Source organism: Nicotiana tabacum, chromosome 5, assembly GCF_000715075.1.
Source record: "Nicotiana tabacum cultivar K326 chromosome 5, ASM71507v2, whole genome shotgun sequence".
Classification (NCBI taxonomy): Eukaryota; Viridiplantae; Streptophyta; class Magnoliopsida; order Solanales; family Solanaceae; genus Nicotiana; species Nicotiana tabacum.
The window spans coordinates 59512288-59656466 of record NC_134084.1 but is presented as its reverse complement, the minus strand read 5'-3'; positions in this window follow the sequence as shown (position 1 = coordinate 59656466).

The following is a 144179-nucleotide window of genomic DNA, read 5'->3' as shown; positions in this document are numbered from 1 at the left end:
CCTAAACCGATGGGCCGGAACGGGTACCCGGTACCTTAATTAATCGAGTACCAATGTAATATATCTTTCTTAATATATCATCATATACACATGCATACGAGCCTAATAGGCCAACATGATCCTTTATAAACTCAAAACGTAGGCCGACAAGGCCGTACAATCTTTTATGTACACGACATATGTCTACAAGCCTCTAAGAATACATAAATTTCATAAGGGTCGGGACAGAGTCCCGCCATACCAAACAATACACGTCTAAATCATACTAACCAAACGAGCAACTCCGAAGCAAATGGAGCGCACCAACATCTTTCGTGGAGCTGATAGCCTACTTGGAGGGCTCTCGATCTGTCTATCGGGACCTGCGGGCATGAAACGCAGCGTCCCCAAGCAAAAGGGACGTCAGTACAAATAATGTACTGAGTATGTAAGGCACATAAATAAATATATGAGAGATATGGAAGACATATAGAGTACATGACTCAACCTGTAAGTCTGAATAACTTTGTAAATCATACATTACTTTTAACGTCATGCATATGTGTATGAATGTCATGTCGTGCATAGGTACATATTTCATAATATCATCAGCCTCTGAGGACATCCCATCATATCATATCGGCCACTGTGGGCAAAATCATCATCGTATACCAGCTGATCAGGTGGTGGTGCGTATATAACGCCATAACTTTTCCCATATCCCATATACATATATACATACATATATACGCGTATATAACGCCGTTTGAATCATACTTACATATATATGCGTATATAATGCCGTTTGAATCATATTTCGGCCACTGTGGGCAACATCATCATCATATATCAGTTGATCAGGTGGTGGTGTTTATATAACGCCGTAACCTTTTCCCATTCCATATACATATATTTACATATATACGCGTATATAACGCCATCTGGTCATGGTTCAATGCACATGAATGCAATGCATGAAAAGTACGTCAATAAAATCATTCGGAAGGTCATAAGACCACTTTGCCTCTTGAGCAATATCATAAAGTAACATCTTTTCAACTTTCGTATTTTTCTGAGACCCATGAACAGATGATAAAATATTATGACACATGAGAAGTAAAGAACATAGATATTTATATTACTTCTATGAGTAGAGTCACTTATGGAATTTGTGCATTTTCACGTTTCGTTCATATCGTATGGATCATGCCAAAAGAAAGAAGGGATAGCCTTAACATACCTATTTCTGCGAAATTCTTGAAAGGAATTTATATTTGAATTTGAAATTGGAACAAAATTCTTGACAGAATAAGATGTAATCCGACAAAATTCTTGACTCTGTTCCAACGTTTTTGTTGGATTTGTGTGGAATTTGTATGAAATTGTTTTGGTGAAGCCTTTAATATGCTTCTGTTTCAACGTGTTTGAAAATGAAGTCCAATTTGCAGATTGTATCTTTCTTATTAAATTGCTTCTAAGTTTCAAAAGTTGACTCCAAAGTCTTATTTGCTAAGACTTATCATGTAACCTATATCTTAGTCACATTCCAAATTTAGCCATTTGGCATTAATGACTTACTTAGTCATCTCCCAATGTTGTGGCTTTTTGCCACGTGGGGTGGGGTGGGATTTTAATAATTTTTACCCATTTATTAGTTAACTGGGTAATGTCCTGTTATCTGGTAATTAATTAATTACCCGCATAATTTAAAAATTATCACAAATTACTTAAAATTCTATTTATTTTTAAAATACTTCTTATATACTTTATATATTATACTATCGTGGTCATATGGTACCTTATATGGTACTAGTTCATAATTATCGGATATTATCATTCGACCCGTATTTTATTCCAAATTGGCCACTATCAACGAAACTCGTTTTCTTTAATCCCTGTACCACTTATCCTTCAGAACACATACAATCCTTATAATCTCCAAATAATCTTTTCCTTGGACTGATGTCAATTACCTTACAACAAATTGAACGCACAATACTATAGGGCGCAACATCGTCGTAACTTAATACTGCGAAGTGTAACATCACCATAACGTAATACTGCTGGGTGCAATAATGTCGTAACTTAATACTGTGTGACATACTATCGACGCAATATTGCGGGGCGTAACATCATTCCCCCCATTGGAACATTCATCCTCGAATGTTGACTGATGCTCTTATCTTTTTCGTAAGTTATAGCTCTTATGAATTCCTTAATACTCTTCCTGCCATTTAAGCAGTTGCTCTGTGAATAAATCAAAAGTCTAGGGTATTCCCCCCCTTTAGTCTTTTTTCTCATATCATGACCTGTGGTCGAAATCTTCCTATCTTGCAACTACTGTTACCTCCTATCATGCAGCCTGTATGATCCTGGCTTTGTAAGTGCACTTATGCAATTCATCTTTCCTTTTTCCTTTTATCTTTTAGTCAATCTCTAGGCCTTACTTTGTATATACAAGGCTTAATATGATGCCTCTTTGGGCCTTTATAGGTATGCTGAAGTCCTTTGCTCGATACTTTGTTGAATTCACGAATATTGTCTATCTCATCGCATAGGTCCATTTAGCCATCCGTATGAATTTACTGCAATAACTCTTACTTTAATTTATCATTGCTGAGGCCTGCTACCAAATCCTAGCTTACTCTCGTTGCTTATTCCAGCTTGGGCGACCTATACATATCCATTTATAAACTTTCCTTCAACTTGCTTGCACCGTAGATTCCCTTATGTTATTCTGGAACATCAAGCGAGACATCACATGATCTCCAACTTTTCTCTACTCTCTTAACTAGACCTCTCAGTACTTAGAAACCATAGGCTGGAAGACATGACGCCGGCGATGCTGCTATCATTCCTGGTTATTGGATCCCCAGGCTTATAGCCTTTTATCCGAAGTATGGACTATTCACGATCTTCTGTCTTTGAGTATCTCGTACGTTGTTCACCTTTACCTCCTTAAAATCTCGCAGCGTATCTTCTATCTCTTTCCTGACCTCCCTTATACCTAGGTGTAATTCACGTCCATAACTTGAAGCTCTATTTTAATACTCGCACCTCTGGTACATACACAATCCGGTGGGAGCTTCGTACTGACATCTTGTGAGGCTGGTACTTCTTCTAACTAGATTCCTTGTAGAGCCATTATAGATTATGGTTGTTGTGTTATTTCTCTTGAACATATGATATTAAGAGTGATTCTTGTCATTTTCTCAAGCACAACTTCTATAATTTTTCTAGGTCCAATAATCAGACTTCTGATTTACTTGGGTGATGTAATTCTTTAGTTTCCTCTTCCTTCTGATCAGCCTTTACGTAGGCTTAAGCTATCTTCCGATCTGTGGCTCATGGTATCAGTTATTACCTTAGCCTTTCATGGGCGTTATGGAATATCCATGATACAATCTTTTAACAATTCAATCATTTGTCTATGCTCTGGGCTCAGTTCTTTCTTTTAACTTATATTGGAGTTTTCTATGGCTATATGACTGTCAACAAATATGCTGCCTGGATAATGCTCCAGAATCTTGAGTGTATCCATAACGTACTAACTTTGGATCATTGATCGAATAATTCTTATGTTCCATCTTAGCTTTCTTTCAATGTAAGCTATTACTTTTTCTGGTCATTCTGCCTCCTTGTTGCATCCATACTTAGCTTATCTTAGTGTCCACACTTGCCAGAGTTTTCATACAACTCATATGATCTCGAATATTACTTTTAATTCTTACTTCCCGTTCATTAGCCATGGTAGGTGCCACTTTCCTTTAGAATGCTTACAATGTTATTGCGAGATTGTTATTACACGACCATTTCCTCTTTAGGTCGTTGTGCTTAGATTGAAGCCTTATTTCTTATCTTCTCAGGTAATCTTTCGTTGTAGTACTTAAGGAGAACCCTTGACACTCGTAAAGCTGTGAGCTTATTACGGACCTTTTCGATGTTCTTACTTGCCTATAATCATCCGTTGTTGCTTACTTCCATGCCTTTGTTCTTGTATGGTTGCTTCTAAATTGATATTTTGACTGCCTTCCCAGTGGCACTTTTTTTTATCCCCGTAACACTCATACGGTACCTTTAACTACCCCGACTCTTGATTGAATATATCTCAAGTATTATAATGATATTCTCCGAGGCTGAATTCTCCATGTTGGGTTCTACAATATTTATCTTACACGATCTGATGACTCGTCTGTAACCTCCTGTTTAGCCATAACTGGGATCTTCCTGACCAATTACTAACTACTCGTTGGGCCATTCTCACATCAATATTCCTCGTATTCTTTCTTGGGTTATTTACTTTGTTTTAACTTACGTCTCGCACTGGCTCCGTATTTTTATTAATAACAGCTCGGACAGGAACCTTTACTTCCTCTCCTTGACGTCGTGCTTGCACAATATTCTTGAATCATAGCGTATCTGTAAGATTTGAATAAGTGCCATCTCATTCCTCTTTCATTTACTGCATTCTTCCATTACCATTCCATAGTTAGTAGAACCACTTAATTCTGACTTAATGCCACATCACTCCATATTCCCCACTTTAGGGGTGTACTAAATGCCGAAGCCACGAGGATCTACCTATAGATGTTTTACCTCTTCATCTTTGGCATCGTTTCTCAACATCAATGATCGTTACTCGCCTTGCGGTAATCCTTCTGTACCGAGGATGACAAATTCCCTTACTCGCGAGGGTGACACTTAGCGTAACTGGCACATACAGTCTCTTAAGCTTAACTTTTCTCACATGTCTTGCATCCCGTATTCCCTGTTATATGCTTATTCATGCTTCAATATGTGTACTTGGTGAATTTGAGTCAATTCGGATCGAGTTTGGTAGAAATTGGGACAAATAGTCTCTTTAATGAAGAATTAGTTTGGAAAAGTCAACCGAAAGTTGACTTGTGAGTTAGAGGTCTCGGAATTGATTTCCGATGATTCGTTTAGTTTCGGGGGATGATTTAAGGATTGGTAGCGCGATCGGAAGTGAATTCGGATGTCTGGAGGTCATTTTGAAGTCATTTGACTAAGTATAGAAATTTGAAGGTTTTTGAGAAAAATTCGACCGGAAGTGAAAATTTTGATATCGGAGTCGGAATGCGAATCCGAAAGTTGGGGTAAGTCCGTAATGTCGAATGAGACTTGTGTGCAAAATTTGAAGTCATTCCGAAATGATTTTGGTAAGGTTTGAGACACTTAGTCTCTTTTAAGGAAGCTTAAGTTGGAAAAGTCAACCAAATATTGACTTATGTGTTAGAGAGCTCGAAATGCGAATTTTATGGTTCGGATAGCTTCGTTAGGTGATTTAGGACTTAGGAGTGTGTCCGGAATATTTTTGTGATTACCGGTGTAGAATTAAGCTTGAATTGGCAAAGTTAGTATTTTGGCGAATTCCGGTTGATAGGTGATATTTTGATCCGAGGGCCGGAATGGAATTTTGAGAGTTGCTGTAGCTTCGTTATGTCATTTTGGGCTTGTCTGCAAAATTTGAGGTCATTCGGATGTAGTTTGGTTGGGTTTTTGATTAAAAATGGAATTTGGAAGTTCGTGAGATTCGTAGGCTTAAATCCGATGATGATTTGATGTTTTGATGTTATTTTGTGTGTTTCGAAGGTTGGGACAAGTTTGAATGATATTGTGGGACATGTTGATATAATTGGTTAAGGTCCCGAGGGCCTCGGGTGGATTTCGGAAAGTTAACGGAATGAAATTCGGACCAAAAAGAAAAGAAAAAGCTGCAGAAATTTCTGCTGCAATTTTCTGCAGAAGGTCTTTGGACTGCAATCGTGGAGCGTACTTCGGAAGCATATATCTTTTGATCTACAAGAAATTTTGAGATAGTTCAAAAATGAAAGTTGTAGCACTTCATGTCTAGTTTCCAGAAATCTAAATAAATCGTAATTTGGACATCTGTAGGGAATGTTACGGTCGATTGAATATGACTGGTAGAGCTCGTTCTCCAGAATTTTCTGATTTCGGGGAGCCTACTTTAGAAGCTCATATCTCGGGATATATAAAGGGTTATATGGTGTACAACCTATCAAATTAAAGATCTTCGAGTCTAGTTTCTAAATATTCAAACTGTTTGTCATTTGGATATTTATACAAGACGTTATGGGTGTTTAAACAGAAGGTGTCCGACAAGGAAAATCTTTAATAGGATGTACAACTTGTATAGCATAAGTGCAAGGTACAACTCGACGAAGCACGGACAGATTCTTTTAAACACGGATTTGGCTTATTTCTTTCATTTCTTTCATTTGGCTTGGATTATTTTGGAGAGAATTTCAAGGGGGATTTAATCAAGCATCAAAGGTGAGTTGTTTCTACTTATTTCCAAGTTAAATACATGGATTAGAGTTGAAAACTCAAGTAATTTATGGACAAAAATGGTGGTTTAGGGCTTGAAACTTAAAAGAATTAAATGGTGATTTGAGGGGTCAAATGAAATCCGATTTTTGTGAATTTGGTATGTATAGACTCGTGGAGAGATAAGGGTCGTATTGATGTAAAAATTTCTGAATTTCGAGACGTGGGCCCGGGGCTCGAGTTTTGCTAATTTCGTGATTTTCGACATTTTTCGAGTCTTTTCGATTGGGTTATATTCCCTTAGCCTATTGTAACGTATTCGTTGTGGTTTTGACTAGATTCGACGCGCGAAGAGGTCGATTCAAGAGGAAAGGGCATTGCGGACTAGTCTACGACCGGTTAGAGGTGAGTAATAGATGTAAATGCTGTTCTGAGGGTTTGAAACCCCGGACTTTCACATCGTAACACTATATTGAGGCATGACACGCACTCCATGGTGAGTGCGGGGTCGGATACTATTGGGGATTGTGACTTGGTCCATCCCGTGTGATGTTTATACTATACTGGTGATTGATACACACACTTTATTGATATTACTAGGCTTGATGCCATGTTTGGGGCCTTGTGCCGACTTGAAAAATCCTTCGAGGATTTACATTACTGCTTAGCATGATTTGCATATCATTTAATTTCAGTCCAAGGTTTTAAATGCTGCCTTGCAAACTTAGCCATAATTCTAAGTGTTGAAAACTTAAATGACATTTTAAATGTATTTCGGGCTGGGAACTTCTACTTTGTAAATGCCCAAGGGGCTTACTATATTATTTTCTGGACGGATTATAAAGTGACTTGAAACAGTGGCAACAATGACACCGTATGTTATATTTGAAACAGTGGCAACAATGACACAGTAATATATACTTGGAACAGTGGTAACAATGACACTATAATATATACTTGGAACAGTGGTAACAATGGCACTGTATGATATAAATTGGTCAGGTAACAATGGCTGACCGGTCAGGTAACAATGACTGACCAAGATATTGCGCTTGGGCTGTAGGAGCCCCTCCGGAGTCTGTACACACCCCCAGTGAGCGCCGTCGATGATAAATAAATATGGATGGCTCGGGCTGCACGCCGCAGTGGGTACTGGAATGTACCATCATATGCATTGCATTGCATTCATGTATTTGCCTTTATACTGTTGTTTAGCTGTTCAGTTCCATATGTTGCTGTATATTTAGATTTTAGCTTACTTTGTGTATATACTGGATTTTCTTATCTTCGGACTGTAGTTACTTTTACTACTCACTGGGTCGGAGTACTCACTTTACTCCCTGCACCTTGTGTGCAGATCCAGGGCAGTCTCAGGCATAGTAGATCTAGTTGATCAACGGATTCCAGCATTTCGGGAGTATCAAGGTAGCTGCACAGCGTTCGCAGCATTGATTTCTTCCCTCCTATCCTATCCTTTTTATTTCTGCATTATCAGACTTTGGATACACTATGTATTAGGGTGATATTTTGTATTGTAGAGGCTCATATTCGTGACACCGGGTCCTAGAGAGATCATGTCGTGTATTTTGTTAAACTCTACAGTACTCTGATCGTGAATTAATTGATATTTCCATCCGCTATTTTTGACAAATTGGGTTAAGTGTGACTAATAGTCGGGCTTTCCTAGTAGTGTGTTGGGCGCCATCGCGACCGAGATTTGGGTCGTGACAAGTTGGTATCAAAGCCTAGGTTAGTTGGTCTCACGAGTCATGAGCCGGTTTAGTAGAGTCACACGGATCGGTACGGAGACGTCTGTACTTTTCCTCGGGAGGCTGCAGAACCTTTAGGAAATTTTCATATTCTTGGAATTCTTATCGTGCGACTTTGTTGATCCAAAAAAAAAACCTGAATTTTGCTGTTCTATTCTCTCGCAGATGGCGAGAACACGAGCTAATGGACAGGACGGACGACCACCATTGCCACCTACTGAGGCCACCAGAGGCCGTGGGCGTGGTCGTGGTCGAGGCAGAGCCGCAGGGGCAGCACCTGCTGACCCACCAGTTGCCCCGGCACAGGATCAGGCTCCAGCTGCAGAGATTCTAACAGCACATGCTCAGGCACCAGCTATGCCTATTGTTACTCCGGGTCTTCAGGAGGCCTTAGCACAGATCTTATCAGTTTGCACTGGCCTGGCTCAGGTAGTTTCAGCTACCACTGCAGCAGTTACTTCACAGGTAGGGGAGGCAGTCAGACCCCCGCTGCTCGCACACCTGAGCCGGTAGTGCAGGGATTACAGACCCCAGAGGCACCACCAGTACATCAGGTTGCCCCAGTTCAGCCGGTTGCCTCGGTTCAGGAGGTTATGGTCCCAGTTATGCCAGACGATGAGCAGCGTCGTCTTGAGAGATTCAGCAGACTTGCACCTCCTCCTTTCAGTGGTGCTCAGGGCGAGGATGCCCAAGGTTTTCTTGACAAGTGTAGACGCATGCTGCGGACAGCAGGGATCTTGGAGACTAGCGGTGTATCCTTTACTACCTTTCAGTTCTCAGGTGCAGCCTTCACTTGGTGGGAGACATATGAGTGGCGTAGGCCGGTAGGTTCAGCGCCCTTGTCATGGAAGGAGTTCTCCACTCTCTTTCTGGAGAAGTGGGTACCGCGATCTCAGAGAGAGGAGCGGCGCAGGCAGTTTGAGTATCTTCATCAGGGAGATATGACCGTATCTCAGTACGAGGTGAGGTTTTCAGAGTTAGCTCGTTATGCTCCATGGATGGTCCGGATTGATCGGGAAAGGATTAGGAGGTTCGTGGATGGGCTCATTTATCCCATCCGTATCCTGATGGCTCGAGAGAGGATTCTGAGCCATACTTTTGAGGATGCAGTCGATATTGCTCGAGATATTGAGGCAGATCATCGTTAGGAGAGAGAGGAGCGGGAGGCCAAGAGGCCTCGTGGATCAGGTAGTTTTAGTGGTGCTCCGTCTAGGAGCGAGTTTCAGCAGAGCAGGGGTCGTTCTTATAGGCCTCATCAGTCGGCTCGTTCCGAGTATCGAGGGGCATCTTCAGGCCGTGGTCATCAGGGATTTCAGCAGGGTCAGTCTTCTTTGGGTGCCCTTCCAGCACAGAGTTCATCACATGCTCCTTCAGTCCAGGGTTCTTCGGCGCCGAGTGCATCAGCTAGTCACTTTGGTGTGAGGGGTTCCCTTCAGTTCCCTTATCCAGCGTCGGGTAGTTGTTACGAGTGTGGAGAGTTTGGTCATATGAAGAGGCATTGTCCTCGGCTTCGTGGCAGTCAGTCTCAGCAGAGGGGCCAGTCCTCATCTTCTGCACCATTTACTTCAGCACCCACTCAGTCAGCTAGGGGTGAGGGTTAGGAAGCTAGAGGTCGCCCCAGAGGGGGAGGTCGATCGGGCAGTGGTCAGGCTCGGTTTTATGCTATCCCAGACAGGACAGATGCTCTTGCGTCAGATGCTGTTATCACAGGTATTATCTCAGTCTGCCACACAGATGCCTCTGTCTTATTTGATCCCGGATCCACCTATTCTTATGTGTCTTCATATTTTGCTCGTTATTTGAGTATACCCCGGGAGTCTCTTGCTTTACCTGTTCATGTGTCTACCCCGGTGGGCGATACTGTTATTGTGGATCGTGTGTATCGGTCGTGTATTGTGACTATTAGGGGTCTGGAGACCCGAGTTGATCTATTGCTGTTGAGAATGGTAGATTTTGATATTATTCTGGGCATGGACTGGCTATCTCCGTGTCATGCTATTCTAGACTGTCATGCTAAGACAATTACTTTGGCTATTCCGGGTGTTCCGAGGATCGAGTGGCGTGGTATGACTGATTATGTTCCTAGTAGAGTAATTTCTTTCTTGAAAGCCCAACGTATGGTTGGGAAAGGCTGTTTATCATATTTGGCCTTCGTGCGTGATGTGGGAGCTGAGACTTCCAGTATTGATTCTGTCCCAGTTGTGAGGGACTTTCCTGATGTATTTCTTGCAGACCTGCCGGGCATGCCACCGGACCGGGATATTGATTTTGGTATTGACCTAGTGCCGGGTACTTAGCCCATTTCTATTCCGCCATACCGCATGGCACCAGCGGAGCTAAAAGAATTGAAAGAGCAGCTTCAGGAACTCCTAGAAAAGGGGTTTATTCGGCCTAGTGTGTCCCCGTGGGGTGCACCTGTGTTATTTGTGAAAAAGAAAGATGGCACAATGAGAATGTGCATTGATTATAGGCAGTTGAACAAGGTAACAGTGAAAAACAAGTATCCTTTGCCTCGCATTGATGACTTATTTGATCAGCTTCAGGGAGCGAGGGTGTTTTCTAAGATCGACCTTCGTTCGGGTTATCACCAGTTGAAGATCAGGGATTCAGATATTCCTAAGACTGCCTTCAGGACTAGATATGGCCACTATAAGTTTCTAGTCATGTCTTTTGGGCTGACCAATGCCCCAGCAACGTTCATGCATCTAATGAACAGTGTATTTCGGCCGTATCTGGATTCTTTTGTCATTGTATTCATTGATGATATTCTGGTATACTCGCATACCCAGGAGGAGCACGCCCAACATTTGCGTGTAGTGTTGCAGAGATTGAGGGAGGAGAAACTTTATGCTAAATTCTCCAAGTGTGAGTTTTGGCTAAGTTCTGTGGCATTCTTGGAACATATAGTGTCCAGCGAGGGTATTCAGGTTGATCCAAGGAAGATAGAAGCAGTGCAGAGTTGGTCTAGACCGTCCTCAGCCACAGAGATCCGGAGTTTTCTTGGGCTGGCAGGCTATTATCGCCGGTTTGTTCAGGGATTTTCATCCATCGCATCGCCCTTGACCAAGTTGACTCAGAAAGGTGCTCCATTTGTATGGTCAGACGAGTGCGAGGAGAGCTTTTACAAGCTCAAGTCACTTTTGACCACAGCTCCAGTGTTGGTGTTACCATCAGCTGCAGGTTCATACACGGTATATTGCGATGCTTCCAGAGTTGGGATTGGTTGTGTGCTAATGCAGGAGGGTAGAGTTATCGCTTATGCTTCGCGTCAGTTGAAGCCCCATGAGAAGAACTATCCTGTTCATGATTTAGAGTTGGCTGCTATAGTTCATGCCTTGAAGATTTGGAGGCACTATTTGTACGGCATATCTTGTGAGGTATTCACTGATCATCGTAGTCTTCAACATTTATTTAAGCAAAAAGATCTTAATTTGAGGCAGCGGAGATGGCTTGAGTTGCTTAAAGACTATGATATTACTATTCTGTATCATCCGGGTAAGGCCAATGTAGTGGCCGATGCTTTGATCCGAAAGGCAATCAGTATGGGGAGTTTGGCTTACATTCCAGTTGGGGAGAGACCTCTTGCAGTTGATGTTCAGGCTTTGGCCAATCAGATGGTGCGGCTAGATATTTCTGAGCCTAGCCGAGTGTTGGCGAGTGTGATTTCTCGATCTTCCTTATATGATCGCATCAGAGAGCACCAGTATGATGAACCACATTTGCTTGACCTTAGAGATCGGGTTCAGCGAGGTGATGCCAGAGATGTGGCTATAGGTGATGATGGTGTATTGAGGATGCAGGGCCGTATTTATGTGCCCGATATTGATGGACTTAGAGATTTGATTCTTGAGGAGGCCCACAGTTCGCGGTATTCCATCCATCCGGGTGCCGTGAAGATGTATCAGGACTTGAGACATCATTACTGGTGGAGGAGAATGAAGAAAGACATTGTGGGATATGTGGCTCAGTGTCTCAACTGTCAGCAGGTGAAATATGAGCATCAGAGGCCTGGCGGTTTGCTACAGCAGATGGTTATTCCTGAGTGGAAATGGGAGAGAGTTACAATAGACTTCGTGACTGGTCTTCCTCAGACTTTGAAGAAGTTTGATTCGATTTGGGTCGTTGTGGATCGACTGACTAAGTCAGCGCATTTCATTCCAGTATGTACTACATACTCCTCGGAGCGGTTGGCGAGAATCTTTATTCAGGAGATTGTGCGGTTGCATGGTGTTCCAGTTTCCATCGTTTCGGATAGAGGTACTCAGTTCACTTCTCAGTTTTGGAGGACTTTTCATCACAAGTTGGGTACTCAGGTGGAGCTGAGTTCAACATTTCATCCTCAGACGGACGGACAGTCCGAGCGTACTATTCAGATATTGGAGGATATGTTGCGTGCTTGTGTGATAGATTTTGGAGGTTCTTGGGTTGAATTTTTACCACTTGCAGAGTTTGCCTACAACAACAGCTATCAGTCCAGTATTCAGATGGCACCGTATGAGGCCTTATATAGGAGGCGGTGTAGATCTCCATTTGGTTGGTTCGAGCCCGGCGAGGCTAGGTTGTTGGGGACGGATTTGGTCCAGGATGCCTCAGAAAAGGTGAAGGTGATTCAGGAAAGACTTCGCACAGCTCAGTCGCGTCAGAAGAGTTATGCGGACCGGAAGGTCCGGGATGTGTCATTCATGGCGGGTGAGAAGGTTTTGCTGAAGGTTTCACCCATGAAGGGTGTTATGAGATTTGGAAAGAAAGGAAAGCTAAGTCCACGATTTATTGGACCTTTTGAAATACTTAGGAATGTTGGAGAGGTGGCCTATATGCTTGCCTTGCCACCTAGTTTGTCGGGTGTTCACCCGATATTCCATGTTTCTATGCTCCGAAAGTATGTTGGGGACCCATCTCATATATTGGATTTCAGTACAGTACAACTAGGGGAAGATTTAACTTATGATGTGGAGCCAGTGGCTATTTTGGGTCGACAGGTTCGAAAATTGAGGTCGAAGATATAGCATCAGTGAAAGTACAATGGAAAAATCGGCCCGTGGAGGAGGCTACTTGGGAGACCGAGCAAGAGATGCGGAGCAGATACCCACACCTATTTGAAACTCCAGGTATGTTTCTTAACTCGCTCGAGGACGAGCATTTGTTTTAGGTCGGGAGAATGTGACGGCCCGACCCGTCGCCTCCTTTAATTCCATCCCGTATTCCCCGTTATATGCTTATTCATGCTTCAATATGTGTACTTGGTGAATTTGAGTCAATTCGGATCGAGTTTGGTAGAAATTGGGACAAATAGTCTCTTTAATGAAGAATTAGTTTGGAAAAGTCAACTGGAAGTTGACTTCTGAGTTAGAGGTCTCGGAATTGATTTCCGATGATTCGGTTAGTTTCGGGGGATGTTTAAGGATTGGTAGCACCGATCGGAAGTGAATTCGGATGTCCGGAGGTCATTTTGAAGTCATTTGGCTAAGTATAGAAATTTGAAGGTTTTTGAGAAAAATTCGACCGGAAGTGAAAATTTGATATCAGAGTCGGAATGCGAATCCGAAAGTTGGGGCAAGTCCGTAATGTCGAATGTGACTTGTGTGCAAAATTTGAAGTCATTCCGGAATGATTTTGGTAAGGTTTGAGACACTTAGTCTCTTTTAAGGAAGCTTAAGTTGGAAAAGTCAACCGAATATTGACTTATGTGTTAGAGAGCTCGAAATGCGAATTTTATGGTTCGAATAGCTTCGTTAGGTGATTTAGGACTTAGGAGTATGTCCGGAATATTTTTGTGATTACCGGTGTAGAATTAAGCTTGAATTGACAAAGTTAGTATTTTGGCGAATTCCGGTTGATAGGTGAGATTTTGATCCGAGGGTCGGAATGGAATTTTGAGAGTTGCTGTAGCTTCGTTATGTCATTTTGGACTTGTCTGCAAAATTTGAGGTCATTCGGATGTGGTTTAGTTGGGTTTTGATCAAAAATGGAATTTGGAAGTTCGTGAGATTCATAGGCTTAAATCCGATGATGATTTGATGTTTTGATGTTATTTTGGGTGTTTCGAAGGTTGGGACAAGTTTGAATGATATTGTGGGACATGTTGATATAATTGGTTAAGGTCCCGAGGGCCTCGGGTGGATTTCGGAAGGTTAACGGAATGAAATTCGGACCAAAAAGAAAAGAAAAAGCTGCAGAAATTTCTGCTGCAATTTTCTGCAGAAGGTCTTTGGACTGCAATCGTGGAGCGTATTTCGGAGGCCTATATCTTTCGATCTATAAGGAATTTTGAGATGCTTCAAAAACGAAAGTTGTAGCCCTTCATGTATAGTTTCCAGAAAGCTAAAGAAATCGTAATTTGGACATCTGTAGGGAATGTTACGGTCGATTGAATATGACTGGTGGAGCTCGTTCTCCAGAATTTTCTGATTTCGGGGAGCCTACTTTAGAAGCTCATATCTCGGGATATATAAAAAGTTATATGGTGTACAACCTATAAAATTAAATATCTTCGAGTCTAGTTTCTAAATCTTCAAACCGTTTGTCATTTGGATATTTATACAAGACGTTATGGGTGTTTAAACAGAAGGTGTCCGACAAGGAAATTTTTTAATAGGATGTACAACTTGTATAGCACAAGTGCAAGATACAACTCGACGAAGCACGGGCAGATTCTTTTAAACATGGATTTGGCTTATTTCTTTCATTTCTTTCATTTGGCTTGGATTATTTTGTAGAGAATTTCAAGGGAGATTTCATCAAGCATCAAAGGTGAGTTGTTTCTACTTATTTCCAAGTTAAATACATGGATTAGAGTTGAAAACTCAAGTAATTTATGGACAAAAATGGTGGTTTAGGGCTTGAAACTTAAGAGAATTAAATGGTGATTTGAGGGGTCAAATGAACTCCGATTTTTGTGAATTTGGTATGTATAGACTCATGGAGAGATAAGGGTCGTATTGATGTAAAAATTTCTGAATTTCGAGATGTGGGCCCGGGGCTCGAGTTTTGCTAATTTCGTGATTTTCGACATTTTTCGAGTCTTTTCGATTGGGTTATATTCCCTTAGCCTATTGTAACGTATTCGTTGTGGTTTTGACTAGATTCGACGCGCGAAGAGGTCAATTCAAGAGGAAAGGGCATTGCGGACTAGTCTACGACCGGTTAGAGGTGAGTAATAGATGTAAATGCTGTTATGAGGGTTTGAAACCCCAGACTTTCACATCGTAACGCTCTATTGAGGCGTGACACGCACTCCATGGTGAGTGCGGGGTCGAATACTATTGAGGATTGTGACTTGGTCCATCCCGTGTGATGTTTATACTATACTGGTGATTGATACACACACTTTATTGATATTACTGGGCTTGATGCCATGTTTGGGGCCTTGTGCCGACTTGAAAAATCCTTCGAGGATTTACATTATTGCTTAGCATGATTTGCATATCATTTAATTTCAGTCCAAGGTTTTAAATGCTGCCTTGCAAACTCAGCCATAATTCTAAGTGTTGAAAACTTAAAAGACATTTTAAATGTATTTCGGGCAGGGAACTTCTACTTTGTAAATGCCCAAGGGGCTTACTATATTATTTTCTGGATAGATTATAAAGTGACTTGAAACAGTGGCAACAATGACACCGTATGTTATACTTGAAACAGTGGTAACAATGACACTGTAATATATACTTGGAATAGTGGTAACAATGACACTGTAATATATACTTGGAACAGTGGTAACAATGGCACTGTGTGATATAAGTTGGTCAGGTAACAATGGCTGACCAGTCAGGTAACAATGACTGACCAAGATATTGTGCTTGGGCCGTAGGAGCCCCTCCAGAGTCTGTACACACCCCCAGTGAGCGCCGCCGATGATAAATAAATATGGATGGCTCGGGCTGCACGCCGCAGTGGGTACTGGAATGTACCATCATATGCATTGCATTGCATTCATGTATTTGCCTTTATACTGTTGTTTAGCTGTTCAGTTCCATATGTTGCTGTATATTTAGATTTTAGCTTACTTTGTGTATATACTGGATTTTCTTATCTTCGGACTGTAGTTACTTTTGCTACTCACTGGGTCGGAGTACTCACTTTACTCCATGCACCTTGTGTGCAGATCCAGGGCAGTCTCAGGCATAGTAGATCTAGTTGATCAACGGATTCCAGCATTTCGGGAGTATCAAGGTAGCTGCACAGCGTTCGCAGCATTGATTTCTTCCCTCCTATCCTATCCTTTTTATTTCTGCATTATCAGACTTTGGATACACTATGTATTAGGGTGATATTTTGTATTCTAGAGGCTCATATTCGTGACACCGGGTCCTAGAGAGATCATGTTCGTGTATTTTGTTAAACTCTTCAGTACTTTGATCGTGAATTAATTGATATTTCCATCCGCTATTTTTGACAAATTGGGTTAAGTGTGACTAATAGTCGGGCTTGCCTAGTAGTGTGTTGGGCGCCATCACGACCGGGATTTGGGTCGTGACAATACAGTCTCTTAAGCTTAACTTTTCTCACATTGCTTGCTCTAGGGAAGCGTCTCCCTAAATGACCATTCTCTGAATTCATCGTGAATCTTCTTCTGTGGTCCATTCTATTACTGCCGAAACAAAATCTGAAATTACCATGATGTCGAGTACTTTCGAATCATTCAGTACCTAATTCATATTTAGTTTATCTTGTTTACCAGTCCATACTGATTTCTATTACTCTGGGGATTAACTCTCCCCGCTGGTAGTCGTGTTGGAGTCACAAACTTGTTTCTCAAAATGAGGATATAACCTTATGGCCTATACTCTTTTGTTGTCTTAAGTCCCATCACCTTTTGTCTCTTCCTTCATTTGACTATAGGTTCTGTAACACTCTACCGTTTTTATCCATGTATCACACCTTATTCATAATGCTTCCTTATCTCTCTTCTCATTACTCTGCTAATAATTCTGTATATCCCTTTTCTTGTGAAAACTTCAATACGACATTCTTTCACTTTTAGATTTCCTTTTCTCCATCTAGTGGCTCTTCAAGTTGCTTAACATTCTCGCTTTACTAGGGATACGAGTCACACTAAGGTAATATTTATCCCTTCAAGGCTTATAGTGCATGTCTTTGTAGTACTCATATCTGGCTGCACTATTTTAGAGTGCACCATCTAGGTGTCTCATAAAGAGATCTATTAGCACATTTGCAATATCCTTCGGAAATGTCAACTGACGCAATCAATTCATCCATCATATCTTCTTATACTACATTTGTTAACCCCTATAGGACATATCTGGAAGGGGTGCGACAAATTGTATATACCTCTGTTACTATTGAATATAACTCAAAAAGCTTATGTTCCTCTGCCTCAATTATAAACGTTGTTAGCCTTCATTAACTGGGTACCTCGTACCCTTTTTCACCTTGCTCCTTTTACTTGCTGAAACTTGTATTTATCTTCTTAATCTCTCATTGTCTTTCACCATAAAGATGGATAGACATTCTTACCTTAAGGCTTCTTATCAGGAAGCTTACACCTTTCAGTACACCCATAATCTGCTAAAGACCTCACATTTACTTATCGTAGGCATCATAAAAAAATCCAATTCCTCTTACTTAGCTTTTCCACAACAATCTCTCTTTCCAACCTTCTTTCGGATATAGGCATCGTCTTATTACGAATAAAATAGAATTTCAGAACTTGGATTCTTATAAGTGAGCTCTACCACACGATCTAGAGTAAGAACAAAGAGTGACAATCCTAAATGCCCTGTAGCCTCCTGCTTATAAGTGTGGTGCACGACACACCCATAAACAAGACTCTACTAGACACGGCTTGTAGACTCCCTAGGACAGAACTGCTCTGATACCACTTTTGTCACGACCCAAACCGATGGGCCGCGACGGGCACCCGGTACCTTACTCAACCGAGTACCAATGTAACGTATCTTTCTTATTACATCATCATATACACGTGACATACGGGCCTAATAGGCCAACATAATCATTTATAAACTCAAAACATAGGCTGGCAAGGCCGTACAATCTTTCATGTACACGACATATGTCTATAAGCCTCTAAGAATACATAAATGTCATAAGGGTCGGGACAGAGTCCCGCCATACCAAACAATACACGTCTAAATCATACTAACCAAATGAGCAACTCCGAAGCAAATGGAGCGCACCAATATCTTTCGCGGAGCTGATAGCCTACTTGGAGGGCTCTCGATCTGTCTATCGGGACCTGCGGGCATGAAACGCAGTGTCCCCAAGAAAAAGGGACGTCAGTACGAATAATGTACTGAGTATGTAAGGCACATAAATAAATACATGAGAGATATGGAAGACATATAGAGTACATGACTCAACCTGTAAGTCTGAATAACTTTGTAAATCATAAATTACTTTTAACGTCATGCATATGCGTATGAATGTCATGTCGTGCATAGGTATATATTTCATAATATCATCAGCCTCTGAGGGCATCCCATCATATCATATCGGCCACTGTAGGCAAAATCATCATCGTATACCAGCTGATCAGGTGGTGGTGCGTATATAACGCCATAACCTTTCCCATATCCCATATACATATATACATACATATATACGCGTATATAACGCCGTTTGAATCATATTTCGGCCACTGTGGGCAACATCATCATCATATACCAGCTGATCAGGTGGTGGTATGTATATAACGCCGTAATCTTTTCCCATTCCATATACATATATTTACATATATACGTGTATATAACGCCATCTGGTCATGGGTCAATGTACATGAATGCAATGCATGAAAAATATATAAATAAAATCATTCGGAAGGTCATAAGACCACTTTGCCTCTTGAGCAATATCATAAAGTAACATCTTTTCAACTTTCGTATTTTTCTGAGACCCATGAACAGATGATAAAATATTATGACACATGAGAATTAAAGAACATAGATATTTCTGATACTTCTATGAATAGAGTCATTTATGGAATTTGTGCATTTTCACGTTTCATAATTATACTATCGTGGTCATATGGTACCTTATATGGTACTAGTTCATAATTATCGGGTATTATCATTCAGCCCGTATTTTATTCCAAATTGGCCACTATCAACGAAACTCGTTTTCTTTAATCTCTGTACCACTTATCCTTCAGAACACATACAATCCTTATAATCTCCAAATAATCTTTTCCTTGGACTGATGTCAATTACCTTACACCAAATTGAACGCACAATACTATAGGGCGCAACATCGTCGTAACTTAATACTGCTAAGTGTAACATCACCATAACGTAATACTGCTGGGTGCAATAATATCGTAACTTAATACTGTGTGACGTACTATCGACGTAATATTGCGGGGCGTAACACAAAACTTCCAGTGTTCAAAATTCACATTCGAACACTGGGGGGGAGTGGTGATTTGAGGATATGGTAACAATGACTGCCACATCGATCGGAATATGAAAACCAGAAACATAGTTGTATCATCAGGACCAGGGACTGTGCGGCCAGACCCATAGAAACAACTTATGCAAGTTAGCCACAAGAAATGACAATTTCTTTTTTAGCATAACGAATGCTTATGTACTTTTTGAAAATGGAAGGTATAAAGCAAAGTACTTTTATTTCTATCTTGTTTCTTATCTGAACGATGAATTGATTTTGTCATTTTAAAGTTAAAGAAGTACTTCAAATGTTAGTGCCGTAATGAATAGGAGACGTCCTCTTCAAGAGCACCATAAACATAAGAAGGTCCTCTCTTATGAAAACCCTTACGTTAAAGGGTTGGTTTCAGAAGAACTTATTCCCGGAATCCAAATACTTTTGGGGAAAAATGCACCCGAAGCCTTGCACAAGAAGACACAAGAAACAAACTTGCGTAGATACTCAAACAAAAAAAGATGCAAGAATTAAACTTGCACAAAACACTTAAGCAAGAATGAACACAAAGATTAAAACTTGCATAAATGTTCAAACAAAAGAACACAGAAAGACTCATGCAATAATTGAGCAAAAGATGTTTTTATTCCAAATAAAAATGCCGAAATATCACAAGTACAAAAGTTAGGAAAAGAAATAAAAATCTAAACTGATGCATCTCCGGAACCCAGAGAAAGAGAATCGTCCGTGCCCCCAGAGGAAGTAGGTAGATCCGCTGCCAGTTCGATATCTTGGCCTTAATCATTTTGGCCTCTCAACATCAACACCTTCTGGTTCCTCTCCAGTTCCTGAGAACTCAGAACCGGAACTAGAAGAATAGGTAGCATCAGGCCAGGCCGGGAGACCTCTTTTTGCGGCTAACTCCAACTCAAGGGCCTTAGCAATTTAGGCATCAAAATCTATGACACCCGCTTTGGCCTCTTCTAAGGTTTTTCTCCTCATGCTATATATAGAATGTGTTTTCTCAATAATGAGGGAAGCTGCTCAGCGTTGAAGTTCTTTTTTAAGTTGGTCAACCTCGGTAGAAAGATTCTCCCGCGTGGACCTCACGGACTGGAGGCTAATATCGAGATCACAGACAGTATAGCTGAAAAGTCTATTATGCTTGATGGTCCTCTTATATTTCTCCTCCAGCTGTGTATATTTCACCACAGGAGCAGCAAGCTCTTCAGATTTGGAGTTCAAGGCTGCCTCCAAATTTGTCAATCTTTTAGTGGACGCAGCAAAGATGACACTATGAACTTCAACCCATTTATCCCTAGCCTCTATAAATTGAACCATTAGCGGGGTAATCTCTTGGTTAAGGGTCTCCACTTCTTGCTCGCTTTGCTGCAAAAGAGCCTCTAACACAACAGCGTCAACAACTTTGGCTTCCAGTTCTGAGAGGCGAGAAGCAATTTGGTCCTGCTCGACCAGAAGTTGATCCCACTCCGAAGTTAGTTTCTCCTTTTCCTGAATCAACCTCTGAATTTCCTCGGAAGCAAGAAAATTGTTTTGCGAAACAACAAAGGCAAATTCAAAAATAATACTAAATCAAAGATAGTATTAGTGACAAAGGAAATGAAAAATATACCGCTTCGGCATTATGCTTAGCGTTGTTCAACAAGCACTCTCCCGAGAGAGCCTGTATTTTCTCCTAATCTTTTTTTGAAGCTAAAGGCTTTAGATAGTTACCAAGTTCCACCGGCCGGGATAGCAGATTGCATCTAGTGGAGACCGAGGGAGTAGCGCTCCTCCTCCTCTGCGGATCTTCTGACGGGGCGACATAATATTGCCCCAAATTCCCATGAACTGGGGACTGGAGAAGAGGAACATCCTTTTCTCGGACAGATGCAACTGTTGGAGATAATGTAGCAGTTGCTGGTGGAAGAGTGGGTGAAGAAGGTGATGAAGCTGATAGCGTTGAAAGGTGAGAAGCAACTACAACAAATGCAATACTGGTTGCTGGCTGCTCATCAATCGAAGATGACATGGGCCCAATACTCAGCCTCACGGTACCGGGCGCAGTGATTAGGATCGGACAATAGGAGTTGGAATTTTCTACCATCTCAAACTCCCCCCAAAGCACCGAGACATCATCCTCGGTTGGTGTAACTAACTCAATAGGTTGAGCATTCTATTGAGTTGATAAAGATCATCATCTTCTATGTAGAGAAGCCTCTTCATCACTATCTTCTGTATCATCGTCAATCATCATAGTATCTATGGCTGGCCCAGGTGGAGGGCTCCTCACCATGACTTCCGAAGACAATTTAGGGGCGGCATTCTTCGCCCTCTTTTTCTTTCCCCCGACCACGGAGGAACTCCTTTTTGGTTGCTTGTTCTCCGATCGGGGAACCTATGAAGAAACACTTGCACTCGAAGCAAGCTCGAAGACACCTGTTTGAGTAAGCGCCTCCTGAAGTTGCCTCGCCGTATCAACATGATCAGCCAAAATGTCCTCCTTGTGGATGACAACCAAGCCTTAGGGTAGACCTGAATTCTGCAAATAGAGAAAGGATCAATCAATTTCCTCACATAAAAAGCAAAGATAAGATGATTCTAAGTTACCATGATCTTTGGCCTTCCACCCATATTTAAGAGCCAGTTGTTTCCATGTGCGGGTTTCAGGCGCAGTGATGTCCAAGATTTTCTAGACCCACTGGTCTAAGCCTTCAACCCTAGGTAGAACCCATCGAGTTGCTGAAACGGGAGAAAGAAGGAGGGTTATTAAGGATATGAGAAAATTTCTAATGAAAAAAATATTAAACAAGAAGCTTATGAGTACGGTTCCATGATTCTGAAAAGGATGAAGCCGTTGACAGAATTATATCATTGGTGGCAACTGCAACGAACCGTTCCATCCACCCACGGTCATTGTCATCATCTATGCTAGATAATAAAGCATGGTGGCTGCATTTGCTGAAGTTTATCATTCCCCTACGGAATATTTTGGGGGAATAAAGGTTCATCATGTGAGCTAAGGAAAGCTCATCTCCTGTTCTTTGGCACAAGTGTCAAAGACAAGTAATCATACTCCAAGGACTTACTTGGGCCAAACACACCTGGTAGCGGAAACAGAACTTTGCAATGACGGAATCAAGATCTCCACTTAGAGAAAAAGCTCCCAAAATAAAGGGATATGTGTAAAAATACGCAAAACCCTCCTTGGGTAGGGTTACCCACTCCGCTAGCTCAGGAGCGATAATGTCTAAATCTCGATAACGACAATCTTCCTTCATGGCAGGAATACTGGAAGGACAGATGGCAGAAGGGTATCTGCCAATGACCCATGTACGAGAGTTAGCACAAGAAAACTTCTCTTTGAAATCTTTGGTGGTAATTAGGTTCTTGGAGACGATGGTACTCACCGTAGGGGGAGCGGCATCGTTAGCTTTGCTATTTTTCTTTGAAGAGCTAGGTTTTTTAAAGAGGAGGCCATTTCTTATCAAATAAAGAGTTTTTTCTCAAAGAAGGAAGTTAAAGAAAGGTTGAAGTCAAACGATGAGTTGAGTAAAGAAAGTCTTAGAAAATTCAGAGTATTATGAAGTGTAAATTAAAAAAGTTGATGCGTATAAGTAAAGGTTTAGGCGGCTAAACTCGTGGCCATAATTACCTCGATAGCCAAAAAAAGTTATGCTGAATCATGGGATGACACATGTTTGGGGCATTAAATGTGTAGAGACGTGCATTTAATCAACCGTCAGAAGCTCTTCAGATAAGGTTAGTGAAATTACCGCCAAAATGAATATTTCTACTAACTTCCCGGTGACACAAAGTTATGTCACTGGAAAGCAGGGGGACTATCTGTATAGGGTGAAATATGCTATGTTAAGTGATTGCATAAGGGAGTGACATGTGGAGCCGAAGGTAGAACATAGCCAAAATCGAAGACAACTATTCCATCTGTTACCGGAAAGAATGTTGCTCATAAAGATGAAATAGATGCCTGCACCCCGTAGCATTTAATGGAGAATATTCTATAGCATTTAGTATATTTCCTGTTATAAAGAATTTGTCATTCATGCCTGCCGTAACACATTCTTCAATGACCCTCACAATAGACATTAAAGAAAGGCATGATCCTAGGACCTTGTTCCCTAGTTGCAGCTATAAATAGTGAGCTCTATTATCATTGTAAAGGAGGGAAATATTTTGAAAAACTTATGCTATAATCTGTTCAAAGCTTATACAATTTTATCTTTTAGCATTTTGATTCCATTGCTGTTGAATCCGGAAGCCCTATTCCCGGAACTACTGTTTTTGCTATTTCATTATCATCCCAAGGCTATGTATTGAATATTATTTCAATTCATCTATTATTTCAGGATCGAATTGATTCACTTGTCTAGAAACCACATATAAATTCAACTGTACTATTTTACGGGAAAATAAGAACATACCTTGGATGTTGGAGGGACCTTGGAGGAAGTTAGGTTCTTGAGAGCTTCCCTTTCTAGAGGAAGTTTTTGTGTTTTGGGGTGTAGGGGACAAAGTAGGGCTCTTAAAATGACCCCCCGGGTGCGCTACCATGTAGTTGAAGGCCAAACGTGCACCTGAACCTGCATCAAGGGCAATAGCACTGCCACAAGTGCGCAGTCGCGCACCGGAACAGCTTGGCACACACCTGAGCGTGTATATTGCGCATTTTCTAGTAAAATACGCATAACATTTTGCACAGAGATCCGTTCAAGCTCCACAATATATCACTGGAAAGGTATTTCAAAGGAATACTACTTTCATGTTTTAGGTTTTCTCATATTCTCAGCATATCTTCACTAAATACTGCTAGAAGACAGACCTTCCATAAACTTAATCCATTTTATTGAATCATATGCACCTCACTCTCCGTCTTGATTTCAAAGCAACTATTTCTACCCATACGCATCCCGATAGGACTTTACATGTCTAAAATATTAAATTAATACTCATTTAACACGTCCACACCTAATCCATATTTATGGAGTGTTACATTATCTCCCCCTTGGGATCATTCGTCTTTGAATGATTATCCTGGATGTAACTACGGCTAACTTTGGACCTTAAATGGGTCTGGTGGAAACATGTGAACACTGAACTTTCATACTAAACTGAATGAATTGACTGAATATTGAGCTGACTGAATACTGAAAGACATGGAGATTATAATATAAGGTCTAAATGAAAAGGTTAGTAACCTTCAACATTTCTCTGAAAAACCCGCCAACTATCATAGCATAAGACAAGCCTCACAAGGCATTATAATGCGCATAATGAAACATATACGTGAATACTAGTCTGTTACGGATACGTGAATACTGAACGAACATGGATATATGAATACCGAACATGCCTGGATATTTGAGTACTGAACTGACATGTATATCTGAGTATTAAGCCGGCATGAATATCTAAGTACTGGATTGACATGAGTATTTGAGTACTGAACTAATATAAATAACTAAGTACTGAACTAACATGAGTATCTGAGTACTGAATAGACATGAATGTTATAACATGAGATCAACTTGAATGTTATAACATGACGCGTGAAATACTAGGTGTACAACCGCCAATTCTGGTGCCAACTCTAACTCATAATCTACTTGCCCGATCCTTCGTAAGATCCTATATGGCCCGATGTATCTGGGATTGAGCTTTCCTTTCTTTCCAAATCTTATAACACCTTTTATAGGCAAAACTTTTAAAAACACCCAATCATCAACTTGAAACTCTAGGTCTTTGTGCCGCACGTCAAAATAGGACTTTTGGCAACTGTGAGTCATATTCAAATGCTCTTAAATCAACTTGACCTATTCCATAGCCTGATAGACCAAATCTTGTCCCAACTACTCTATTTCACCAACTTCATACCAACCAATTAGCGATCTACACCTTTGTCCATATAGAGCTTCGTAAAGTGCCATCTTGATACTAGAAATGTAGCTGTTATTATAAGTAAACTCAATAAGAGGTATGTGATCATCCCAATTACCTTTAACATTAAGGACGTATCCTCAAGTGTCTGAATAGTGCACTCTGCTTGGCCATCTCTCTTTGGATGAATAACTGTGTTGAGGTTTACTCTTGTGCCTAATCCTTTCTAAAAGGACTTCTAAAAATTTGTTGTAAATCGAGCACCATGATCTGAAAATGTTGGACAACAGAGTCCCATGCAATCGGACAATTTCCTGAAGGTACAACTTGGCATAATCTTCTCCTAAATCTGTGGTCTTTATTGAAAAGAAGTACGATGACTTGGTAAGTCGATCTACAATCACCCAATGAAATCATAATTTCAAAATGAGTGAGATAATCCTGTTATAAAGTCCATATTTACCATCCCCACTCAAGAATATATGTATTCTATGGTAAAACATTGGGCTTTCTACTGCTCGACTTTCACTTGCTGATAATTCAGACACTTGGTCACAAAGTCTACGACGTTCTTTTTCATGTCGTTCCACCAATAAATCTCCTTGAGCATGATACATATTTGGAGAACATAGATGGATAGAATACCTGGAATTATGGGTTTCTAACATGATCCTCGCTCTCTGAGTCCATCTATTTCCGGAACACACAGTTCGTCTTGGTACCTCAAAGTACCGTCATCTACCTTTTGTTTAAAATCCATCTTCTTATGCTTGTGAATCCCCGATTTTAGCTGCAACAAGTAGGGATCATCAAATTGTTTCTCCTTCACTTCGGCTACTAAGGAGGAACAAGTCATACTCTAAACAACAACTCCACCATCTTCGGAGCCCGAAAGTCGAACTCCTAGCTTGGTTAAGTGATGAACTTCTTTCACCATAACATGTCTACCCAATCATAAGATATACTTCCCATACTTGATTATCTTTTTAAGGTACTTCCTGAAAACACTTAAAGTATTGTTGTGAGCTAAGTCTTTGACTAGTACTCCGAAGATTAAAGTCTCGTGCAACGGCACTACCCTCATGATACATACCTGGGCATGGTTTTATAATTTTTATATACTATGCTAACTATCGGGTTTCAAATCTCTAACTGGACTTACTGACAATTTTTCACATCTCCCCCTTAGACCAAAGGTTAAGGTCTTGGAATTGCGGATCTTTCTCTTATGTTGGGATCCAAACAACTTTCCTTATCTTCCTTTGCACTTTATGTCAATGATGACTCATCTTCCGAATTACTTTTGAGCAATCTTCCTTACTAGGAAAAACTAAATTACTTATATAAATGGAAAGGTAATGTATTCACAACTATCATACACAATCTTAATGAATTAACTATGCTCACACTGTCAATCTTGGGGAAACCCCTTTTCGATAACCCTTAAAGGCTATTCTTCTGTAGTTTTCTCTCTTACTGCCTAGCTGATTATTTTTCTTCAACTGTCACTGTACTTTAGGTTTAACTTAAAATCTTTGGGTTCTAACACGCATTTTATGTTTCAAACAGTTACCCATTGACTAGTGTTAACCTAGCTAAGTAAATCAAATCGTACATCTACTAGCTATGTTGAAATTGCTAATTTCCTATATCTACTCAAAACTTACTTACTATTCTTTTACTAACCACCTGCATCATGTTTTCTAGTTCTGCTTTGAATAACTAAAATGAAGCATAAGGTTATTCCTAACTTCCCTCACTATCCGACCCTATTCTACGGTCGCATACTTTTTTTAAACTATGTACATGGATCACACTTAGGGAAATTTCATCTATCTTGAACGAAATTGGAATATCTAACCCCAAACTTTCTATACACTTAAAAATCATATAAGACTATAAACATTCGGGGTAAACACTTAGTCACATAACCTAAGGGGTAACTATCATACTTTTATCTCACAATAATGGTTGCTTCTTATAGTAACTTACTAACGTGGTACTTTCTAGTTCTGATCTGAATAAATCTGAACAACTTAAAATCATTCTCTGAAATTCAATATCGGCTAGTCTTGGTTCTCATTTCGTGAATCATATTGTCTTAGCCATATGCATGAGTCATACCAAAAACATATCTTTGGATTAACAAATGTTGCTGACTCCTAGGTATTTTACCCTTTGGCTCTTTTTGTCCAAAACTATAATAATCAATTCTACGCTCGCTGGGATTAAATTCTTAACCTGTCACCATGGGGTCTGGCATCTAAAATCATTCCACCCATGGTTCTATTTCCAAGAATAAAAATAAAATTCTTCTATGAGGTAAAATACATACAGATGCACTACCATACACAAACTTGTCCATTAGAGTATACCATCATCTGATAAATAACTTCTTGCACCATGAGGTGAGTCTTGGGTCTTAATCTAAGCCTAAAACATGTGAAGATTTCGCTATAATCATTGTTGCTTACATTTTTCTTTAGCACCCATATGCATCACTGTATACTCACAAGTCACAGAATTTTGATATACTGATAATTGAAGATTTGATAACTAAATTACTGAATATTGGGTACTGAATAACCATAAACTTACTAACTGAATGATTGTATAACTGGTAACTAAGGTAAACTAATAACCATAAAAACATGATATTGCTTTTGTACTTTCTGATAAGCTTATGCTCCAATCTGTACTACTATGCATTGCATTCCACTTTCAATATGTTCTCAAGTCTCATTTGTTACCAACCCGTACTCCATAATTATACCCCAATGGGCGATCATCCTTTCTAGGACCTTGGATTTTTCCCGCCTGCCGCTTGGGCATTAGATACGTCTGGAATTCGATAGGAAGAGAAGGTTATCTATTGCTCTAAGCTTCATGGCATGATCTAGAGTAGAAAGAAATGAGACAATCCTGAATGTCTTTGTAGTTAACAGTTTATATGCGTGGCTGACACACACATATAAAGGAAATTCCACTGGACACGGCTTCATAGACTCCCTAGGACTCTTGAACCTAGTGCTTTGATACCAAGCTTTGTCATGCCCCGAACCTGGGCCTGGATATAACACGACACCCAGTGCATGACTACATGTGACCGAGAAAACCAACTGGCTAGATGAATCAACATGTGATATCATAACATATTGAATGCGGTAGATAAACTAACACATGCTGGTGTACTGAAAGTCAGAATGATATAAATCAAAGTGTGAAAACACTAATGTATCTCTAAAAACATATATGTTTCCAACATTGCTTAACATGAAAAGTCTGCGACTCTATCTAACTATGACTCTAGTCTATAAAGCCTCTAATAAAGTACTGAAAATATTTACTGTTTGTAAATACTAAAAGACTCTAAAGTAACGAAAATTGCCCAAAGAACTGTAGCTTACCAATTGTCAACTTGTACGAGAATCCTAGCGCTCCGAATTGTCAACTTGTAAATCATTACCTATATTGTCAGATGCATGCCTCGAGCAAAATGGACGTCAATATATTTGAATTGCACTGGTATGTAAAGCAAATTAAAGAAATAACTGTAAATGGTGAAACTGAAACTAAAACTAAATAGATAACTTATATCTCAAAACTGATCCCAATAACTAATAACTGATAATTGAATTGATAACAGAACTCCACAAAGGAAGTAAGGATATGAATACTCCCTCTTTTGAATAATGAACCACCTGTTTATTTGAATAAATAAACTGTGGCCTTAGGACCAATATATATGTGCACAAGCTGCGGCCTCGGGCCCAAGTATACGTATACTTAACTACGACCACAAGCCCAAAGATACATAAAGCATAATCTGCAGCCTCAGGCCCAAAAATGCATAAAGCATAAACTGCGGCCTTAGGCCCAAATACAGGTATTCAACATTCAGGCATTCAAAATCAAGAACTGAGAATCATACTACAACACATGATATTGAAATACCGACCTATACTGAGTTTCATGATACTGGAATACTGAATAGAACTAAACTGAAACATGTATTCATGAAGTGATTATGAGAACTGACGCTTTAACTATTTATGACATGCTGAGTAACCAAGATTGAGACTCATATGCATCAAACACAAGTCTATATTGATTACGCATTGAGCTTACAATCTTCGGAATGAAAGTCATGAATGAATTGCGAAGCTAGAGAATAGAAGTTCTGCAACTATTCAAGGAACTAAGCTTAACTATATTTCTTTGGAAATTTGTAACGTTGTAAAAGGACGTAGTGTAGGGACAATTATTAACATTCCCAAACATAGATAGTTAGCCTCACATACCTTAACTTCCTGCTCTTGAGCGTAATAAAATATTCCCAACCCTTTCAACTTTAACCTATATCGATATAAGTTAAACGGATTCCATATTAGCAATAATACTCATATTTTACAGGTAGACATTTTATCAAACACCTATTGAGCGTAAAGCTTCACAACCCTCATTAATGGTGTTTCTCCACCCAACAAATCTTGACAGAAAAATCTAGTGGGATAAAACATTAGCAAAGGAAAAAAGAGTACATTGCGTATTTGTCTCCCCTTGATGATGTAACGACCCGGACGGTCATTTTGAGAGTTGTAGCCCCATTCCCCCATTTTCTGCTCCTTTCATACTCTACAACTGTTATATGACTTACCGGGTTGGTTGGTTTGGGTCCGGAGATATTTCGGAGTAAACTGAGACACTTAGTCTCTTAATTGAAAGCTTAATTTGGAAAAGTTGACTGCATGTTGACTTATGTGTAAAAGACCTCGGATTTGAGTTTTGATAGTTCTGTTAGGTGATTTTGTTCTTAGGAGCATGCCCGGATTATGATTTTGGAGGTCCGTAATGGAATTAGGCTTGAAATGGCAAAAGTTGGAATTTTGGAAAATTTGACTGGGAGTGGACTTTTTGGTATCGGGGTCTAATTGGATTTCTAGAAGTTGGAGTAGGTTCGTAGGGTCATTTGTGACTTGTGTGCAAAATTTGAGGTCAATCAGATGTGATTTCATAGGTTTTGACGTCGTTTGTAGAATTTGGAAATTTAAAAGTTCATTAGGCCTGAATCCATGTGCAGTTCATGTTTTCGATGTTGTTTGAGGTAATTTGGGGGTTCGATTAGTATGATATTTTGGGACTTGATGGTATGTTTGGTTGAGGTCCCGGGGCCTCGGGTGAGTTTCGGGTGGTTACCAGATCATTTTTGGACTTAGCATGTTAGTTGAAGACTGCTGGTGTTTTGCAGTTCTGGTTTCCTTGTACGTGATCACATGAATTGATTCGCGATCGCGTAGGTTTATTTAGGGATGAGGTACATTTGTTCTATGCAGTCGCGAAGGCTGAAACGCGATCGTGTAGGTGTGGCTAAGTCGTGCTTTGCGAACGCATGGTTAAGGCCGCGTTTGCATAGATGGATTTTAGCAGAAGGGGAGGTCAGACATTTGCTCTATGCAATCGCGTGAAGTAGTATGCGATCACATAGGTTTGAGGGGAAGTGCTTCGCGATTGCATGTGAACCCTTGCAATCGCGTAAGCCATTTTTATTGGGGCAGATTATTTGTTCTTCACAACGCGTGACTTGGTCCAAGATCGTATAGAGGAAAGAGTTGGGCAGTATAAAAGGATTTAAAACAAGGGTTCTATGATTTTTCACATTTCTAACAGTTTTGAGCTTGGTTTTGGAGATTTTTGAGAGGATTTTGAAGGTTATTCTTGAGGTAAGCTCCTTGGGTTCATTTCTATTCAACAATTATGTTTCCCCATTGATTTTCCCACCTAGTTGGTGTGTTTTTGATGTGTAATTTGGTGGTTTGAGGCTAGAGATTTGGAGAGTTGATTTTGGGGAATTGAACGATCATTTGATGTCGAATTTTGATAGATGTAGTATGCTTAGACTCGTGGTCGAATGAGCTTTCACATTTTGTGACTTTTGTTGAATTTCGAGACATGGGCCCAGGGGCCAAGTTTGAGCCGATTTCAGATTTTGTGCTTTAATTTCATAATTTCTTGTAGAATTGATTCCTTTAGCCCATATTGATTGTATTGTACTACTTGCTGCTAGATTTGTGATGTTTGGGGGCCGATTTGCAAGGCAATGACGTATTGGAGTAGAGTTTTGCTCGGATTAAGGTAAGAAACAGTTCTAAATCTGGTTCTAAGGGTATGAACCCCAAATTTTGTGTTATGTGATTGTTTTAGAGGTGACACATATGCTAGGTGACAGGCGTGTGGGCGTGCATCGTGGGAACTATGACTTGGTCTATTCCGTGAAACAGTAAATTTGAATAAACCTATTGTTAGTTATACGCTCTTTAGGTGTTATAGAAATTTGACTGTAAATCATATTAGAAACCATGTTTAGGATATGTGTTGGTACTGTTGGGACCCACGAAGGCCGTGTTACATGTTGAAATTACCTTCTAAATGCTATTTGTGCTCAGTCTTAGTTTTAACTAGCATATCATATCTCAGTCTCTATTATTCTTGTTGATACATCATATCATTACTATTGGAATGATTTTTGAGAGCCCAAAAGACTGGAGAGATTGATGACCGAGTGAGGCCAAGGGCCCAATTGTGAGGTTATTTATGGGATCAGCCTGTACGCCGCAACATGTTTCATTAATTTATGCCGTGATTGGCTTGATATAATGCTTGGGATGAAGGAGCCCCTCCGGAGTCTGTACACACCCCTAGTGAGCGTATGTACCTACTGAGTGCGAGTGCCGAGTGCTAAGTGACCATGAGGAATGAGTGACTGTGAGGAATGAGTGATTTTGAGGTTGGAGTGAATGGGAGGAATGAGTAATTGTTTCCCTGAGAGGCTGTATATGATTTCATTATTGTTGCACATAGTTTCCATATGTCACTGTTTTGAAAACATCTGAGAGATATTTTTATCCGGTTTACCCAAACTTGGCATGTATAAACTGATTTGACTTAATCTGCCGGATTTGAAAGCATGTCTACATTCCTTGTTGAGGCTACGGGAAATGAATTATAACTGTATAGCTCATCACTATCTTTCAATTCCTTATTTATTATTGTTACTTACTGAGTTGGTTGTACTCACGCTACACCCTGTACTTTGTGTGGAGATCCAGGAGTTTCTGGGCACGGAGGGTGTTGATATATTGCAGAGCTGACCATTGGAGATTTCGAGGTAGCTACCTGGCGTTCGCAGTCCCTCCTTATATTTTCTTTCCTTGTATTTATATCCAGACTTTTTTAGACATTTCATTTCCTGACTGGTGATGTATAGATGCTCATGGGCTCAGTGACACCCTGATTTGGGAGCTATTTTCTGCACTTGTGTTTTGGGTTTTTACCCCATTTTTATGAAAACTTTGGTTATTTAAAATTACTTGATTTATTTTTTGTTAAATGTTGGGAGTATTTTGGAAATGTCGTCTTGCCTAGTACCAAAATATGCACCATCGCGGCAAGTTAGGATTTGGTTCGTGACAAGTTGATATCAGAGCCTAAATTACATAGGTCTCACGAGTCATGAGCAGGTTTAGTAGAGTCTTGCGGATCGGTACGTACACGTTTGTACTTATCTTCGAGAGATTGCCAAACCCTTAGGAAACTTCAATTCTCGAATTCTTGTAGTGCGATTCTGTTGATTTTTGTAACTAAACTTCTGTTATTCTATTCTCTCATAGATGGTGAGGATATGTACTATTGGATAGGATGGACAACCACTATAACCACCAGACAGGGCCACAAAAGGCCGAGGCCGTGTTAGAGTACGCGATAGGGGTAGAGGTGCAGCTCGCACAACAGCTAGGGCAGCACATACAAATCCACCAATTGCCCCTATTCAGGAGCAGGTTCTAGCTGTGGATGAGCTAGTGGGGCCAGCTTAGGCACCAACTGTTCTGGCCGTAGCAGCCACTTGTCAGGTAGGGGGGTACTTAGACTCCCACCGCCTGCACACCAGAGTAGGTAATGAAGGGACTCCAGACACTGGGGGAACTACCAGCCCAGCCGGTTGCAGCTACTTAGGACCTCTTGGTTCATGTCATGTCTGATGATGAGCAGCAGAGATTGGAGAGGTTTGGGAGACTCCCGACTCCATATTTCAGTAGTACAGAGTCAGAGGATGCCCAGGGTTTCTTGGACAAGTGTTAGAGGATTCTCCGTTTAACAAGTATTCTGGAGACCAGTAGGGTCTTGTTTACTACTTTTTAGTTCTCTAGGTCTGCCTTTAGTTCATGGGAGGCTTATGCGAGGTGTATGCCGATCGGTGCAACACCACTTACATGGCAGGAGTTTTCCGTTCTCTTCCTAGAGAAGTTCATGCCGTAGTCTCGTAGAGAGAAGCTGCGCAGACAGTTTGAGCAGTTACGTTAGAATGATATATTTGTGATGCAGTATGAGATGAGGTATTCTGAGTTGGCCTGTCATTCAGTTTGGTTGGTTCCCATTGATAGGGTGAGGATTAGGAGGTTCATTGTTGGCCTCACATTTCGGCTGCGGTTGCTTATGACTAGAGAGAGGGTATCTAGTGCTACTTTCGTTGAGGTTATTGACATTACTTAGCAGATAGAGATGGTCCGCAGCTAGGAGCGAGTTGAGAGGAGGCTAAGAGGTCTCGTGGATCAGATGGTTTTAGTGGTGTTCCTTCTGGAGGCTAGTTCTACCACGGCAAGTGTCGTCCTTACAGGCATGCTCACATGGCTCGCCCAGTTCATCGTGGTGAATCGTCTAACCATGGTTCACATAGTTCTCAGCAGGGTCAGTCATCTCTCAGTTCTTCCATCTTAGAGTTCGTCCCGTGCTCCATCGGTTTAGAGCTAATCTATAGCAGGTCCTTCTACCAGTTATCCCGGTGCTCAGGGCTCCTTTCAGTCCCCATCACCATCACCAAGGAGTTATTTTGAGTGCGGGGAGTTTGGACATGTGTGGAGGCAGTGTCCTCATCGTTAGGGAGATCCAGCGCAATAGAGGAGTTAGGTGATTTTGGTCTTAGGAGCGTGTCCGAATTGTGATTTGAAAGTCCGTGGTGGAATTAGGCTTGAATTGGCAAAAGTTGGAATTTTGGAAAGTTTGACCGGGAGTGGACTTTTTGATATCGGGGTCGAATTGGAGTTCCGGAAGTTGGAGTAGGTTCGTGGGGTCATTTTGTGACTTGTGTGCAAAATTTGAGGTCAATCAGACGTGATTTGATAGTTTTTACGTCGTTTGTAGAATTTGGAAATTTCAAAGTTCATTAGGCTTGAATCCATGCACAATTCGTGTTTTCAATGTTGTTTGAGGTGATTTGAGGGTTCGACTAAGTTCGTATGATATTTTGGGACTTGATGATATTTTGGTTGAGGTCCCGGGGGCCTCGGGTGAGTTTCGGGTGGTTAGCGGATCATTTTTGGACATAGCATGTTGGCTGAAGACTACTGGTGTTTTGCAGTTCTGGTTTCCTTGTACGCGATCACATGAATTGATCCACGATCGTGTAGGCTTATTTGGGGCTGAGGTACTTTTGTTCTATACGGTCACGAAGGCTGAAATGCGATCATGTAGGTGTGGCTAAGCTGTGCTTTGTGAATGTGTGGTTAAGGCCGTGTTCATATAGAGGGATTTAAGTAGAAGGGGAGGTCATGCATTTGCTCCACACGTTCGCGTGAAGCAGGATGCGATCGCGTAGCTTTGAGGGGCAGTGCTTCACGATCGCATGGGAACCTTTGCGATCGTGTAGGTCATTTTTATGGGGGTTGATTATTTGTTCTTCGCGATCACGTGACTTGGTCCGCGATCGTATAGAGGAAGAATTATGCAATATAAAAGGATTCAAAAACGAGGGTACCGAGATTTTTCACATTTCTAATATTTTTGGGCTCGGTTTTGGAGATTTTTGAGAGGATTTTAAAGGTGATTCTTGAGGTAAGCTCCTTAGGTTCATTCCTATTAAATAATTATGCTTCCCCCTGATTTCCCCCCTTGATTTTCCTACCTAGTCGGTGTGTTTTTGAGGTGTAATTTGGGGGTTTGAGGCTAGGGATTTGGAAAGTTGATTTGGGGGAATTGAATGGCCATTTGATGTCAGATTTTGATAAATTTGGTATGGTTAGACTCGTGGTCAAATGGGCTTTTGGATATTTTGACTTTTGTTGCATTTCGAGGCATGGGCCCGGGGGCTGGGTTTGTGCCGATTTCGGATTTTGAGCTATAATTTCGTAATTTCTTGTAGAATTCATTCCTTTAGCCCGTATTGATTGTATTGTAATGTTTGTGGCTAGATTCGAGACGTTTGGAGGCCTATTTGCGAGGCAAGGGCGTATTGGAGTAGAGTTTTACTCGCATTAAGGTAAGTAATAGTTCTAAATCTAGTTCTAAGGGTATGAAACCCCAGATTTTTGTGTTATGCGATTGTTTTAGAGGTGACACACATTCTAGGCGACGGGCGTATGGGCATGCACTGTGAGAATTGTGACTTGGTCCATTCCGTGAAACTGTATAGTTGAATAAACTTGTTGTTAGCTATACACTCTCCAGGTGTTATAGAAATTTGACTGTAAATCATGTTACAAACTATGTTTAGGCTATGTGTTGGTACTGTTGGGACCCACGGAGGCCGTGTTACATGTTGAAATTACCTGCCAAATGATATTTGTACTTAATCTTAGTTTTTTACTCCCATATCATATCTCAGTATCTATTATTCTTGTTGATACATCATATCATTGCTGTTGGGCTGATTTTTATGACATTTGAGAGCCCGAGAGACTGGAGATATTGATGACTGAGTGAGGTCGAGGGCTTGATTGTTACTTATTGAGTTGGTTGTACTCACACTATGCCCTGCACTTCGTGTTCAGATCCAGGAGTTTTTGGACGCGGAGGGTGTTGCTATATCGCATAGCTGACCGTTGGAGATTTCAAGGTAGTTGCCTGGCTTTCGCAATCCTTGTTTCTCCCTCTTAATCTTTTATTTCGTTGTATTTAGATCCAAACCTTTTTTTAGACATTTCATTTCTAGACTGGTGATGTATAGATGCTCATGGGCTCAATGACACCCTGATTTGGGAGCTATTTTCCGCACTTGTGTTTTGGGGTTTTATCCCATTTTTATGAAAACTTTGGTTATTTAAAATTACTTGATTCATTTTCTATTAAATATTGGGAGTATTTTGGAAATGTCAGCTTGCTTAGTACCACCATAGGTGCCATCACGGCTAGTTAGGATTTGGGTCGTGATAGATGAAAACATCACTTTATTTTCCGAAATGATGCATTCCGATCGTGTATATCAACTTATCAAATTTTGAGGTTGGTAATGCTTTATTGAACAGATTGTCACGACCCGGAATTCCCATCGCCGGGACTGTGATGGTGCCTAACATTTCACTTGCTAGGCAAGCCAACGTTAGAGGATTCTTAATACCAACTCTAGCCAGTTTCAATAATAAAAACCATTAAGCTAAAGAGAAGCTAAAACTGATTAGTGGAATAACATAACACCCATAATATCTGATACATTTGGGATCTGGAGTCACAACTCATGAGCTACTATGAATTACTACAAACAGAATCTAAAAGAAAGTACACTATTATAATAGAGAAGAAACAATAAAATAATAAGACTAGGAAGAGATTCCAGGGTCAACTAACGCCAGCAGACCTACCTTGGGTCTTCTAACGAGTAAGTCCTGCTAACCTCACGATCAACTAGGGTCAACACCAAAATATGCACAGTGAGTGCAGAGTGTAGTATCTGTACAACCGAGTCCATGTACTAGTAAGTGTCGAGCCTAACCTCGACGAGGAAGTGACGAGGCTATGGCAAGACACCTACATAATAAACATGTGCAATTTAGCATATATGTACAAGATAACAACAAATAGAAGCTAGACAAGTAATATCGGGAGGGGGACATGTTGAGGGGGATACGAGATAAGAGAACCATAGTAAAATTGATAACCAGGACAGTCTATATGCCTTGAACCAGTGAAAACGATTACACACAAATAAAGGAATATGCACAACATCACCCTTTGTGCTTTTACTCTTAAACTTACCATATAAATCAACAGAAACGGTACGACATCACCCTTCGTTCATTAACTCTCACAACATGGCACAACATCACCCTTTGTGCACTAACACTCACATATGGTACGACATCACCCTTCGTGAAATGACACTCACATACGGCACAACATCACCCTTCATGCATTAACACTCATATACGACACGACATCACCCTTCATGCATAAACTCTCCTTTACCACATAACAATGAACAAGTAAAACAGGGAGATAGGATCAATAAGTATAAGCCTTACTTCAACAACGGTCCCACAATACCAATCTCAACTTGGAGTCCATAATAAATTATCACAAAAGCTCATAAACATGATAAGAACGATCAATTTAACAATTAACTAGTCTAAGCATGGATAATATGATCAAGAAAAGCAATAATTACATGAACAAGTCCCACCCGCATGCTATAACCCGACAACAATACATAAGTACTCGTCACCACATATATACGTTGTACCCAACATCTAAACACGAGGAAAATAGATAAATAATCTCTCAAGTCAAGGTTAACCACGACACCTGCCTCGCTCCTAAGACCAAACTCAAAGCTCGACCACCGCTTTGCCTTTCAAACAAGCCTCCGAACCAATAAAATCTAGCAATTACCAACCAAACGATTCAAATTAAGCCTTAGGAACTACCCACAATTGCAAAGAATTCAATTTAGGTCATTATTAAAAAAGTTAACAAAAGTCAACATCTAGACCCGCTTTATCCAAACCCGAGATTTGGACCAAAACCCGAGTACCTAATTTGAGTACCCCTGAGCCCGGTTATATAATTTATTTTGGAATCTGACCCCAATTTGAGATCTAAATCCCTATTTTTAAAAAATCCCTAATTCTACCAAACCCCCCCAATTTTCACCATGAAAACTCTAGATTTTAGGTTGAAATCTTAGGAAAAGTAGTGAAAGATTGAAAGAAACTAGTTTAGAATCACTTACCAATGATTTGGGGAAGAAAAGTTCTTTGAAAAATCGCCTCTAGGGTTCTTGAGTTTGAAAATTTGAAGAATGAACCAAAAATCCCGTCTAAGTCATATTTGATAAGTTGCAGGTGTCGCATTTGTAACATGGGGTTAACAAATGTGAAGAATCAATCAAAAATGCAAAGATCCTCACACCCCTTCTTTCTTCACAAATGCGAAGAATAGTTCATAAATGCGAATCTGACCTTCCACAATTGCGACCATATGATCTCATTTACGATCACTGCCTTCCTCTGACTCACTTTGCAAATGCGAACTCTATGTGGCCCAGATACTCTCCACAAATGCAAGGAGTAGATCACAAATATGAAACCTTTAGAGGTCGCAAATGCGATGCCTGATCTCGCAAATACGAAATTAGAGGCTTGCACCAGAATTGGAAATACCAGCAATGTTCTAAGTCCAATTTTCACTCTGTAGCCTATCCAAAACTCACTAGAGCCCTCAGGTCTCTAAACCAAAAGTGTACACAAGTCTAAAAATATCGTACAAACTTGCTCGCATGATTAAATTACCAAATAACACATAGAACTACAAATTGCGGTTGAGATCTTTGATGTGTGGGGAATAGACTTTATTGGCCCCTTCGTGAGCTCATATGGCATGACCTACATCTTGGTAGCTGTGGACTATGTCTCTAAATGGGTTGAAGCAATCGCCTTACCAAATAATGAAGAAAGGAGTATGACCGCATTTTTTGAAGAAAAACATATTCACACGGTTTGGTACGCCAAGGGCCATCTTGAGCGATGGTGGGTCTCATTTCTGTAACAAGGCTTTCGATGGGCTACTTGAAAAATATGGTGTAAAGCACAAGGTGGCCACACCTTATCATCCTCAGTCGAGTGTTCAAGTTGAAGTTTCGAACAAAGAAATCAAGAATATTCAAGTGAAAACTATTAATGCAAACAGGACCGACTGGTCAAGGAAGCTAGATGATGCATTGTGGGCCTATCGCACAACATTCAAGACCCCCATTGGCACTTCACCATACAGGTTGTTTTTTGGCAAAGCCTGTCACTTTCTAGTAGAACTTGAGCACAAAGCTTTATGGGCTTTAAAGAAGCTAAATCTTGATTGGGCTGAGGCTGCTAACCTAAGTATGACTCAACTCAATGAGATGGAAGAATTCCGTCTTCATGCCTATGAGAGTGCAACCATGTACAAAGAACGGATGAAGTTTGTCCACGACAAGAAGATTCTGAAACGGGAGTTTAATTTGGGTGACTTGGTCTTACTCTTCAACTCAAGACTCAAGTTATTTCCGGGCAAACTCAAGTCTAAATGGTCTGGACCATTCAAAGTTGTGCGTGTGTCTCCCTATGGTGCTATTGATCTTGAGTCAGAAGATGAGACTCAGACTTTCAAGGTAAATGGACAACGGGTCAAACATTACCTCGGAATCGTCGAAGAAAGGCATGTGATAGAACAAATTGCTCTACGAGATGATCCAACAACTGCGTCCACCAAAGATTAATCCAAAAGGAGTAAACTGCGTCGTGCCGCGATGTTAAATCAAGCGCTTCTTGGGAGGCAACCCATGTGTGGTAACACTCTTTTGTAGTTTTTTAATTTATTTATGTAGATTATATTGAGAAAGTTGACGTTTGTGCTAGAATGCAGGTAAAATATCATGAACAGGGTCTTAGTGCTGAAGAAACTGAAGGAAAAAGAGGTCCAAATTAAGCGATAGATATGCGATCGCATAATGACTATGCGAACCGCATAGTCATCGCAGACCCAGGCAGAGTGTTTGGCTAATTTCATTGTCAACTCTGCGGTCGCTTCTCATTTATGTGGCCCGCATATCAAGTATGCGATCGCATCTTGCATCGCACACTGTACCTACATGACCCAGTTATCAGCCCACCGCATAACACCTATGCGATCACATAGTATGTTATGCGATGGACTTCCCCACCGCATACTTTCCAGTTATAAAATTACCCATCTCTCTACACACACCACATTTGAATGCAAAACAAGTAAAAAAAAAAGAGAAGAGGAGAAGGATACTGGTAAGACGTATGAGGGCAAGAATCCAAACACACTCACCATTGTTTTTCAATTCCATTGTAGAATCCTCAACCTGCAGGTATGATCTCCGACCTCTCTCCTCTATTCTTCACTCTTATTTTTTTTCCTGGATTTTTCCCCTTGTGAAAACAACCAACTCCCAATGTCATACATATCTGAAAGTTTGTGCTTAAAAAGGGTCAAATTGATTTGAATTGATTAAACTAGCATAATAGTGGATTTCGTGCTTTTGATTTTAGTTGGTAAGGAGTGAATTGAGGGAGTAATTGTGTGCTTTTGGCCACGAACCCAATAGGGGGAAGTCTGAGTACCCCCTCTCTCTCTATCTTATGAGATAAATCATAATGGACGTAGATTTTTGAATGAATGGAAAAAGGAACCCACATGATTTGGGGGAGGGTTTGAATTTTCATGAGAACAATGAGTTTTGGGGGTCTCATAATGGCTTTGCGGTTTGCATACTCACCGCATTCTGTCCCTTAGTTTTTCCTAGGTTAGAACGAGTTATGCGATTGTCTTTGCGATCACATATCTGTTTTGCGGACCGCATAGGTGCCGCAAATTGAGACAGTACCTCAGGTTTTCTTAGTGTATATTCTGCGGTAGATTTACGATCGCATAACTACATATGTGGTAGATTTGCGATCTCATAAATGTTAATAACTTTTTACTTCTGCACATATGTGATGGTTCTACAGTCCGCATACTTGATATGTGACCGCATAACCCATCGCATAACAAATTTTATTTTATTTTTTGTTTTATTTTATTTTGTTCTTTTTTCTTTATATCTGATGTCTTTTCCTAAGCTCATTCACTAACTAAAGAGGTCTAATCCAAGACGAACACCGGCCGGTAGTCGACAAAAACGGGCTGCCAATCCTAGCCAACAAGCACAACAAGCAATAAGGCAGCGATTTCAGGCACTCCGCATTACTACTGAGAGCTCCTCCCAGTATGATGAGGAGGCGTCACATAGTGACCTTAGACTTCAAGTTGATCTATAGGCTGAGGCATGCATGAAGCTGGGGGAGGACCTTAACCTTCGGTTTGGGGTCAAGGGCTCCATAGACTTATACAAAGCAGCCCTTTCAAAGAGAAACATTCTAGAGGAAAAGCAATTGAGCTTAAATGGGCTATCGGAGCATTACCCTCACATCCTTGAAAACATCAAACAGAGGAAGTGGGAGTTCTTCACTGAGGTCCCAGATGACTCCAACGAGACAATTGTGAGGGCATTTTATACTTCATACGGTGCCTCGAGGACTCCTTCATAGAAGTTCAATAGGATCTTTTCCAACTATGTCCGAGTGTGAGGGGTTGAAGAGAGTTGTGGGCCTGAGACGATCAATGAACAATATTTCAAGGATTAGAGACCATGCACAGCTGAATATGATGCCAAGGTATCCAATAAGCACAATGAGCGTGCCTGGGTTGCCTCAGTAATAGCAAAGGGGACACCGGCCTGGATTGACCCAAAACACAAAATTTTCAAGGAGGATCTCATAAGGGAGGGTCACTACTGACTAGCTTTGTTACATCCCGTCTGATGCAATCCCGAAATGAAACTGACATCAACATTGAGAAAGCAATTCTCATTGCATGCATCATGATAGGGATTAAGATTGATGTAGGGGAGATAATATTCCAAGAGATAGGAATCAGAGCCAATCATAAATAGACATCACTTCCATTCCCCTGCCTGATCACTGCTTTTTGCCGAGCTACAAAGGTGCCTCTCCTACTTGGGCACGACAAAATGGAGAATGCTACCAAAGACAATGACATTATGAGAATCAGTGATGCAGTAGAAAAGGAAACTGCAGCTCAGACTGAGACTCCCATTCCTCCTCCAGCAGATACAACAATATAAGAGGGTCCAGCACTGCCAGACACCTATCAGGCCCTAGCTACCTCCACATCTACTCCACAGTCCTCTACTACACAGTCCCAGGTTCCATTACTAGCTCTGTCCAAGCTGGGTCTACTTGCTTAGCATGCCAATGCTAAGGTAGACCGGCTTATCAAGGAAATTCCCAACCTCACCCGACAGGCTTTGACTCCTATCCAATCCTCAGTGACGGTTCTTCAGTAGCAACACCAGAATTATGAGGATCGCCTAAAGAGCGTTGAGGCACGTCTTGAGAAGGTTGAGCGGGGTGAAGTTGGAGGTATGCCACCGCTCCAGAAAGATGTGAGTGACCTTAAGGCTGAGCTGCAGAAGATGCAGAGTTTAGAGTTTGATTTGATAGCCTTCCTCCCGAAGGATGGAGAGCAGGGTGCTGACACTTCCGTCCCAGGCCTAGATATTGATTTCACTACATTGATGATAGCCCCAGAGGCACAACATGTTCAGACCTCCATAGCTCAAACTCCTCCTACTCATATTGATATCCCTTCCGATAAGGAATCTGGAGATATTGAGGAGTCCAATGAGGAGAAGTCAGGAGATGAGGAGCCGAATGAAGAGGCACTGGGTGAGGACACTAGGGGTTAGCAAGACAAAGGTAAACAAGTTGTTGTCTTTACAAGGGCAGAAGATGAAGAAGAAGTAGCTGTGCAGATAACCACTGAACATTCGCTAGTAGATATGGTCGGCAAGGCACATCCATCAATCACTTAGCCATTACAGGGCGAGGCTAGCAGCTCCCAGGCCCCAGCTCCAACTTCACAGTAGGTAGAGCTTCCTACTGTACCTTCACAACAGCTGGAGCCTCTTGCTCCAACCATGGTAGATACTGCTCATTCCGAGGCTCTACCAGCTGTACTTTCACTACCAACAACTGCTCCAACAGATGTCCTAGATCCTTAAGCTTCCCCGAGCGCCTAGTGTGCCCCAGGAAGTCCCTGAGCTTTCGTTTTTGCTTTATATATGCATTGGGGACATGCATAATCTTTGGTTGGGGGTGGGGTAGTATAATCATAATCTTGTACCCATGTTTTGTAGAAATATTTTGCTGTACCCCATGTATGTATATAAGACACTTGTACCCTATGTGTGTATATAAAACTCTTGTACCCATGTTTGTATATATAAAACTATTGTAGCTTAGCAATGAATTCCCTTTAGTTTTTCTTCGCCGGATTCTTTTCCAGAGGTGTAATAGTAGAACCACGGCAGTAACATGAAATGTTTTGACTTAGTTGGTGTTGATTGTGTAGCTCCAAGCATGTGCCAAGTGTTGTAAATATATGATACCCTTCCTTCTTTTGAATCTAAAAAAATGTGCTGAATCTAAAAAAAATTTATAATCATTCTTGTGAATTTGAGGCTCGCTCTTTGACTTTATGCTTATTCAGAATCTTACATATGTTGAAGATGAAAGTGTTAAGTTGCTCTGTGTCACTTGAGGGCAAAAACTATGCTGTGCCCGTTTGATGCGGCAGGCTCGATAAGTTCGATATCATCCATTCCCCAAGATGCGAACGGCCAAGGCGAGCTTGTTGCAGTAAGCTCATTTGGAGGCACCTTTATTATGTCTGCATGTATCTGACATCGAAGGCATTTTCGGACATACTAGATGTAGTCCGTTTCTATAGTCATCCAAAAATAACCAGCTCGGAGTATTTTCTTGGCTAAGACAAAGTCGTTCATATGCGGACCGCAGGTCCCTGCATGAATTTTATCCAATAGCCTGGATGCTTCCTTTGCGTCGACACACCTTAGTAACCCCAAATAAGGACTCCTCCGCTATGAAAGAAGTTGTTATATAATCTCTAAAGTGTGCGTTTCTGAGTATGATTTGCGAGTTCTGGATATTCTCCTTTCGTCAAATATTCCTTGATATCATGAAACCAAGGTTTTTCGTCCACTTTTTCTTCTACTTGAGTACAGTAAGCTGGCTGATCATAGATCTTTACCGGAATAGGATCAATGAAGTTCTTGTCTGGGTGCTGTATCATAGACGATAAGGTAGCCAATGCATCGACAAACTCATTCTGAACTCTGGAACATGTTGGAACTCTGTCTTTGTGAACCTCTTCCTTAATTCCTGTACATGATGCAGATAGGGGAGTATCTTGGATTTCTTGGTTGCCCATTCTTCTCAGACCTGATGTATAAGTAGGTCTGAATCTCCGATCACTAGCAATTCCTGAATGTTCATGTCAATGGCCATCTTGAGCCCTAAGATGCAGGCTTCGTACTCGGCCATGTTGTTGGTACACGAGAACCTGAGCTTGGCAAACACCGGATAATGCTGGCCGGTTTCTGATACTAGGACCGCTCCTATGCCAATTCCTTTGAAGTTTGGTGCTCCGTCGAAAAGCATTCTCCAACCATCATAGGATTTTGCAATATCTTCCCCTATGAAAGATACCTCTTAATCAGGAAAATAAGTCTTTAGAGGCTCGTATTCTCCATCCACGGGATTTTCAGCAAGATGATCTGCTAGTGCTTGTCCTTTGATTGCCTTCTGAGTCACGTAAACAATGTCAAATTCACTCAGCACGATTTTCCACTTGGCTAGCTTGCTAGTGGGCATGGGCTTCTAAAAGATGTACTTCAAAGGATCCATTCTTGATATGAGGTAAGTGGTATAGGCACAGAAATAGTGTCTCAACTTCTGAGCTACCCAAGTCAGAGCACAACAGGTGCGTTCCAATAGAGAATATCAGGCCTCGTACGGGGTGAACTTCTTGCTGAGATAATAGATGGCCTGCTCCTTTCTTCCCATTTCATCATGCTACCCCAGAACACAACCGAAAGCTCCCTCAAATACTGCAAGGTAGAGTAATAGAGGTCTACTCGGCTCGGGCGGGACAAAAACTGGCGGCGTTGACAAGTATTCCTTGATTCTGTCGAAGGCTTACTGACAATCATCGGTCCATTTGGTAGCAGCATCCTTCTTTAACATCTTAAAGATTGGCTCACAAATGACAGTAGATTGAGCTATGAACCGGCTGATATAGTTAAGTCTTCACAAGAAACTCATAACCTCTTTCTTGTTCTTCGATGGTGGCAATTCTTGGATGGCTCTGACCTTTGACGGATCCAGTTCTATTCCTCGGCGACTCACAATGAACCCAAGTAGTTTTCCGGCAGGAACCCCGAGTGCACATTTGGCGGGATTTAGCTTCAAGTAGTACCTTCTTAGTCTGTTGAAGAACTTCCTCAGATCTTCCATGTGGTCATTGGCTCTCTTAGATTTGATAATGACATCGTCTGCATATACCTCGATTTCTTTGTGTATCATGTCATGGAAAATAGCAGTCATGACCCTCATGTAGGTGGCCCCGACATTCTTTAACCCGAACGACATCATCTTGTAACAATACATTCCCCACGGCATAATGAAAGCTGTTTTCTCCGCGTCTTCCTCATCCATCAATATCTGATGATACCTAGCAAAAAAATCAATGAATGACTGTAGTTCATGCTTTGCGCAGTTGTCAATTAGAATGTGTATGTTCGGCAAGGGCAAGTCACCTTTCGGACTGGCCCGGTTGAGATCCAGGTAGTTGACACAGACTCTAACCTTCCCGTCCTTCTTCGGCACTAGCACAATATTGGCTAACCATGTTGGATACTCTACTACCCTAAGAACCTTGGCTTTGACTTTCTTGGTGACTTCTTCCTTAATTTTCAAACTCATGTCAGGTTTGAACTTCCTGAGCTTCTGTTTTACTGGTGGGCATGTCGGATCGGTTGGCAGTTTGTGAGCTACAATAGATGTACTGAGACCAGTCATGTCATCATAAGGCCAGGCGAATATGTCCTCATATTCCCTTAGAAATTCTGTATACTCTTTCTTTTCTGATGGTGACAGATGAACACTGATGCATGTTTCTTTGACATTTTCTGCATCTCCCGGGTTGACGATCTCAGTTTCGTCCAGGTTAGACTTAGGTCTGTTCTCAAAATCCTCAGCCTCTTTAACAACCTCTTCTGGTATACCATCTTCTTCTGAGTCTATATCCGCTTGTTACGTTGCCTCGTTACATGTCACAATCGCCGGTTCATCAAGATAAGTAATAGTAATGCTGTGTAAATAAAGTAAACGATAAAAAGTAATAAGAGCAAGATTTGTAAGAAACTGAAATGCTTTGATAAATTTCATAATTGTTTTGAACATTGGAGCTCTTATTTCAATATTAAAAATGCAGAAAGAAAGTCAACTAGCGAAAAATAAAGATAATGCATGGTGCTTTGTTCAGCCTTGCTACCCCGAAGCTTTTCGGGCCCTGGTGGTTCTGATAGACAAATTGTTGAGGCGTGCTCCTCAGCTCACAGCTTGTATAGAAGGGCCTTCTTCCCCCTCCTCCTCGAAAATGACACAACAGTCCATATTATCATCTTCCAACAACAAATTCCTCATCGCCGCTAGTGCTTCCTCTTCTCCCGACCCATACATGACATTGGCTAGCTGGAAAGTCTGCTCCAAGTGAGGTATCAGATGCTCCAGTGGGTAGTAGGGACTTCTCCATGGTGGCGACCAATGGTTCAACTCATCCTAGGTGTATTCATATCCCAAACCAAAAGTGGTACCGTGTTTCTTCAACTTGATAGGCTTAGCGATTCCTTGGAGATTCTTGCCAAGTCCCTTGCCAGGTTTGTATCCATACCAATTTAGTATACTTTCAATTTTGTTATCCTACCATTTATCCTTATCCATGACGTTGACTCGCTCAATGTGATGGTAGGTTTCTCCGCCTATCTTCCTTCTTCCTCCGATTGTTGGGATGGTCTGGCGACTGTATATGGGATTGCTACCATCGCCGTGAATAATTACCTCTTGTTGATTCCACTCGAATTTCACTGCTTGATGTAGGGTTGATGCTACAGCCCCAACGACATGGATCCAGGGCTGTCCCAATAGCAAGTTGTAAGATGCTGGGACGTTTATCACTTGAAAATCAACGTCGAACCAAGTCGGTCCCATTTGCAGACACAAATTGATTTCCCAAATAGTGGACCTTTGTGATCCATCGAAAGCTTTGACATTGATGGCTCTATCCCTGATCTCATGCAGGCTTTTTCCCAATGTTCTGAGAGTCACCAATGGACACATATTGAGGCTGGACCCTCCATCAATAAGGATTCTGGTGATGAAATAATCTTCGCACTGCACAGTAATGTGCAATGCCTTGTTGTGACTTAGCCCTTCAGGTGGTAGCTCATCTTCGTGGAAAGTGATTTTGTGACTCCCCAATACTTTCCCTACCATGTTTGCCATTTATCTTCTAGTTATGTTGCTGGGTACATATGCCTCGCTCAGCACCTTCAATAAGGCGTTCCTATGTGCGTCAGAACTTTATAGCAGAGCCAAGATAGAGATCTGGGCCAACATTTTGTTCAACTGATCAATGACCGAATACTATTTGCCTTGTATCTTCCTCCAGAGATCATCAGGTCTAGTTTCAGTGATGGTTGGTCATCCAGAGGCCTGCTTACTGGACTCGGCTAGATGTTCTAGGGTATAAACCCTGCTGGTTCTTGTTATACCCTATGCTGCAATTGCTTCTCCAGATTTGGTTTTCCCTTTCCTTCTCGCCTCGGTGGTGTAATCCCATGGTATGGCCTTCGTATGGAATGGTGTTACAACTGTCATGGCCACTGGAATGGGCACCTTTGCCTTGGATGGAAACACAGTCACTTCGAATAGTACAGGTGTGTTTGGAGACCCAAAATCGACCTTAATAGGTCCTAGCGTCTTTGCAGAAGAAGGTGCTTCGAACTCAAGTGGTATGGACATGTTTACTTCAGCGTTTTCAGAAGGCTGGATCTGGACCACAATCGGATTAAGTGTGACCGTTGGTTCCTTTGGCTTGTCACCTTCAGCGATCAATCCGATCGACCCTTTGGGGTACCAATCGTCCTCTATCTCAATCATGTGAATGCCTCCACCCTCGTGGTCAGGTAGAGGGTTATTGTGGACATTCGGAGCTGGCTCCTTTGCTACGATGATCTTGTTGTCAATCAAAGCTTGGATCTTATCCTTCAGAGAGCGACGCTCATCAATGGTATGCCCCTTCATGCCAGAATGGTATGCACAGGTTTTGTTTGGGTTGACCCATTGGGAGGGGTTTTTAGGGTTTACGGCAGGGATAAGGGTGATGTAACTAGAAACTTTGAGTCTTTCATACAGCTGGTCGATAAGTTCGGCAATGGCGGTATACTATTTGGGGGGTCTACGGTCAAAGTTTGGTCGGGGTCTAGGAAAGTTTTGGCGGGTGGGAGGTGATTGATAGTGAGAGGGTTGAGTATTGTAGGTTTGGTAGACATGTGCGGGTTGGGAATATCTGGGTGAAGTAGGCTGATATGTGGGAGGTGGAGGTGATTGGTAAGTAGGTGGTGGAGTTTAGTAAGAGGACGAGGGTGCTTGGTAATTTAGGGTAGGTTGATATGTAAGTGGAGGTATTGGGTAGGTTTGGTATTCGATTAGGGATTTTGTTCTTTGTGCAACTATCACGGCGCTCACGTCCCTTTTCATGGATGTGCCACCAGACCGTAGAGCCTTGTTGGTGGCTTTCAAAGCTTCAAAGTTAGTGACCATACCACTTTTGATACCTTCCTCGATCCTTTCCCCTAGCTTGATGATGTCGGAAAATTTCTGGCTTTCAATCAGCATTAACCTTTCATAGTACTGTAGGTTTTGAGCTCGGACGAAAAACCTGTTCATTTGTTCTTTTTCTAAAGCCGGTCTGACCTTAGCAGCTTCTGATCTCCAACGAGTAGCATACTTGCGGAATGTCTCAGTGGGTTTCTTTTTTAAGTTCTGGATGTAGAACACATCTGGTGCATTTTTCGCGTTGAACCTAAACCTGTCCATGAAATCGGACGCCATACTTACCCAATTTGACCACTTCTTAGGGTCTTGGTTGATGTACCAAGACAAAGCATCTCTCTTCAGACTCCTTATAAAGAGCTTCATGCGAATCTTTTTGTCCCTCCCTCCGACCAATGTGTCGCAGTATGTCCTCAGATGAACTCTCGGATCCCCGGTACAGTCAAACATTTCGAACTTAGGAAGTTTGTACCCCTCGTGCAGTTCGACAATGGGTTGAAAGCAAAGGTCTTCGTAATTTAGTACATCAATCCCCTTGCTACCCTCGACGCCCTGAATTCTGCTAGTCAGCTTCTTGAGTTCTTCCGCCAGATTCCTGATAATCGAGTCCTTAATATCGGACTCGAGTGTGCTTGAAATGAGTTGAGTATAGTGTGGCATGGTTTCCACATAGATGGGGGCGTTGTGGGTATGATCATTTGTGGAATTTAGTGGTTCAGGGATGAGCAGTGTGGTGTTGTCTGAAGTGTGGCATGTGTTGCAATGGTGATGGAGAGCGGGTTCTTTTTGTGGTTTCGGGATGTTTTGCGGGGGTGCGGGGTTTTAAGTGTTTGGAAAACTGACATCTGGGGTAGTGAGGGAAAACAACAAACTTGTCAAGTTCCGAACTTGGTTCAGTTCCTCCTGAATTTCAATAACTTTTGTTCGAGCTGAGAGGCACTTTCCTTGGAAACCTGAATACCCTGAGGAACCTCTACCTTTTCAACTGAGTTCTCCTTTCTAATGTTGCTCAAATCTTCCATTTTTCCCTTATTCTTGTTCCTGATAGGACTTGGAGGAGGAGGAGGTGGATGGCACTTAGATCTTGTAAAGTATGATGACGATGCCAGAGTGCATGAACTAACCTTTGGGGAGGGGAATAAACAAAAGGTAAAACAAAAAGGTGGCAAGTTAGTGTGGATTATGAGAAGAAAGCATTGCAATATTTAAACACATAGTGCGAGAATATAAATCGTGTCCTAATTTGGGAGCCTCGTTGTGCCTGAGGTAGGCCTAGCGACAAGTTGATTTGGAGAACTTATAATGCTAAATGCTTCATTTTATTGATAAAAATAAGACGAATCCCAAAACGACACTAAAATAGCAGAAATAAAATGTCACTAATGGTCATTGGCCTTATTACATTCTTAAAGCAAAAGAAAAGACTCCTAGCTACTTGGTCCCAGAAGGACCTTCTTCAGGTTGAATGTTTTCGTTAATCAGATCCTCCAGCTTGCGCAGATTTTCTAGTAAAAATGCCTTCGCCAGGGGTTGTCTTTTGCCTTCCTCAGCGTTCTGATAGTTGGTGACACTTTTCCTCACTTTCCCTTCCGACTCCAGCAGACTGTATTCCAGATATTCCAGCTTCTTACTAGCCCTAGTGACTCTCTCTTTCCATTCGTTGATTTGGTTACTTGATGGGAGGTTCCTCCACCAGGTCAACAAGAGTGAGGGTATGTTGATCATACCAAAGTCGGGAACTTTGTCATTCATTTCTGCAAAACAAAAGGGTGAGGCCATACTTCTGACAGACTCAGCTATTAAATATCAACAATTAGCATGAGCAACATTTAGTTCTCCAAATAAATGCACAGACATGGTAGCATCTGTTTGGGTTTTAAGGAATCCCAGTGCACTTTGGATAAGGCTATCTTAAAGAGTCATTATGCAGACAACATAACTGACTCGACTAGGTTTGACAGTGATGCATGCAGAATTGAACAGAGTAGGGTTTCTATAGGGTATTAGACTGGTACTCTTGAGCGGACAACTCAAGAGGTAAAGACACGGAACCGTCGACTACACCGTTGATCGACTAGTTTTACCGCAAATACGCCTTTGCCAAATTTAGGGGGGTAATGATATCGGAAGGGCGCAACCACTCATTATAAGCGTTGATATGGTATTTTGTTTGGCACGAGTGGAATATGATTATGAATATGCAGTTACAAGTTGTCATGTATTTGCACGTTCATAAAGTAATGATTACAATAATTACTCATAATTACAACAATATTGAAGGAAAGCAGTAAAGGAAAGCATTAAAGAAAAGAAACAAGGGGCCAAGTCAGTTTCGTAATAGAAGAGAAACAAAGACATTAAATAAAGGCAATAAAGAAGTAGTAAAGTCACAAATAACATGAAATGGTAAAAGCCTAAAGAAATGTCCCCAGCAGAGTCGCACGCTATCACGCCCCCTTTTTATAAAAAAAAGCAAAATCTGGCTTGTGACATTTGGGAGGACAACTCGTTCCCTTTTGGGAATTGGGTTTTGGAATTTGAAGAGTCGCCACCTAATGATTAAGTGCATTAGGACACAAAGAAGGGTTTGAGTTTGAAGAACCAGAGTTTGGTAAGGGCTAGAAATTATCTCGAGAGGAAGGTGTTAGGCACCCCTCAAGATCCACTAGTGTGGTTCCCGACCATGTTACAATTGTGACTTCACATAATCAAATAAGCAATTAAGGGCTCAAGTAAGAAGGGGTTCACATACAACATTGCAAGAAAATCGAAACTTGAGCAAGGGTAAAAAGGGGCAGGAATTTGATGAAAAATTTAAACAATTCTACAAGGAATAGATGAAAATAAATAAAAGGGAAGAGGGGATCCTAGGTTTATGATTAATATGGATCACATCAATGCAATACCCGGTAATCACTCCTCAAAAGAGGGGCTACACGTGGTATTAATGCAATGGTCATCATATCCATAACTACCCTTCCCACCCCGTTAAGGTATTAAAGCGCAGAATGGTGTCGTTACTTATTGCATGCTATTACTCGTCCCGATCCTATCAGTCCTGGAGGCATTTGAGACTACTAATCCTAAAGGGGAGGGAGTTGGGGCTTTTTCAGAGTTTCAAAAGGATAAAAATCTAGGCGACAAGCAAAAACAAATAGCAGTTAAAGGGTGAACAAATAGCAATTAAGGCTCAAGTAGGCCTCCTCATTCAAAGCAGCAAGTTATTTAGCATGACTTATAAGTACTGGTTCGGTCTTTAATAAATTAAGGCGTAGGACAGACTGATTTATCACATATTTTTTCGGATAAGGAGTCCGAATTAACCTTGTCTTGATGTAGTTATCAAAACTGATACAGTTGGTTAATTACCTAGTAGTTTTCCTAAGCGAGACCTATAGGCATGATATCTAACAGTGTACACTAATTGTTTATGAAAAGGATGCTGGTTTTATAAACAAAAATATACGGACTTATGACTGATTTTAGATTCGAAACGAAACTAATTCAACTAATTTGCTCCTATAGGCATGATCTCTAAGTGTCATTGGTTTAAAACGGTTACGTAAGTGCAGGAGTCCTATAAGCATGGTGTCTAGGATGCAATTGATTATTTTAACATATAGACTGTTTACCTAATGTGTATATGCAGAAGTGCGGAAGCCTATAGCCATGATTTCTATATGCAGAAGTATAGAAACTTATAGACACGTTTTCTGATGCTGAAATGAAACAATCTTATAGGTAGGATTTCTAAATGCATAATGAAACAATCTTATAGGCAGAATTTCTAAATGCATATATATAAACGAAAATGTTGTGATTGCAGAAATAAAACCTAAAGCATGATATCTACCCCATATGCATAACATGAGAAACCCTTCCCCATTTTTTTACTATACACCCCATAGTTATCACAAATTATTACCACTTGAATGAATCCAAAAAAAGTATATTACATCAGAAATTCCAACTATATCTGAACAGCCTAATTCAAACTCAAAGTCCAATAATATGAGATAAACCAACTTCCAGGATCGGATTCCCGAAGCCTTTCTCATCTTTTGGGTGTTTCAAAGTTCCAAGGAGCTTTGTGAACTCTAGGCAGTGCTTACACCCAATTATATTACAGAATTATAGTGCAGTGAGGAATGGCCAACCCTCCAATGTCCAAGTTCAGAGGGAACTCCAGGTTCCCAAGGCAAGGCTCATAGGAGGGGATAGAACTTAGAGTCTAAAAGTAAGTGTAAGTGCAATAGAGGGGGAACTAGGGAGGATCCATGACAAACTAGTGGTCATGCCCAGTAATTGGGATGCTAGCACACCCTTGACCAGCTTGTCAGCTTAAATAGGGAGTTACCTATTGAAGGTCAGGTTCAGACCTGGGCAGTAATTTAGATACTGACAGGCCAAAACCATTAACTCAGATACATAAAAGGGAATAAGGGGATAAGGATTCATAATAGAAGCAAGATACAAGGAAAGAAACACACATCATTTAACTATTGAACATGAACAACAAAGTGGGAAAGAGTACTGAAACTATAAAATAAACACATAGGGGGTGATGTAAGAAATTAAATTAGACATACCAATTTCAGGAAAGACAGGTAAGTAAAACAGCAGTCTTGAAAAGCCAAATTGCAAAGCAGTACAAACGTCTCAGCAGAGGGTAGAAGGTATTCAAAAAAGTATTGTGATTGAAAATGTATGTGAGAGAGTAAGGTTTTTTCAAAGCTTAAAGCTTAAAGCCCCCCTCTTATAGAAGAAGGGTCGAGCCCTTTTTATAGTGTAGCAAGTAAGCAAGAAAAGGTAAGGAAATATCATTCTGATCAGTCTCCCTTTAATTAAGGGATTCTGATCTCAAGCTGGTAAAACAATTATGGAAAGGGATTTAGAAAAATATTTTCCCAGTAATATAATAAAAGGGTAAGTACATAGAAGCTATTTATGGAAACAAGCTAATAGTACACATCTTGTGAAGAAAAAGGAAAGGGAATAAACCAGTAAAATTAAAACTTTAGACTTTTACTCGAAGAGTATAACTTTCCGTCATTACGATGCCTCGTCAGCACATTTTCAAAGGATCGAGGCTATGGTCGAGATTCACCCCCAAAGGGCTATCGACGCCTGACCTCAGGGCGCGTAGCTAGAGCTGATAAAGTCTATTAGGCTAGTCCAAACCCGTACCATAGCACTAAAAGGCTTTACTAGCCCCATATCTTTTTAATAAATGCATTTGTACTATGTTAGGATTCCCCTTCATATATAAAGGGGATCCTTGTTATTTTGTAGACATCTGATGCTCAATATTGAACACACAAGAACATTCTATCTGCTCTCTAACATATTCTCTTGATCTCATTACTTCCATTTTATTGCTTATATTCGTTGTGTTCTATTTATTGTTCTTCATTTATTGCTTATCATTGATCATAAAGAGCCATCACCGCAGCTCTCATAGCTGTTAGTCTTCCTTCGGTCGCTCTAATACGGCCATCCAACTAGACCCCGTGGCCTCATACACGATAGTTCGAGGCCCCAATCTCCGGCCGTTTGGTTCGATTATCGTATCGCCTCTAAGCTATAATCTTGCTTTCTAATCTTTTACTTAGTATTCATTGCCTAACAACTAGCATAATAATAGATCACGTATTTTTACAACCACAAAATCAAATTTAATTATTATTACCACTTTCATGGTAAATACTATAGATGATATATTTTCCACAAACCTTCTATAGTAACTGGTTAAGCCCAAGAAGCTGCGTACCTCGATAGTAGTCATAGGCCTTGGCCAATTCTTAACTGCTTCAATCTTTTGACTATCAACTTTGATACCCTCTCCTAGTACTATATGCCCAAGAAAAGTGACTTACTTTAGCAAGAACTCACACATGGAAAACTTGGCGTAGAACTTGTGATCCCAGAGTGTACGTGGGGCATTTTAAAAATGCTCTGCATGCTCTGGTTATGATCGAGAATACACCAAAATATCGTCTATGAACATGCTTATGAATATATCCAAAAATGGCATGAATACTCGATTCATCAGATCCATAAAAGTTGTTGGTGCGTTGTTTAAGCTAAAAGACATAATGAGAAACTCGTAGTAGCCCCATCTGGTCCGAAAGGCTATCTTCGGAATATCTCCTTCAATGATTCTTAACTGATGATACCCATATCTGAGTTCAATCTTCGAAAGAATACTTAGCGCTTTGCAATTGATCAAACAAATTGTCGATCCTCGAAAAGGGATACTTGTTCGTAATGGTTACTTTATTCAGTTGTCTATAATCGATGCATATCCTTAACTAACCATCTTTCATATGAATAATAGAACTAGAGCTCCCCACGAGGAAGTACTGTGTTGGATAAAGCCCTTATCCAAATATATTTTAATTGAGCTTTCAATTCCTTCCACTCGGTAGGAGCCATCATATATAGAGGGATATATATCGGTTGTGTATCGGGTGGCACACCGATGGCAAACTCGATCTCTCTCTTAGGTGGGATATCTGGTGTCGCGCCCCCTTTTTCCCTCCCTTTTTTACGGGGAAGAAAAGGTTTGGATTTCGATATTTATGGGTAACAAATCATTTCCTTTTGGAAATTGGGTATTTTGAAGAGTCGACACCTAACGGATTATGGTGCGTTAGGGCACCTAGAGTGATTAACTCTTGGATTGGTTCGCGTTACCAGAGATTTAGGGTAAGGGCTCGAAATAACTTTAAGGGAAAGGTGTTACGCACCCCTCTCGGTCCACAACTGTGGGTCTCCGCCGAACTTATATTTATGAATCAGTCCTTTAACGAATAAGTAGTTGAAACAAATAATTGCAAATAAAGCATGTTGGACATTGTGTGACTCAAATAATAAGATACAAAATTTGAACAAGATGTGTCCAAATAAAGAAAGTAAAGTTTTAAGCAAAGGGAATTTGGGAAAGAGGGATCCCAGGTTAGTTAGCCTGCGGGATCACCCCACGCAATGCCTGGTAAACACTCCTCAATGAGGGGTTAAACGTGACATTAGCGCGTAGTCATCATATCCCATTCTACCCAAGTCCCTCCGCTTGTTCATAGCCTAAAGGGTTCTAATAACCTTGACAATGTCTATGCGTGCACTACCCGTCCCTTCCTTATGGCCTTGGAGGTATTTTAGGACCTCTAAATCTGGGCAATTCTAGACAACCCCTAAGTTGTTTTAAAAGAAGAAAATTCTAGGCGACAGGCATGAACACATAGGACTTAACAACTAAATACAGAAAGAAATAGTTAAGAGGTCTAGGTTTACCTCCACAAGTAATGCACATAAGCAGCACGTCTCAAGCACAAACAAGATCAGTTTTTGTTAGAGAAAAGACCTAAACAGGACATCTAAGTGGGTGTCAATGCACAGAAATATGCAACTCTATTTTTATAAACTCGACAATAAGGTCCTAATCAATTTCCCTACCGATTTTAAAACCTGCTAAATCTGAACAACTTTAAATAGCAAAAAAGATACAGTTATCAGAGTTATAGAATTTAAAATCGCCCTATAGGCTTGCCTAAATGCAGAATAGTGATGTTCTAAGAGCATGATAACTACGTTTGATGTAGTAAAATTGTGAGTAGTTTTTAAAAATAGACTCTTGAGTTCCTATAGGCATGCTTTCTAGTAGTAGTGAGTGAAGGCAATGTTTAAAAGATCGATTAAAGAAGCGAACAATTGATTAAGCCAATTTCAAATGAAATAACACGAATTGGACTGACTTGTATAACTAAATTGATTTTAATTCTATAGGCAGAATTCTGATTTTATTCCCTATAAGCATGGTATCTAATTATTAAGAACTGGTGTTAGAAACTTATAGGCATGATATCTAATGAAAACAAATGTAAATACCCGTTGTAACTGAACCTGATCACATTCTATAAGTATGGTATCTACTTAAAGAGTTGATTTTTAACCTATAGACATGATTTTTAATATTGGAACCACTTAGATCTTATAGGCATGATTTCTAGCATGGTAAGGCAAATATAACAAGTATATTAATATGATCCTATAGGCATGGTTTCTAGCATGGTAAAGCAGACATAGCAAGTATAAAATCCTATAGGCATGGTTTCTACCCATACTACCCCACAAATATGTAACTACCCACCCTTTTTCACTAATCACTCCAATATTCATTTACAAATAATTATTACAAACCAGATGAAAAAATTATCAAATAGATAAAAGAAACAGAAGAAGTTACACTATAGGGAGCCTGAATTAGGCCCAAGTGATGTCCCAAACCTCCAATAGCCTCAGATGCCAAAACCCATAGACAATATAATTGTCTAGGTGCATCAGAGTTTCCTAAGGATCCCAGATAGTGCTCACACCTAGACTTTATAGCCAAAACTGAGTAAGTGCAGTATGGAAGAGCCAGCTCTAGTGCGTCCGAGTTTAGAGGGATCTCATAGGGATCCCAAGGCAGTCACACACTAGATGGGAAGAACTTAAGGACCTAAGAGTAGAGTGGGGTGCTTAACATAGTTTGAAAGGGTTTTAGTAAGAAAATAGTGTTAAAAGATACTTGTTTGAAATAGTTTTGTAAAAACAATATAGGGAGTTATTCAATAAGACAATTTTGAAAAGGGTCAAGCGACCAACAAACAACAAACCAAACACAGAACCAGAAGAGGTTCATCAGCACTCCAAGACATAGAATCAAACAGGTACAAACATTCACTCAAAGGTAATAGGGGATTTGGGGCAAGTATAGAGCACATAGTAGGCAAAGAGGCACATAGGTACAGAATCAGAGAAGTCCTAAAAGGGGTTCAAGGGATTAAGGTACAACATGAACTTCAAAATTAATACAGAATCAGACAGACTAAGGATAGCCAACTACAAAATTAATACAGAATCAGACAGACTAAGGATAGCCAACTACTTTACATAGGAGGGTGCATGCCAGATATCAGAGAAACATAAGTAAAGAAGAGTCACATTGGGGGGTATACTAGAAAGGGATTCATGAGCAGGCTAATCCTAATGGGGTTGGACATATTCAGAAGCACGTAGTAAAGAAGAAAGTGAAGTAGACATGTTATTTGCAGGTTGAACAACAAAACCATAGACAGAAACATATTAGAAACTTGACAAACTGAAGTAGTAGAAGAAGCATATTGTCTTTAAAACTGGAATCGAAATCAGCACATACCAGTGAAGAAAATAGCAAGCACAAAGTGAAAGAGAACCCAATAATTAGCCTTGGCGCAGCCGGCTAACTTAGAACAGTAGTAAGTAACACAAAAGAGAGCAGAAAGTTTTGAGTGTGAGAGAGAGAGAGTTTTGAACCAATGTGTTCGTGTGTCTTGATTGTTAATGAGAGAGAATATATATAGTAGTTCGAAACTAGGTAAAATAAGGCAAGAATCACAATTGTAAAGTAATTATGGAACTCGAAACCAATTAGAGAAAAATTAGTACAAGTACTCCCTTAATTAAGGGAATCAGTTCAAACGGTAAGAACAAGTAACATATAAGGAAATAAATAAATGTGTAACTGGAGCATAACAGACAAGGGAAATAATTCAAACATATTAGGCATAGAGTAAACAATTACGACTAGGTTTAGAAAAACTCTAATTAAGGAGATAGTTAGTAAGAATCAAGTACCAATGCAGACAAGGCAAACAAATCAATCAAATTGAGTGGAAAGGTAGGAATCAAAGGTTTAAAGGAAAGTGTTCGAATCAGACCAAGAAATAGGGAATTCAGAATCAATCAAAGAGAAAGTCACGAGTCGGTGTTTAACATATAAATAAAGTAATACTTGGATAGTCAAGAGTCGACATGCAACTCTAGCAAACATGAAAGTTAAACAATACTAATTTAGTGAGAAAGATGCAAGTCTTGATGTGAACAATCAAGATGAACACAATCATATAGAATCAGTGCAAATTTAGGCTAAGAAATTTAGTAGAAACATATCAAGGCAAAATAGTCATGAGAAATCACAGAAACTCAAAACGAGAACCGGTTAGTCATGCCGAAACACAGAACCAAACAAAGAACCCTAAAAAATTAGGGCTTTCAACATAGATGAGTTAAAAATGTAGTAAAGTCATAGAATCAGTCAAGATATGTGAGAAATAGAAGTCTAAACACAAAGAATTAGTTAAACAAGGTTTTAAAAAGAAGTTCCGAAAACCCTACTTTTAGAAAAAGATGAAAAACACTTGAAATCATATGATTCTTGTAAAGAACCTCAAGGAAAATGTAAAACATTCAAGAAACAAACTCAAATCATCCTAGATACGTACAGATCTAGGATGTGTAGAATAGAAATTATGGTTTCGAATGAACCCATACAGAGATGAAGAAACCTGTTCAGAAACTCAAAGATCGTAGCAAATAGAATGATTTTGCTTGAAATCACACCGGAATAGCCAAGAACAGGCAGGAAATGAACACGAGATGCAAGTCGGTATGGCCCTGGGCCCTTGAATACCTTAGACAAGGAAAGCATGGCATGAGAGAAGCCATTGGAGGCTTAAGAGACGATGAGAGGTCACCAGAGATGGCCGGAGATGGGAGGTCAGTGGTTGAAGGTTAGGGTTAGGTTGAGAGTGTTTTGAGAGCAGAGGATTTTAGGGTGGCGGATGTAGAGAAGTGATTAGGGTTAGGGGCCATTTGGAATTAAAAAGGAAAGAACAAACGAGGGTCGTTGACCTTTTAGATCAACGGCCAGGATCTGATGGGGCCTTGGGTCGGGTAGGTGTATTTAGGGCCTGGGTCGGGTAATTTAATTAAGAATTGATCTGGGTGTTGGGTTGAAATTAGGCTAAAATTGAAATACAATTTGGCTAAGTTTTAAATAGCTAATTTAACACTGTATAATTTATAATAAATAATAGATGATTTCTAAAAAATAATTTCATGTACTAAAATGATTTAAACTACATATTTAACATTTTTAAAATATAGATGATCATTTTATGCATATAAATGTAATTATGCGTTAATAGGGCTAGTATTGCAAATATATGTAAATTAGTTTTAAAAATGCAAATGCAATTATAAAAATGCACTAAAATACTTAAGCACTATTTTGGCATAAATATAGGATTTATATGGGTAAATTACCACAACAATAATTTGAAGGATAATTATTGGAAATTTTATAAGTAAAAGGGGAAGAATTAAATCATTTTAAAGCCTTTAAAATTATAAAAAATTATAAAAACCCTGTGCATGCTTAAATATGCATACATATGCTATTTTTGAAAGTATATATGTCTATAAAAATATATAAGAAAAAATTGGGTATCAACACCTGGGAGCACTTCAAGGAACAAATCGGGAAATTCACTAACCACTAGAACCAATCGGAAGGTGGGAGGCTTTGCCTCCACATCTTTCACTCGTACCAAATGATAAGTACACCCCTTCGAAATAATCTTCCGTCTTAAGGTAAGGAATAAACTTCCCACTTGGTGCTGCAACATCACTCTTCCATTCAATGACGGGTTCTCCTGGAAAACTAAAGCGGGCGACTTTTGCCCAACAATCCATGATAGCATAACAAGAAGCCAGCTAATGCATTCCCATAATGACATCAAATTCCATCATCTCTAATTCGTTCAAATTAGCTAAGGTGTGACGGTCATGAATCATCACATCACAACCTCGATATACATACATAACTATCATAGACTCACCTATGGGCATGGACACTTCAAACAATTGATGTAACAATTCAGGATTTTTACCACATTTACTAGCAACAAATGGAGAAATATACGACAAGGTTTAACCCAGATCTATTAGGGCATACATGTTAATGAAGAATACAGATAGTATACCTATAACCACATCCAGTGATGACTCTAGGTTTTGTCGTCTCGACAATGCATAGATGCGATTCTGGTGTCCACCCAACATAGATGCTCCACCCCTACCTCTACCTTTTCCTACCAATGGTTGCATGCCTTAATCAAGAGGGCATGTTGATGATGACCAAGTTGCAGTTCCTATTGGCAATATAATGCTACATTCCTTACTGGAAAAAAGGCATAATATGACTGGGATGCCCAAAATATAACTTATGTCTGAATCCTAGGGACAAAGGCCAAAGTGGTTCCTACCACATCAACCGAAATAGGGTACCAAGGGCAAATTCTTGCTAGTGTCTCCACTATATTGGGAGCTCTGTCCTCAAGGATGTTTTCCCTAACCGGAGTGAGTGGTACGACCATGATACTGACCTTGGGACTATGTTGTTGCGTTAGCCAGTAGATAACATAGGTTCCAGGGAAATAGAGGTATGAACTAACCTCGTGGCTCACCCATATCACCTGTAGAACATGCTATTTTATGTTGGCCCCGCTCATGCTCTCGAGCATCTTGTTATTTCCTTTTCTGATTCTTCAAGCTTTGCACATAGGCTAAAATGCGTGCAATGTCCATGATCGGATTCAGAGATGTAGTGGTACACTTTTTAATTAAATGTGGTTTCAAATTACCCACAAATATATGTACTTTATCACTCATCTCAGCCATAACCAAAGGAGCATACTTGGACAAGGAGTTAAATTGCATGCTGTATTCCCGAACGCTCCTATTACTTTTCTCCAAACATGCGAATCTGTCTTGTTTAGCTCGGTGGAGCTCAATAGGCAAATACTGCTGCAGAAAGGTCTCATAAAACTCCCTCCATACTACTGGTGGAGCAAGTGGTCCCCCAGATTGTTCCCACGTTTCATGCCAAGTCACAATAATATCCCGCAATGTGAATGTAGCAAGATCTACAGACTCCATATCAGTGGTATGCATAACTCATAATGTCTGCTGCATTTGATCTAGAAAATTCAAGGGATCTTTGTTTGGATATATTCCTCTAAATACCGGGGGGGTCCAAATTTATGAAATCCTAAACTCTCATATTGACTGATCCATCTAAGGTTGCAGGGGTTTGACGTTGGGCCTGAGAGGCTACTAATCGGGTCACCGCACATCACTTCTCATATCAAGATCATGTTCATGAACAACCGAGGGAGAAATCAAAGGAACATTATCTCCTCTTTGTCATTGCCGAAGGCAATGGTATTGTCCAGGAACCCTGAGTATCAGCTTCACCGTGAGGTCCATGTTGACCCATAGGGGCAGATGGCACTTGACTGGTACCTTATCATGCATCTTCATTCAATTCTTGGGTAATTGCATGATGTCTCGTGGTAGGCATTTCTATAATCATAAATAATATGAGGATCAGAAGTGAATACTTATGACTCAACTCTATCACATGATCTAGATCAGAAAGAAATATATCCATCCTAAATATCTTGTAGCCTCCTGTTTATAAGTATGGCGCACAACATACCAATAAGCAAGAGTATACTAGATATGCTTTGCAGACTCCCTAGGACTAACCTACTCTGATACCAAGTTTGTCACACCCCAACCTTGGGAGGTGCGACCGACACACATCGCCCAAAGGCCCATGCGAACTGACATATGTACTTACATCTTTTCACATGAATTTGGGTTGATTAGGTGCTGATGTCTGACATATGGGATTTGATAAAGGTTCATATTTGACTGTTAAAGAAACATTAACATTATATACAACTTCACAATTGTTACCAATATGGGCCTAACCAATCCTTACATATATCTGAACATTGGACTGCAAGCTTCTAAAAGTGCCAAAAATATAAATTTACGTATAACTTGGTCTGGACTGGGCCACACTATACCCAAAATAACCAAATCATGCACTTTAATACCTATTGACTTCTGAACAACTACTCTAAAGAAGTGGAGTGCAACGACCAGTAGCTGGAACAAACACCATAATCTGGAGGGACGTCACCTGGTCTATCATTACTACTGGGCATGGACACAGTGCCCTAAGAAAAGGGCGTCAGTATGAAAGATGTATACATTACTAAATTGCTTTGTTATCATTCATTCTTCGCTTTCCATTACTTCTCATTACTATATTTTGTTCTATTTATCATGTCTTAGTAGATGTCTTAACCTGGACTCATAACTACTCTACCGAGGTTAGGCTTGATACTCACTGGGTACCATTGTGGTGTAATCATACTACGCTTCTGCATATTTTTTGTGCAGATCCAGGTGCATCTACCGGTGCTGGACGCTAGAGATTGATTTGCTAGATGCTTTCAAGAGACATCAATGTATACCTACCCAACGTCCGCAACCTTGGAGTCACCTTTCGTTACCTTCTCATTGTTGTTATTTCTTTTATCAGACAGTGTAATAGTAGACATTTTAGAATATTCTGTAGAGCTTATGACCCAGTTCCACCAGATTTTGGGTGTTACTTGTCAGTTGTGCTGTTGAGATTTATTATGATAGTTTAATTGTTTAAAGTTGAGGTTTCATTTTTATTTTCGCTATTTCTCTATGCATTCTAGGATTAACTAGTCTTAGAGACTAGGTGTCATCACGACATCATAAGGTGTGAAATTGGGGTCGTGATTACTTAGAACAACCATTCTTACAATACATAAATCCTTTTAGGGAGAGAGATACTTATACCAAGTCATGCCAGGAAAGAAAGTTGTCTTACATATCTTATTGATGAACTAGCTTCGCTTTCCTGAATTCCTACGCATTCATAGTGATTAACTATACCTCCAATGAGTCTCCAAAAATCAAGATAACAGGTATTGCAATGATAATCTAAATCTTCTTCACGCTAAATCCTACTAAAATCACTTGTGACTCAATCTAGTCTGCTTAGAAGCTCTCAAGGGAGGTTTGAAAGCGTTTTGGTTAAGTTAAAGTGGGTGACACTTCCTAGAATGAAAGTGAAAGAGATACACTGCCTTTTTGTACCATACCGAGTTTTTCAAATTCTGTCACTCTCACATGCAAAATGGGTTGCCCCGCCCCGGTCATTGCACCTTATGGGACAAATAGCGCAAGTCTAATGAAACTTGTATCCACCTTCTATCCTCATATGCATCGTCGGCTGATTGGCCGCTCTAGAAGCCAAACTTACCTAGCTTTACTTTATGTGTGGGATGTAATATCTCTCTACTGAACCTTTCGAATTTGCCTATCTAAAATGACTACCGACTCCTCATCATGTCAAATCCTTGTCCAAATGAACCAAGCTGAAATCTAACACATGTGACGGATCCTCATAGTACTTCTGAAGCATGGAAACATGAAACACCGGGTGAACTCCCGATAAGATTGGTGGAAAAGAAAGTCCGTAGGACACCTCACCCACTCTCTCTAAACCTCAAAAGGACCTATATACCAAGGGTTCAACTTGCCCTTCTTCGCAAACCTAATAATGCGCTTCATAGGCGAAACTCTAAGTAGAAACTTCTCACCCACCATGAATGCCACATCACGAGCCTTTCTATCAGCATAACTCTTCTACATGGACTGTATTGTACAAAGCCGCTCCTCAATCAATTTCAATTTCACGAACCAAATCCGTGCTCAATAGTGTAGCCTCCCTAGGCTCAAACCAACTAACTTGAGAACGACATTTCCTCCCATATAATGCCTCATACAAATCGATTTGGATGGTTAAATAATAGCTGTTTCGTATGAAAACTTGACCAATGGAAGAAACTAATACCACTGTCCTCTAAAATCTATGACACGTGCTCTCACAATTACTCAAAAATCTGAATGGTCAGTATATACGGTCAAAATCAAGGAAGACCAATCTGAGGCTTCTGTGGCAATTCAAGCCCGGCCTCGATGAGATCAAAGCACGGTCCAAGGCCCGTCCCCAAAGCACTCGCCTTGGCAGGGCACGTTGAAGATTTACCATGGTATACCTCGAGGTAGTGTGAAAATCAACGATCATCATGAAAAGGCGGGAAACCCCCGAGGGACACGATAAGGACTGATAGAGTCTGCAAGAATAGTACAAATCTGTATCGAGCCATTATACAACTGTAGTAGTAGCATTTCTTTGTCATTTATTAGATGTGTACCACTTGTAAACCCTGAGGGAGTACCAAATATGGAACCAGTTGATATCAGCTCCCACAACGTCCTAAACACGGAAGCAGACGCAAACCCCATAAGGAACGAATGCAGGGAAACCCAGGATGGAGGCCAAAAAGCACGAGGGAGGGAAGAAAGAGGAGTTAGCCTCCAAGTCATTTTTGAAATGCTACAAGCACAACAAATGGCTATTGCTCAGCTGCAAAGTCAACAAAAAACTCCAAGCATGGCAGCACTGGAAACGGCTCCTCGAGTCGAGCAGGCATCGGAGAGATTGAGTAACAACAGGTCAACAACAATCCCCACTATTATGAAGATGCTCGAGGACCTCACTAAAAGGATTGAATCAGAAGAAAAGAAGATAGAGGCTAACGATAAAAAGGTGGAGACTTATAACTCGAGGGTCGATCAGATCCCAGGCGCTCCCCCTATTCTAAAGGGTGTAGATTCAAAGAAGTTCATGCAGAGACCATTCCCATCGAGTGCAGCTCCGAAGCTCATCCTGAAGAAATTCAGAATGCCCGATATCTTGAAGTATAATGGGACCACAGACCCCATTGAGCACATTACCACTTACACTTGTGCTATAAAGGGTAATGACCTAAAAGACGACGAGATCATGATGTGGTATCACAACCTACCCCCAAACTCGATGGATTCATTTACCATGTTGGTAGATTCCTTTGTGAAGGCACATGCCAGTGCCATCAAGGTTGCTACAAGGAAGTCCGACATCTTCAAGATTAAACAAATGTTGAACGAGATGCTGAAGGAATTTGTATCTTGTTTCTAGATGGAGCGAATAGAATTGCCACCGGTCTCCGACGACTGGGCAGTATAGACTTTCACTCAAGGCTTGAATGAGAAAAGCTCGATAGACTCGAAGCAGCTAAAGTAGAACTTGGTTGAGTATCCCGCTGTGACGTGGGCAGATGTGCATTACATATATCAATAGAAGATCAGGGTTGAGGACGACCAACTAGGAGCCCCCTTTGGCTCAATATACCCTATCAGGCTCTTAACAAAGGAACAAAGGATTACAGAAAGAGAATCGAAAACGGGCAAAGAAAGGTATCAACCACACTTCAAAGATCAAAGAGACACTTTGAGGCGAAATGTACCTCGAAATGATCGAGGAGTGGATCAAGGCCAAAAGTCCTGCACGAGCAAGACTGGGCTTCATAGGTATTCAAGGCCAGTGGAGGCACCTTGATTGTCAGAATACAACTTCAACATTGACGTCTAAGGCATCGTATCAGACATGGGTAGAATCAAAGATACCAGATGGCTAAAGCCCATACAGTCATATCCTTCTCAAAGGAATCCCAACATGATGTTTGAATACCATGGCATCCACGGTCATAGGACCGAGGATTGCAGGAAACTCCGAGAAGAGGTGGCTCGACTAATCAATGAATGGCACCTTCAAGAATTCCTCTACAATCTAGCCAAGAACCACTTTCGGAAAAGAGAGGCGAACGAAAAGAATGAACCAAAGGAACCACAACACGTCATCCATATGATCGTTGGAGGGGTCGACGCCTTACAAGGACCCGTTATCAAGTGGACGAAAATATCCATCACCAGGGAAAAGCGAACTCGAAGTTACATACCAGATGATGCTCTCATATTCACCGAAGAGGATATCGAGACCTTGTCTCAACCTTATAATTATGCCCTGGTAATTTCTTTTCTTCTAAATAAATTTCAAATTAAATGTATGCTCGTGGATCCAGGTAGCTCAGCCAACATAATCAGGTCGAGGGTGGTGGAGCAGCTCGGACTGCTCGACCAGATCATACCAGCCTTTGGAGTCCTCAACGGATTCAACATAGCAAGCGAGACAACAAAAGGAGAGGTCATCCTCCAGGTCAATGTGGCCAGTACAATCCAAGATACCAAGTTTCATGTCATCGAAGGTGACATGAGATACAATGCCTTACTTGGAAGGTCGTGGATACACGGTATGAGGGCAGTGCTATCAACCTTCACCAAATGATAAAGTTCCCAACCAAGGACGGAGTAAAGCAGTGCACGGGGAGCAGCACGCAGCAAGAGAGATGTTCACGGTGTACGATCTAGCACCGACATCAATACCCCCCATCGAAGAAGCCAAAAGAAAAGAGTCAATAAAGGACCGTGCCGCGTCCGCGGAGCGAGCAAGTAAAATGGATCAAGGCTCTAATGCAATCAATGCTAAGGTACAACCTTCTCTTTTTTCACTTATGTTTTATACTAACCTATTGCAGGTATTCAAGTAAGAGGAATCAAAGCACCCTCCAACTAGAAGACCTTGGGTTTTGAAGCATGCGTTGCACTCTTTTTCCCTTATACCGGGTTTCATCCCAAATGGATTTTACCGATGAGGTTTTTAATGCGGCAACATCAATATGCTACCCAAGGATGACTCATCAAGTATTCGAGGCTTCTCTTCGATCAACCCCAAATACTGGGGGGCATCGCCACGGGAGGTCTCAATTTTCCCTCATATATTATTAAATATTCATACATACTTTTAAAATATTGTATATGCATTTACAAACATGCACAAGTATTTCTATAATTTATTCTATAATTTTTAAAGGCTTTAAACCAATTTATTTCTGCATTTTTACTATACAAATATCCAATAATTGTCCCTCATACCATTTTTATGATGATTTAATCATCTAAATTCATCATTTATGCCCAAATAGCGCTTAAATATTCTAATTGCATTTTCTATAATTACATTTGCATTTTTCAAACTAGAATTGCCCATTTTTGCAATAATAGCCCATGCATATGCATAATTACATTGTCTATACAGAAAATGACTTTCTATATTTTTATAATATTGAGTAATTATTTTAAATTATTTTTCATGAACAAATGACATTTTCACTATTTACTAAATATTTTTATAAATTATTTTACTGATTTAATTGTGTATTTAATATCTAGCCACTTTCTAATTAATTTCGAACCTAGCCCAATTGTATAAACAACCCAATACCCAATTACCCCTACCCAATTAACTACCCGACCCGGAAACCCCTTAAATCAAGAAGGTTGATCTATAAAATCAACGGTCCACATCGCCCCAACCCTTTTAAATAGCCTAACCCGTCTAAACCCTAATCACTTCTCACCAAACGCCGTCCCTAAACGCTCTCATGTCCCTGTCAAACCCTAAAGTCACCGTCCCATCCAAACACCCCAAGAATCCCTATTCAATGGAATTCTCCCATTACTCCCTTACCATTCTAGGTTTCTTCCCTTATTTGGCATCCAATTCTGGAATAACTTAGGTACTTTCCTAAATATGGCAAGTACCCCAATTTGGTTCTGTCTGAATCTGTGTTTTCCTTTTGAATCTGGACAATCTCAAGACCAAGCGTGTATTTGTAATGTCTCTCTCATATCTCTCTTGATTCGCTAAGCCCTAAAGGTTAGGGTTTAAGATCCTCTCTGATTTTAACCAAATTTGGTTCAAATCCTGTCTTTTAAATATGTTTCTTCGTCTATATTTTCTCTATTATTTTTGGATCTGTTGATCTTTTACTGATTCTGAGTTTTACTCAAACCTAGGGTTTCAAACCCTCTATTTACTCGAATTAAAACTGATTCAATTATGAGTTTTCCTTTAATAATCTCTTATATATGTATATTTGGTACGAATCTGTGTTAATCTCTTTTATTCCGGCTGATTTGGTGTTTTACCCAAAAACTAGGGTTTCAGATCGTTCTAGATATAATTTGGCTTTCAATTTCTTAACTATTTTTCTTTAATACTGTCATTTATGTGTCTCTATGCATTCCATTACAACTCTTTGTTGCTGCTTCTTCTTGCTCTAAATTTTGGGGTTTTGATTCTTCAGAATCAAGCCAAGGCTGTTCGTTTCTGGTTTTCTTTTTGATTTCTCCTGTCTACATTATGTACCTTATTTTACTGCTGATTTTTTGTTTTGCTAAAATTTGGGTTTTCGAAATCTTCTACTAAATTCCAGTCTTTCCTTTCCTGTACGATACTAATACGTTCTTATTTTGTTCGATTTACCTGTTCTTACCTTATTTGGAACAATGTCTGATTAATAATTTATGCTACTTCCCTTAGACTTAACCTTACTGGCCTGATTTTATGTTCTAGTTATTAAAGTCAACTTCTAATTGATTCTAGAATTATTCTTTACCTTATTTGACCACTGATTGACTCCTTTAACTGATGCTAGCATGATTTTATGCCTGCTAATTGATCTATGCCGACCTAAACTGATTGTTAATTGATTTTTATTACCTTATTTGTGTGTGATTGGTTCATTACCTTATTTGTTCTGCTCTAATGCATGCTATAAAACTCTTCCCCTTTTCCCTTTTAGACATCAAGGGAACTCTTATTCTCACTACAAAAAAACTTAAGCTCTCTTTGGCTCCTGTTTTAAGTTCTATACTAAGTGGCTATTATTTGGCCGACTGAAAGCTAAGGCCACATTGTTCTGGGGCTTAACTGCTGCTACATCTTTACTTTCTTTCTATTCAACTGGTATGCCTTAATCCCTATTATTCTATTCTGTCGTATATGCCTTGTTTGATTAGTCCGTTTAAACTTCCAACATGCTTCAGTTTCCTCTATGATTACATGATCCCATTTAGTGATAATGCTATCCTAAGTTACTTTCAGCTATATGTTCCTTATCCAATTTAGCCATATGTTCCCTATTTTGCCTATTGTTAGATATTGTGAGCATGTAATTATTATGTGGCTCATTCTGTTTGTTAATTCAAGTGTCCTTGCTTTTGTGATTACTGATATGAGTATCCAATTTAAACAAATACCAACCTGTTTGAATCATGTTCTAAATGTGGATTCTACTTGTATAACTATGTTTGCAACCCTATAGTCTAAATCTATTTACTTCTGAAAATTAAACTGTTTTCCTAAAGCTGTACCCCTTACCTTCCGTGTACCGGCTCTTAAATGGCTACTCTTAGTCTCCTGGGATCCTACCACCCCCAGTGTGAGCACTGCTTAGGGTCCCTGATACTCATCTGAACTCTAACACATTGGTGTTGGTTTTCCAATCCTTTATGAATTTTGTGTTGAACTTGTGATTCTGGTATGAGCATTGTCCGGGGTCCCTGAGGCCCTTGGGAACTTTGACACACTAGGAGCCCTATTTTATGTACTATGGATAGACTACCATTATGTTCAGTGTTGCTATGTTCGTAGACCTGGTTCCCAGGTTGATATTGGGCCTATGAAGGATCCCTATAGTATAATGGATACTGTTATGTAATATATTCATTCCGACTGTAATATTCTCTGTAATAAAAAGGGCTTATTAGTAAAGTTGGGGGGGGGTCTATTCTTATATCTTTGGGTAGAGATCCTGCCTATAGGATTTAGCTATGCTGATTGCATTATGTGGATACTATATTCTGTTTAGAGATCTTGCCTATAGGATTTTATGATCGTTTTGACTCTGTGCTACACATATGCAAGTTAGAAATCCTGCTATAGGACTTTACGTTTAATTCTGCACATTAGAAATCCTGTTTATAAGATTTGCACGTATTTTTAATTCAATGTGCATTAGTGACCATGTCTAATAAACTTTCCTGGCAATTTGCTTAAAATTCTCTGCCTACATGATTAATAGATATCATGTTTATAGGAGATAAAAAAATCAGTTTCAACTTAGATATCATGCCTATAGGGTGAAATCAGTTCTGAAACTTAGAGATCATGCTTATAGGAGTTTAAATCAAGTCAATACTTAGAAATCATTCCTATAGGAGACATATAAAAATCAGTTCTACACTTAGAAATCATGCCTATAGGAGATATATAGAAAATCAGTTATGTACTTAGATATCATGTCTATAGGAAATAAAACTAACTATCAGTTTCAACACTTTTTTTTGGCAATCCGCTAGGCAAGCGCCTAGCGCTAGTTTTTTTATTAATAACAGAAAAGAAAAATACAACAATTAGGAAAAGTACAAATAAGGGGGACAATAGCACCGATATTGTTACCCATATAACACAAACCGTGCTAACCTTACCTTACTAATCATATTAAGGATTGCAAACCTCGCCTACTAACAAGAATGTAAAAAATATGAACTTGAAAGGACCAAGTATTTTATCATCATCACAGAGTTTATAACATACTCTGTGATGATATTACAGATGAGAATACTAAGAAAGTGGTAGAATAAAATGTAGTACCAATTTGATTTTTGTCCCTTCTTTTCCAAACTTGTAAAATCTTCAATTTGTAATTCTTTGTCATTTTCATCCACAATGTTCAAAATGTATTCAAAAAATATCATTTCTTTTTTGAACAGTTGGACCTCGTTGATGTAGTTGGGGCAACCTGCTTTTGTTTGGCAACTCTCATTGGAAGTCTCCTAACAATTGCTTCCTTGTTGGACCTTGTTGCAATTTTCATCCAGATAGCACCTGCTTTGCTTGTTCCAATATGTTCCTCCACAGTATTTGGTGGGGTATCTAGGTAGTGAATGCATGTGCCACAGGAAGGCTTGCTTGGAATGAAATCTGGAGCATCCAACTTGCTCTTTAATTTTCCAGTCAGAATACTTTTAAAATTTAACGTTTGGAGTTCATCCTTGATAACTCTTTCCACACGATGGCTGGAAAATTGATACTTTATTTTAAGACCATATTCCTGCTCCTTTTTCAAATTTGAGCAGTTGAATTTATTTGACAAAGTGGCCAAAGGTTGCTTGATCATGGGATCCTCAATGAATTGACCACAATGCACTGCAGCTGCTGTAATCTGATTTTGCTGCACCTTCTTCTTCTTCTTCTTCTTCTTCCCTGATGTTGTCTTTTAAGTTGATGCCAATTCATAATCAATTCGATTTCTGTCCTCCATTGTTACAACTGGAGACCTTGTAGACAACTGCTGGTGTCCTTGTGGGCTGGGTAAATGTATAGCTTTATTGTTGTAACTGAGTGTTTGCTTTTCCATTTGGTTGTTGTGTTGTATAGTTCGAGGTGATACTAGATGGACTTGATTCTTTGTAGTGTGGTGCTGATGTCCAGTTGCAAACGGTGGAGTAATGTGTTGCTGTTGTCCAGTATGTGAAGTCATTTCTGCCCCTCGTTGAATGCTTGCAAACTATAGATGATGTCCAGCCTTAACATCCATTGATGCACGACCATGTAACTTATTAGTGCAAGGTGAATCTTACTGTTGTCCACCTATCGAAAGATTAAAATCATGTCTTGGATGTTGCTGTTGTTCAGCATTAGTAGGTGTTGCTGAAGAGGTCATTGTTACTTCATTATGGTCCTCAATACGAAACATAGCTTGCTTGTTTTTTAACATATGTTGCTGCCCAGTTTTAGCATTCACTGTCATTTGCATCGAGGTATCACCTGTGTTTTTTTTTTGAATTGAGTTGATGCCCAGTAGGTGATGCATTTTTTCCATGTCGCAGGTGCTGCATTGTTGTAGCATTTGCTGCTGCAAGTTGACCTTGTTTACCTGAAGCCAATGCTTCACCTTGAATATGTTGATCTTCCTCCTCACTCGAACTCTCCTCATACTCATCTACCCATTCCTCCTTATCATCCTCCTCACTGATAACCATCTTTCTCTGTATAACTTCATTGTTACAATCATTCACATCCCTACAAGCTATAACAACTGCGCTATCCAAAGTTTCAAAACCTCCAAATCGTGCACCTACTCCATCTTGCATATTGATTATCCCAGTGGCATCAGTTAAAACCGCAGCGACAAGTCGATCCCTTGTGACATTCAATAGAGCAGTAGTTTCCAAGTTTGAATTTAAAATTTGCTCTACACCAGTTTTTCCTCGATCTCCCTCTGTTAAACCATCCTGTTAATTGCCAATCTTCATTGCATGAAAAGTATCATCTTGCAAAACCCCTGTTGCAGCTTCCACTAGATTAGTTTGAACATTAACAGCCTTTGATCCAGCTTGTTTTTCGAAGTCAGTTTGCAGCACCTGCTGCTTGACTATTTTCTTCTTTGCTGCTTCAACAACCAATTGTTCTTCCCTCTTTGCATTGAGTAACTCCCTAGCATCACCTTCTAATTTATCAAGAATGCCCAGCCCTTCCAATTCAACCATTGATGCAACTTCTTCATTAGTTTTCTCTATCCTCCAACGACATGAATTTACATCATGTCCTTGATGATTACAACAGGTGCAATATTTCGTGAGATTGTCATACACAATCTCTTGATAATGCTCAAGTAACTTCCCAGAATTTTTATCCACGATATTTATCCTAACTAGCTTAGGATGTTTATCCAGTAGATTAAGTAGCACCTTGACCCTAGCCGTTCTTGGTCGAGTTCGATCTTGTATCGCTTTATCCACTGCTAAAGGTTTGCCAACTGTTGAAGATATGGACATTAGAGAATTCTTTGCAAAGAAATTCGCAGGTAAATTAGGTAAGGAAATCCAAACAACTGATTTTGGAGTTTCTTCTCGCGGATTAAAACCAAATGTCCATGGGAACGATCTAAAGAAGAACTCATCACCCTTAGATTTAACATAGCATGTGGATCTTGACAAAACTTGAACAAAATCTTCAAACAAGTCAAACCTTACCAGTACATGTCGATATTCCAATTGTCCAACATTACCGTAGCCTTTGACATCAAATTGCTTAGGTATCAACTTTCGCAACTCCTGAAGATCAGGTTTTCCATACGAGAACTTGAGGATGACTGCTTGGTGTGACCCTTCTTCGATGGCGAATGTATTTACCTCTTCAATGGTGAATTCCACAGTAGGTTCACCATGTTCAAACTTGACTGGACATAGCTTGAGCTTTGTCGAATTTGCGGCAGAATGCTTTCCTTGTAGTTGCGCTAAATATGACTGTTTTTAACGTTATTTGGATCTGTTTCTCTATTGATTTGAATTGTCTCTCCCACAGCTTGGAGCTGGGGACAGGCCTGCACGTCCATGAATGAAACTAACCCATCATTTCTGTCCAAGAAAATAGAAAAAGCATCGAAGAAAATCTGAAAATCTGGGTGCTACAGTGACGCGCGATTTTAAAATCAAGATTTGTTACAGATGGCTATTGATTTGAGGATGAAAAAAACTGGGGATTGTTCGAAAATAGAAGGGGGTTCTTTTGAGATAAATCTTGTGTTGTTACCTTGCCGGACGTCGGAGTGCGGTGAATAGTAACGGATGTACTATTTACCTTTCTTCCTAGAGAGAAGGGAGATTAAAAAAAAATGTTTCAACACTTATAAATCATGCGTATAGGGGTAATTAATTCTGAAAATTAGAAAGCATGCCTATAGGATTTAAAGATAAAATCGGCCTATTAAAATCAGTAACTGGTTTACAGCTTAGATACCATGTCTATAGGGTTCTGCCCGACTATCACTTAGGCAAGCCTATAGGTTAATTAAAATTCTAGGTCTAAAAACTGTGATTGCTTGTTGGACATATGCCCAGATTCAGAGTACTAACAAAATCAGTAGGCAAACTAATAGGTACTCGTCTGCTCGCTTTAATAAAACTGCTGTATATTCTGTTTGTGCTCATTTAGATATCCTGCCTATACGATCCTAAAATCATTTAAAATTGCATGTTTGAACATCGTGCATTTGTTTGTCTATTTGTGGACGTTAACATGAGCCCACTTAATTGCTTCCTTATGTGTCAGTCCTACTTGACTTTTGTTTGTCTCTTAGTTTTTCCTTTTTAAAAACATAGGTGAGTCTAAAACCGTCTTAAATTGAGGTCCTAAACACCTCTAGAGCCAGAGGTAGGGGATGGGCAGTGCAAGCATAAGATACGTACTGGATGTTATTAGAATGCTAAGGTAATAGTTGAAAAGGGTAGGGTAATTGGGTAGTAAAGGAGATGATGACATGTGCGCTAATGCTATGCGTAACACCTCAATTTGGGGAAGGTTACCGAGTATTGCATGGAAGTGATCCTATAGGCTAATGAACTTAGGACCCCTTTAATTCCATTTTTAAAATAATCTCTATTTGTTTAAACTTCTTTATTTCCTTAAAGATTAATTCGCTTAAATTGAGTTTGGCCGGGACCCATCGTTGTGGACCTCGAGGGGTGCCTAACACCTTCCCCCCAAGGTAATTTCAAGCCATTACCCAATCTCTGGTGATGTAAACTAGTACGTGAGTTATTTGCTCTAGGTGCCCTAACGCACCTTAATCCGTTAGGTGGAGACTCTTCAAACCTCTTACCCAATTCTAAAAGGAAAGGAGTTGTCCCAAAATGTCGAAACCCGGATTCCGCGAGGAAAAAGGGGGCACGACAGCATGGCGACTCTGCTGGGGATAATTAGGCTCTTACCATAGCAAACTTTCTTTTTCTGAATTAGTCTTAAGGATGCTTTATTCTGTTAATACGTGTGCACCCTTTCCCCTTCCCCCTTTATCTAGATTTAATTGCTTATTTTCAAGTATTTATGATTTCCTTTACTACAGAAATTGACATGTCTCCTTGTTTTCTTTCTTAAACGTCTTTCAATTAAATACCGCATTTATCGTTTTAACGTGCAAATACATGACAACATGCTATTTGTTGTTTCATAAATCATGCTCAACATCCTATTCTACTCGTGTGTAATCCATGTTGCATCAATGCTTGATGAGTGTTTGCGTCCTTCCTATATATCACCCTTTAAATTCGGAAAGGCTTATTTGCGGTAAAACTAGTCGATCAGCGGTGCAGTCGACGGTTCCGTGCCTTTCCCCTTCAAGTTGTCCACATAAGGATACCAGTCTAGATCTCTATAGAAACCTTACTATGATTAATTGTACATGCATCATGGTCAAACCTAGCCGGGTTAATATGTGGTCCATATAATAACCCTTTAAGACAAGCCTCATCCAAAAGTCCATCGGGTTTTCCATAATTCCAACGGACGCAACCATGATTTTGTGCATTAATTTTGGAGAAATAAAGTGCCAATACGCTAATAGTTGTTGTATAAGTAGTCGGATCTGGAGGGGGAAAGGGCCTAACCATATTTGTTTTGTAGAAAATGAGGCACGAAGTCCCCAGGTTTGGCATGGTTCGTAACATACCACCACTATTGCTAGATTGGTGGGAGGATCTTCCATTAAGTGATAAAAATCATGTGAAAAGGGCCTTAGGAAATTTGCCTTCTCTATTGGACCTTTAACCGAACAACATGTTGTTCGAAGCTGTCACAATGTTCTGGGACAAAAAGAGCCGTATTTCAATTTAGGAATATAGAAATGACCCCTCTCTTGGAAGAAATAGGGGGATTCGCTAGGCTACCTTGGGATAGTCCTAGTTTACTAGTACCAGAAAACCGCACTACTAGGGGTTTCTGAAGATGATGGGTCTGAAAAATAATGAGGATTTGGAGGGCCTGAAGAAATCTTACATACCTTTCGACTTCCTCTATGAACGATACGGTCAGAGCAGAACTTATAGTATTTTTTATGACGAATTCTCCATCACTTTCTTGGGTTGGATTCATCACAGGGTTTTTGTATTCATCGTCTACTTTTTGGGTATGATAGTGTTCCCGATCCAAGGGGATAAAATCCACACTAGACTGGCCATGGTAACCAAAACCTTGATGGATGGGATCGAGGGGCACACATATACCATTGTCACTATGATCATAGCAGGCATATACTGGGCCATAGAGCGCTGTCAGAAGGGGTAGAAATACTTCGAAGGTTGTAATCTACTGCTACAAGTTTGATTGTTAGAGCATCTCCAAAATGTCAATACCGTAAAGAGCTTCCGCGAAGGCCGTGGAATGATCACATAGCTTTCCATCATCCTAAGAGAATGACATACATCCCAGACAAGTTTGCACAACCCGAAAATGTTATATGATGGGCGCAGTGTTTAAGAAATTTGACCAAGGATCAGGTTCAATGGATGTTCGAATGGTTCCCTACCGACGAGTTCATCATCAGATCTAGGGATGTTCCACACATGGTACTGATTGGGTTAATGGGAATATACCCTTATGCTCCCATCAGAGTTATGAGACAGGCAAGTAGGAAGCAGGTCATACCGCGAGTTGCTAAAATGAGTCACATAGGGCAGATTTTCAGGATGACGACATCCCATACAAATGTCAAACTCAGCATTTGTGGCATTTGAAAATTATTGGGGAAAAGGATACCATCGAGCCAGATCTATATCATGCCGGTCATGTGTAATTTTACCCATTATGGTTAAAAGATAACATAGCAGGAGTATTTGAGCCAAGGGTTGGCCAAGGAAATAGAGTCATAGATGAAGTTGCCGAAGCACAAGTGAAATATAACAAACTACGCAAAAGAGTTCACGAGTCCGAGGCCGAGCATTTTGGAGTGACACAAGATCAATATGGAATAATTAATGAATTGAGGAAGATGGCTGTTAGATCAAGCGAAAGGTTGGAATATCTAGAGTACAGTCTGATAGAATTGGAGAGAAAAATGAGGTAGAGAGTCACTGATTGCCAGAACGTCGAAGGAAGCGAAGGAGGACATTTAGCAATGGCATACCTATTGCTGAACCTGCATGAACTAGGGTATTTGATTGACGAAGTCAAAAACATCCAGCCTGGTAAAGGTCCTTCTAGGACCAAGTAGATTAGGTTTATTTACTTTTTCAAATGTAATAAGGCCAAGTGCTATCAGTGACTTATCTTATTTAGTGTCGTTTTAGATTCATCTATTTTTACATTAATCAAATGAGGCAATTATTGGCACTAAAATTCTTCAAATCTATTTATCGCTAGGCCTACCCGGACACAACGAGGCTCCCAAATTAGGATACGAATTTACATTCCCGCAATATGTGTTTAAATACTACAAACATTTTAGAATCCTACCTTTTTTTTCTTTAATTTTGATTATTCCCAGTCCCTAAGGTTGGTTCGCACATAATGGCATCATCAACATATCACACCAGATCTAGAGGCCCTCCTCCCCCTCCTCTTCCAAGTAATCCAAAAAGCAGAGGAAAAGCCAAGATGGATGATTTGAGTGGTATCCAAAAAGAAAATGCTGAGAATATTGAAACTTCAGACGACCAGAGTACTCTGGCCCAGAATGATATTGTCCTACGATTAGAGCAGAAAATACTGGAGTTACAAGGGGAACTTGAGCAAGTCCGCAACTTGGCAACCTCTCCCTTACCCTAAATGTTCTAGGCGTTAACAACCAAAATGCTCAAAACCCAGCACCTCCTTAAAATATGCCAAACCAACATCTACAAAATCCTCCCACATCCCATTAGTACGCAACTACTCCCCAAAATCCTAATCCGCCACCAGTACCCACTCCTCCTCAGCACCAACATCTTCCTACCCAGTACCCACAACCTACTACCTATCACACTCCTCAGAACACACCACAATTGGTTGATGTATCAAGACAAATCATCTCCCTTCAGGCTCCTCATGAAGAGCTTCATGCGAATCTTTTTGTCCCTCCCTACTCCGACCAACTTGTCAAAGTATGTACTCAGATGAACTCTCGGATCCCCGGTACCGTCAAACATTTTGAACTTAGGAGGTTTGTACCCCTCGTGTAGTTAGACATCGGGTTGAATGTAAAGGTCTTCGTAATTTAGTCCTTCAATCCCCTTGCTACCCTCGACGCCCTGAATTCTGCTAGTCAGCTTCTTGAGTTCTTCCGCCAGATTCCTGATAATCGAATCCTTAATATCGAACTCGAGTGTGCTTGAAATGAGTTGAGTATAGTATGGCATGGTTTCCGTATAAATGGGGGCGGTGTGGGGATGATCATTTATGGAATTTAGTGGTTCAGGAATGAGTAGTGGGGTGTTGTCTGAAGTGTGGCATGTGTTGCAATGGTGATGGAGAGCGCGTTCTTTTTGTGGTTTCGGGATGTTTTGCGGGGGTGCAGGTTTTTGAGTGTTTGGAAAACTGACATCTGGGTAGTGAGGGAAAACAACAAACTTGTCAAGTTCCGAACTTGGTTCAGTTCCTCCTGAATTTCAATAACTTTTGTTCGAGCTGAGAGGCACTTTCCTTGGAAACCTGAATACCCTGAGGAACCTCTACCCTTTCAACTGAGTTCTCCTTTATGATGTTGCTCAAATCTTCCATTTTTCCCTTGTTCTTGTTCCTGATAGGACTTGGAAGAGGAGGAGGTGGATGGCCCTTAGATCTTGTAGAGTATGATGATGATGCCAGAGTGCACGAACTAACCATTGGGGAGGGGAATAAACAAAAGGTAAAACAAAAAGGTAGCAAGTTAGTGCGGATTATGAGAAGAAAACATTGCAATATTTAAACACATAGTGCGCAAATATAAATTGTGTCATAATTTGGGAGCCTCGTTGTGCCCGAGGTAGGCCTAGCGACAAGTTGATTTGGAGAACTTATAATGCTAAATGCTTCATTTTATTGATAAAAATAAGACGAATCCCAAAACAACACTAAAATAGCAGAAATAAAATGTCACTAATGGTCATTGGCCTTATTACATTCTTAAAGCAAAAAAAAAGACTCCTAGCTACTTGGTCCCAGAAGGACCTTCTTCAGGTTGAATGTTTTCGTTCATCAGATTCTCCAGCTCGCGCAGATTTTCTAGTAAAAATGCCTTCGCCAGGGGTTCTCTTTTGCCTTCCTCAGCATTCTGATAGTCGGTGACTCTTTTCCTCACTTTCCCTTCCGACTCCAGCAGACTGTATTCCAGATATTCCAGCTTCTTACTAGCCCTGGTGACTCTCTCTTTCTATTCGTTGATTTGGTTACTTGATGGGAGGTTCCTCCACCAGGTCAGCAAGAGTGAGGGTATGTTGATCATACCAAAGTCGGGAACTTTGCCATTCATTTCTGCAAAACAAAAGGGTGAGGCCATACTTCTAACAGACTCAGCTATTAAATATCAACAATTAGCATGTGCAGCATTTAGTTCTCCAAATAAATGCACAGACAGGGTAGCATCTGTTTGGGTTTTAAGGAATCCCAGTGGACTTTGGATAAGGCTATCTTAAAGAGTCATTATGCAGACAACATAATTCACTCGACTAGGTTTGACAGTGATGCATGTAGAATTGAACAAAGTAGGGTTTCTATAGGGTATTAGACTGGTACTCTTGAGCGGACAACTCAAGAGGGAAAGGCACGGAACCGTCGACTACACCGTTGATCGACTAGTTTTACCGCAAATACGCCTTTGCCAAATTTAGGGGGTTAATGATATCGGAAAGGCGCAACCACTCATTATAAGCGTTGATATGGTATGTTGTTTGGCATGAGTGGAATATGATGTTGAATATGCAGTTACAAGTTGTCATGTATTTGCACGTTTATAAAGTAATGATTACAATAATTGCTCATAATTACAACAGTATTGAAGGAAATCAGTAAAGGAAAGCATTAAAGAAAAGAAACAAGGGGCCAAGTCAGTTTCGTAATAGAAGAGAAACAAAGACATTAAATAAAGGCAATAAAGAAGTAGTAAAGTCACAAATAACATGAAATGGTAAAAGCCTAAAGAAATGTCCCCAGCAGAGTCACCATGCTATCACGCCCCCTTTTTCTAAAAAAAAAGCAAAATCGGGCTTGTGACATTTGGGAGGACAACTCGTTCCCTTTTGGGAATTGGGTTTTGGAATTTGAAGAGTCGCCACCTAATGATTAAGTGCATTAAGACACTAAGAAGGGTTTGAGTTTGAAGAACCAGAGTTTGGTAAGGGCTAGAAATTATCTCGAGAGGAAGGTGTTAGGCACCCCTCAAGATCCACTAGTGTGGTTCTCGGCCATGTTACAATTGTGACTTCACATAATCAAATAAGCAATTCAGGGATCAAGTAAGAAGGGGTTCACATACAACATTGCAAGAAAGTCGAAACTTGAGAAAGGGTAAAAAGGGGCAGGAATTTGATGAAAGATTTAAACAATTCTACAAGGAATAGATGAAAACAAATAAAAGGGAAGGGGGGATCCTAGGTTTATGATTAATATGGATCACATCAATGAAATACCAGGTAATCACTCCTCAAAAGAGGGGCTACACGTGGTATTAGTGCACCGATCATCATATCCATAACTACCCTTCCCACCCCGTTAAGGTATTAAAGCGCAGAATGGTGTCGTTACTTATTGCATGCTATTACCCGTCCCGATCCTATCAGTCTTGGAGGCATTTGAGACTACTAATCCTAAAAGGGAGGGAGTTGGGGATTTTTCATAGTTTCAAAAGGATAAAAATCTAGGCGACAAGCAAAAACAAACAGCAGTTAAAGGGTGAACAAATAGCAATTAAGGCTCAAGTAGGCCTCCTCATTCAAAGCAGCAAGTTATTTAGCATGACTTACAAGTAGTGGTTTGGTCTTTAATAAATTAAGGCATAGGACAGACTGATTTATCACATATTTTTTCGGATAAGGAGTCCGAATTAGCCTTGTCTGGATGTAGTTATCAAAACTGATACAGTTGGTTAATTACCTTGTAGTTTGCCTAAACGAGATCTATAGGCATGATATCTAACAATGTACACTAATTGTTTATAAAAAGGATGCTGGTTTTATAAACGAAAATCTACGGACTTATGACTGATTTTAGATTCGAAACGAAACTGATTCAACTAATTTGCTCCTATAGGCATGACCTCTAAGTGTCATTGGTTTAAAACAGTTACGTAAGTGCAGGAGTCCTATAAGCATGGTGTCTAGGCAATTGATTATTTTAACATATAGACTGTTTGCCTAATGTGTATATGCAGAAGTGCGGATGCCTATAGTCATGATTTCTATATGCAGAAGTATAGAAACTTATAGACACGTTTTCTGATGCTGAAATGAAACAATCTTATAGGTAGGATTTCTAAATGCATAATGAAACAATCTTATAGGCAGAATTTCTAAATGCATATATATAAATGAAAATGTTGTGATTGCAGAAATAAAACCTAAAGCATGATATCTACCCCATATGCATAACATGAGAAACCCTCCCCCATTTTTTACTATACACCCCATAGTTATCACAAATTATTACCACTTGAATGAATCCAGAAAAAGTATATTACATCAGAAATTCCAACTACATCTGAACAGCCTAATTCAAACTCAAAGTCCAATAATATGAGATAAACCAACTTCCAGGATCGGATTCCCGAATCCTTTCTCATCTTTTGGGTGTGTCAAAGTTCCAAGGAGCTTTGTGAACTCTAGGCAGTGCTTACACCCAATTATATTACAGAATTATAGTGCAGTGAGGAATGGCCAACCCTCCAATGTCCAAGTTCAGAGGGAACTCCAGGTTCCCAAGGCAAGGCTCATAGGAGGGGGCAAAACTTAGAGTCTAAGAGTAAGTGTAAGTGCAATAGACGGGGAATTAGGGAGGATCCATGACAAGCTAGTGGTCATGCCAAGTAATTGGGATGCTAGCACACCCCTGACCAGCTTGTCAGCTTAAATAGGGAGTTAGGACCTATTTAAGGCCAGGTTCAGACCTGGGCAGTAATTTAGATACTGACCAGCCAAAACCATTAACTCAAATACATAGAGGGGAATAAGGGGATATGGATTCATAATAGAAGCAAGATTCAAGGAAAGAAACACATATCATTTAACTACTGAACATGAATAGCAAAGTGGGAAAGAGTACTAAAACTATAAAATAAACACATAGGGGGTGATGTAAGAAATTAAATTAGACATACCAATTTCAGGAAAGACAGGTAAGTAAAACAGCAGTCTTGAAAAACCAAATTGCAAAGCAGTACAAACGTCTCAGTAGAGGGTAGAAGGTATTCAAAAAAGTATTGTGATTGAAAGTGTATGTGAGAGAGTAAGGTTTTTTCAAAGCTTAAAGCTTAAATCCCCCCTCTTATAGAAGAAGGGTCGAACCCTTTTTATAGTGTAGCAAGTAAGCAAGAAAAGGTAAGGAAATATCATTCTGATCAGTCTCCCTTTAATTAAGGGATTCTGATCTCGAACGGGTAAAGCAATTATGGAAAAGGATTTTAAAAAATATTTTCCCAGTAATATAATAAAGGGTAAGTACATAGAAGCTATTTAAGGAAACAAGTTAATAGTACACAGCTTGTAAAGAAAAAGGAAAGGGAATAAACCAGTAAAATTGAAACTTCAAACTTTTACTCGAATGAATCGAGTCAGGAAAAGGGGTAAAGAAAGGTTCAATTAGGGAAAACCAGTAACAATCAAGTGAACACAATTAAAGGAATCCAAAATCAATTAGTAGTTGGCAAAGTCTTTTTGAAAGAAGAGTTCTCATATATATAAACACTCAAACGTGTAAATCAAGAAGAGACTGTCAAGTTTTTTAAAAGAGAATTTTAATCGAAGAGAAGTTCAGAATCATAAACAAGGAGATGCAGGTTCAACCTGCAGACTCATAGTGAGTCTGAGAGTCCAGGGTCCCACTGTGGAACCCTGACTTGAACACAAAAATCAAAATCGTCAAAAGAAACCCCCAAATCCTAGGGTTTCAAATGTTGAATCAGACATGGAGGTGGGAAAGCAAACCATTTGTTTTTCAGAGTCTCAACAAAACAGACATGATAGCATGCTTGAACACAAGCAGATGAAGCATGTAAGAACATGAACAGAGTCAAAAATCAAATAACTTTAATGGTAGACACATATTGCAGAAGAGTAGTGAAAACATAGCAGAAATTAACAGGAGAAAAGAAGAAGGTAAAAGACAATATATGCATAAAATAAAAGAAATCGTACGAGCAAGGTATAAACAAACACACATAAATCAAAGAAGAAAAGACTTAGAAAGATTTTTTCAAAAATCCTTGTGGAAGCCCTAAAAATCGTAGAGAAATGATTTTGACAAAATCTTTTGGGGAAAACACTCTAGATGTCAAGAAAATCAGAGACATAGTACAAGTACAAACAAATAACGGTGAAATAACCTTGAATGGCTTAGGGTTTCAGAGAAATCATAGAAATGAGAAAGGCTTGGAGATAGGTCTGGTCTTGAGTCGGGAAGCTCAAGAACCGGGCTCCTGAGTCTCAAATGTGCCGGAGCATGGCCGGAAAAACCATGGAATCAAATATCGGAGAAGACTGGAGAAGGAATCGTCGTTGTCAGGCTTCACAACTCGAACAACCAAGGTCTAATGGTGGAGATGGGTGAGTATAGCCCATCCATGGCCTAAGAAGCCATGGATTCCGATGAAAGTACGGTGAAAAAGGGGTCGGAGACGGCTAGGGTTCCGAAGAACCTTCGAGAGAGTTTGAGGGTGAAGAGCATTCAAAGGCGGCTGGATAAACAGAAATGGGGACTAGGGTAAGGTTTAGGGAATTAAAAATGGAAAGGGGAGATCGTGACCGTTGATCAGATTGATCAACGGTCTGGATTAAAGGAGCCTTGGGTCGGGTAGTTAAATGGGTCAAAGGGTATGGAATTGGGCTGTCCTGGCTGGGATTCAAATTGGGTCAATTGGGTGGGGTTAATGTGGCTATAATCGAAATAAAAAATGGGTTGCAATTGAAACGAAATGAGGCCAATTTTTAAATAGCCAGTTTTGTCCCTTTTTATTTCATAAAATAGTAAAAAAAAAAAATTTAAAAATAAATTAAAAGTAATGACCCAACTAATAATGCATAAATATTAATTTAAAAATATTGAAACCAATTTTACAATTATATAAATGCTATTAATCTTAAAATAGGCTATAATTGCAATTATATGCAACTTAGTTTTTAAAATACTAAATAAATTTATAAAAATAAGTAAAAAATAATCTTAATTATATTTTGGTGTTAATATGAGAATGGAAATAAATTATTCTCTAAGATAATAATTTTGGGAATAATTATTGGATTTTGCACTACTAAAATAGGCAATAAATTGATTTTAAAAATCCTTAAAAATTAGGAAAAAATACCAAAACTCTTGGTCATGCTTATATATGCATACAAATGCTATTTTGAAAGTAATTTGAGCATAAAAATACATAGGAAAAAATTGGGTATCAACAGCGCGTAGTAGGGTATCCTCCTCTCATAGTCCTAGTGAGCCCCTTTTTCCTTCAAGGGGTTATGTTGCACATCTTTTGTTGTAGATTTCCACTTTTGAGGTATAGCCGGGGCCTTGTTGCCGGCGTTGTCATACTTGTCTTTTGTATCTTTAGAGGCTCCGTAGACGTTTGTGTGGGTTATGTACGTATGTTGGACGGGTCTATGAACTGTGTGGTAATTCTAACTCTTGTTTCTCTAAATTGTAACTGTATGGACTCTCGGAACTTAACTATGGTTTAAGGTTGTGATATAAAGTGAACTAACAATGTTGAATGTACAATCTCTCCTATTAACTAAATAAACGATATCATGGTTTCCTTAGTCGCATTGAGTTGGGTGGAAAGTGTTTATTAAGGCTTGTTCAGTTGGATTCACTCGATTGAGTGCCGGTCGCACCTCTCGAGGTTGGGGCATGACATTCAGGTTAATGATTGGATGTTGAAATGATCTTAGGCTCTCCTTGTGATTACTAGCTAGTTTTAACTAAATTGACCTCCCTCGTACATAAATTAGCCTAGTTACCCCCTTTGAGCTTGTAACCTTTCATTGGCTACCACATTACAAACCCTTACCCTTTTTGTGAAGTAATTCGTTCTTTTGAACCCATCCCTCCTTGAACATATGAGATTGAGGCTTAAAGCCTAAGTTGGGGTGCCGTTGTATTGTGAAAATTGGCAAGGTTTTCTACTGTATGTATAATAATAAAAAAAAGAAAAAGAGAAGAAGCAATAACCTCAAAGTTTGTATATAATGAAATGCAAGCTCCAAAAAGAAAACAAAAAGAAAAGAAAAGAAAAGAAGAGAAAAAGAAAAGAGTCTTGTCAAAACTTGAAGAAATACTTTGAGGTGGTTCTAGGTCGGTAACCCGAGGGAAATAAAAGCTATGTAGTAAAAGAGCATAAATAGTTATCCAACCCGTCCTGAAGCCTACATTATAACCCGTGAAAAGTCCTTAGTGATCTACAGTCAATCATTCCTGAGATAGCGGCAAAGTTAAAATAAGGGCAAGCATATGGACTGATACTTGTAGCATGTAGCTTTTGTTCCGAGTATTAGAGTGTTTTGATTGCATCCCCTGTATATATATGTGAGTGGGGATTTTCTTTGTTGTGAGTGCGCATGAATTGTAAGACTTAGCAAAAGATAGGTTCTTGAAATAGAACACAAATGCGCTTAATTGTGAATAGCATTTTATCATTTTGGTCGAGGCTTTAAGGTCACGAATTTATTAGTCGAATGATTGAATGACAAGTTATTTTTCAGGAAGGGTAAATAAATGGGTTCACATGCTTGTTAGCTGTCAGTCGAAACCATTTATAGTCACTACTGTTTTGTGGATTGTCAGAAAAAAAAGTAGTATAGGATAGGATAGTTTTGTTTTAGTTGCTTGAGGGAAAGCAAGAGTTTAAGTTGGGGGTGTTGATGTGCCGTGGTATTTCGGCACAATTGATACCAATTACTTAGATTTTAACTTGTCTTTTAATGCATTTGTAGTTAATTCTAATCATGTTTGGTTGTTTTGTAGTGCATCAGCTTGAATACCCGAAAACATGGAAAAGAAGTAAAAAAGTCACAAAAAATGGATCTGCTGTAAGTATGTGGTCTCATAACTCACATGCAGACCGCATAATTGCCCTGCTTATCGCAAACAAAGATAGTCTTTTGGGCCAACTGAAGAAGCAAATATGCGGTCCATTATACGGTCGCATAACACCTATGCGAGCCATATAATGGTCGCATATCTCAAGAAGAACATAGATCTCAGCATGATATGCGGCGGGATATGCGATCACATAACATGTGTGTGTTCCGCATTACTGTTATGCTATGGAAGCTAGATTTGGAACTCAGCAAGGATGCGATGGAATGTTCAATATGCGGTCCGCATAACTGGTCTGCGACCAATATGCGATTGCATAAGTCATCTGAAGGGGTATTTTTGTCCAATTTTGACTACGACTTTTGGTCCACTATAAAGAGAATAACTAGGTTTTTGTGGGGTATTCAAGTCTGAAACAAGGTCCTACTTAGAGAGCATTGAATACTTCATTTATTTGGAGGTTTATAAAGAAGGAATCTTGCACTTTTGTAATCTTTATGGCTTTATTAAATACTTTTTTCTTGTATTTTAGTATGAGTAGCTAGTTTTAAATACTAAGATTGTGGACCCTAGCTGGGTGTAATGTTAATGTATGTTTAACATTGAATATATATATATAATGGTAAGGTGATATTTATTCAATTCTTGTTCTTTATTTATGGTTGGTGTTTGCAAACATTAATCTATTCCATTTTACTCTTTCTTTACTTGGAAAAGTGAGTTAGGATTTGGTAGAATTGAATATCAAGAACTTAAGACGTTAACCATTGTTTAATAAAATCGCTTAGGAATAAGTGGGTTCTATTTTGCATAAATTGATTGTTCTTAATTTGCAACTCTTTTATATTTGGAAAAATCATAAAGGGAAAATACTACTCAACTATGTAAAAGTATTGGGTAGTCATTTAGAAATCATTTGCATATCAAAGCACCTTCCACTAGAAATATATCATATAACACCGATAGCATTACATTCCATTAGTGGGGACACAACCTTAGTTTCCTTAATCAATTAATTTACATTCTCAAAGTTACAATTAGTTATATATTCAATTCACAATCATATCATTCTCTTGTTAGGTTAACGGAAAAGAATTACGACCTAAGTCAAGTAGCACACTACTCGAGTAATCTTTTCATACCTATTCCCTGTGGGATTCGACCCCAACCTTGTTGGGTTACTATATTTGACACTGAACACCTTACACTATTTAATTAAAGTGTAATTTGAGTGTATCAACGAGCAGTCTAGCTGCTAACCTTACGATTAGCTAGGGCCGGTACCAAAATCTGCATAGTAAGTGTAGAGTGTAGATTCAGTACAACCGACCCTATGTACTGGTAAGTGTCGAGCCTAACCTCGACGAGGTAGTGACGAGGCTATGACAAGACACCTACATAATAAACATGTGCAATTTACCAGTATATGTACAAAATAACAACAAATAAAAGCTAGACAAGTAATATCGGGAGGGGAACATGCTGAGGGGGATACAAGATAACAGAACCACAACAGAAATGATAACCAGAACAGTCAATATTCATTGAACTAGTGAAAACGATTACACACAATAAAGGAAAGTGCATGGCATCATCCTTCATGCTTTTACTCTCAACCTCACCATATAAATCAACAGAAATCGCAAGGAATCACCCTTTGTGCATTAACTCTCACAACATGGCACGACATCACCCTTCGTACATTAACAATCACAATATGGCACGGCATCACCTTCGTGCATAAACACTCACATACGATACGACATCACCCTTCGTGCATTAACACTCACATATGGCACGGCATCACCCCTCACCATATAAGTAAACAAAAACGACACGACATCACCAAGTAAAACAGGGAGATATGATCAATAAGTATAAGCCTTACTTCAACAACGGTCCCACAATACCAATCTCAACTCGGAATCCATAATCAATTATCACTAAAGCTCATAAACATGATAAGAACGATCAATTTAATAATTAACTAGTCTAAGCATGGATAATATGATCAAGAAACGCAACAATTACATGAAGAAGTCGCACCCGCATGCTGTAACCCGACAATAATGTATAAGTACTCATCACATCACATATACATTGTACCCAACATCTAAACACGTGGAAAATAGACAAATAAGTTCTAATCTCTCAAGTCAAGGTTAACCATGACACTTACCTCACTCCCAAGACCAAACTCAAAGCTCAACCACCGCTTTTCCTTTCAAACAAGCCTCCGAACCAATAGAATCTAGCAATTTACCAACCAGACTATTCAAATTAAGCCTTAGGAACTACCCACGATTGCAAAGAATTCAATTTAGAACATTATAAAAAAAGTCAACAAAAGTCAACACCCAGGCCCGCATGGTCCAAACCGGAGATTCAGACCAAAACTCGAGTACCCATTCACCCCCGAGCCCAGTTATGTAATTTATTTTTGAATCAGACCCCAATTTGAGGTCTAAATCCCTATTTTTCAAAAACCTCTAACTCTACCAAAACACCCTAATTTCCACCATGAAAACTCTAGATTTTAGGTTGAAACCTTAGGAAAAGTAGTGATAGATTAAAAGAAACTAGTTTAAAATCACTGACCAAAGATTTGTGGATAAAACGTTCATTGACAAATCGCCTCGAGGGTTCTTGAGTTTGAAAATTTCAAGAATGAACCAAAAATTCCGTCTAAGTCATATTTGATCAGTTGCAGGTGTAACATTTGCGAACCCCGGTTCGTAAATGCGAGCCCGCAAATGCGAAGATCCTCAAACGCTTGCTTTCTTTTCAAATGTGATTCTAACCTACCGCAATTGCGACCATATGATCGCATTTGCGATCACTACCTTCCCCTGACTCACTTCGCAAATGCGAAGAATGTTTCGCAAATGCGAACTCTATGTGGCCCAGCTACTCTTCGCAAATGCGAGGAGTAGCTCACAAATGTGAAACCCTCAGAGGTTGCAAATGCGATGCATGATCTCGCAAATGCGAGATCAGTAGCCTGCTCCAGAACTGGAAATACCAGCAATGTTCTAAGTCCAATTTTCACTCCGTAGCCTATCCGAGACTCACCCGAGCCATCGGGGCTCTAAAACAAAAGTGCACACAAGTCTAAAAACATCATACAAACTTCCTCTCACAATCAAATTACTAAAATAACATATAGAACTACAAATTGAGCAACAAATCAAATGTAATTTTCAAGAAAACTTTGAAACTTCTATTTTCACAACCGAACGTCCGAATCACGTCAAACCAACTCCGTTTCTCACAAAATTTCACAGACAGGTCATAAATATGGTATTGGACCGATACCGTGTTCCGGAACAAAAATACGGACCCGATTTCCAAAATGTCAACTATGGGTCAAACATTTCAAATTCATTAAGCCTTTTTCTATTTTCAATAAAGACCGATATCTCAGGCTAAAGGCTTCCGAATTCGATTCCGTGCATATGCCCAAGTCCCAAATCACGATACAAACCCACCAGAACCATCAAAACATAAATCTGGGTCTGTTTTCTCTCAAAAGGTTTTCAAAGAAAAATTTCATATTTTTACAGTTTTTAACATAAAAGCTTTTCGAAAACACGCACGGACTATGCATGCAAATCGAGAAGGGTTAAAATGAGGGTTTTAATGCTTCAAAGTGCAAAATTAGGTTCTAAAACATAAGATGACCTATCAGGTGATCATAAGATCTACCAAATTATCAAGCAAACAAATTTGTTAAACATCTATTTCCCCATTTTGTTGAAGATTGTGTCTGCTAATGATCTTTGGTCAAATATGTGTTATTCTGACTCCTTCGATATATCCTTCTTTCAATAAGCTATTCAAGCATCATTGTCTTCAATATTATTGGAATCTTCTTCTAAAGAATTGTCACACATCTATTGCGTGTTAAGTTACTTATTTGATAAGTTGCTAATATCATGGCATGACTTGAATAAGTTTCAATAACTGACTGCTTTGTCGAATATCATAATATAGCAGTACTCTCACATGCAAATAGATTTTTTGAAGAACAAACTTCAAGAAATGCCTGCACTTGCATAACCAACAAAATCTTGACAGTATTTGTCAAAATAAAAAAAGCAATATCAACGATTCCTTTTGCAATATAACACTAGTCGTACTTCAATATCTCCATATAGGAGTAAAACTATATCTCGCTAGCATATTGTAATACTCATGGTTCTAGCATTATACATTAGTGCACCAATTATACTAGACACAAAAACAAATTATGTACGCCATGATTGCTCTAATCCACACACGGATTTGCTGAAGTTTTATTTAAAAAATTTCTTGGGAACCTTAATATGCTTCAAAACAATTTAAATCCTTCAAGGATTTTCATTATACGCATATCAAATGTATTTTCAGACCAAAACCTGAAATGACTGCATCCACCATAGGAGAACATGTCTCCATATAATCAATGTCAAGATATTCACAAATGTTCTTGTGCCACAAGTTGTCTATATGTCTATCGACTTGATTTTTTTTATTTAACTTTTCGCACTAGAACACATTTATACCTCCACTAGCTTTATACTTTCAGGTGTTGGGACTATCCGTCCAACTTCACATTTTTCATTTGTCCAACCATTTATCTGTCCAAATTTCATGACAGATTTGAGCTCAATATCCTCATCAATATTAATAATATTCAGCGCTACATTAGATCAACATCATCAACGATTATTTTATATCTATTCTATTGTTACCTAATAAAGGCATAACTTATTAAGATACCTTTATCTTATTATTTTTAGGTACTCGAGCCTCTCCCATGAGGTCTTATGAAGTGTTATATCGTGGTGCTCTTCTAGAACACTTGCCTCCTTATTATGACCATCTTGATTAATTGCTCCTCTCCCTCTTCAAGGAATTTTATTTTTAGAATCGATTAGTCTATTACGCTTCATGCTTGCCATAGATTCTGTCCATCATGAACTTTATTTTATTTGGAGCATTAATAGTTGAAATATGACATTTTTGGGCCAGCAAATGCGCCTGACAATATTTTGCAAATAAATTATCAGTTGAACTTCAAGTTCATATTTTCTTGTACGAGTATTTAGATATACTCATAATAATTCATTTCATATATTACTTTTGCAGCTGCCAATTTCTCTCCCTAATGCTGGGATCACCAACACATATCCCCAACCTTCTTTGGGGTCCCATATTTGTGCATTGTGGTGGAACAATTAAATTATACACATATCCATATTTCAAGGTAAAAATTATTTGGTTCTTGACCCTGAACCAATTATAATAGGGAGAATTTATCATACTTATTGGCTAGATGCGTACTAGTGCTGCTATAGGTTATATAATATGCATCATACCAAATTTCTTTTTGGGCGTTTTGGTATACGGCGAATCCGGGGGCCCGATTTCCCCGTCATAGGGTCGTCTCGTGGTCATGCTCCTCGAAGCTCGAAGCCAAGGTCGAGACTCACCCTCGGGGGTCGTCAGGTATCGGTCTGGAGGGCATCGCGTTCCAACAGATTTAGCGGGCTACAACAGGCGAGATGGGAGTTCCCAAGGCACACGGCTTAATCTGACAAGGCTGACCTATCCGAGGCCTATTTCGAGATGTCACATCCAGCCATCCTATCTCCACGCCTTCACAGTAACCACGTTTTGTACTTTAGCGGATTCCCTCCTATATAAAGGGGATCCCCATTACTTTGTAGTCTCTCTGCTGATGTTGCTCCAACTATTTGTCCACAAGATCAATAATATCTCTCTCTTTTTCTTCTCTCTAACTTGCTCGTCCTTATTAGCTCGAGGCTACTCTTAGCGTTATTAGATCCATACTTGTTCTTTATTTACTGCTTGGTATCGACCATAAAGAGTTTTGTTTAATCATATATTAACTGTTATCGCATTCTCGACAACCCCCGATAGCTCGAGATCGAGCTGGATATCGGCCCTGAGGTTTCTTCATCGACCAACCCGAGGCTCGGGCGGCAAGCCCCTGGGTTTGATTACTGCCCCGTTTTAGCGTGTGTTTTATCATCAAACTTCATATTCTTAGCATCAACTTCTCTAAGAACTAGCATAAAAATAGATCACATATTTTTAGAATCCCATTTACAAATTTAATTGCCGTTACCATTTTCATGGTAAACAGTTTGGCACCCACCGTGGGGCTAAAATAATAGTGATTATTTTCTTGCTTGTTTCATTACAAAAACGCAAGTTATCTCACACTTTTTCTGGCCTAAGATCTTCAATTTTAGGACAGAGCGCCTAACTCGGCGAGTAAAATGGGAAACCGAAACCTCGAACACAATAGAGAAAAGGACATGACTGCCCTAGAGGCAGTACACCACCGGATCCAACCCAGACAGAAGGGAAGGTTCTCCAACATAACGTCCACACGATTATTGGACCCATGTTTAAACAAATGAGAACGTCTGCTATGGGAGAAGGACCGACCCGAAAACGCGTGCTCGAAGATACCCTCGTATTCAGCGAGAAGGACCTCGAGGCTATGATGGAACCGCACAACGACGTGCTAGTGATCTCGTTTCTCTTAAACAACACCAGGACAAAGCACGTGCTCGTGGATCCAGGCAGCTCGACCAACATAACCAAGTCAGAAGTAGTAGAACGGCTGGTGCTGGTCAATCAAGTCGTTCCCGTCCCTCGAATCCTCCGCGACTTCAACATGATCGGTGAAGTAACAAAATGAGAGATCACCCTCCTAATCAACACGTCTGCCGCAATCCAGAACATCGAGTTCTAGGTCATCGACAGCGACATGAGATACAATGCCTTACTCGGCAGGCCTTGGATACACAACATGAGGGCAGTGCCATCAACCTTGCACCAGGTGATAAGGTTTCCCACGAGGGATGGAATCACGACCATACATGGAGAACAACAGGCAGTGAAAGAAATGTTTGCGGTCAACCACGAGATGCCAGCCTCCACATGGCCGGTCTCGGACAAGGAGGGAAGCATGCAGACCCTCAAAGACGACGAGGAAGATTTCTTCGTCCCCCGAACCTTCATCGCCCCCGAGGAATCGGATGCGACTAGATCAACAGTCGAAGAGCTGCAGAAAACTGTTTTGATTGAGAAGCTCTCGGATCGTAAGGTATACCTGGGGACGAGGCTGACCCCCGAACTCAAGACAGGGTATATTAAATTTCTTAGTAGCAATATCGACTGTTTTGCCTGGTCCCACAGGCTGAGCATTGATCCTAAATTCAAACCCATAAAGCGAAAGAGAAGACCATAGTCCGAGGTAAAACATGTCTTCATCAAAGAGAAGGTAGCAAAACTTCTTAAAATCGGATCCATTAGGGAGATAAAGTACCCCGAATGGCTAGCTAACGTAGTAGTAGTTCCAAAAAAGTGGAACAAGCTAATAATGTGCGTAGATTACAAAGATTTGAATAAAGTGTGCCCCAAAGATTATTTTCTATTGCCTAATATCGATCGTCTGATCGATTCTACGGCCACGAGACCCTCACTTTTCTCGATTCCTACTCGGGGTATAATCAAATCCAGATGAACTACGAGGACAGGGAAAAGACCTCGTTCATTATGAAGTATGGTACATATTGCTATAATGTAATGCCATTCGGGCTAAAAAACATGGGAGCAACATACCTGCGCCTAGTTAATAAAATGTTCAAACATTAAGTAGGTAAATCGATGGAAGTATATATTGATGATATGCTAGTCAAATCCCTGCACGTAGAGGACTATTTGACCCATTTGCAGGAAACTTCCAAAATCCTTAGAAGCTATATCATGAAGCTCAACCCCGAGAAATGTGCCTTTGGAGTAGGTTCGGGCAAATTCTCGGGCTTCATGGTTTCAAACAGGGGGATCAAGATACCTCAACAAAATAAAAGCCATCAAAGAGATCACAGTAGTAAATAATGTAAAAGCCATCCAACGGCTGATGTGGCAGATGCAGCCCTGGGCAGATTCATATCAAGATCATCACACAATAGCCACTATTTCTTCTCCCTACTCAAAAGAAAGAGCAGCTTCGAATGGACTCCAGAATGCCAACACGCCCTAGAAGAACTGAAACGGTACATGACTAGCCCGCCTTTGCCGCACACACCCAAGAAGGATGAAACGATATACGTATACCTAGCTGTGTCCGAAATAGCGGCAATCGGAGTACTGGTTCAAGAAGAGAAAGGTACGCAATTTCCTATTTATTATGTAAGCCGAACCTTGGGGAACGCCGAAACACGGTATCCCTATCTAGAAAAATTGGCTCTCACATTGATAAGCGCCTCGCGCAAGCTGAAGCCTTACTTTTAGCGTTCTATAAACTTATCCCCTCCGGAGCGTACTGCATAAACCTGAGTTATCGGGTCGATTAGCCAAATGACCATTGAACCTAGAGGGTATGACATCGAGTACCAACCTCGGATGGACATCAAGTCCCAAATCCTGGCGGACTTCGCGGCCGATTTCTCACCATCCCTCGTGCCCGAGGCAGAGAAAGAACTCTTATTAAAATTAGGCATGTCCTCAGGGGTATAGACCCTATTCACATATGGTGTTGCAAACATAAGAGGATCCAGACTCGGTATAGTCCTAAAGCCGCCCATCAATGGCATACTCAGACAATCCATAAAAACCGCAAAACTAACTAACAATGAAGCCGAGTATGAGGCTATGATTGCAGGTTTAGAATTGGCCAAAAGTTTGGGGGCCGAGAGTGTCGAGGCAAAATGCGATTCTCTCCTCGTAGTAAGCCAAGTGAACGAAAGCTATGAAGCCCGAGAGGACAGGATGCAAAGGTATTTGGACAAAATCCAAATCACATTACGTTGCTTCAAAGAATGGACCTGGGGTCCTCTGCTGAAGAAGAAGACCTGCTCCATGGGGCTGTCATCCAATTGTTCAAATCTGTGGTCGAGGAAGGTCACGTGGAGATTAACTACACCAGCCTGGCATGGGATTGGAGAAATAAATATATCATTTATCTAAAGGATGGGAAGTTACCCGCAGATCCAAAAGATTAGAGGGCCCTGCGAACCAAAACAGCCCGGTTCTAGCTCGATGAAAATAGGGCTCTGTACAACAGAACTTTCGATGGCCCCCTGGCGGTATGCTTAGGACTGGGCGACACAGATTATGTGCTCCGAGAGATCCACGAGGGCACCTGCGAAAATCATTCCGGGGACGATTCTTTAGTCCTAAAGGTGATCAAAGAGGGCTACTATTGGGACAACATGGAAAAAGACGCCAGGGAATTCGTCCGAAAATACGACAAGTGTCAGAGGTTCGCTCCCATGATCCACCAGCCCGGCGAGTAATTACATTTTGTTCTATCACCATGGCCATTCATGAAATGGGGAATGGACATCGTCGGCCCTTTGCTGACGGCGCCATGTAAGGCTAGATCCATTCTGTTTATGACTAATTACTTTTCAAAATGGGTGGAAGCGCATGCCTTCGAAAAAATAAGAGAGAAGGATGTCATCAATTTTGTATGGGATCATATCATATGCCGGTTCGGGATCCCGTCCGAAATAATGTGCGATAACAGGAGGCAGTTCATCAGAAATAAGGTAACAAAGTTCCTTAAAGACAACAAAATCAAGAGAATCCTGTCAATGCCATACCACCCGTGCGTAAACGGCCAGGCCGAATCCACGAATAAAATCATCATTCAGAACTTGTAAAAGAAATTGGAGAGCGTCAAGGGAAAATGGAAAGAAACGCTGCCTGAGGTGCTATGGGCATATCAGACACTTCTAAATCGAGCACCGGGGAAACACCTTTCTCCCTAGTATATGGCGCCGAAGAACTGATACCAGTGGAAGTCAGGGAACCAAGCACTAGATTCCAGCACACTAATGAGGGCTCTAGCAACGAGGCCATGACAACGGCCCTCGAGCTGCTTGGCGAAGATGTGAAGCCACGCTAGTTCGGATGGCTGCCTAGAAGCAGAAAATCGAAAGATTCTACAATAGAAGAACAAATCTCCGATATTTCATGATTAGGGACTTGGTCCTAAGGAAGGTTACTCTCAACACCCAAAACCCTAATAAAGGGAAGCTGGGCCGGAATTGGGAAGGGCCATACCGTGTCCTTGGGATAGTTGGCAAATGATCCTATAAGCTTGGCACCATGGAGGGCGAACAGCTTCCGAGCAACTGGAATGTATCGATGCTTAAGCGGTATTACTGCTAGGGCGTCCGATTGCAAAATCCTACAAATATCCTCAAGCAAACGTCGCACTCTTTTCCTTCGATCGAGTTTTTTTATCCCGAAACAGGTTTTTACCGGCAAGGTTTTAAATGAGGCAACGTCCATGCATTTCCCAAGAAATGATAAACGAGGTTCCCATAGGAAATAATGTACGGGGTCAAACGGTCGAGCGAACCATGTCTGCTTGAGCCGGGCTTAGAGCAACACATGAACATGTATTTACACCAAGTAATTAAAGATATATTTTCAACATCTCATACTCCAAAAAGGAAATTTTAGCATGCTTACGACAGGGATCCCTCCACCAATGCATCCCGAAATACTCAGAGACTTAGCGTCAACAATTTGGTACACGCACGACCCCAGGGTCGAAACTTCGGGCTCATAAAGCCCTAACAAGGTAACTCTGAGCTCACGAATAACAGCCTTGGAGCCTAAGCAAACTCGATGACTTGGAGACTATCGCCAATCGTCGTACAATGGAAAACCCGAGGCCGTAAGACCCCGAGCGGGCAGACTCGGTATAACCAGATCTATTCTACATTGCAACAAAAACTGTAAGACCTCAACATGCATGACAAACTGTAAGACCTCAACTGGTATGAAAATTTTGTAAGAGCTCAACAGGCATAAAACTCAATCCTGAAGTTTAGGCCATGTGTCGCATTTGTAAGAATCCCGAAAGGGCATACCCTTGGTGTAGACGCCTAAACTATCACTCGAGATCAAAAATGGCTCCGGCCAAACACATATGACTACGGTCAGAACGGCTGCACCAGCCAAATTAATGCGACTCGGGGACACCCAACTGTTGCTAACAAAATCACAGTCCATTACTTCGAATATACTTCGAAAAAAAATAGTTAAAACAGGCTTCCCTCATCAGGCAAATGAGCTTCGACCATGTCAGCTCCAAATCACAAGGCTTCAAGCTACTCAGCCTACGAGCTAAAAACCTTCCAAGGTGCTCAAACATTGCCGCTAATGACTTGAAATCGAAGTTATTCCTGAACCAACGACGGGTCAGGAGAAATCATTTCAAAAAGACCTTAACGAGAGGAAAACAAAGCCTACAAAATGCCCACCAACAAAAGCGTAAGAGCCACTGTCGCCAGCCAATCGAGCCTTCGGGCCACACACTAAAAGGTCTCAACGACCAAACAACATAAGAGCCACTGTCGCTAGCTTGAAAATTGAAAACTTGAGGATTAAAATAAGATCGAGTCGGAACCCGATTCAGAGACCGAATCCAAAATAGTTAACTACATATGCGTAAGGGCACAATGTAACTGCCATTGTGGCCAGCCAAATGAGCCTCCAGGCCACACACTCAAAAGGTCGCTTCGACCCAAGGCGCAAGAGCCATCGTCATCTACCCATACAGGCACGAAAAATCTTAAGGGTCAATTAAAGCTCGAGTCGCGATAAGTCTTGGAGACTGAACCCAAAAATAGGCAAAATACTAATACCCAAAGGCAAGGGATGAGAACCATCATCACCCAACCATGTAGGCACATGAGATTGAAGATCGAGTAGGCTAGAGACAAAACTTGACCCGGAGACTCAACACAAAACAGTTAGGCAAAAGTGCAAGAGCTCTCGCGGCAGTTCACACTGAAGGCCGCATCGACCAACCGCATGACAACTCTTGATCCGGCCTGAATGGGCCACAGTGCTATATCGCGGGTCTAAGGTTCTTTCGCCAATTCATGCTGAATTCAGAGTAGAAAGGGGAATAACGGAAACAAAGCACCGGATTCTCTTTACATATATGCCAAAATAAAAGTACTATATACAAACAGGGAGATTGATAGGAAGGAACAACAAAGATCCTAATCTATTGCCAAACCGGTAGCCTCAACAACTCCCCAAGGGTTGCACCCAGGCGATTACGAGTCCCCCGAAGACCACTTCTCAACGTCATCCTCTCTCTCTGGGGATCCACCCCCATTTTTAAACACCACCCGAGCTACCTTCCAATGTGCCTCCAATGGTCTGCTTTCGAGAACCAGGCCAGGCACGATCCACGGCTCGAGGTAAAGTCGGGTCAGCCCCCTCAAACATCCTCTCAACACAAGAATCTGCGATGACTGCTCCTCCTCTATGCAAAGATACAAGCGCCTCGACCTCAGATTTGATCCGAACCAATGCGTCCACCAGTTCAGAATGGAGGCTCTTATACTTGTCACTATCCTCCTACGTATCCTAGAGTTGATGTTCGATCAAGGTAACTCTCCCTTGAAGGCTGTCCCTCTCGAAAGCCACCTCGCGCACGTGCCGACTAAGCTCGGAGATTTCAGCATCTTGGCCCAAAGCTCCCCTCTCAGCAGGGCATTCTCCTTCTCAAACTACCCAAATCAAGGCCCGAGAAGTTAGAAGCAACAAAATCTCACAAGGGCTCAAGTAATAGTAAAAACAGGGGATGAATAACCTGCTTAGTAAAATAGGCTTTCTCGCGTTCGCGACGGCTCACCTCATCCTGATACTGGGCGAGAGCCTGGTTATAAAGCATTTTTGCCTGAAACCATATAAACAGACAAGATAGAAGAGCAAAGGCCGAAGCGGCCCAAAATGCCGGACAAGGTTAACAGGAGTTACCCGCTCACAAAGTCTTCCCATCTCGCCAAAAATGGATGAAGCATCGACCTCGGGACTACCCTCGAGAACGGTCGCCGACCTATCTAGTGCATCTCCGCCTTTGACCAATGCTCTTGCCTCAGAAGGCTCCTTGTGGGCGGAGAATCGATAACAATCAATGGGCTAATAGAGAGCCAAAATCTCCGTCCCTTGTTCACCTTGGGTCCCAGATTGAGGCCCCTCTGAACTGCCTGCCAAGGGTGTCCCAGCTCGAGAAGAACTCCGGCCACCTACCAATTCGGGGGTAGTGCTCGATACCCCATCCATCGCCTCACCTCCATGAAGCTGGGCCATGACGACATCAGATCCGGGAATATCCATCTCCACGGCCCGAGGATTGATCAAGTCCAAACACTTTTTAGGAGATGCCGGGAAGCTTCTTTCTCCCTCACCTTCAGCACGGGTATTCCCGTCGCCTTGGAGGTCGAAACTTCTGGGTCAACCTTGGAATCCTCCACCTTGGCCCTGTTGGGCTCCGGTGGCCTAACAGATAGACTCCCTTGCCCTTTCTTCTCCTTGTCAAACACAAGAGCGTCCCCTCTAATGGACGAAGCCTCCCTCGACAATGGGATTTCTCCCAAAACTAAATGGATGCAGAGGTTAAATGCGAAGGATAGAGAAAGCTACTAACATCAAACTGCATCAAAAATACACGAAAGCATCAAGGCTCGAGGCTCACCATGGCCTTTGGCTCCCCACCAAGCTCAGGATAAATCTCACCATGCGCGTACGATATACAGGCAAACTGAGTATAAATGACCAACCCAACCCTGGAGATCCGACACCGCACCAGGGTAGATCGCTACGACTGAAAAGACAAGAAAAGCAGAGTTAGACGCATAGGGAGATATCACCAAGAAGGAGCAAAGACACCACGTTTACTTACGCCCGACATTCCACTTTTCAAGGAATGACATCTTTTCCACTAGAATCAGGTCAGACGTCCTCACTCGGACGAATCGGCTTAACCATCCCTCATTCCTGAACTCCTCGATGCAAGCAAAAAGGGACCTCGGGGCTCGACAGCGAAGCTTGATTAAGCCCCCACGAAGAAGTCGGGGACTATACATCTGGATTAGATGGTTCAGGGTGAAAGGAATTCCATCTATCATGCTCGGGTAATGCCTGATCATAGAAACCACGCGCCAGAACGAAGGATGAAATTGACCCAAAGTAACCTGATCACAAGGTCGATCAGGGGCGAGGATGGATCCACCGGTCCCAAGGTAACTGGGTAAGTATACACACTTAGAAAGCTGGCTCTATGAGCCGTAATATCTTCCTCCCGAGCAGGAATCTCCATGAGCACGGTATCCCCCTAGCGATAGTCGGCCCTCACTCTTTCAATATTTGTGATAGAGCTGATATACCGAGTTACAAGCTCGCGACGCCTTGACTTCGAGGAAAGTCTCTCGACCCTAAAATCGAAAGTCATCACAAAGGATCCTGGGATGCACTCCTTGACATGGGGGGAAGTGTCCACTTCACCTTGAGAGAAAAACGAAGAAGATGAGCCTGCAACCTCCTTGGAAACAGGAGTGGAAATTTTTTCCATTAGAGAATCTAAAGGAAAAAGAAGAAGTGGTTGCGTTCTTGAAAAAGAGCGAGAACGAGGGAAAAACAGACCTTACTAGGGGTTTTTTGGCACGAGATGGAGTCTATAAAGGAAAAGGTGAGCATTTATAAAAGCTCTGTAGGTACATTGAAGGAAGCCAATCGCCGCAGTCAATGCGAAAAATCTACAGGGACATCACACATGGTGCACCTTGGCATCTCGTAGCCTTTTGCAAGAACACCGAAGGAAGCGGAGTCCAGGACCGTTTCTTATCATTTCCTACCGCTTTCACTCTAAGAAACGCAGAGACTATCTGTATACGAAGAATTTGGGGGCCCGATTTCCCCATCATAGGGTCGTCTCGCGGTCATACTCCTCGAAGCTCGAAGCCAAGGTCGAGACTCACCCTCGGGGGTCATCAGGTATCGGTCCGGAGAGCATCTCATTCCAACAGCTATAGCAGACTACAACAGGCGAGAGGGGAGTTCCCGAGGCATGCGGCTTAGTCTGACTAGGCTGACCTATCCAGGGCCTATTTCGAGATGTCACATCTAGCCATCCTATCTCGACACCTTCACAGTTACCACGTTTTGTACTATAGCGGATTTCCCTCCTATATAAAGGGGATCCCCATTACTTTGTAGTCTTTCGGCTGATTTTGCTCCAACCATTTCTCCACAAGATCAATAATATCTCTCTCTCTCTTTCTTCTCTCTAACTTGCTCGTCCTTATTAGCTTGAGGCTACTCTTAGCGTTATTAGTTTCTTACTTGTTCTTCATCTATTGCTTGGTCTTGGCCATAAGGAGCCTTGATTAATCATATCTTAACTGTTATCCCATTCCCGACTACCCCCAATAGCTCGAGATCGAGCCTAGGTATCGACCCCGAGGTCCTCCATCGACCAGCCCGAGGCTTGGGCGGCAAGCCCCTAGGTTTGATTACTGCCCCATTTTAGCATGTGTTTTATCGTAAAACTTCATATTCTTAGCATCAACTGCTCTAATAACTAGCATAAAAATAGATCACATATTTTTAGAATCCCATTTACAAATTTAATTGTCGTTACCATTTTCACGATAAACAATTTTGTTCTCATAATCAATGGTTTAGCTATAATTGGAATCATACAATTTCTGCTAAACCATCTTGGATTTAAACCAACATTATCTAGTTAAATCATCAGAATTTACATTCTGGAACTGTGCTCTAATAGTTTGAGCAAGTAACCTTGCAAAAGCAAATTACAAGTTGATAACAAACGCACATGTGACCATACAACATATGCATCTATTAAAATCATATAATAGTAAACTATCTATATGGCAGGTGACTGGGCCCTATATATATATATATATATATATATCACCTTTTATTCATTCCAGAAATCAAGGAATTCAATCCCAACCTTAACTGGTATATCATGAGAATAAGCAGCACAAGACAATACTTGAAGAATATTCTATTTCTTCAATATATGCCAATGTGAATTCTCAATTAATTGTTGCATCAATTGAACCGAGATGGCCAACCGGTCATGCCAACTAATATTTGTTTCAGCAAACCTCTAATTTACTTGTGGCGTGTGATTTTATGATCATGCTTATACTTGTGTAGTATAAGTAGGAGAAAAGTCAGTGTCACAATCAAAAATGTCAGTTGCGGGGCCGTGATGACACTTAACATCCACTTGCTAGGCAAGAAAATATTAGTACACAACTAATTATTTTTAAACCAAGTTGAAAGCAATATAATAATAAATGACGTTATAGAATTCCAAAATAGATATAATAACTCCAAATGCTGACTAGCCAAATTCTGAGATCCGGTGTCACAAGTACATGAGCATACTAAAAGTGCTACAACCAATGTCTGAATGGAAATACAACTGTTCGAAACAAAATAAATTGTAAAATTAGATAAGGAAGGGGACTTCAGGGGCTGCAATCGCCATGCAGGTCTACCTTAAGTCTCCATATGTAGATATGATCCAAGCAGAAACTTCGCTAGGCGCCGCTGGGAGCAACACCAAAATCTGCACAAGAAGTACAGTAGTGTAGTATGAGTACAACCGATCTAATATACTCTGTACGTTGAGCCTAACCTCGACGAGGTAGTGACAAGGAAAAACCAAGATACCTACGAAAGCCTATATATATATAATGGAACAAAATAACAACTACGACATTTAAAAGTATTAACGGGATGAGAGCATAGTAAAGGGAACAATAAGTAAGGAATCACCAAGTAGTCTCTTTTCGAAATAAGCAACAAAACAACCAAGTTAAATTCCCAATCCGAGAATCAAGTAAAGCAATAAAATCATCAAATTGCACGGCGTTACCCTTCGTGCTTTTACTCTCATCCTCACCATGTAATATGAACATTGCAATGGCATGGCATCACCCTTCGTGATTTTACTCTCATCCTCACCGTATGATATGACAAATGATAATAAAGCAATCAAGTGCACGACATCACCCTTCGTCCTTTTATCCTTACATTCACTCAATGAAAGATAACAATATGCAAATAAGGCACGACAACTGCTTTTCATACTTCCTCACTAAGAAACAACAACGATCCAAAGTATCAAGCAAGGGGGGAGGCAAATTTCACTTCAACCATGGTGTTATGATAAGCAAACTCAACATTTACTATCCCAATAACTTCAAAATAAACAATAAATACTAAAACGGATAATTAAAGAAATAACAATCTAACTAAGGCATGGAGCAAACAATTAAAGAAATAACAATCTAACTAATGCATGAAAAACATAGTAAATGAAGCAATATAGTACAATGAAACAATTTTCATCCGCATGCTTTAACTTAGTGACAACGCATATATACTCGTCACCTAACCTATACGTCGTTCCCACACATTATTCACGTAGAAAATAGACCAACAAGTCCTAATTCCCATAGTCAAAGTTAACCACGACACTTACCTCACTCCGCACTAAATCAACATTCAATCATGGCCTTGCCTTTCGAACAAGCCTCCAAACTAATCAAATCTAGTCAATTATTTCTCAAATAATTCAAAATAAGCATTAGAAACTACCCACGAATGAAAAGGTTCAATTTTTTGATCATTTTTGAAAAAGTCAACCCCAGTCTGCTTGGTCGAATTCCATAATTCGGACCAAAACCCAATTACTCATTCACCCCATGCCCGAATATGTAATTTATTTCGAAATCCGACCTCAACTGGTCTAAATCTCAAATTTATAAAATTCCGAAATTCTACCCAAAACCCCTAATTTATATCTTGAAATTCAAAGATTTAATGTTAAAAACTCGTGAAAAGTTATTGAAATTTATTAAAAAGTAATTAGAGATGCTTACCAATGCATTTGGGAAGAAAAAGTTCTTAAAAAATCGCCTCTAGAGAGCTTAGGGTTGAAAAATGGTGTAAAATGAGCTAGGTCCCGATTTTACCCTCTTTTACCCAGTTGCAGACGTCGCATTATACTAGATCACAAATGTGATGTCCACAAATGTGACATACTTATCGCAAATGTGATCGGTGTATCAGCCCTAGTGAAGTCACAAATGCGAAACCCTTCCCTTAGCCCATGTTTGCAAATGCGACCCATTGACCTCAAAAGTGAGGCAAGCAAATGCGAGCCTGATCTCGCAAAAGTGAAATCTACAATTGCTGGGCACCAAAAGTTGCAAAACCATTCCAAACTCATCTGAAACTCATACGAGCCACTCGGTCCCTAAATCGAACATGCACAGTAGCATAATAACATGCTACAAACTTGATCGCTACATCAAATAAATAGAATAACATCAAATAACAAGAATCAATCATCAAAACTCCAGAATTTTTAAACTTAAACTCAATTTCATAATTTTTCACATAACGCACCGAAATGCGCTCGAGTCACCCCCAACCCCTACCAAGCATACGTACAAGTCCAAAAATATCATACAAACCTACTGTAATCGTCAAAATACTGATCTAATCAAAATGTTGATCGTGGTCAACTCTAGCCTCATTTTAAATCAAAAATCATATTTTAATCAAAATTTTAAATAAAAACTTTTTGAAAAGCGACTCGGACCACATGCGCAAATCAATAAATATTAAATGAAGTTATGGATATCTCGAAACATTGAAATTAAGGCTAATACTCAAACCGACCTATCGGGTCGTCATAGAACAACATCACTGATAGTAACTACCTTGGCATAACCCCAGAGCACTGTCTCTCTAAGGACCAACAAGTGCGGATCATCGTACTAAAAGGTCTTGATCCACTCGAAGACAAACTATTCTAGCTGACTATAAATCCATTTCGTGTTCGCGATAGACCGGTCAGGTTTGCGATGCACCATCTTCTAGCATACCGCGTTCACTGTCCCCCAGATGCACCCGCGAAGGCTAATAGCCTTCCAGCCAACCTCAACCTCAACATTCTTCGCATTCTCAAATATATCTACGTATTCACAAAGAGGGACCAGATCCTCCATCGTGTTCACAAAGAGTAAAATCCCAAACTCCTCTCCAGCCCTCTTCGCGATCGTGAAGGAAACCAGTAGACCAACAATTTCAACCAACTTCAACTATGTTCAGGTGGTCCGATACTTAGCTCAGCCACCTGGACCCCGTCCAAATGTACCAACAAGTCCATAGATATACTACAAAACTAGTCAATGTCTCAAATCACATAAAATCACACAAAAACTAAGAATCGTACCTCAAAACCAAATTATTCAACTTTAAACTTCAAACTCATTTTGACCAACTCTGAATGCGACGAACCATACTTAAGCAACTCGGAATGATGCCAAATTTTACGCACAATTAACAAATCATAATACGAACCTAATAAAAGACTTTAAATACCAAATGGACATCAATAGCACCAAAGTTTACATCAAATCAACCTTAGAAAACTCTAAAACCTTCAAAATTCCAACTTTCAACAATAAGAGTTGAAACGCTCCCCGGTCAACTGGAAACTCGATCCAAACATACGCCAAAGTACCTTCAAATTTTGATTCCAAGGTTTCTTACTCAAAGTGTTGACTAAAGTCAAACACAACCACCTTAGGCCACTATTATAGAACGAAGTATTTCGAATTCAACCCGAACCTTTAAGAATGTCATGCCCCAACTTCGGAAGGCGCGACCAGCACTCAATCGAGTGAACCCAACTAAGCAAGCCTTACCATACACTTCCTACCCACCTCGATATGAATAAAGAAACCATACTTTTGTTTATCCATTTAGACGGGGAAAGACATCACATTCTACATTGATAGTTCATTTTAAACACCATACTAAACTGTAGATGAGTTAGTTTCCAAGATCCCCATACAGTTACAATGTATAGGCAACATAAGTTTAGAATTACAACATGGTTAGTAGACCCATCCAACCCCCGTACATAACCCACACATATGTCTACAGAGCCTCTAGGATACAAAAGATGAGTTTGACAACACCGGCAACAAGGCCCCGACTATACCTAAAAAATGAAAGTCCACAATACATAGATATAAAATATAGCCCCTTGAAGGAGAAAGGGGCTCACCAAGATCTTGAGAAAGGGATGCTTCACTACACACGATCGACACTATCCACTAGGGAGCCACCTACATTTATTTAAAAAAATCAAGCGCCCCCGACAAAAGGGACGTTAGTACCATGGAATAGTACTAGTATGTATAACTAAACACCATCAAATTAGAAATAACTTTCATACACAAATAAGGAAATCACAGGTATCACTCCAGAGCGTTAAACAATCACAACATTATCAACATGAAAGAATTACACAACTTTCACATCATGTTTCCATAGAATTTAGTTGGGCATTTCATACTGTTCCACATCGTTCACATTACCACCACTATCTTGAGCGGAGTCCGATCTCGACCCGATCGGCTAGGCCGTCTCCCGGAGATGTTACCAATATTCTATTCACACTTTCCAGTTTCAATCATCAATGCATAACCGCCATGTGTATATGTCATGGTGTCCGATCATGGCCCGATCGGCTAGGCCGCCTTACCAAGGTGTTACCATTTTCCATTATTCATCTCACTCCAATCTTTGGTTACACATGGATTAGTTTACCGGCACTTGGGGCCACAATTTTCATATTCCACAATTCACGTTTCACATTGTTCCCATTTTCAACATTAGGTTTGTAATTCAAGAGAGTATGGCACACAAGAGCAAATAAGGTTGTAGGCATAGATGAGACTTCATGTAAATGGAACAACAACGCACTTCAATTTCAATCTAAGGTCTAAGCATTTCGACACATGATTCATAGTCCTTGCACCTTTTCAAATTATCAAGAATAGCACGTTGATCAATTTGAGACACAGTCTCCACGCATATAGGGTTGCAACACCAAGTCAAGTGAAATAGTAATCAATACAACAATTCAATTAAATTTTACCGTACTCACATAACGAATGATGAAGCTCAATTTCTAAAAGATGGGGTTTTAGCCATACATACCTCAATAAAGCTTTCCTTATTCCTTACAAAATTCCGGAACTTTTAGCACTTCGATCTATTGTGTAAGAATTACAAATTAAATCGAGAATTAGAGACGATATAGAGATTCTAGCTTGTTTTGAGCATACTATCAAACACTAAAGGTGCATTGTGATCTTAGGCCCTTTTGAGAGAAATTTATATCATTTTATACCCCTCTTTTTTTCTTTTTAGTTCACTACCTCCCAATATTCTATAATGTGATATGCATGCAAGAAATTCATTCTTATACCCATGAATTACTTCACTAGTGATCTCTTATTGCTAAGAATAGGAACAAGAGCTGAGGTAATGAAATCTTACCTCTTGGGATGAAGATTTAGGTGCCCTCACTTGATTATCTTCAAAGATTTGGCAAGGTTTCATGGAGTAATTTGATGGGAAGCACTTCCCTCTCTAAGTACCTCTCTCTCTCTCTAAAAGCATAAGGAAATATGCTCAAAATGAGCTATAACACCGAATATATCAAAAAGGGGTCGGGTTTAAAATTTAGAAAATTGGAGCCCCGAATCAGGTCTGCGATCGCAAAGCGAAAATTCGTCCCGTATAATGGTTCGCAAAAGTGTTCCTAAGATCTGAACATTTTGTCTGGGTATGCAGTAGAAATGCGGTCCGCATACCCGTTCTGCGGTCGCATAATGCACCGCAGAACTGCTCCTTACAAAATCCCAAGAAAATTGTGCGACGACTATGCGGTCCGCATATCGGTTATGTGATCGCATAATGGACCGCATATTTAATCTCAAATTTGACCAACACACTGACTCACTTTGTGGCGATTATGCGGTCCGCATCTCTAACACATGATCCTAATTGCCACTACGAGCTTTTGGGTGGAAATCTTTCACGGGGCCTCATAAAAACCAAACCATCTGCCCCCACAAATCATGAAATAGTAAAAGCACATACGGGAAGTCTTAAATAGGGGAATGGAATCTAGAAAGGAAAATGACCGGTCGGGTCATTAAACTTGTGCACTTGACCATCTAGGATAGCCACCAGAACTTCTTCATAAGATAAGTCCTCCATAACTTAAATATCTTTAATGGGGGTAATATGGGATTGATAACTCAAACACTTGTGAAGCATAGACATATGGAATATCGGATGACCTGCTTATAATTAAGGGGGAAACTCAAGATTATAATCCACTTGACTGACTTTCTAAATAATTCGATATGGTCCAATATACTGGGGACTAAGTTTGCCTTTCTTACCGAATCTCATCATGCCTTTTGTAGGAAACACTCTTAAGAACACCCAATATCTCACAGAGAACTCCAAATCTCATCGTCGTTATTAGAATAAGATTTTTTCATGCTTTGAGCGGTCAATAAACAATCTCAAATCATTTTTACATCTTGTACAGCCTGTTGCACCAACTCGAGACCCAATAACTTTGTCTCACTAGCTTCAAACAAGCCTATGGGAGATGTGCACTTTCATCCATATAGTACTTTTTATGGTACCATCCAAATGCTATTCTTGTAGGTGAATTCAATGAGTGGTAGATGATACTGCCAATTTCCTTTGAAGTCCAAAACAGAACCTCGTAGCACGTCCTCGAGTGTTTTAGTAGTGTGTTCGTCCTGGCCATCTATTTGTGGGTGAAAAGTTCTGCTGAGGTCAATTTTGGTTCCCAATCCTTTTTGAAATGATCTCCAGAAGTTAGTTGTAAATTGGGCACCTCTGTCCGAGATGATAGAAATCAGAACCCCGTGGAGTTGAACTATTTATTTGATTTATAGCTTAACATAATCTTCAGCTAAGAAAGTAGTCTTTACTAGTAGGAAATGAGCTGACTTGGTGAGTCGATCCATGAATACCCATATGGAATCATATTTTTTGTGTGATGGGAATCCGATAACAAAATCCATGTTGATTATCTCCCATTTCCAAGTTGGAATTTCTATATTCTGAAGCAGTCCTCCTAGTTTTTGGTATTCAACTTTAACTTGTTGGCAGTTTGTACACTGAGTGACGTATTTAGCAATTTTCCTTTTTATGTCGTTTCACCAGTATAAATGTCGAAGATTGTGGTACATCTTGCTTGACCCCGAGTGAATAGATTACAAGGATCGATGAATCTCTACCATGATTTGCTCTCAGAGTCCCCCGACATCGGGCACACATAACCAGTCCTTGTATCTGTTAACTCCGTCCTTGGATAACATGAACACTTGCTTTTTTTGAAAGAGTATGCCTCCTCTTATTTCACCAAAGTTGGATCATCAGATTGTGGTGCTTTTACTTCAGCTACTAGCAAGGATTCGACGACATTTTGAACTGTGGATCCTCCGCTACCGGTGTCTAGCAATCATATACTCAAATTAGCCAACCGATACAAGTTCTTTATCATTTCCAACTTATAATCTTCTACATGTCGGTAAGTTGCCCCTAGATTTTTGACTTAACGCGTCAGCCACAATGTTTGCTTTCCCAGGGTGGCACAAAACATAAACATCATAATCCTTTAATAATTCAAGCCAACTTCGATGCCTTGGATTTTATTCTTTTTGCTTGATTGAGTATGTACTGCAAGCTCTTGTGATGTGAATACATCGACATGAACTCCATACATATAGTAATGCCATATTTTTAAGGCAAATATAACAGTCGCTAGCTCCAAGTCGTGAGTTGGGTAATTCTGCTCGTGTTTCCTTAGGTGTCTTGAAGCATAAGCAACAACTCTCCCGTGTTGCAATAAAACACCACCCAATCCACTCTAGAGGCATTATTATATATAATATACCCCTCGGGTCATTCAGGAGGAGTTAGAAATGGAGCCGAGGTTAACATGTCCTTTAACAATTGGATGCTCTTAACACAAACATTGATCCACAAAAATTTTGTTGCCTTATGCGCCAACTCCATTAATGGAAAAGCTATACATATACGGTAAAATCGGAGAGTCCAACTTTCTGTCATTACGATGCCTCGTTAGCACATTTTCAAAGGCTCGAGGCTATGGTCGAGATTCACTCCCGAGGGGTTATCGACGCCCGACCTCGGGGCAGTATAGATCGGCGGTTATGGTGAAATAGTGGGAAGTTCCAAAGGCTCGTAGCTAGAGCTGACAAAGTATATTAGGCTAGTCCAAACCCGTACCATAGCATTAAAAAGCTATACCATCTCTGTATCTTTGTAATAAATACATTTGTACTATGTTGGGATTCCCCCTAATATATAAAGGGGATCCCTATTATTTTGTAGACATCTGATGATCAATAGTGAACACACAAGAACATTCTATCTAACATATTCTCTTGATCTAATTACTTCTATTTTTTGCTTATATTCGTTGTATTATATTTATTGTTCTTCATTTATTGTTTATCATTGATCATAAAAGGCCATCACCGCAACTCTCATAACTGTTAGTCTTCCCTCAGTCGCTCTAAGCCGGCCACACAACTCGACCTTGAGGCCTCATACACGACAGATCGAGGCCCCGATCTCCGACCGTTTGGTTCGATTATCATATCGCCTCAAAGCTATAATCTTGCTTTCTAATCTTTTACGTAGCATCCCTTACCTAACAACTAGCATAAAAATAGATCACATATTTTTAGAACCACAAAATCAAATTTAATTGTTATTACCATTTTCACGGTAAACAGTTGGTGCCCACCGTGGGGCTAAAAATAATTGTGATTATTTTCTTGCTGGTTTAACCACATAACGCAGGTTACCTTTCACACTTTTTCTTGTCTAAGATCTTTGATTTTAGGTCAAAATGTCTAACTCAATGAACAACAATCTTGAGGACCATGGAGAGAATGGTGTGGATGTTCCAGGTGTTGGTGTACCACCACGAAATCCTGAGAATGCACCAGAACCAATTTCTATGGACGCGGTCTCACGCGATGCCCAACACGTCGATATAAGCTCCCACACTAACATGAGCGTACATCAAGGAGATCAACAATAAGTCCAAAAAACCCCAGCTCGAGAGGAGTAGAAGGTCAGCTTTCATGTTATTTTTGAGATGTTACAGGCACAATAGCTGGTAATCGCTCTGCTGCAGAGCCACCAAAAAACCCCAAGTACAACGGCCCCGGGAATAGCCCCTTGGACCGAACAGGCACCAGAAAGATCAAGCAACAATGGGTCGGCATCCGACCCCGCCATCGTAAAGATGCTCGAGGACCTCACAAAGAGGATCAAGTCGGGTGAGAAAAAGAAAGAAGCCAATGATAAGACGGTCGAGACCTACAATTCCAGGGTCGACCAAATTCCGAGCGCACCCCTTCCAAAGAAGTTCATACACAAGCCATTCCAGCAGGAAGCATAAACCCATTCCAAAGAATTTCAGGATGCTAGACCTTCCAAAGTACAACGGAACCTCGAACCCCAATGAACGCATCACTACTTACAATTGTGCAGTGAAGGGCAACGACCTAAAGGACGACGAGATCGAGTCTGTCCTACTGAAAAAGTTCGAAGAAATGCTTTCAAAGGGGGAAATTATGTGGTATCACAACCTGGACCCAAAGTCAATAGATTCATTTGCCATGCTGGCATATTCGTTCATAAAGGCACATGCTGGTGCCATCAAAGTAGCATCAAGGAAATCCGAGGTCTTCAAGAACAAGCAGAGGGTGAATGAGATGCTGCGATAGTTCATATCTCGCTTTCAAATAGAATGAATGGAACTACCACCAGTTTCCGATGACTGGGCAGTACAGGCCTTCACTCAAGGTTTGAATGAAAGAAGCTCGGTGGCTTCGAAACAGCTGAAGCAGAATTTGATTGAATACCCTGCCGTGACTTGGTCGGATGTTCAAAACCGATATCAATCGAAAATCAGGGTCGAGGATGAACAATTTGGGGCCCTATGAGGCTCGGTATACCCAAGCAGGCTTCTAGAAAAGGAGCCAAAGCCAAACAAAGAAAGGTACCAGCCATACACCGAAGACAGGAGAAACGCCCCGAGGCGTAACATACCCCGGAATAATTGAAAAACGGATCGAGGGCAGAACCCTCAGAGACTCGTCTGTAGAGGCGGGTTTGATAGGCATACAGGGTTGTTGAAAGCACCCCGCCTGTCAGAATACAACTTCAACGTCGATATTTAAGATATCATGTTCGCCATCGGTAAAATCAGAGACACTAGGTGGCCTAGGCATGTACAATCAGATCCTTCACAAAGAAATCATAACTTAGTATGTGAATTTCACAACACGCACGGCCATAGGATCGAGGATTGGCACCAGCTCCGGGAAGAAGTAGCCCGACTACTGACCAAAGGTCACCTCCAAGAATTCCTCAGCGACCGAGCCAAAAATTAGTTCCGGGAAAGAGAGGATACCAAGAAGAACTAAACAAATGAGCCACACCATGTCATCCACATGATCTTAGGAGGCATCGATGCCCTACAAGAACCCATGATCAGAAGAACTAAAATATCCATCACCAGAGCAAAGCGAATTCGGGGTTACATACCCGAGGATGCTCTCACATTCAGTGATGAGGACATCGAGACCCTGTCTCAGCCTCACAACGGCGCACTGGTAATCTCTTTCCTTGTAAATACATTTCAAATTAAACGTGTACTTGTGGATCCAGGTAGTTCAGCCAACATTATCTGGTCGAGGGTGGTAGAGCAACTCAGACTACTTGGCCAGATCGTGCCCGCCTCTCGAGTCCTCAAAGGACTCAACATGGTGAGCGAAACAACGAAAGGGGAAATCACCCTCCCAGTCAACGTGGCCGGCACAACCCAAAGTGCCAAATTCAATGTCATCGAAGGAGACATGAGATACAATGCCTTTCTCGTAAGGCCATGATACACTGCATGAGAGCAGTACCATCCACCCTCCATCAAATGATGAAATTCTCGATAAAGGATGGAATAAAAACCGTCTATAGGGAACAACATGTGGAAAGATGAATGTTCGCGGTACACGATGTGACGCCGACATAGTACCTCCACATTCGAAGGAGACAAAATAGTAAAATAGCGATACTAAGCAACATTCTCGACTACGCTCGACTAGACAAAACAAAGGACCGTACCGAGTCCTCATAACAAACGATTGAATCACATCGAGATCCAAAGCACCGTCAGCACTAAGGTATGTCCATCTCCCTTTTTTAGTTACATTCTATACTAACCTGAATGTAGGTATCCGATTGAAACGGCCAAAGCGCTTCCCAACTCGAAGGCCTTAGGTTCCAAGAGCATGCATTGCACTCTTTTCCTTCGAATGCATTTTTATCCCAAGAAGGGTTTTACCGGCAAAGTTTTTAATTAGGCAACATCTCTATGCTACCTAAAGAAGACTCAACAAGTATTCAAGGCTTCTTTTGAAATTAACCTCGAATACTGGGGGGCATCCCCCGGAAGGACACCTACTCAGAGAAGCCAAGATGCACTAAATGGGGTCTCGATAGGAAAATAATGTACCGGGCCAAACGTTCGAACGAACCGTGTCCGTATAGAATGACTGAGCCCTTAACAGTAAAAGACATGTATACTTGTACCAAGTAATCAAAGAATACTTTCCAAAAGCATTTTGCATTTCAAAGAAGCTTGGTATTTTTGCAAAAAACGGCTCCTCTATCAAAAATGTCCCGAACACTCGGGGACCGGCGTCAACAACTTGAAACAATACAACCCCCGGGTCGGAGCTTCAAACTCGTAAGCCCTCAATGAGGCAACATCAAGATCACAAAACAACTCAAGAGACAAAAATGTCCCGAACACTCAAGGACTGGCGCCGAAAACTCAAGGCCATATGACCTCCGGGTCGGAAACCCCGAAATTGTAAGCCCTCAATGAGGAAATACCAAGTTTACAAAGTAATGGCTCCCGATCCAAGAAACCCTCGATGACTCGGGGACTGCCGCCAATTGCCACCCCCATCGACTTATCAAAACTCGAGGCTACAAAACCACATGTAGGCAGGCTAAGTATCGTAAGACTTATATAAGGCAATAACAATATCTATAAGACATCAAGCAAGGCATGGACCACACTTGTACCAAGTGACAATATCTGTAATACCTCAAGCAAGGCATGAACCATACTTTTACAAAGTAGCCAAAACTGTAAGACCTCAAAGGCATGTAAAACTTGTAAGACCTTACTAAAGGCATAATCTCGATCTTAAAATTAAGGCTATATATCGAACTTGTAAGACCCCTAAAAAGGCATACCCTCGATATAGACACCAAAACTACTTCACTCGGTGACTTGAAAGGCTCCGGCCAAACACAAATGACTACGGTCACAAGGATGTACCAGCCAAACTAATCCGACATGGGGATGCCTGATCGTCGCTATAAAATCATAGGCCTTCAATTACTTCGAAAATACTTCGAAAAGAACCGGTTAAATAGGCTACCCTCGACATAGGCAAAAGAGCTTCGACCATGTTAACTCCAAACTATAGGCTTCGAGATACTCAACCACCAAGCTAAACCTCTCGATGTGCTCGATCATCGCCATATAATGACTCAAAATTGAGGTTTTTATCGAACAATCGAAGAGTCAGGCAAACACAATTTCAAAAAGTCCTTAACGAGGGAAAAATAAAGCCCATATAAGAGGTCGTACCAACCCAATGCGTAAGAGACACTATCGTCATCCCATATAAGAGGTCGTATCGACCCAATGCGTAAGAGCCACTGTCGCCAGCCTATATAATAGGTCGTACCGACCCAATGCGTAAGAGCCACTGTCGATAGCCCATTCAAGAGGTCGTACCGACCCAACGCATAAAAGCCTAAGGGCCAGCATTAAATTCCAAAACTTAAGGGTCGAATGAGCTCGAGTTGACACCCTACTGAGGGACTGAACCCAAAATAATTGATTAAATATGCCTAAGAACAAAAGCATAAGAGCTCAAACACCAGCTTATATTAAAAGGTCGTACCGACCGAACACGTAAGAGCTATTACGCAAAGCCTTCCTGATGTTCTTTGGAAGGGGAACGTAAGGCTAAGCAACCGATGTTAGTGCGGTTGCTGTTTGCCAATGAGGTCCCCTCCGCACGCTAGACTAGATTGTCAGTGCCATGCGGGAAAACTAATGACACGAGCAACTACGGAAACTGAGAGAATTGGGTTTTGAATGATGATGATGATTTTATTGATGAATAAAATGCTGATTATAAAAGATGCGGTGTCGAAATGGAGAGACACCAGTACAGAAAATTACTTGCTTGAAAATGTTTGATTGCTTGATCCCCCCTAATAATACTTAAAAAAAATAAACCAAAGTTACATGACTAGTCCTAATAAAGCCGTAGAAGCACACTGAATAAAAATGATGTAAACTAGCCTATAATTACAATGAAAAGGACATAGTTATTACAATGTAGAACCAAGTCCGATGGCAGCAACTTTGTCTTGCAGGTCAGGGTCTACGCGCGCGGTGCTGTGGGCGCACGTGACACTTGTTGTGTTGGCCTGAGGCTGGGCGTTGGTGCTTGGCATCAGGGTGTGTGCGTGAGGCGCTGCTGGAATGGGCCTGCAGCTGGGCACTGGCGAGGCATCAGGATCTACGCGTGCGGCATTGTCAGAGCGCGCGGCGCTGTTGCCATTGGCCAGCCACTAGGCGCTGGCGAGAGGCATTGGTGGGGCGACAAAGGCGCATGCGCGCTTGTCACTTGGCGCAGCCAAGACCACGGGGCCGACCAAGGCGCTAGGCATAGTGAGGCTTTCTATGCTGCCATGGGGCGCGACCAAGGGGTCATGTGGCGTGTCTGGAAAGCAGTCCATGACATTCTCCCTCACCTGAGTTGGCACCGTCCTCGGAGCCTTATGATGATGATTTTTCTGGTGGTTGATGGTTGGGAGGTCTACGCCCCTCTATTCTTTGAGCTTCTTGTTGTAGCGATGCAGTGATTTTATGCGGCTGACATGGAAGACTGGATGGATCTTCCACTAGGATGGAGTTTTCACCTGGTATGTAGACTTCCCAAAGCATTTTTCAATGGGCAAGGGCCCGATGTATTTCTATTGTAGGCGAGGGTCATGGGTCCTCTCTGCAAACAAGTTTCGCTTTGGGATGCATAGCATTACTTTGTCACCTGCTTGATGTTGGGCAAAGCAAATATTTTGTTCGGTGAATCTTTTTTCCTGCTCTTGGGCTTTGACGAGGTAGCTTCGCACTATCCTTATGTTGCGCTCCCATTTACTCGAGAAGTTGACAGCTCGAGAAGATTTCAGCATGGTTGATGCATTCACCGTTTGCAGGAGAAGCGGTTGATGTCCGGTAACAATTTTAAAGGGCTTTTGTTTGTATGATGGCTCTTTTGAGAATTGAAACACAGTTGAGCAGCATCCAAGAGCTTCACCCAATGCTTTTGTGATCCGGTTGCAAAGTTGCGGAGATATTCCTCCAGCATGTCATCGAACCGGTCTGTCTGGCCATCCGATGGTGGATGGATGTCTGAGTTCTGACTCAATGTTGACCCAAAGCACCTGAAAAGCTAGGTCCAAAAGTTGCTAGTGAAGCATGAGTCGCGCCTACTAACAATGTCTTTGGGCAGGCCCAAATGTTTTTAACAATGTGCGAGAAGAAGAGTCGAGTTGTATCTTCTGCTGAGATGTTCTGTGAGGCTACTATAAAGATTGCATAGTTTGAAACCTGATCTATGACAACCAAGATGGATGCAAAATTACCGACTTGAAGCAATCCCATGATGAACCTAAGGGAAACACTTTCCCATGGTCTCTGAGGGACATGTAATGGCTGCAAGGGTCCCGTCTGTGATGAGTGATCCAACTTGTCCTTCTGGCATGGTTGACAAGTCTTCACACGCTGAGGAGCGTCACCAGTCTTTTGAGGCCGATGACATGATGGCTAATTGTTGCTGCGAAGGGTAGCCGTAAGTAGGGGTTCATGTCTGTTGACTGCCTTCTCCAACTGCATGGCCGAGATGTTTTCAGCGGCCATCTTTATGGGAAAGCATGGTATGGTGTAGGGCTTGGCCCCATGTTCTCCCAACATCAGGAGCATGTTGGCATATGGTACTGGTATGGTGTTGGTCTGCCTCATGAACTTCAAACCCACTATCATGTCGAAGTCATTTATTATTGTGATGCGCAGGTCGATGCTTCCTTTGTATGGGCCAAGTTTCACTGGGACATCTGTAGTTGTTCCACCCAATACCTGGGTTGGCGAGTTGATGGCCTTGATGTGGCCTTTGCTCTTTTGCACAACAAGACCCAGGCTCTCTACTTGAGTTAAAGCCAAATAGTTGTGGGTAGCACCCGTGTCTATCAATGCGTGAAGGGGCTTGCCGTTCACTTTCAATTCGACGAACATTAGGGTCCTCGCTTGTTTATGAGGCCTCTTGTCCATCTTTTCCTTCCTTTTCTTGGTGATTGGGACTGAGATTTTCTTAGGAGGACTTGTACTGGTCCCCGCTAAGGCATGTGGGATAGAGCCAACAATTGCATTGAAGGCGCCTACCTGGTCTGATTCTGATGTGTCTGATGCATCTGACTCATCCTCGACAGTTTGATGAGCATTGACCTTTATGGTTGGGCATTCATTGTTCCAATGTGGCCCGCCGCAATGACGGCATTCTGAGGGAGGCTTTCTCCCCTGATTGTTGTTGATGGATGCAGCATTGTTGCTGCTGGAGGGAGGAGTCTTAGTTTTGGATGCACTCCGATCTCCCCCACTTTTGCTTGGGCCACCATTGCTGAGATGGTTCCCGTTGAATCCCCCTCAGATAGATGGCTGGGGCCTGTCGTTCTGAGTTCCCAAATGATAATTGCCAAGACATTCTGCAGCTTGAATGGCCTTGGGCAGGGTGTCTACCCGTTGTCTCTGTAGTTCTATACGGGCATGAGGTTTCAAACCTTCTATGAATACGAAGAGTTTGTCTTTGTCCCCATGTTGCATATGTTTAGCATGAGTGCGGAGAATTCGCACACGTACTCCCGCACTGATCTGGTGTGGCAGAGCTCCCGTAGCTTTCTCCTTGCATTGTATTCCACATTTTCGGGGAAGAACTACAGGCGTAGGGCTGCCTTCAATTCATCCCATGTCTGGAGAGTATCTTCACCTGCCTTGATGGCTTCGTATTTGACCTGCCACCAAAGTTTGACATCGCCTTGAAGATACATGGCAGCAGTTTCTACCTTTTTGGATTCTTCCAAATGGCCCACGGCATCGAAGTATTGTTCGATGTCAAAGATGAAATTTTCCACTTCTTTAGTATCCTAGGATCCGTCGTATGGCTTTGGCTCCGGTATCTTAAGCTTTTGTGGATTGGGGGTGAGGTTTGCTGCAACCCTGATGTTGTTGTCGCCTCCTCGAAGTAGGCTCTACAGGGCAGCATTAACAATATTGAGCTTGCCTGTCAAGTCGTCTATGGTTTGCTGCATGGCAGCTAGTCTGTTTACCTCTTGTTGGAGATGGGCTAAATCGTCAGCACGGTCCTGTTGGAGGTCCTCAAATTTGCCATGAATATTGGCAGTTTCAATGGCTGCCATTTGTCGATCATCCTTAGAGTCACGACTGATGTTTGCAATGTCATTTTCCACCTGCCGCATTCGGCGATCCAGGTCGTCCAACCTTTGCACTAGGTTGTTGTTTTGATCAGGCACCATATCCACGATGGGTCGTAATCGGTCAACCGTATATTCTAGGGATGCTAGACGCTCCCCATGATTCACCATGGTCAGAAATGGTGATGATGGCAAATGTGTTCCTTCATCCGATGTCGAGCCTAGGCTCTGATGCCAACTATTACGCAATGCCTTCCTAATGTTCTTTGGAAGGGCAATGTAAAGCTAAGTAACCGATGTCAGTGCGGTTGCTATCCGCCAGTGAGGTACCCTCCGCACGCTAGACTAGATTGTCAGTGCCATGCGGGAAAATAAATGTCACGAGCAATTGCGGAAGTTGGGAGTGAATTGAGTTTTGAAATGCTGATTACAAAAGATGCAGTGTCGAGGGGGAGAGACACCAGTACAGAAAATTGCTTTCTTGAAAATGTTTTATTGCTTGATTTCCCTAGTAATACTTAAAAAAATAAAAAACAAAATTACATGACTAGTCCTAATAAAGCTGTAAAAGCACACTGAATGAAAATGATGTAAACTTGCATATAATTTCAATGAAAAGGACTTAGTTTATTACAATGTAGAACCAAGTCCGATGGCAGCAACTTTGTCTTGCGGGTCAGGGTCTGCACGCGTGGTGTTGTGGGCGCGCGCGACACTTTTTGTGTTGTCCTGAGGCTGGGCGCTAGTGCTTGGCATCAGGGTGTGTGCGCGAGGTGCTGCTGGAATGGGCCTGCAGCTGGGCGCTGGCAAGGCATCAGGATCTGTGCGCGCGGCATTGTCAGGGTGCGCGACGCTGATGTCATTGGCCAACCATTGGGCACTGGCGAAAGGCATCGGTGGGGCGACAGAGGCGCATGCACGCTTGTCACTTGGCGCAGCCAAGACCACGGGGCCAACCATGGCGCTAGGCATTGTGAGGCTTGCTAGGACGCCCTGGGGCGTGGCCAAGGGGTCATGGGGCATGTCTGGAAAGCAGCCCATTACAGAGCCTACGGTCCATCCCAATGAGCCCCAGGGCTAAAATCAAGGCAAAGGGAAATGCATGAAAAATAAAATCACGAGGCTTCCTTCTATACACATATGTGAGGGACTACAAGCTTCATTTACAAAGTTCTTTGAAAGCACTCTTTGCAAAACAAGGAAAGTCCTAATCTAATCTACATCCCCCTTGGGGACTATGGCCCGTAGGTGTCTTTCTTGCCATCTTCGGCATCAGACAAAAGGAACTTAGTATCATATTCTTCCGCCTTCACCTGATATATCTCTTTCGAGAGATCGAAGCGCCTGGCATGAATTTTCTCGAGGGTTTACCTCTGAGATTTGCACCACGTATACTCTTTATTCCTACTCCCCTGGTCGAGAGACCCCCTTAGCTCAGCACAAGCATCGACAACCTCCTTCAAATAGGTAGCCACCTTCCTATAAGCCATAGCTCGGATTATTTCGGCTTCAGCCCGGGCATCCACAACTTCGGCCTTCATCTTTAGGAGCTCAGACTCGAGTCTTGGAATCATGTCCATTCAGACCAAGCTGTTCTCGTAAGCATTGCAAAGTTGCACTTCGAGGGTGGAAGCCTTGGTCAAAGAATCTTTCTTAGCCAATATCTGGGTGTCCACACGAGCCTTTAGCCCATCACGCTGACCAACTTCGTTCCTAAGGCATTCCATGTCCTCCGTCTTTTTCTGTAGCTAAAGTAACCGAAACATTATCCTCGTAGGATAGAAGAAGAAACGCGCAATCCCTTGAAACAGAAGTTACCTAATCCTCGAGGTAGCTTTCGTAGTTCCGACTGTGACTCGCCTCATACCTCAAGCGTGCCAACTCATCTTCCCTTTCATAGCCAAAAAGCCTAAGAGATTTCTCCCCATCTATAGCTTTTCGCAATCTGGCCTCACAACGAAGCAACTTAGATTTAAGCTTGTTAAAATCCTGTAGAAGAGAAACGTGGTAAGAAAGTGAAAAGAACAAAACCATAAAACCAGTACTAATGTCCAAAACCTACCTCTGAGTAAAGTTGCTGAGCTTCCTCGAAAGTTGAGCATACATCTACTGGTCTGGCTCCATCTACCCTAGTAAAATCGCCCCGGTTTGGGGCATGATCTCCCAATATACACGCCCCTTGGCATCGAGCATCCTTCAAAGTGCCTTCGATGGGACAAGAAGCCAGCGGTAGAGAACCATCATCCATCGAAGTACCTTCGACGGTAAAGAAAGATGGCAGAGGAAGAGGGACCGTTTTTCTAAAGCCAGAGACCTCGAGCGCTGCAGGTTTGGCTGATACGCCCTCTCTGAGCCTCCGGGCCGGATTCATCTTGCTACAATCACTGTCGTCCTGCAAAGGCCTTTTCTGCTTATTGTTATTGTTATTATCCCTCGGTCCTAAAGCCGGCGATCCTCCTCCCTCTCCCAGAGGGCATGATCCCCTTTTAAAAAGCTCCCCAATGCCTACGATAACAGAGTTAGTACGCAGAAAGAAAAAGTGCCCTTCTAAGAAAAAGGGGGGAGGGAGGGGGAGCAAATCACATAGCACGTACCATGGTGTTTTGCCTCCTACCTATCCTTGGACAAATCTTGCCACTTATACTCATTGTAGGTCAAGAGGGCCGCCAACTCCCGAGCCCAATCCGTCAGGTTGGGGACCTCACACGACATTCGTGAAATTGCTACAGAAAGGGAAAGGAAGGCGCATTTATGGAGGCCGCCTTCGCCATAAGCAAAACTACAAAGGCACAAGTGTACCACTTACGTGTAAAATTCCATTCCTTAGGAAATGGCAGAAACTCCATAGGAATAATATCGACAGTCCGTACCCGGATGAATCAGCTCATCCACCCCGATCTCCGTCTTCTTCATCATCAACAACAAAAGTCGTGGTGGATCGGCATCGTAGGGTTAGCAGACCTCGATGGTGAAAAGGCTGGTACAGCCTGATGGATGACTAAGAGTGAATTCAAGAATTGCTTCTTCCGCAAAGAATCTCATCATCAAAACTATCCGCCAAAATGATGGGTGAATCTACGCCAAGGTAATTATGGTACTTTCGACAGAAGTCGAGCACAACCCTATCAAGGGGGCCCAGCATAAAGAGGTACGTGTACATATTCAAAAAACCCTCAGCATGGTCCATGATGCACTCCTCCATGGAAGGTACCCGTAATACTACCTTTCCCCCCCATCCATTGTCCTTTCTCGCTGACTCAAAGTGCTCCTCTCCTATTAAAGAAATAAACTTTGAGGCATACTCCCAATAACCTTGAACGTTGGGAGTCTTTTCTGACAGAAGATCCCCCCTCGAAACAAAATGCCCAAAGGCAGAACTCCCTTGTCCTCGCCGAGTGGACTCTAACGTAGCAGCCATGACTGTGGTAAAACTAGAGAATTGGAGCAGTAATTTGAGAAAGGGAATCAAAATTGAAATGATGGAGGACCTAACGCAGTAAAGGAGAACTCTATAAAAGAGGATAACTACTCAGAATAGCGGAATCTTCAAAAGGGCGAAGACAACCCTATATATGGAAAAAGCGGCGACTACCCACGTACCTTAAAGGCCAATTAAAAATACTGGCTAAAGCTTTTATCCCTTTGGGAAGATGTGCCGGCGGGATTGCCTCGGTTATTTTGTAACCATATCATACACTTGATGCCGCCAAACGACATTTTGGGGTCAGAGGCCCCCGCATCAACCAAGTCTCGATATGGTACCCGATCTTGAAGACCTCCATCAAAAAGACTAAAGGATATAAGGAGCCATCAATATCATTACAGTCCTTGAGATGGTACCCGATCTCGAGAACCTCCATCAAAAAGAAAAAAGGATCTAATGAGCAATCAATATCATTACAAGCCTCGAGATAGTACCCGATCTCGAGGACCTCCATCAAAAAGAAGAAAGGCTCTAAGGAGCCATCAATATCATTGCAGGCCTCGAGATGGTACCCGATCTCGAGGACCTCCACCAAGAAGAAGATAGGCTCCAGGAAGCCAATGACACCACTACAAGTTCCGAGGTGGTACCCGATCTCGAGGACCTCCACCAAGAAGAAGATAGGCTCCAAGAGGCCAATGACATCACTACACGTCCTGAGATGGTACCCGATATCGAGGACCTCCACTAAGAAGAAGATATGCTCTAAGGTTCCATTGACATCATTCTAAGCCTTGAGACGGTACCCGATCTCGAGGTCCTCTGTTAAGAAGAAGATAGACTCTAAGGAGCCATTAATATAATTATGAGACTCGAGATGGTACCCGATTTCGAGGACCTCTCTCAAAAAGAATATGAGCTCTAAAAACCTACTCATATGGGCTTGGCCTCGAGGTACCATCTAAACTCGGGTAAGCCCTCATCAGGGATCTATCTGCAATGCCTTAAGGCTATCTACACTGAGTTCAAAACAAGTTTCCAGGTAGCCCGATCTTGAGCAAACCCCCACTCAGGGACTGCTCCCGAAAGCCTAAAGGCTATCTTTATTCTCAGGCATCCGAGAAAATCTCCCCATCGAGGACTATTGCGGGGTCTAAAAGGCTAAGTCTCGTATTGAAAGTTCGAAGCCCTACTCTCATTCAACTCGAAGTCGGGGATCCTGACGACCCAAGTTCATCAATCCAATCCGGGCTCGGTCCAAGGAATGACAAATGGGTCTACGGGGAATCGTATTAATCAATCAAGTACAAAAGGAATACTTGCACCGGGTCTCGATATTCACACCAATCGGTGGAGTCATGCATTCAAATTCTTTACAAATGCAGATAAAAGGAAATATAGCATAAATTAGAGATAAATTGAAGAAACATCTTTATATTCATAAGAACATGATTACAAAAGCCCACTAAGGGTCCTTACATATGATTACAAAATCCCACGAGGGGTCCTTACAGAGAAACAAAGAAGCAAAAGAATATGCATATAGTAAAAGCCAAGAACCTAATCTATTCTCGGGGGTGCATCGTCGGCGGCAATATCTTCGAGCACCATCTCCTGGGGGGTCTCATCTTGGTCTTCCAAAATGTCATATTCAATGGAGAAGATGAAGAAGAGTAAAGTGATGAAGAAGAAGTAGAAAATATGAAGAAAAAGCCATGGCCCGCCAAAGAGTAAAAGCTTTTACCAGGCTAAGAAGATCATGGCCCGATAGAAGACTTGGCGAGCATCGGCCTTACCTACACGACTACTTTGATTCCACTTCTTGAAACATTATGCAGTGAAAGTTAGTGGCCGGTAATGCCACTTCACCCCACGGAAAGCAAAAGGGATGAAATGCCACACCAGGCCGAAGTAGGGAGGTGAGCAGCGGTGTAAAATTCGAACATCCTCCTGAGCAGCAGTATAGAGTCCAAATATATTCCTGAGTTAGAAGAAATCGGTGCCCCTGTCTCATCGCCTCGAGCTAACGAAGATAGCAGTAGCAACAACAAAAAAAAAATCAGTACAATCTCGCTCGGTGAGGGAAAGCCTTGGAAAAGGCCATGGCGTGACTGATGAGAACACCGCCATGTAACCTTAAGGCCACGAGCCTCAAGCATGGGAAATACCAATGGATGAGGATGAAGAGAAGGAAGGGGTGAAAGTCTGTTAAAAACTTTTGAATGAAGAGTTGGTTCAAGAAGGCCTCTATTTATAGAAAGGGCGGCAGTGCAACCGATAACGCCATCAATGTCTTGAAAGACGTACCGGAAGGCGCAATCAATACATTTTTGGGAGCTGGACCGGTGGCAATATTATCGCTTTGGAGAATAAGAATCAACAGTGCATTGAACGATTCTAGAAAGATAAATCGATGAGATTCCTCGGTTATCACAAAGGCTCACGTCATAAGTATGAATCATCACGGGAAGATTGAAGAGATGGATATCAAAGTCGTTTCTTATCGTTCCACTCTAAGAAATGTGGGGACTATCTGTATACGGTAAAATTGGAGAGTATAACTTTCCGTCATTACGATGCCTCGTCAGCACATTTTCAAAGGATCGAGGCTAAGGTCGAGATTCACCCCCAAAGGGCTATCGACGCCTGACCTTAGGGCACGTAGCTAGAGCTGATAAAGTCTATTAGGCTAGTCCAAACCCGTACCATAGCACTAAAAGGCTATACTAGCCCCATATCTTTGTAATAAATGCATTTGTACTATGTTGAGATTCCCCCTCATATATAAAGGGGATCCCTGTTATTTTGTAGACATCTGATGCTCAATATTGAACACACAAGAACATTCTATCTGCTCTCTAACATATTCTCTTGATCTCATTACTTCCATTTTATTGCTTATATTCGTTGTTTTCTATTTATTGTTCTTCATGTATTGCTTATCATTGATCAGAAGGAGCCATCACCGCATCTCTCATAACTATTAGTCTTCCTTTGGTCGCTCTAAGACGGCCACCCAACTCGACCCCGTGGCCTCATACACGATAGCTCGAGGCCCCAATTTCCGGCTGTTTGGTTCGATTATCATATCTCCTCTAAGCTATAATCTTGCTTTCTAATCTTTTACTTAGTATCCATTGCCTAACAACTAGCATAATAATAGATCACGTATTTTTACAACCACAAAATCAAATTTAATTATTATTACCACTTTCATGGTAAACACTATAGATGATATATTTTCCACAAACCTTCTGTAGTAACTGGTTAAGCCCAAGAAGTTGCGTACCTCGATAGTAGTCATGGGCCTTGTCCAATTCTTAACTGCTTCAATCTTTTGACTATCAACTTTGATACCCTCTCCTGGTACTATATGCCCAAGAAAAGTGACTTACTTTAGCAAGAACTCACACATGGAAAACTTGGCGTAGAACTTGTGATCCCAGAGTGCATGTGGGACATTTTAAAAATGCTCTGCATGCTCTGGTTATGATCGAGAATACACCAAAATATCGTCTATGAACATGCTTATGAATAAATCCAAAAATGGCATGAATACTCGATTCATCAGATCCATAAAAGTTGTTGGTGCGTTGTTTAAGCTAAAAGACATAATGAGAAACTCGTAGTAGCCCCATCTGGTCCGAAAGGCTATCTTCGGAATATCTCCTTCCATGACTCTTAACTGATGATACCCATATCTGAGGTCAATCTTCGAAAGAATACTTAGTGCTTTGCAATTGATCAAACAAATTGTCGATCCTCGAAAAGGGATACTTGTTCGTAATGGTTACTTTATTCAGTTGTCTATAATCGATGCATATCCTTAACTAACCATCTTTCATATGAATAATAGAACTAGAGCTCCCCACGAGGAAGTACTGTGTTGGATAAAGCCCTTATCCAAATATATTTTAATTGAGCTTTCAATTCCTTCCACTCGGTAGGAGCCATCATATATAGAGGGATATATATCGGTTGTGTATCGGGTGGCACACCGATGGCAAACTCGATCTCTCTCTTAGGTGGGATATCTGGTGTCGTTCCCCCCTTTTCCCTCCCTTTTTTATGGGGAAGAAAAGGTTTGGGTTTCGATATTTATGGGTAACAAATCATTTCCTTTTGGAAATTGGGTATTTTGAAGAGTCGCCACCTAACAGATTATGGTGCGTTAGGGCCCCTAGAGTGATTAACTCTTGGATTGGTTCGCGTTACCAGAGATTTAGGGTAAGGGCTCGAAATAACTTTAAGGGAAAGGTGTTACGTACCCCTCTCGGTCCACAACTGTGGGTCTCGGCCGAACTTATATTTATGAATCAGTCCTTTAACGAATAAGTAGTTGAAACAAATAATTACAAATAAAGCATGTTGGACATTGTGTGACTCAAATAATAAGTTACAAAATTTGAACAAGATGTGTCCAAATAAAGAAAGTAAAGTTTTAAGCAAAGGGAATTTAGGAAAGAGGGATCCTAGGTTAGTTATCTTGCGGGATCACCCCACGCAATGCCTGGTAAACACTCCTCAATGAGGGGCTAAACATGACATTAGCGAGTAGTCATCATATCCCGTTCTACCCAAGTCCCTCCCCTTGTTCACAGCCTAAAGGGTTTTAATAACCTTGACAATGCCTATGCGTGCACTACCCGTCCCTTCCTTGTGGCCTTGGAGGTATTTTAGGACCTCTAAATCTGGGCAGTTCTAGACAACCCCTAAGTTGTTTTAAAAGGAGAAAATTCTAGGCGACAGGCAAGAACACATAGGACTTAACAACTAAATACAGAAAGAAACAGTTAAGAGGTATAGGTTTACCTCCACAAGTAATGCACATAAGCAGCACATCTCAAGCACAAACAAGATCAGTTTTTATTAGAGAAAAGACCGAAACTGGACATCTAAGTGGGTGTCAATGCACATAAATATGCAACTCTATTTTTATAAACTCGACAATAAGGTCCTAATCAATTTGCCTACCGATTTTAGAACCTGCTAAATCTAAACAACTTTAAATAGCAAAAAAGATACAGTTATCAGAGTTACAAAATTTAAAATCGCCCTATGGGCTTGCCTAAACGCAGAATAGTGATGTTCTAAGAGCATGATAACTACGTTTGATGTAGTAAAATAGTGAGTAGTTTTTAAAAATAGACTCTTGTGTTCCTATAGGCATGCTTTCTAGCAGTAGTGAATGAAGGCAATGTATAAAATATCGATTAAAGAAGCGGACAATTAATTAAGCCAATTTCAAATGAAATAACACGAATTGGACTGACTTGTATAACTAAAATGATTTTAATTCTATAGGCAGAATTTTGATTTTATTCCCTATAAGCATGGTATCTAATTATTAAGAACTGGTGTTAGAAACTTATAGGCATGATATCTAATGAAAACAAATGTAAATACCCATCGTAACTGAACCTGATCACATTCTATAAGTATGGTATCTACTTAAAGAGTTGATTTTTAACCTATATACATGATTTTTATTATTGGAACCACTTAGATCTCATAGGCATGATTTCTAGCATGGTAAGGCAAATATAACAAGTATATTAATATGATCCTATAGGCATGGTTTCTAGCATGCTAAAGCAGACATAGCAAGTATAAAATCCTATAGACATGGTTTCTACCCATATTACCCCACAAATATGTAACTACCCACTCTTTTTCACTAATCACTCCAATATTCATTTACAAATAATTATTACAAACCAGATGAAAAAATTATCAAATAGATAAAAGAAAAAAAAAGAAGTTACACTATAGGGAGCCTGAAGCAGGCCCAAGTGATGTCCCAAACCTCCAATAGCCTCAGATGCCAAATCCCATAGACAATATCATTGTCTAGGTGCATCAGAGTTTCCTAAGGATCTCAAGGATCCCAGACAGTGCTCACACCTAGACTTTATAGCCCAAACTGAGTAAGTGCAGTGTGGAAGAGCCAGCTCCAGTGTGTCAGAGTTTAGAGGGATCTCATAGGGATCCCAAGGCAGTCACACACTGGATGGGAAGAACTTAAGGACCTAAGAATAGAGTGGGGTGCTTCACATAGTTTGAAAGGGTTTTAGTAAGAAAATAGTGTTAAAAGATACTTGTTTGAAATAGTTTTGTAAAAAACAATATAGGGAGTTATTCAATAAGACAATTTTGAAAAGGGTCAAGCGATCAACAAACAACAAACCAAACACAGAACTATAAGAGGTTTATCAACACTCCAAGACATAGAATCAAACAGGTACAAATATTCACTTAAGGGTAATGGGGGATTTGGGGCAAGTATAGAGCACATAGTAGGCAAAAAGGCACATAGGTACAGAATCAGAGAAGTCCTAAAAGGGGTTCAAGGGATTAAGGTACAACATGAACTTCAAAATTAATACAGAATCAGACAGACTGAGGATAACCAACTACTTTACACAGGAAGGTGCATGCCAGATATCAGAGAAACATAAGTAAAGAAGAGTCACATTGGGGGTATACTAGAAAGGGATTCATGAGCAGGCTAATCCTAATGGGGTTGGACATATTCAGAAGCATATAGTAAAGAAGACAGTGAAGTAGACATGTTATTTGCAGGTTGAACAACAAAACCATAGACAGAAACATATTAGAAACATGAAAAACTGAAGTAGTAGAAGAAACATATTGTCTTTGAAACTGGAATCGAAATCAGCACATACCAGTGAAGAAAATAGCAAGCACAAAGTGAAAGAGAACCCAATAATTAGCCTTGGCTTGCAGCCGGCTAACTTAGAACAGTAGTAAGTAACACAAAAGAGAGCAGGAAGTTTTGAGTGTGAGAGAGAGAGAGTTTTGAACCAATGTGTTCGTGTGTCTTGATTGTTAATAAGAGAGCATATATATAGTAGTTCGAAACTAGGTAAAATAAGGCAAGAATCACAATTGTACAGTAATTAGGAAACTCGGAACCAATTAGAGAAAAATTAGTACAAGTACTCCCTTAATTAAGGGAATCAGTTCAAACGGTAAGAACAAGTAACATATAAGGAAATAAATAAATGTGTAGCTGGAGCATAACAGACAAGGGAAATAATTCAAACATAGTAGGCATAGAGTAAACAATTACGACTAGGTTCAGAAAAACTCTAATTAAGGAGATAGTTAGTAAGAATCAAGTACCAATGCAGACAAGGCAGAGTAGAAAGGTAGGAATCAAAGGTTTAAAGGAAAGTGTTCGAATTAGACCAAGAAATAGGGAATTCAGAATCAATCAAAGAGAAAGTCATGAGTCAGTGTTTAGCATATAAATAAAGTAATACTTGGATAGTCAAGAGTTTACATGCAACTCTAGCAAACATGAAAGTTAAACAATACTAATTCAGTGAGAAAGATGCAAGTCTTGACGTGAACAATCAAGATGAACACAATCATATAGAATCAGTGCAAATTTAGGCTAAGAAATTTAGTAGAAACATATCAAGGTAAAAAAGTCATGAGAAATCACAGAAACTCATAAACGAGAATCGGTTAGTCATGCCGAAACACAGAACCAAACAAAAAACCCTAAAAAATTAGGGCTTTCAACATAGATGAGTTAAAGATGTAGTAAAGTCATAGAATCAGTCAAGATATGTGAGAAATAGAAGTCTAAACACAAAGAATTAGTTAAACAAGGTTTTAAAAAGAAATTCCGAAAACCCTACTTTTAGAAGAAAATGAAAAACACTTGAAATCATATGATTCTTGTAAAGAACCTCAAGGACAATGTAAAACATTCAAGAAATAAAATCAAATCATCCTAGATTCGTACAGATCTAGGATATGTAGAAAAGAAATTATGGTTTCGAATGAACCCATATAGAGATGAAGAAACCTGTTCAGAAACTCAACGATCGTAGCAAATAGAATGATTTTTCTTGAAATCACACCGGAATAGCCAAGAACAGACAGGAGATGAACACGAGATGCAAGTCGGCATGGCCCTGGGCCCTTGAATACCTTAGAGAAGGAAAGCATGACATGAGAGAAGCCATTGGAGGCTTAAGAGACGATGAGAGGTCACCAGAGATGGTCGGAGATGGGAGGTCAGTTGTTGAAGATTAGGGTTAGGTTGAGAGTGTTTTGAGAGCAAAGGATTTTAGGGTGGCGGATGTAGAGAAGTGATTAGGTTATAGGGCCATTTGGAATTAAAAAGGAAAGAACAAACGAGGGTCGTTGATCTTTTAGATCAATAGCCAGGATCTGATGGGGCCTTGGGTCGGGTAGGTGTATTTACGGCCTGGGTCGGGTAATTTAATTAAGAATTGGGCTGGGTGTTGGGTTGAAATTAGGCTAAAATTGAAATACAATTTGGCTAAGTTTTAAATAGCCAATTTAACCCTATATAATTTATAATAAATAATAGATGATTTCTAAAAAATAATTTCATGTACTAAAATGATTTAAAATAGATATTTAACATTTTAAAAATATAGAAGATCATTTTATGCATATAAATGTAATTATGCGTTAATAGGGCTAGTATTGCAAATATATGCAAATTAGTTTTAAAAATGCAAATGCAATTATTTTGGCATAAATATAGGATTTAGATGGGTAAATTACTACAAAAATAATTTGAAGGATAATTATTGGAAATTTTATAAGTAAAAGGGGAAGAATTAAATCATTTTAAGCCTTTAAAATTATAAAAAATTATAAAAACCCTGTGCATACTTATATATGCATATATATGCTATTTTTTAAAGTATATATGTCTATAAAAATATATAAGAAAAAATTGGGTATCAACACCTGGGAGCACTTCAAGGAACACATCGGGAAATTCACTAACCACTAGAACCGATCGAAAGGTGGGAGGCTTTGTCTCCACATCTTGCACACGTACCAAATGATAAGTACACCCCTTCAAAATAATCTTCCGAGTCTTAAGGTAAGGAATAAACTTCCCTCTTGGTGCTGCAACATCACTCTTCCATTCAATGACGGGTTCTCCTGGAAAACTAAAGTGGGCAACTTTTGCCCAACAATCCATGATAGTATAACAAGACGCCAGCTAATGCATTCCCATAATGACATCAAATTCCATCATCTCTAATTCGTTCAAATTAGCTAAGGTGTGACGGTCATGAATAATCACATCACAACCTCGATATACATACATAACTATCATAGACTCACCTATGGGCATGGACACTTCAAACAATTGATGTAACAATTCAGGATTTTTACCACATTTACTAGCAACAAATGGAGAAATATACGACAAGGTTTAACCCAGATCTATCAGGGCATACATGTTAATGAAGAATACAGATAGTATACCTATAACCACATCCAGTGATGACTCTAGGTTTTGTCGTCTCGATAATGCATAGATGCGATTCTGGTGTCCACCCAACATAGATGCTCCACCCCTACCTCTACCTTTTCCTACCAACGGTTGCATGCCTTACTCAAGAGGGCGTGCTGATGATGACCAAGTTGCAGTTCCTATTGGAAATATAATGCTACATTCCTTATTGGAAAAAAGGCGTAATATGACTGGGCTGCCCAAAATAATAGCTTATGTCTGAATCCTAGGGACAAAGGCCAAAGTGGTTCCTACCACATCAACCGAAATAGGGTACCAAGGGCAAATTCTTGCTAGTGTCTCCACTATATTGGGAGCTCTGTCCTCAAGGATGTTTTCCCTAACCGGAGTGAGTGGTACGACCATGATACTGACCTTGGGACTATGTTGTTGCGTTAGCCAGTAGATAACATAGGTTCCAGGGAAATAGAGGTATGAACTAACCTCGTGGCTCACCCATATCACCTGTAGAACATGCTATTTTATGTTGGCCCCGCTCATGCTCTCGAGCAGCTTGTTATTTCCTTTTCTGATTCTTCAAGCTTTGCACATTGGCTAAAATGCGTGCAATGTCCATGATCGGATTCAGAGATGTAGTGGTACACTTGTTAATTAAATGTGGTCCCAAATCACCCACAAATAGATGTACTTTATCACTCATCTCGGCCATAACCAAAGGAGCATACTTGGACAAGGAGTTAAATTGCATGCTGTATTCCCAAACACTCCTATTACTTTTCTCCTGTCACGACCCGGATTTCCCACCATCGGGGGTCGTGATGGAGACTACTATCGGAGCTAGGAAAACCAAATATTCAAAACACCTTTCCTGCGTTCTTTCAAACAATATAATAAACGAGACAAAATCTAAGCGGAAGACTTTAAATCTAAAGCAACTGAAAATCAAAAGTGCGGAAGTTTGAACCAAAATGCTACCCAGAGTCTGGTGTCACTAGCTCACGGACTACTACAGAATACTACAATCAATGTCTGAAGGGAAAATACATCATGTTTGTCTGATACAAGATAAAAAAACAAAAAAACATGGAAAGGGACTTCGGCCTGCAAACGCCAGCTAGGCTACCTCGAGAGTCCCTGGACTGAAGATAGCTCCCAGAAGTCCTACTGCTGCGGTCCGTAAGCTGCTCCCTGATCTGTGCACCAAAAATGCATAGAGTGTAGCATCAGCACAACCGACCCCATGTGTTGGTAAGTGCCTGGCCTAACCCCGACGAAGTAGTGACGAGTCTAGACAGTACCTACCATAATTAACCTGTACAGATATATATATACAACAAGTGCAAGAAAACAATAACAAGATAATACAAAGTAAAATTGGGAGGGGACATGCTATCGGGGAGTAACAGATAAAAATGAAATATCGGAAATAAATAGAAGAAACTCCGGTTTCCATGATATATATATATATATATATATATATATATATATATATAGTGGACGGCGTGCCACACGATCCCATAATATCATATATAAGTGGACGGCATGCCACACGATCCCATAATATCATATATAAGTGGACGGCGTGGCACACGATCCCATAATATCATATATAAGTGGACGGCGTGCCACACGATCCCATAATATCATATATAAGTGGACGGCGTGCCACACGATCCCATAATATCATATATAAGTGGACGGCGTGCCACACGATCCCATAATATAGATCATAATATCTGACTTCATATAGTAGACCCCTTCAGGGGAGAATAACAACTCAATACCTTTAACCCGGCATGGGTACAACTAACAGCCCAAAATATCCCGACAAGGGAGAATATATATATCAGTCTACACATCCCGGCAAGGGAGAATATATATATCAGTCTACACATCCCGGCAAGGGAGTATTCACAACACATTCTCCTTTTTAAATCAAGACTCACGGTCATGCTAGACTCCGGTGCATAGATAACCGTCACCATGCCTATACACCGTACTCCACATTAGCAAGTAGCAAATATCATCCTAATCCTATTCCCTCAAGCCGAATTTAGAACAAACACTTACCTCAAATGCTCCAAACTCAACTCACGCTTCTAGTATAGCTTTACCTCTTGATTCCACCACGAATCCGCTCGGATCTAGTCATAAGTTACTTAATCACATTGATAATTACTAAATGAATCATCCCCAATGCATGAAAATAGATTTTTCAAGGTTTTTCCCAAAAAGATCAAAAATACCCCCTGACCCACGTGGTCGAAACTCGAGGTTCAGACCAAGACCCGGTTACCCTTTCCCCCACGAATCCAAATATATGATTTGTTTTTAAATCGGACCCCAAATTGAGGTCCAACTTCTCAATTTGTAGATAACCTAGATTCTACCCAAAACACCCAATTTTCCCCATGAAAATCTTTGATTTGAAGTTGAAATTATATTAAAAGATGTTAAGGGATAAAGAAATTAAGTTAGAGATCACTTACCAATCGTTTTGGAGAAGAAAAGTTGTTTGGAAAATCGCCTCTTAGGTTTTGGGTTTTTTTTTTGAAAATTGAAAAATGACTGAGATTTCCGAACTTGTATACCTTTCTGAGGACCTGGCGCGGACCGCACAAAAATATGTTGCGGCCGCGCTGAGTGGGAGAAAAGTGGGGCTTCTCTGAACCCTTCCAGCGTGGACCGCACTGTTTTGTTGCACGGCCACGCTGGCTAACCTGAACCCTAGCCCTCAGACTCAGTCACGCAGACCGCACAAAAATGCATCACGGCCGCGCGGCTCCAGCACAGACCGCCCGGAAATGACCGCGGCCGCGCTGGTGTCTGCAACACCTGAACCTGCATTTTCTTAAGTCCAAGACCTCCCGGGCCCCATTCAAAACTCACCCGAGCCCTCGGGGCTCCAAACCAAACATGCACACAACCTTAAAAACATCTTACGGACTTACTCGTGCGATCAAATCGCCAAAATAACATTATATACATAGGATCAAGCCTCAAACACATGATTTTCTTTTCTTCAACTTTCATAACTCAAATTCTCCATTTTTAGTCCGAAACACGTCATATGACGTCCGTTTTTAGCCAAACTTTACAGATAGTGCTTAACACATATTTGAGACTTGTACCGGGCGTCGGAACCAAAATACGAGCCCGATACCTATATTTTCTAACTCTTTTTCATTTCAAATTTTCATATCAAATTTTAGAAAACAATTTCTTTCAAAAATTCATTTCTCGGGCTTGGGACCTCATAATTTGATTCCGGGCACACGCCCAAGTCCCATATTTTTCTACGAACCCTCCGGGACCGTCGAATCACAGGTCCGGGTCCGTTTACCCAAAATGTTGACCGAGGTCAACATTATGCATATTAATACTAAAATTCATCAAATGTTTCACATAATTCACATATTCTAACATAAAAACTTTCCGGCTATGCGCCCGAACTGCACCCGCCAATCGAGGCAACTAAAAGCGAGGTTTTAAAGGCCTCGGGAGCACGGAACAAGGAAGAATTACGGTGATGACCCCTTGGGTCGTCACATTCTCCACCTCTAAAACAACCGTTCGTCCTCGAACGGACAAAAGAAAGAAGTACCTGTGTCGGGAAATAAATGAGGATAACGGCTCCACATATCGGACTCGGACTCTCAGGTCGATGCCTCAGGAGGCTGACCTCTCCACCGAACACGCACCGAAGGAAAACTCTTCGACCTCAACTGTTGAACCTGCCGGTCTAGAATAGCCACCGGCTCCTCCTCATATGACAAATCCTTGTCCAATTGGACAGTGCTGAAATCCAACAGGTCCGATGGATCTCCGCGATACTTTCGGAGCATATATACATGAAACACGGGATGCACAGCTGACAAGCTAGGTGGCAAGGCAAGTCTATAAGCCACCTCTCCCACACGATCAAGAATCTCAAATGGACCGATGAACCAAGGGCTGAGCTTGCCCTTCTTCCCAAATCTCATCACGCCCTTCATAGGCGATACACGGAGCAATACCCGCTCACCGACCATGAAAGCAACATCTCTGACCTTGCGGTCTGCATCTGTCTGGACTGAGCTGTACGAAGTCTATCCTGAATAATCCTGACCTTGTCCAAGGCCTCCTGAACCAGATCCGTACCCAATAATTGAGCCTCTCCCGGCTTAAACCATCCAACTGGAGACCGACATCACCTACCATACAACGCCTCATACAGAGCCATCTGAATGTTGGACTGGTAGCTGTTGTTGTAGGCGAACTCTGCTAAAGGCAAAAACTGGTCCCACGAGCCTCCAAAATCAATGACACAGGCTTGGAGCATGTCCTCAAGAATCTAAATAGTCCTCTCGGACTGACCGTCCGTCTGGGGATGAAATGTTGTACTCAACTCAACCTGGGTGCCCAACTCTCGCTGCACCGCTCTCCAGAAATGCGAGGTAAACTGCGTACCCCGATCCGAAATTATAGATAGCGGCACCCCATGAAGGAGAACAATCTCCCTGATATAAATCTCGGCTAACCTTTCGGACAAATAGGTGGCTGCAACAGGAACAAAATGTGCTGACTTGGTCAGCCTATCAACAATGACCCAAACTGCATCAAACTTTTTCCGAGTCATCGGAAGTCCAGTAACAAAATCCATCGTAATCCTCTCCCACTTCCACTCGGGAAGTGCAATCCTCTGAGATAGACCACTAGGTCTTTGATGCTCGTACTTAACCTGCTGACAATTCAAACATCGAGCCACGTGCGCAACGATGTATTTCTTCATCTTACGCCACCAATAGTGCTGCCTCAGATCCTGATACATCTTCGCGGTGCCCTAGTGAATAGAATACCGAGAACTGTGGGCCTCCGCTAAGATCAACTCTCGAATCACATCAACATTGGGCACACAAACTCGCCCCTGCAATCTCAATACACCATCATCATTAAGGTTACTTTCTTGGCACCTCCACGCTGCACCGTGTCTCTCAAGACACACAAATGGGGATCCTCAAACTACCGCTTGCGGATACGCTCTAATAGTGAGGAACGAGCAACCGTGCAAGCTAACACTTTGCTAGGCTCAGAAATATCCAACCTCACAAGACGATTGGCCAAGGCTTGAACATCCAAAGCAAGCGATCTCTGGCTGACTGGAATATAAGCAAGACTACCCATGCTGGCGGACTTCCTGCTCAATGCATCGGCCACCACATTGGCCTTCCCCGGGTGGTATAAGATAGTAACATCATAATCCTTTAGCAACTCTAACCACCTCCTCTTCCTCAAATTCAACTCTTTCTGCTTGAACAGATACTGAAGACTCTTGTGATTCAGTGTAAACCTCACACGTCACGCCATATAAGTAATGCCTCCAGATCTTCAGGGCATGAACAATGGCTGCCAACTCGAGATCATGAACCGGATAATTCTTCTCGTGGATCTTCAACTGCCTCGAAGCATAAGCAATGACCTTGCCTTCCTGCATCAACACTGCACCAAGCCCAATACGAAACGTATCACAATAGACCATATATGGCCCTGAACCGGTGGGCAAAACCAATACCGGTGCCGTAGTCAGAGCCGTATTGAGCTTCTGAAAGCTCGCCTCACACTCGTCCGACCACCTGAACTGGACACCCTTCTGGGTCAATCTGGTCATAGGGGCTGCAATTGATGAAAACCCCTCCACGAACCGGCGGTAGTAACCTGCTAACCCCAGGAAACTCCGAATATCCATAGCTGAAGCTGGTTGAAGCCAGTTCTTGACTGCCTCTATCTTTTTCGGGTCTACCTGAATACCTGCTGCTGATACGACATGACCCAGGAATGCGACCGAACTCAACCAAAACTCGCACTTTGAGAACTTAGCATACAACTGACTATCCTTTAGGGTCTGAAGGACCACTCTGAGGTGTTGCTCATGCTCCTCCTGACTGCGGGAGTATATAAGAATATCGTCAATGAAGACTATCACGAACAAGTCCAAATAAGGTCTGAACACTCGGTTCATTAACTCCATAAACGTTGTTGGGGCATTAGTAAATCCAAATGACATGACCAAAAACTCATAGTGCCCATACCGAGTGCGAAATGCTGTCTTAGGGACATCAGACGCCCTAATCCTCAGCTGGTGGTAGCCAGATCTCAAATCTATCTTTGAAAACACCCTCGCACCCTGAAGCTGGTCGAATAAATCGTCGATCCTCGGCAGTGGATACTTATTCTTAATTGTAACCTTGTTCAATTGCCGGTAATCGATGCACATTCTCATCGAACCATCCTTTTTCTTAACAAACAACACCGGCGCACCCCAAGGCGAAACACTGGGTCTAATGAAACCTTTCTCAAGCAAGTCCTGCAGTTGTTCCTTTAACTCTTTCAACTCCGGAGGGGCCATACGATATGGTGGGATAGAAATGGGCTGAGTGCCCGGGGCCAAATCAATACAAAAGTCGATATCCCTGTCGGGCGGCATACCCGGCAAGTCTGAAGGGAAAACCTCAGGAAACTCCAGAACAACGGGCACAGAATCAATAGAAGGGGCCTCCACGCTAGAATCACGAACATACACCAAGTAGGACAAACATCCTTTCTCGACCATACAACAAGCTTTCACATACGAGATAACACTGCGGGTACAATGACCAGAAGTCCCTCTCCACTCTAAACGGGGTAAATTCGGTAAGGCTAAGGTCACGGTCTTGGCATGGCAATCCAAGATAGCATGGTACGGGGATAACAAATCCATCCCCAATATAACATCAAAGTCGACCATGTCCAAAAGCAACAAATCAACACGGGTCTTAAGACCCCCAATCACTACGATACAAGAACGATGAACTTGGTCGACCACAATAGAATCACCCACCGGTGTTGACACATAAACAGGAATACTCAACGAGTCATTAGGCATAACCAAATAGGGTGCAAAATAGGACGACACATATGAATACGTAGATCGGGGATCAAATAGCACAGAAGCATCCCTATCCCAGACCGGAATAGTACCTGTAATCACAGCATCTGATGACTCAGCCTTTAGCCTGGATGGCAAAGCATAACAACGGGGCTGGGCCCCACCTCCCTAAATCATATCCCTGGGACGATCTGCTGCTAGTTGACCCCTACCTCTAGCGGTCTGAGCTCCACCTCTAAAACCTCTACCTCTACCTCTATGTCCTCTACCCCCACCTCTAGCTGGCTGGGCAAGCTGTGGGGCAACTGGTGCCTGGATCATCGGGCGAGAACCCTGTTGCTGTGAGCTGCTGGAATTCGAGGGCAATATCTGGCAATGTGACTCACATCGCCGCAAGTATAACAAGCCCTCGGCTGATGAGAATAACGAAGTGGTGGTGCACTGATAGGTGCTGATGGTGAGCTGAAGAGCTGCTGGTCAGAATACTGCGGCTGAGAACCACAACCACCTGGTGTACCATGAGAAGCCTGGAGAGCTGACTGAAAGGGCCTCGAAGGATGGCCTCTACCATAAGAATCCCTACCTCCAGACGAGGTACCACTGAATCTACCAGAATGACGGGGCCTCTTATCAGACCCATGACCACCTCCCTGAGCAAGTGCCATCTCTATCCGGCGGGCACCATCTGCCGCCTCCTGAAATGAAATCTCACTACCGGCACTCATGGCCATCTGAACACGGATCGGCTGGGCCAACCCATCAATAAACCTCTGCACCCTCTCCCTATCGGTGGGGAGTATCACAATGGCATGAAAAGCAAGATCAATGAACCGGGTCTCATACTGGGTGACCATCATAGGACCCTGCTGGAGACGCTCAAACTGCCTGCGAAGAGCATCTCGCTGAGTAACTGGGAGAAACTTCCCCAGAAATAACTTTGAAAACTGATCCCAGGTCAATGATGGCGATCCTGCTGGCCTGGCTAAACAGAAATCCCTCCACCAAGTCTTGGCGGATCCTGCCAGGCGAAAAGTGGCGAAGTCGACCCTATTGGTATCTACAATGCCCATAGTCCGTAGAACCTCATGACAGCTGAATATGAAATCCTGAGCATCCTCTGAGGGAGTGCCACTATATTTAGTAGTGAAGAGCTTGGTGAAACGATCAAGCCTCCACAAAGCATCCGCGGACATAGCCGCACCATCACTGGACTGAGCCGCAATACCTGGCTGGGCTGCCACAGCTGGCTGAACTGCTGGAACCTGAGCCTGAGGAGCTACCGGCTCTGGAGTACGAGTATCGGGAGTCTGAACTCCTCCCCCAGCCTGAGATGTGGCTGGAGCTACGGGAAGCAAACCCGCTCTAGAAATGCCCTCCATAAAGCCTACCAGTCGGACCAAAGCGTCCTGAAGCACTGGAGTGGCTATGAAACCCTCTGGGACCTGAGCTGGGCCCACTGGAACAGCAGGGGCCGGAACCTCCTCCTCAAAATCGACCTGAGGGTCTGTCGCTGGAAATGCTGCTCGGGGCTGAGCCCTGCCCCGGCCTCGGCCTCGCCCTCTGCCCCTAATAGGGGCTACTGTTGGGGGATCAGGCTGTTGCGCGGTAGAAGAGGAAGCATGTGTCCTGCCATTTGCGAAAGAACAGAGTGGAAAGACAATCAATACTTGAGAAACAGAATCGCACGACAAGAATGAACAAGGTGAAGTTTTCCTAACTCGGTAGCCTCTGCGGGATAAATACAGACGTCTCCGTACCGATCCCTCAGACTCTATTGAGCTTGTCCGTGAGTTGTGAGACCTAAGTAACCTAGAGCTCTGATACCAACTTGTCACGACCCGGATTTCACACCATCGGGTGTCGTGATGGCGCCTACTATCGGAGCTAGGCAAACCAAATATTCAAAACACCTTTCCTGCTTTCTTTCAAACAATATAATAAACGAGACAAAATCTAAGCAGAAGACTTTAAATCTAAAGCAACTGAAAACCAAAAGTGCGGAAGTTTGAACCAAAATGCTACCCAGAGTCTGGTGTCACTAGCTCACGGACTACTACAGAATACTACAATCAATGTCTGAAGGGAAAATACATCATGTTTGTCTGATACAAGATAAACAAACAAAAAAACATTGAAAGGGACTTCGGCCTACGAATGCCAGCTAGGCTACCTCGAGAGTCCCTGGACTGAAGATAGCTCCCATAAGTCCTACTGTTGCGGTCCGTAAGCTGCTCACTGATCTGTGCACCAAAAATGCACAAAGTGTAGCATCAGCACAATCGACCCCATGTGCTGGTAAGTGCCTGGCCTAACCCCGGCGAAGTAGTGACGAGGCTAGACAGTACCTACCACAATTAACCTGTACAGATATATATACAACGAGTGCAAAAAAACAATAACAAGATAATATCATATATAAGTGGACGGCGTGCCACACGATCCCATAATATCATATATAAGTGGACGGCGTGCCACACGATCCCATAATATCATATATAAGTGGACGGCGTGCCACACGATCCCATAATATCATATATAAGTGGACGGCGTGCCACACGATCCCATAATATCATATATAAGTGGACGGCGTGCCACACGATCCCATAATATCATATATAAGTGGACGGCGTGCCACACGATCCCATAATATCATATATAAGTGGACGGCGTGCCACACGATCCCATAATATAGATCATAATATTTGACTTCATATAGTAGACCCCTTCAGGGGAGAATAACAACTCAATACCTTTAACCCGGCATGGGTACAACTAACAGCCCAAAATATCCCGACAAGGGAGAATATATATATCAGTCTACACATCCCGGCAAGGGAGAATATATATATCAGTCTACACATCCCGGCAAGGGAGAATATATATATCAGTCTACACATCCCGGCAAGGGAGTATTCACAACGCATTCTCCTGTTTAAATCAAGACTCACGGTCATACTAGACTCCGGTGCATAAATAACCGTCACCATGCCTATACACCGTACTCCACATTAGCAAGTAGCAAATATCATCCTAATCCTATTCCCTCAAGCCGAAGTTAGAACAAACACTTACCTCGAATGCTCCAAACACAACTCACTCTTCTAGTATAGCTTTATCTCTTGATTCCACCACCAATCCGCTCGGATCTAGTCATAAGTTACTTAATCACATTAATAATTACTAAATGAATCATCCCCAATGCATGAAAATAGATTTTTCAAGATTTTTCCCAAAAAGGTCAAAAATACCCCCAGACCCACGTGGTCGAAACTCGAGGTTCGGACTAAAACCCGGTTACCCATTCCCCCACGAATCCAAATATATGATTTGTTTTTAAATCGGACCCCAAATTGAGGTCCAACTTCTCAATTTGTAGAAAACCTAGATTCTACCCAAAACACCCAATTTTCCCCATGAAAATCTTTGATTTGAAGTTGAAATTATATTAAAAGATGTTAAGGGATAAAGAAATTAAGTTAGAGATCACTTACCAATCGTTTTGGAGAAGAAAAGTTGTTTGAAAAATAGCCTCTTAGGTTTTGGGTTTTTTTTTTGAAAATTGAAAAATGATTGAGATTTCCGAACTTGTATACCTTTCTGAGGACCTGGTGCGGACCGCACAAAAATGTGTTGCGGCCGCGCCGAGTGGGAGAAAAGTGGGGCTTCTCTGAACCCTTCCAGCGCGGACCGCACTGTTTTGGTGCGCGGTCGCGCTGGCTAACCTGAAACCCTAGCCCTTAGACTCAGCCACGCGGACCGCACAAAAATGCATCGCGGCCGCGCGGCTCCAGCGCGGACCGCGCGGAAATGACCGCGGCCGCGCTGGTGTCCAAGACCTGAACCTGCATTTTGGCAACACCTGAACCTGCATTTTCTTAAGTCCAAGACCTCACGGGCCCCATTCAAAACTCACCCGAGCCCTCGGGGCTCCAAACCAAACATGCACACAACCTTAAAAACATCTTACGGACTTACTCGTGTGATCAAATCGCCAAAATAACATTATATACATAGGATCAAGCCTCAAACACATGATTTTCTTTCTTCAACTTTCATAACTCAAATTCTCCATTTTTAGTCCGAAACATGTCATATGACGTCCGTTTTTAGCCAAACTTTACAGATAGTGCTTAACACATATTTGAGACTTGTACCGGGCATCGAAACCAAAATACGAGCCCGATACCTATATTTTCTAACTCTTTTTCATTTCAAATTTTCATATCAAATTTCAGAAAACAATTTCTTTCAAAAATTCATTTCTCGGGCTTGGGACCTCAGAATTTGATTCCGGGCAAACGCCCAAGTCCCATATTTTTCTACGAACCCTCCGGGACCGTCGAATCATAGGTTCAGGTCCGTTTACCCAAAATGTTGACCGAGGTCAACATTATGCATATTAATACTAAAATTCATCAAATGTTTCACATAATTCACATATTCTAACATAAAAACTTTTCGGCTACGCGCCCGAACTATGCACGCCAATCGAGGCAACTAAAAGAGAGGTTTTCAAGGCCTCGGGAGCACGAAACAAGGAAGAATTATGATGATGATCCCTTGGGTCGTCACATCTCCAAACATAAGAATCTGTCTTGTTTAGCTCGGTGGAGCTCAATAGGAAAATACTGCTGCAGAAAGGTCTCATAAAACTCCCTCCATCCTACTGGTGGAGCAAGTGGTCCCCCAGATTGTTCCCACGTTTCATGCCAAGTCACAACAATATCCCGCAATCTGAATGTAGCAAGATCTATAGACTCCATATCAGTGGTATGCATAACTCATAACGTCTGCTGCATGTGATCTAGAAAATTCAAGGGATCTTCGTTTGGATATATTCCTCTAAATACCGGGGGGTCCAAATTTATGAAATCCTAAACTCTCATATTGACTGCTCCATCTAAGGTTGCAGGGGTTTGACGTTGGGCCTGAGAGGCTACTAATTGGGTCAACTAACACACATCACTCCTCATATCAAGATCGTGTTCATGGACAACCGGGGGAGAAATCAAAGGAACATTATCTCCCCTTTCTCATTTCCGAAGGCAATGGTATTGTCCAGGAACCCTGAGCATCAGCTTCACCATGAGGTTCATGTTGATCCATAGGGGCAAGTGGCACTTGACTGGTACCTTATCATGCATCTTCATTCAATTCTTGGGTAATTGCATGACGTCTCGTAGTAGGCATTGCTATAATCATAAATAATGTGAGGATCAGAAGTGAATACTTATGACTCAGCTCTATCACATGATCTAGATCAGAAAGAAATGTATCCATCCTAAATATCTTGTAGCCTCCTATTTATAAGTATGGCGCACAACATACCAATAAGCAAGAGTATACTAGATATGCTTTGCAGACTCCCTAGGACTAACCTACTCTGATACCAAGTTTGTCACACCCCAACCTTGGGAGGTGCGACCGACACACATCGCCCAAAGGCCCATGCGAACTGTCATATGTACTTACATCTTTTCACATGAATTTGGGCTGATTAGGCCCTGATGTGTGACATCTGGGATTTGATAAAGGTCCATATTTGACTGTTAAAGAAACATTAACATTATATACAACTTCACAATTGTTACCAATATGGGCCTAACCAACCCTTACATATATCTGAACACTGGACTACAAGCTTCTAAAAGTGCCAAAAATATATAAATTTATGTATAACTTGGTCTGGAC